The 144,179-nt window shown below is 39.2% G+C and overlaps 1 protein-coding gene across 2 annotated transcripts; it reads right to left on the reverse strand.

Annotated features, from left to right (window-relative positions):
- Positions 1–7,378: 7,378 nt before the first annotated feature.
- Positions 7,379–96,393, reverse strand: SDHAF3 (succinate dehydrogenase complex assembly factor 3). 2 transcript variants are annotated; one of them, XM_070369816.1, is made up of 3 exons: positions 96,119–96,393; positions 15,044–15,067; positions 7,379–11,183 (listed from the first exon to the last, which is right to left on the reverse strand). In XM_070369816.1, the coding sequence occupies exons 1-3, from the start codon at positions 96,290–96,292 to the stop codon at positions 10,980–10,982; spliced, it is 402 nt and encodes a 133-aa protein (XP_070225917.1). In that variant the 5' UTR covers positions 96,293–96,393; the 3' UTR covers positions 7,379–10,979. The 2 variants fall into 2 exon arrangements, with proteins under 2 accessions (XP_070225917.1, XP_005887184.1); XM_005887122.2 differs by lacking the exon at positions 15,044–15,067 and having other exon boundaries at positions 7,382–11,183; positions 96,119–96,388.
- Positions 96,394–144,179: the final 47,786 nt, after the last annotated feature.

Genomic DNA, 144,179 nt, shown 5'->3' on the forward strand with positions numbered 1-144,179 from the left:
TGCTGTGATGTATGTCAGAGAGTGTTTTGCCTATGTTCTCCTCTAGGAGTTTTATAGTTTCTGGTCTTACATTTAGATCTTTAATCCATTTTGAGTTTATTTTTGTGTATGGTGTTAGAAAGTGGTCTAGTTTCATTCTTTTACAAGTGGTTGACCAGATTTCCCAGCACCACTTGTTAAAGAGATTGTCTTTAATCCATTGTATATTCTTGCCTCCTTTGTCAAAGATAAGGTGTCCATATGTGCGTGGATTTATCTCTGGGCTTTCTATTTTGTTCCATTGATCTATATTTCTGTCTTTGTGCCAGTACCATACTGTCTTGATAACTGTGGCTTTGTAGTAGAGCCTGAAGTCAGGTAGGTTGATTCCTCCAGTTCCATTTTTCTTTCTCAAGATTGCTTTGGCTATTTGAGGTTTTTTGTATTTCCATACAAATTGTGAAATTATTTGTTCTAGCTCTGTGAAGAATACCGTTGGTAGCTTGATAGGGATTGCATTGAATCTATAAATTGCTTTGGGTAGTATACTCATTTTCACTATATTGATTCTTCCAATCCATGAACATGGTATATTTCTCCATCTATTAGTGTCCTCTTTGATTTCTTTCACCAGTGTTTTATAGTTTTCTATATATAGGTCTTTAGTTTCTTTTGGTAGATATATTCCTAAGTATTTTATTCTTTCCGTTGCAATGGTGAATGGAATTGTTTCCTTAATTTCTCTTTCTGTTTTCTCATTATTAGTGTATAGGAATGCAAGGGATTTCTGTGTGTTGATTTTATATCCTGCAACTTTACTATAGTCATTGATTATTTCTAGTAATTTTCTGGCTCCACTCTCATTTTCAAGTTTCCCTTCAGTGTTACATCCTGTTCTGTTCTGTATTCACTGGTTCTCTTTTCAGGCCCGTCGAATCCTGAGTTAAACCTCCTAATTGGCTTATTTTTAATTTTAATTCTTCTATTTTCCATTTCTAGAATTTCTACTTGGTTCTTTTTCACATATGCTAAGTCAGTTTTCATAATACCTTGTTCCCTGTAGATATTTTAAAACTTGATTTTTATTTTTTAAACATATAAACACAGATGTTCTGTACTATACATGTGCTAATTTCAAAGTTGTTCTCTTGTGGTCTTTGCTGCCTTTCATTCATGATGCTAGTCTCTTCCTTACGGACTTTGTTAATTTAAACTTAAAAGGCATTCATTTCCTAGGAAAACTGTTTGTGAACCTAGCATCCTCCAAAGATTTGTCCACATCTGCCAGGTATTCATTCTGGGGCCACTAAATTCACAACTTAAGTTGTTTTAGCACCCAGACAATTTGAATTTGGGGTGACCAATTCTGCAGCAACACTGGAGCTGGTTTACTTCTGGCTCACTCTTACCTTGAGGGTGTAGTCCTTAGGGGCTGGCTTTCCCCACCTCTGCTGGGCTGTACCTTTTGTCTTCTGCCTACTGGGTTCAAAAGGACCGTCAAAACCAAAGCTGAAATTTACCCCTGGGGCAAAAGAGGCTTCAGCAGTTTCACTGAGATATTGGCCTTATAATTACATACTCTCTTAGGATATTGCCAACTCTAAATGCTTCTCAAAAATGCTTTTAAATTCTGCCTAAAAGTTCATTTTCATGAGAACTGTTAACAAAGTCTGCCAGAGTACTGAAAAGGAAATCTAACATCTTTGTTGAGAATGTTGTCTATTTCATAGCATCCTTTCCATGCTTATTAATGTCAAGAAATTTCCCATGTCCTTAAAAACCTTTTGTAAACCTAAATTTAAATTTTTCGATTATCAAGTAATTACAACAACTCAATCTTTCTGACATATGGGAAATTTTTGTTCTCAAATTTTGACTCTTTTAAACACCAATTCTAATAACATGTTTATATCAAAGGCTTTGTCCACACTTCTAATTTTTTCCCCTTAGGATAGGATTCTAGAAAGAGTTACTAGGTCCAAAAAGGTATGATAATTTTTAAAGTTATCAATACACATTGCCAACTGATTTCCACGGTGGAAAGGAGCTACCCCACGTACAAGGTAAGAAGGGGCAGCTGCGCTTTGCTGGAGCAGCTGTGAAGAGATACCCCACATCTAAGGTAAGAGAAACCCAAGTAAGACAGTAGGTGTTGTGAGAGGGCATCAGAGGGCAGACACATTGAAACCACAATCACAGGAAATTAGCCAATCTGATCATATGTACCACAGCCTTGTCTAACTCAATGAAACTAAGCCATGCCATGTGGGGCCACCCAAGATGGGCGGGTCATGGTGGAGAGGTCTGACAGAATGTGGTCCACTGAAGAAGGGAATGGCAAACCACTTCAGTATGCTTGCCTTGAGAACCCCATGAACATCATGAAAAGGCAAAATGATAGGATACTGAAAGAGGAACTCCCTAGGTCGGTAGGTGCCCAATATGCTACTGGAGATCAGTGGAGAAGTAACTCCAGAAAGAATGAAGGGATGGAGCCAAAGCAAAAACAACATCCAGTTGTGGATGGGACTGGTGATAGAAGCAAGGTCCGATGCTGTAAAGAGCAATATTGCATAGGAACGTGGAATGTCAGGTCCATGAATCAAGGCAAATTGGAAGTGGTCAAACAGGAGATGGCAAGAGTGAATGTCGACATTCTAGGGATCAGCAAACTAAGATGGACTGGAATGGGTGAATTTGACTCAGATGACCATTATATCTCCTACTGTGGGCAGGAATCCCTTAAAGAAATGAAGCAGCCATCATTGTCAACAAGAGAGTCCAAAATGCAGTACTTGGGTGCGATCTCAAAAATGACAAAATGATCTCTGTTCATTTCCAAGGCAAACCATTCATATTACAGTAATCCAGGTAATCCTGAACAGTAATGCTGAAGAAGCTGAAGTTGAACAGTTCTATGAAGACGTACAAGACCTTCTAGAACTAACACCCTAAAAAAATGTCGAATCATTATAGGGGACTGGAATGCAAAAGCAGGAAGTCAAGAAACACCTGGAGTAACAAGCAAATCTGGCCTTGGAGTACAGAATAAAGCAGGGCAAAGGCTGATAGAGTTCTGCCAAGAGAATGCACTGGTCATAGCAAATATCCTCTTCCAACAACATAAGACAAGTCTCTACACATGGATATCACCAGATCAACACCGAAATCAGACTGATTATATTCTTTGCCAAAGATGGAGAAGCTCTATGCAGTCAGCAAAAACAAGACGAGAAGCTGACTGTGGCTCAGATCATGAACTCCTTATTGCCAAATTCAGACTTAAATTGGAGAAAACCACTAGAGCATTCAGATATGACCTAAATCAAATCCTTTTTGACTATACAGTGGAAGTGAGAAATAGATTTAAGGGACTGGATCTGATAGACAGAGTGCCTGATGAACTATGGCCAGAGGTTCATGACATTGCACAGGAGACAGGAATCAAGATCATCCCCAAGAAAAATTGCAAAAAAGCAAAATGACCATCTGTGGAGGCCTTACAAATAGCTGTGAAAAGAAGGGAAGTGAAAAGAAAAGGAGAAAAGGAAAGATATGCCCATTTGAATGCAGAGTTCCAAAGAATAGCAAGGAGAGATAAGAAAGCCTTCCTCTGTGATCAATGCAAAGAAATAGAGGAAAACAACAGAATGGGAAAGACTAGAGATCTCTTCAAGATAATTAGAGATATGAAGGAAACACTTCATGCAAAGACGGGCTCAATAAAGGACAGAAATGGCAGGGACCTAACAGAAGCAGAAGATATTAAGAAGAGGTGGCAAGAATACACAGAAGAACTATATGAAAAAGATCTTCACAACCAAGATAATCATGATGGTGTGATCACTCACCTAGAGCCAGACATCCTGGAATGTGAAGTCAAGTGGGCCTTAGGAATCATCACTATGGACAAAGCCAGTGGAGGTGATGGAATTCCAGCTGACCTATTTCAAATCCTGAAAAATGATGCTGTGAAAGTGCTGCACTCAATATGCCAGCAAATTTGGAAAACTCAGCAGTGGCCACAGGACTGGAAAAGGTCAGTTTTCATTCCAGTCCCAAAGAAAGGCAATGCCAAAGAATGCTCAAACTACCGCACAATTGTACTCATCTCACACACTAGTAAAGTAATGCTCAAAATTCTCCAAGCCAGGCTTCAGCAATATGGGAACCGTGAACTTCCAGATGTTCAAGCTGGTTTTAGAAAAGGCAGAGGAACCAAAGAACAAATTGCCAACATCCGCTGAATCACTGAAAAAGCAAGAGATTTCCAGAAAAACATCTATTTCTGCTTTATTGACTATGCCAAAGCCTTTGACTGTGTGGATCACAATAAACTGTGGAAAATTCTGAAAGAGATGGGAATACCAGACCACCTGACCTGCCTCTTGAGAAACCTGTATGCAGGTCAGGAAGCAACAGTTAGAACTGGACATGGAACAACAGACTGGTTCCAAATAGGAAAAGGAGTACGTCAAGGCTGTGTATTGTCACCCTGCTTATTTAAATTATATGCAGAGTACATCATGAGAAATGCTGGGCTGGAGGAAGCACAAACTGGAATCAAGATTGCTGGGAGAAATATCAATAACCTCAGATATGCAGATGACACCACCCTTATGGCAGAAAGTGAAGAACTAAGGAGCCTCTTGATGAAAGTGTAAGAGGAGAGTGAAAAGTTGGCTTAAAGCTCAACATTCAGAAAACGAAGATCATGGCATCCAGTCCCATCACTTCATGGCAAATAGATGGGGAAACGGTGGAAACAGTGTCAGACTTTATTTTTCTGGGCTCCAAAATCAGTGCAGATGGTGATTACAGCCATGAAATTAAAAGACACTTACGCCTTGGAAGGAAAGTTATGACCAACCTAGACGGCATAATAAAAAGCAGAGACATTAATTACTTTGTCAGCAAAGGTCTGTCTTGTCAAGGCTATGGTTTTTCCAGTGGTCATGTATGGATGTGAGAGTTGGACTATAAAGAAAGCTGAGCACCGAAGAATTGATGCTTTTGAACTGTGGTGGTGGAGAAGGCTGTTGAGAGTCCCTTGGACTGCAAGGAGATCCAACCAGTCCATCCTAAAGGAGATCAGTCCTGGGTGTTCATTGGAAGGACTGATTTTGAAGCTAAAATTCCAATACTTGGGCCATCTGATGCGAAGAGCTGACTCATTTGAAAAGACCCTGATGCTGGGGAAGATGGAGGGCAGGAGGAGAAGGGGACGACAGAGGATGAGATGGTTGGATGGCATCACTGACTCAATGGACATGTTTGGGTAGACTCCAGGAGTTGGTGATGGACAGGGAGGCCTGGTGTGCTGCAGTTTGTGGGGTCGCAATGAGTTGGACACAACTGAGCGACTGAACTGAACTGAACCTGTGTTACTTCCCCTAAACTATCACCACCATGGTAGGATGCTAACTGTACATTTCCAGATCAGATGTGCATGTCAATAAGGCAACGTTTACAGCCACATAGAGAATATATTAAGAAGTATGCCAAAGACAAGGAACCCATATGTAAGTTACTATAGGGAAAAAAAAATTCTAAGTCTAAAATCTCAGGTAGAGAAAAAGTAATGATTTTAAACTTAGTTATTTTTTCTATATAACAAAACATAGGGATTTAAAAGAACTCTCCTTTACTTAACTTACACTTGGCAGTCTGGGCTGGTGGGATCAGCCAGGCGGTCCTTCAGAGCTTGGCTGGGGTCCTTGGTGCGTCTGCACTTGGCTGTGAGCTGGCTGGTGCAGGATGGCTTTGCCTCTGCTCCACATTCTCCACAGGGCTGGGTTTGTTCACACGGCAGCCGGGCAGGTTTGCAGCAGCACAGGTGTGAAAGGACACAGCTCCACAACCTAGCGCCTAAGCTTTCCTAATGTCACACTGCCCACATTCTTTCTAGCAAATCAAGAAACAAGACCAGTTCCAGGTTTAGGGAATTGTAAAATGGATGGCACTGCCAATGGGAGGAGCTGCACAGTCATAGGGCAAAGGCCATGGGTACCAGGAATGATGGAGAACTACAGTTATTTTGCAATCCACCACCTGGAGTTGTTAGAACTGAATAATGATGAGGCGGCCTCAAGGCAAATCGTGAAGATCTAGGCTAAGTTACAGAATTCTGGACTGAGTATATGTTAATATCATTCATTCCCTGAGGAGGGAAGAAAAATAAGTTTAGTTTTAAATATGAGTTGGAAATGCCAAACAGAATTTCAAACACAGATCTGGAGCTCAGAAATGAGGTTTAGGTTGGTGCTATGGATTTGAGTACAGCTAATATCTGAAGTAATGGATGTATAAAGTGGGAGTCCTAAACATGAAATCCCAGAGAATACCACTATTTTAAAAGAAAAACTATAACCTAAAGGAGAGTTAGGCAGTATACAAACCAGGCAGTAGTGATTTAAAAGCAGGAGAGAGTAAACAACATTCTCAAGTCTCACAGGGTAACATATCAATCTTATACTGATGAATACACTATTAATTTTGGCAAGTGAGCGGTTACCTTGGTGGAGCAGCAGATGAGAGAAAAGCAGTGACATCAAGGGTATTGCTACATGGCCGAAGTGAAAGATCACAGAAATTAGGGCAGATTGGGATGGAAAGGAAGGTAATAAAGGAATAATAGGGAACAAACTGAGTGGTAAGAAGACTAATGAGTTCAGTTACACACCATTCTCCAACACTGCTGATTCCACCAGTTTGCACGGTACACCTCCATGAAACGGAATTCCACAACAGTTTCAGAACACAGTTCAAACAACTCAGAAGTATTAAAGGCCTAACAATTTAGCACCTGTTGGACACCACAGCTTCAAATATTGTAATCATACTGAACATTTTCTGTCACTAATTTTTGTGTGCTATTTGCTTTTCTCACATCAATTGCTAAAGCCCAGGTTTACAAAGATACGTCATCCAAAAGAAGGTTGCAATAAACAGTAAACTATGAACTACCTCAAGCAAGTACTGTGTGACATCCAATCAACAGAGCTGTGGTTTCCTGAAAACCCTGGCATACGTGGTACCACCACTGCAGGGCCTCTGTGGTGCCCTGGGGGTCAGCGTTCATAATGTCTGGCCCCCACCCCTGCTTTATTTTTCTTCATGATTCTTACCACCTACCTATTTTGTGCATTTCGTTCCTCTCCTTTAGGATGTAAATTCCGTAGGGACAGACATTTGGTCTTTGACAAGTGTTGTATTCATCTCTAAAATGATGCCCGACATATGAAGGTTCTCAGCGGGTATTTTATTTATCTATTTTTAATTGAAGGATCATTGCTTTACAGTATTGTGTTGGTTTCCACCAAACATCAACGTGGATCAGTCATAGGTCTACCCATGTCCCCTCCCACGTGAACATCCCTCCCCATCCCACCCCTCTAGGTTGTTACCGAGCCCCAGCTTGAGTTCCCTGAGTCACACAGCGAGTTCCCACTGGCTGTCTATTTTACATGTGGTAATATATGTTTCCTGGTTACTTTCTCCGAGCCTCTCACCCTCTCCCTCCTCCCTGCCAACCACGTCCAGAAGTCTGTGCTCAGTGTCTGTCTCCATTGCTGCTCTGCGGATAGGTTCACCAGGACAACAAGGATTTGCTGAAAGAATGACCAGGTACAGCAGGAGTGAAAATCTAATCACATTAAAAAGCAATGACAAAAGCATGGAATGCTGCAATTAATAATCTCAAAATTGAAGCTTTATTCAGTTTTGCATAAAGCAGTTTTAAGTGTAGCCAAGAAAACGGGTGGCTGCATTAGTGAAACCAACAGAGAATCATCTGCTTACTAGGTAAGTCGGCCACGTGGATTAATACTAAGGTCACTAAGATGATGGCAGACATGAGATGAAGAGATAGGAGTCTGGAACCAAAGAACAAGAAAAACAAAGTATAACCAAATTGAAAATAGTACTATACAGTTTTGAGGAAGTAGTGTATCTGTTTATGATGAAACAGCATTCCTGCAAGTAGTTGAGATTTTAAACTTCAGGGTAAGAGTTTTATATTGTTCACTGTCTATTCCTAGAGCCTGTTATAATGTAAAGACTAATTACTGACCACTTAGCTTATGCAGAAAGCCTCACCCATCCATCTACAGACTGACTCCAAGATAGATGGAAGAAAGGACTGAGGGGCCTGGCGGCCATACATGTACATTTTAAAAATATTACTCTGATATTTGTATGAGATGGATTGTATGTGGTCACAGAGGATGCAGAGAAAATGATTAGCAGTAAGTTCTTAATATTCCAAGTAAGAGAGGTGAGAGTTTGGACTAACAAGGGCAAGACAGCAAAACAGAGCAAATATGAATTAATTTTTTAAAAAGCTGATATAAACAACTGCATCTGAAAATGATCACTTCATCTCAGAGTAAACATACATAATTAATATCCAAGTCATTTTAGTGTGTAATATATTTTTAAAACTCCTAAGCATTTTAGAATATGAATGGTATTTTCATTTGATTTTTTCAGTTTATAAATCAAGTGTAAGAAAAAAAATAATGAAAAGTGTTTTTATCTCACCATGAACTAGGCCATGGGATTCTCCAGGTAACTACAAATTATTTAAGGGGTCATCTGTTACTAACAAACACCATAGAAATGTATTATACATTGTATAATCTATTAGACAAATGATAACATGTATAAATCTGAATTCTAAAGCTACTTTTTAACCTTTCATTGTAAATAAACAATGACTTGGGAAGAAGGAATACTTAAAAGAGTAATCTTATGTATTATTAAAAGCAGAATTGATGAAGTTTTCAGGATAACAATGTATTTAAATAATAACCTTGCAGGACTTCAGGTCACCACCTCTCATGAAAACACCAAAATCACAACTGACTGCAGAACAACCATTGACAAATTAGACTTGAATCCAACCCCAAAGACTTTCTATACCCACAGACGAAGAAGTCACACTGAGAGGGGGAGGGGCACTTTCACATCATCATCAAATCCCAGACCTGCTGGTGGGCAACTGGCATCTGGAAAGTAATTACATCACAGATGTTCTTCCACAGGAGTGAGGCTTCTGGCCCCACGGCAGGCTCCCCAGCCTTCGGGGTCTGTCACTGGGGGCGAGGAGCCCCCGGAGTTCTGAAGGGCAGCAGGGCTCGAGTGCAGGAGCTCCACAGGACTGCACGAAACAGCCTCCACTCTGGAAGGGCGCACACAAGGCTTCACATGCGCTGGGGCCCGGGACAAAGCAGTGGCTCCACAGGAGCCCGGGCCAGACCCACCTGCTGCTCTTGGAGGGTCTCTTGCGGCTCAGGTGGTGGGGGCCCCAGGAAATGCCTGTTGGTGTGAGCTCTCCTGGAGGCCGTCATTCTGACACTGAGACCTGGCCCCACCCAAAGGGATAAACACAAGGAGGAACACACCAAGACACATATTAATATCTGATTAAAATTAAAGACAAAGCGAGAACATGAACAGCAACAAGGGGAAAGCAACAATTAACTTTATGGGGATTCCTTATATGTTAGCAGTTTTTCAGTGGAAACTCTGCAGGCCAGAAGGGAGTGGCATGATTTATTTATTTAAAGTAATGAAAGGGAAAAACCTACAACTAATAATACTCTGGGGTCTGGAATTCTCAAGGAGGCAGAAAGGACTAACTTTTTTTCCCTCTACATTTCTTAGGATATATAACAATAATGTATCCTGCTTGAGGACAGTCTCTGGAAAAAACCTTCTGGCTAGTCCTGTAATCTTAAAATGTAAATTATGGGAGTAGGTCTAGTGAGGTCTTCACAACCTCCAGATATTCTTTTGATTCCCTGGTGGCTCAGACAGTAAAGTGTCTGTCTATCAATGCAGGAGACCTGGGTTCAATCCCTGGGTCAAGATTCCCTGGAGAAGGAAATGGCAACCCACTCCAGTACTCTTGCCTAGAAAATTCCATGGATGTAGGAGCCTGGTGCAGGCTAGTGTCTATGGGGTCACAAAGAGTCAGACACAACTGAGCAATTTCACATTACACAATAATAGTCTATCCAGCAAAGCTCTCATTCAGATTTGACAGAGAAATCAGAAGTTTTATAGACAATCAAGAGCTAAGAGAATTCAGTACCACTAAACCAATTTTATAACAAATGCTAAAGAACTCTATAGACAGAAAAGAAAAAGGCTACAACTAGAAATAAGAAAATTACAAATAGGAAAGCTCACCCATAAAGGCAAACATACAGTAAAAGTAGGCAATCATCCACACACAAATCTATCAAAACCATAACTGTGAGAAGAGAAGAGAGTACAAATGCAGGACACTGGAAATGCATTTGAGACCAGCAACTTAAAATATAGACTGCTATATTAAAACTTCATGGCAAACATAAACCAAAAAAAAAAAAAGACCTACAAAAACAAATTCAAAATAATTAATAAAATGGCAGTAAGAACATATATATTGATAATTACGTTAAATCTTAATGGATTAAATGCTCCAACCAAAAAACAGACTGGCTGAATGGACACAAAAACAAGATCCCTATAAATGCTGTTTATAAGAGACCCACTTCAGATCTAGGGATACTGAAAGTGAGAGGGTAGAAAAAGGTATTCCATGCAAATAGGAATTAAATAATGAACATGGAATTCTGTATCTATCATGATTATGATATACTTATCTGATACAGCTAGAGCCACAAGATTAATGCTTAAACATGAATAGCATTAAAACAAATTTACATGTAAAATTTTGGGGAAAATTTCACAAGCTTGTCCAGTTTACAACCATTCTTTCTTATGTAGTCCAAAACACAAATCCTATCCAGCAACTGTTACTACTTCAATAAATGTAGTTTCATCCACTCATGATCCTGATTTGTATATTACAACATTCAAAATATCCCCAAATAAAAGAATATTTCATTAACACCAGGCATTCTCAAAACCTAAATGCTTAAGAAACAAATTTTAAAAACCAATTAGAGGGCTCTGAACTTGAAATGCTTTTTTAAGCTTTATTATATAGACTAAAGCTTTGGTTTCCTAGACTCAGTGATATTAAATTGCCTGTTGGGTTTAGTGGCCTCTTGCATCAGTTCCTGCAATTGTCCAATCTGTTCATCACGAAAGTCATTAAGTTTTTCTTCTGGTAGGGAGATTCCAAAACACGCTTTTTCAGTTGAATTTTGTCTGCTTTCATTAGCTTGTTGCCACAGCACTGCTGCATATGCCTAGTAAAAAGAACAACAACAACAAAATGAAGGTTATAGATGTTAAAATAAGATCTGTATTCATTCATTTAACATTGAAGGACTTAATTCTACCACCGAGTCTTATGCATTTGGCAAATCAGACATGAACAATATATAGCTGTGTCTTCACTACTCAGTGATAATTTCAAATACCCTGTATCTTATTATTAGCATTTTAAGAATTTTACCAAAGTCCTGAATCTGAAAATCTGGAAGTTTCAAAGGGAGTAGGAGTGGTCCACAAACAGGCTTCGGGAACACACATAAACCACCCAAAATCATATGCAAAATGGCACGTACACAAAAGCACACAGTTCCCAGGCATAAATCCCATCACATTTTCAGATGCAGAACTATGGGTCTTAGAGGCTTAAAAGTGAGTCTCGAAATTCTTAAGGTTCATTCCTCTGTCTTCAATTTAAAAACCAATTTAAATCACAGAGAGAAACTTTTCAAACTTTAAGCTTTCAATATTTAACAAACATCTTTGTCAGAAAAAAAAATTCTACATTTTTAACACTGTAATTTTTTTCTCATTCAGTCAACCATTGTTCAGCACAGATTAATTAGCAGCAGATTCTTACTCTAAAATCAACATTGTAATCAGGCAGGAAGTACAGTTCACAAAGTTAAAAAATTATGTGCCCCCTCTGGGCAAGTAAACAAATTAAGTGAACTCTGGATAATGCTGCTATTTCATCTGGTTTAAGACAATTAAATTGCTTATAACTGATGGATTACCAGCATCACCAAAGAAACCTTCATTTTAATTCCAGGTATTCCAAATAAAACCTTTACTTGAATTGGAAATAATATCTTCTTCATGTTTTATAGAAATCCATTAATATAATAACAAAAAAACTGTACACATCCTGAAAGTCAAAGTGTTAGTCATTCAGTTGTGTCTAACTCTTTGTGACCCCATGGACCACAGCCCACCAGGCTCCCCTGTCCATGGGATTCTCCAGGCAAGAACACTAGAGTGGGTTGTCATTTCCTTCTCCAGGGGATCTTCCCAACCCAGGGATCGAACCTGGGTCTCAAACTTTGCAGGCAGATTCTTTACCACCTGAGCCACCAGGGAAGCATTCTAGGGCTTTATAAATCCCACTTCTAAGTATATGCCCCAGAGCAGAGTTTCTCAACCTTGGTACTATTTACAAATTGTATAATTTGGATCATGCTTTGTAGTCGGGTGGGTGGGAATCTGCTCCACCGCTGTGGCATGTTTAGCAGCACCTCCGGTCTCTCCCTGGTGGCTCAGACGGTAAAAGCATCTGCCTACAATGAGGGAGACCTGGGTTCCATCCCTGGGTTGGGAAGATCTCCTGGAGAAGGAAATAGCAGCCCACTCCAGTATTCTTGCCTGGAAAATCCCATGAACAGAGAAGCCTGGCAGGCTGCAGGCCATGGGGTCACAAAGAGTCGGACACGACTGAGCGACTTCTCTTTCACTTTCCGGTCTCCCCACCTGCTACGTGCCTGTAGCACTCCTCCTCAGTCTTGATAGTCAAAAACGTCTCCAAACACTGCCAAACACTGCCAATGTTCTCTTGCAGACAAAACTGCCCAGGTTGAGAACTACTGTCCTAACAAAACTTTCCAACACATGGACAAGTATCAAGCAGAGAATATTCATTATGGCATTGTTTATAAAAGCAAAACACTGGAAACTATTCAATTGTACTTCAACAGAAGAAAGGACAAGTGTTTAGACACTTCTTTATAAGCCATTATGTGAATTAAATGTCTGTATTGACCTGATTAAATCTCTAAAGTAATCAGAATCCAAAGAGCAAGTTTTTTAAGAAGTTATTCATTTACAGAAATGGAAAAACCAAAACTCAAATTCATATGAAAATGTGAAGCCTTGAATAGCCAAGACAATCTGTTGGAGTATTCAGTTCTCAATTTTAAAACTTACTACAAAGTTACACTAAATAATCAAAATAGTGTGATACTGGCTTTAGGGTAGATATATACACCAATGGAATAGAACTGAGAGTTCAGAAATAAACCCTTACACATATGGCAAACTGACTTTTGATAAAGGCAATCAAGTCCATCAATGGGGGGAAAGAATATCTCTTCAATAGATACTGCTGGGAAAACTGGATTTCCACATGCAAAGGAGTAAAGCTGCATCCCTACCTCCCACAATATATAGAAATTAATGCTGTGAGATGGATGAAAAACATAAACGAACAAGCTAAAATCATAAAACTCCTAGAAAAAAATGAGTGAATTTTCATGACCTCGGATTTGGCAGTGGAGTCTAAAATATAGCAAAAGTATAAACAAGAAAAGAAAAACTAGATAAATTGGATTCATCAAAATTAAAAACTTTTGTGCATCAGAAGACACTCAAAGTGGAAAAACTACAGAATGGGAAAAAATATTTGCAAACCATGTCTGATAAGCATTTAATAACCAGAATATATAAAGAATTCTGACAAGTTAACAATAAAAAAGACCATTCAAAAAATGGGCAGAAAACTTGAATAGACATTTCTCCAAACATATATAAACCATCAACAAGAACATGAAAAGACACTCAACACAGTCAGTCATTGCTGCTGCTGCTAAGTCGCTTCAGTCGTGTCCGGCTCTGTGTGACCCCATAGACGGTGGCCCACCAGGCTCCCCCGTCCCTGGGATTCTCCAGGCAAGAACAGTGGAGTGGGTTGCCATTTCCTTCTCCAATGCATGAAAGGGAAAAGTGAAAGTGAAGTCACTCAGTTGTGTCCGACTCTTCGCGACCCCAGTGGTCTGCAGCCTACCAGGCTCCTCTGTCCATGGGATTTTCCAGGCAAGAGTGCTGGAGTGGGGTGCCATTGCCTTCTCCAAGTCAGTCATTAGAGACACAAAAATCAAAATCACAATGAGACACCACTTTATACCCACTAGGATGACTATAATAATAAATAAATAAAAGGAAAATACATGTGGGCGAGAATCTGAAGAAACTGCAAACTTATAATTATTAGTAGGAATATAAAATAGTATAGCCACTGTGGAAAACAGTTTGGCAGTTAGTTCCTCAAGAAGTTCAAGAATTACCATATAATCCAACTCTACTAATAGATATATACCCTAAATAAATGAAAGCAGGAACTCAAACAGACACTTTTACATCCATATTCATTACAGCATCCATTATTTACCACAGCAAGTATGTGGCAACAACCCAAATGGATATTAATAGACCAATGGATACATAAAACCTATCTGTACGATGGAACGGTATTCAGGCTTAAAAAGAGTTCTGATACATTCTACAACATGGATGAAACTTGAAAACATCATGCTAAAACTGAAATAAGCCAGACATAAAAGAACAAATATTGTAGGATTCCACTCATGTGAAACATGTCGAACAGGCAATTTTATTGAGACAGAAAGTATATTAGAGGTTATCAGAGGGTAGGGGAGAGCGGGCGGAGATGCACTGCTTTTGGGACACAGTCTCTATTTGGATAAGAAAATGTTTGGGGTAAAAACAGTGGGAACTGATGAACAAGACTGTAAATGCAATTAACGCCCCTGAATGTACACTTAAAAGGCTAAAAGGCAAACTTTAAATATATTTCTACCACACTAAAAAGAAAAGGTATGTGAGGAGTGCCTTCTCTCAGACCAACCCTTCTACAGGTAACATGAAGTCCAGACAAAACATAATCCAACAGCAATCCAAAGACGCTGGAGAGCAACCAGTCAGAAAGTAGAAAGGATTTGACAGAATGGAGAATGGCAGAGAACACTGGGTCAGGTTGCCATTTTTATGACTTTTTTCCTGAGGGAAGATGCCAGTTGGTACTGCAAGGTGACTGAGGACTCACAGCAGTGTGGGAGAACAGGAGGAGCTGAAAAATAAGAAAGGGAAATCTCAGAAAAAGATCTGCAAAAGAGGATCCCCAAATTCTGTAAATAAACTCTGACAAAATCTCTAGTTAACCCCTTAACTATGTATGCCCAGGACAAAGGTCAGCTAAGGCAAAAAGAACTAATAGATAATTCTTCCAGTGGTTCTTGTCAAGGTGAACACAGAATTTAGAGAACGGCATTGAAATACGTGTAATATCATATATGAAACGAGTCGCCAGTCCAGGTTCGATGCACAATACTGGATGCTTGGGGCTGGTGCACTGGGACAACCCAGAGGGATGGTATGGGGAGGGAGGAGGGAGGAGGGTTCAGGATGGGGAACACATGTATACCTGTGGCGGATTCATTTTGATATTTGGCAAAACTAATACAATTTGTAAAGTTTAAAAATAAAATAAAATAAAATAAATAAATAAAAAAAAGATTTAGAGAACAAGTTACACCAAGTTAACTGCTTGATGAAACAACATTCAATACACTTTGAAAGAATATAGTGGAAGAATGTCTCTACAATTTATATATCATCACAGTGTCCAGAAAAAATCTAAAATCACAAGAAACATGAAGAAACAGAAAATGTGACTGATAATCAAGAGAAAAGACAATGCCTGAAATGACTCAGACATTAAAATTAGCAGCAAAGGATTCTAAAGTAGCTATTATGAGTATGTTTAAATATATAAAATAAAATATGGTCATAATAAATGCACAGATGAGAAATCTCAGCACAAGTAAAAAACTGTAAGAACCAAATAAAAACTCTAGAACTCTTAAATGCACTGTTGGAAACTTAAAAATCTTCACTGACTGTTCAGTTCAGTTCAGTCGCTCAGTCGTGTCCGACTCTTTGTGACCCCATGGACTGCAGCAGGCCAGGCCTTCCTGTCCATCACCAACTCCTGGAGATTACTCAGACTCAAGTTCATTGAGTCGGTGATGCCATCCAACCATCTCATCCTCTGTCGTTCCCTTCTCCTCTCACCTTCAATCTTTCCCAACATCAGGGTCTTTTCAAATGAGTCAGTTCTTCGCATCAGGTGGCCAAAGTACTGGAGTTTCACCTTCAACATCAATGAACATTCAGGACCGATTTCCTTTAGGACGGACTGGTTGGATCTCCTTGCAGTCCAAGGACTTCTCCAACACCACAGTTCAAAACCATCAATTCTTTGGTGCTCAGCTCTCTTTATAGTCCAACTCTCACATCCATACATGACTACTGGAAACACCATAGCCTTTACTAGACAGACCTTTGTTGGCAAAGTAATGTCTCTGCTTTTTAATATGCTGTCTAGGTTGGTCACAACTTTTTATCCAAGGAGTAAGCATCTTTTAATTTCATGGCTGCAGTCACCATCTGCAGTGATTCTGGAGCCCAGAAAAATAAAGTCGGACACTGTTTCCACTGTTTCTCCATCTATTTGCCATGAAGTAATGGGACCAGATGCCATGATCTTCGTTTTCTGAATGTTGAGCTTTAAGCCAACTTTTTCACTCTCCTCTTTCACTTTCATCAAGAGGCTTTTTAGTTCCTCTTCACTTTCTGCCGTAACAGTCGTGTCATCTGCATATCTGAAGTTATTGATATTTCTCCCAGCAATCTTGATTCCAGCTTGTGCTTCTTCCAGCCCAGCGTTTCTCATGATGTATTCTGCATATAAGTTAAATAAGCAGGGTGACAATATACAGCCTTGACATACTCCTTTGCCTTATTTGGAACCAGTCTGTTGCTCCACATCTGGTTCTAACTGTTGTTTCCTGACCTGCATACAGATTTCTCAAGAGGCAGGTCAGGTGGTCTGGTATTCCCATCTCTTTCAGAATTTTCCATAGTTTATTGTGATCCACACAAAGGCTTTGGCATAGTCAATAAAGCAGATGTTTTACTGGAACTCTCTTGCTTTTTTGATGATCCAGCAGATGTTGGCAATTTGATCTCTGGTTACTCTGCCTTTTCTAAAACCAGCTTGATCATCTGGAAGTTCACGGGTCACATATTGTTGAAGTCTGGCTTGGAGAATTTTGAGCATTACCTTGGTAGTGTGTGAGATGAGTGCAATTGTGCGGTAGTTTGAGCATTCTTTGGCATTGCTTTTCTTAGGGATTGGAATGAAAACTGACCTTTTCCAGTCCTGTGGCCACTGCTGAGTTTTCCAAATTTGCTGGCATATTGAGTGCAGCATTTTCACAGCATCATCTTCCAGGATTTGAAATAGCTCAATTAGAATTCCATCACTTCCACTAGCTTCGTTCATAGGGATGCTTCCTAAGACCCACTTGACTTCACATTCCAGGATGTCTGGCTCTAGGTGAGTGTGAGTGATCACACCATCATGATTATCTGGGTTGTGAAGATCTTTTTTGTATAGTTCTTCTGTGTGTTCTCGCCACCTCTTCTTAATATCTTCTGCTTCTGTTAGGTCCCTACCATTTCTGTCCTTTATTGAGCCCATCTTTGTGTGAAATGTTCCCTCAGCAACTAATTTCTTGAAGAGATCTCTAGTCTTTCCCATTCTATTGTTTTCCTCTATTTCTTTGCACTGATCATTGAGGAAGGCTTTCTTATCTCTCTTTGCTATTCTCTGGAACTCTGCATTCAAATGGGTATATCTTTCTTTTTCTCCTTTGCTTTTCACTTCTTTTCTTTTCACAGCTATTTGTAAGGCCTCCTCAGACAACCATTTTGCCTTTTTGCATTTCTTTTTCTTGGGGATGGTCTTGCTCCCCATCTCCTGTACAATGTACAAACCTCTGTCCATAATTCATCAGGCACTCTATCAGATCTAGTCCCTTAAATCTATTTCTCACTTCTGCTGTATAATCCCACATTTGTTAGGGATTTGATTTAGGTCATACCTGAATGGTCTAGTAGTTTTCCCTACTTTCTTCAATTTAAGTCTGAATTTTACAATAAGGAGTTTATGATCTGAGCCACAGTCAGCTCCCGGTCTTGTTTTTGAGGACTGTATAGAGCTTCTCCATCTTTGGCTGCAAAGAATATAATCAATCTGATTTCGGTGTTGACCATCTGGTGATGTCCATGTATAGAGTCTTCTCTTGTGTGTTGGAAGAGGGTGTTTGCTATGACCAGTGTGTTCTCTTTGCAGAACTCTATTAGCCTTTGCCCTGCTTCATTCTGTACTTCAAGGCCAAATTTGCCTGTTACTCCGGTGTTTCTTGACTTCCTACTTTTGCATTCCAGTCCCCAATAATGAAAAGGACATCTTTTTTGGGTGTTAGTTCTAAAAGGTCTTGTAGGTCTTCATAGAACCATTCAACTTCAGCTTCTTCAGCATTACTGGTTAGGGCATAGACTTGGATTACCGTGATATTGAGTGGTTTGTCTTGGAGATGAACAGAGATCATTCTGTCGTTTTTGAGATTGCTTCCAAGTACTGCATTTTGGACTCTTTTGTTGACCACGATGGCTACTCCATTTCTTCTAAGGGATTCCTGCCCGCAGTAGTAGATATAATGGTCATCTGAGTTAAACTCACCAATTCCAGTCCATTTTAGTTCATTGATTCCTAAAATGTTGATGTTCACTCTTGCCATCTCCTATTTGACCACTTCCAATTTGCCTTGATTCATGGACCTAACATTCCAGGTTCCTATGAAATATTGCTCTTTACAGCGTCAAACCTTGCTTTCAATAACCAGTCACATCCACAACTGTGTGTTGTTTTTGCTTTGGTTCCGTCTCTTCATTCTTTCTGAAGTTATTTCTCTACTGATCTTCAGTAACATATTGGGCACCTACTGACCTGGGAGTTCATCTTTCAGTGTCGTATGTTTTTGCCTTTTCATACTGTTCATGGGGTTCTCAAGGCAGGAATACCGAAGTGGTTTGCCATTCCCTTCTCCAGTGGACCACATTCTGTCAGAACTCTCCACCATGACCTGTCCATCTTGGGTGGCCCTACATGGCATGGCTCATAGTTTCACTGAGTTAGACAAGGTTGTGGTCCATGTGATTAGACTGGTTAGTTTTCTGTGATTGTGGCTTCAGTCTCTCTGCCCTCTGATGGAGAAGGGTAAGAGGCTTATGATGGGATAGACTGACTGAGAGGGAAACTGGGTCTTGTCCTGATGGGCGGGGCCATGCTCAGTAAATCTTAAATCCAATTTTCTGTTGATGGGTGGAGCTGTGTTCCCTCTCTTCTATTTACCTGGGGCCAAACTATGGTGGAGGTAATGAAGATAATGGTGACTTCCCTCAAAAGATCCTATGCATGTACTGCTACAGTCCATGCCCCCAGCCCTGCAGCAGGCCACCACCAACCCACACCTTCACCAGAGACTCCCGGACACCCACAGGCAAGTCTCCTGTGGGTGTTTATACACTGAATGTTATACATTATCACTGAATGTTAATAGCATACTGGCATTGAGAAAAGATCCAATGAACTTGAAAGTATAACAGAGAAGTTGTCCAATCTGGAAAGCTATTAAAAATGAACTTAAGATCAAATATCTGTGGGACAGTGTCAAAAACATGTTTCGGTGGAATCCCACAGGAAAATGAGGCAAAAATATTTTTGGAAAATCAATATCTGAAAAATATGTATATAGGTTCATAAAACTTAGCAAGCCCCAAACAAGATAGATTCAAATGAAGACACACCTAGGCATATAGTAGTCAGATTGTTGAAAAGGATCCATAAATTAAAATCATAAAGAAATTTATAAACAGTATGACCACATGTATAGAAAATATATATTCTTTGTAGATACATACATATGCTCAAAATAAATGAAAACAAGTATGGAAAGAGATACCAACGTCAGGACACTGATTTCCTCCTTCCTTATTCTGCAGAGGCAAAGACTGGGATAAAGTTTTAGCTGTACTTTTAGTATTCAATTTGCTTTTTAAAAGGCTAACCTAAAGCAAATACTGTAAAATGTCAGTATTAAATGTGGGTGGTGGATACACACATGTATATAATTTTCTTCTTCCTGTATATTTTGGAATTTTTTCTAATTTTACACTTATAAGTTTAAAAATGTAAAATACCAGAATATTTTCACTGGGGTATAATTTATAATAAGGTAACAAATTAATGCTTATCTAAATTTTTTAAATTTTATTTTTAACTGGTGGATAATTGTTTAACATCCTTGTGTTGGTTTCTGCATTACAACATGAAGCAGCCATGTGTGCATGCTAAGTTACTTCGGTCGTGTCCCACTCTCTGTGACCCTATGGACTGTAGCCCAGCAGGCTCCTCTGTCCATGGCATTCTGGGGTAGGTTGCCATCCCTCCTCCAGGGGATCTTCTGGACCCAGGGATCTAACCCATGTCTCCTGCGGCTCTGCCCTGCCATAAGTATGTCCCCTCCGTCTTGAACCTCCTTCCCCCATCTTCCCTACCCCCGCACCCCCCCAATCCCGCCCCTCTAGGTTGTCACAGCGCACCGGGTTGAGCTCCCTGTGTCATACAGCAAATCCCCACTACCTATTTTACACATGGTAATGCATATGTTTCAATGCAACTCTATGTTTCTTGAGAAAACTAGAAATGCATTTCACAAAGAAGTGTGAAGAGGTGGTCCCAGTTAAAGATGATAGGTAACAAAAGAAGGCTCCTGAATGCCTCTCTTCCCACAAACACACCAAATCCACAACTACATATGGAACAATTCCCTCTGAAAAACAATGCAGAAACTAGCTGCATGACTCTTACATACTGGATAAATAAAAAAAAATCCACACTGAAACAGGTAAGAGGCTGAGACATTCTCCCCATAAACCCCATCTCAGCCCTGAGGATCTGCAAATAGGCAGGCACCATCCTGGTACACTCCCAGCTTGTCCCATGCTCCCAGGTTGTCAGTAACTATAAAAGCAGCCTGCGCACAGGTCTGCTGTCCCAATCTTCATAGCTGCTGCCAAGAGGACACATCTCTTGACAGCCTGGTTCTGGTGGCCACTTAGGCTTGCTTTCACTGTTTCAGAAGGACATTAGTAAAAGAGGGAACAATCGGTAACCACCATCCAGGGCTTCCGTGCAGACAGAGTAGGCAGAAACGCCCACCTCCCAATCTTCCCCTGAAAGAGATCTATCTGCATACTCTAAAGCCCTTGCCTGATGGCCCAAATTCTAAACAGTGTGCATCGAGGTACTGACTGAGATCCCACTTCGGGACACTGATATGAGTTGGCACACCCCAAGTACCCAGAGCCATTAAGACACAGAGGGCTCCTTAGACAATCGCAAAAGTTTCAGAGACAAAAGACAGGGAAGGTTGAACGATAAGCTTCATCTCCTAAACAGGGCCGCTCGTTCAGGAATGGAGGAAATTAACTGTTTTATCTAATGCACAGAAATCAACACGGAGTCCAAGAAAATGAATAAATATGTTCCAAATAAAAAACAAGATAAAACCCCAGGGGAAAAGCCTTATTAATAAAATGGAGATAAGTGATTTACCTTATAAAGAGCTCAAAATGATGACAATAAAGATGCTTATCAAGGTCAGGAGAATGATGCATGAATAAAGTGAATTTCAACAAAGAGAAAAATATAAGAAAATACTAAACAGAAATCACAGAGCTGAAGAATACAATAACAAATGAAAAGCTCCACAGAGAGGTTCAGAAACAGATTAGATGATATAGAGGGGGAAAAGATGAGTGAACTCCACAAGAGGACAGTGAAATTCATCCACTCAGAGGAACAAAATGAAAAATAGTGAAGACAGCTTAAGGGACTTCTGGTACAACATCTTTGAATCAATATTTGCATTACCAGGGATAATGGAAGGAGAAAAGACAGAAAAGGGGGAGAAAGCATATTTAAAGAAATAATGCCCGAAAACTTCCCTAACATGGAAAAGAAAACAAATGTCCAGAGCCAGGAATCCCAGAAAACAAGATGAATCCATAAGACAAAGACACACTATGATTAACTTATTGTCAACTACAAACCGGCACCTGCCATGGGCACTTGCCACCTACCTCTACAAGACTAAGTCATGGCCACTGCAGCTGCTGACCTTCAACACCCCTGAGGGGAGTTCAGGGTGGAGGCAGAAATGAGGCACTCTGTGCTCTGGAAAACTGGCAGAACAGGTCTTCACATAGATATATTCAGGAGCCCAATTCTTGCATCTCCTCATATCCAGAAAAGCACTAAATTCCTTCATGATGATGTTTGCTCCTCGTGACTAGGAGAAATCTCTTCTGCAAAAAATATGTGCTTGATTACAAGTATTCCCTCTTCACCAAGATCACATACATACTGACCTTCCCCTTATCTCTTTGGAGCAGTTTCTCAGAGCTATCTGAAACGCTATCTCCTGGGCTATAGTCCTCATATTGCCAGTAAAACTTAACTCATAACTCTCACATTATGTATTTTTCAAAGTCAGCATTATAAAAAATTAAAGGACAGAATCTTAAGAGCAACAACAACAACAAAAACTTGTTATGTTATGTACACCACCCATAAGACTTAAGCAGATTTTTCAGTAGGTACTTTGACTACATTGTGTTACTTTCTTCTTGCCTGCAAAGTGCTAAAAGAAAAAAGAAAAAAAAAAGTCAATTCATAATATTCTACCCAGCTCAGAATTGAAGGAGAGAGAAAAAGTTTTCCAGAGACATGAAAGCTGAAAGAGTTCATGAGTATTAGATCAGCCTCACAAGAATTGATAAAAGACCTATCCAGCTGAAACAAAAGGATGCTAATAAATAACAGGAAAACACAGAAACACAAATGTCACTGGTCAAGGTAAGTAGTGCAGTAGTATAGGGTGCTCAGTTGTGTCCAACTCCTTGCAGCCCCATGGACTGTAGCCCGCCAGGTTCCTCTGTCCATGGAATTTTCCTGGAGCATGTTGCCATTTCCTTCTCCTGGGGCTCTTCCCAACCTAGGGATTGGAACTGCATGTCTTATGTCTCCTGCATTGGCAGGTGGATTCTTTACCATTAGTGCCACCAAACTGAGAATACTCTAATGTTATAATGATGGTGGATAAATCAGTTATAAATCTAGTATGAAGTTGAAACACAAAAGTATTTAAAAATTATTAATGGATACAGATGGTAAAATGGTACAAATTGTGAAATCAAAAATAGAAAACATGGAGTAGAGGAGTGAAAAGCGTGGAGTTTTAGTGTGCATTTGATGTTATCAGCTTAAAATAATCTGAAATGTTTCATATAAGCTTCACAGTAAACACAAAGCAAAAATCTATGAGATTCACAAAAGACAAAGGAAATCTAACAATATCACTACAGAAAATCCTCAGATTACAAAGGGAGAGAGAATGAAAAGTAACCAAAGAATCACAAAACAGAAAACAATTAACAAAATGTCAATAGTAAGTCCATATCTATCAATAGTTATTTTAAATGTAAATAAACTGAATTACTCAATCAAAAGATACAGAGGGCTGAATGGATTAAAAAATGGACCTAACTATATGCTGCCTATAAGAAACTCAATTCAGCTTTAAGGACACACAAAGACACGTGGAAAAAGATATTCCATGCAAGTGGAAACCAAAACAAAGCTAGGGTAGCTATATATCAGATAAGACAGATTTTAAGACAAAAAAGACATTAAGGAAAGCCGTCAAACAAAGAAAGAGTCTTTGAGTATAGTGAGAGAAGATGTAGTGGGCTGAATGGTGTCCTCCAAAGATAACAAGTCTTGAAACCAGTGAGTGTTACTTTATACAGCACACAGTCTGCAGATGTATTTAAATTAAGAATCTCTGCACCGAGGAGATTATCCTGGTGTGCTCTAAATATCATCACACATGTTCTTAAAGGAGGGAGGCTGAGAGAAATTAGATACGCCAGAGGAGCAGGTGTCGTGAACACAGGATGGTGTCGCCACAAGTCAAGGAATGCCCCCAGCCTCTAGAAGCCAAGAGCAGCAAAGCAGATTCTCGCTGAGAACCCCCAATGTCTTGATTAGGACATACAGCCTCCAGAACTGTGTGAGAGAATAAAATTCCGTTGTTAAGTCACCAAGTTGTGCTAATTTGTCACAGCAGTCCCAGGAAACTAATACAGCAGTAAACTACAGAAACACGTCAGGGAACTTTTGTAACGAGAAAAACTACCCTTCATGCTATGATAACAAATTGTTACCAAAAAGGCAAATTAAGTGTGGCTTGCTAATTCTGCTTCTCACTAGAGTTTTTGAAAAAGCAGAGGACCTAGAGTACCAGGGTACCTAGTCTTATAGGGATAATAATTACAAATATTTTGAGAGACTAGTTATGACTTCATTGTACTTTTATTCTCTACCTATGAATTCAACTTGTCTATAGTCTGAAATCAACTGATACCACTGAATTACTGGGAACAAACTAGACAGAATCTTTTATAATATGACTTTAAAAGATTTAAAAATAAGCTATCAGTGTAATAAAATTACATCAAAGTATCAGCAAAATGCTGGCAAAGATTTTTTTACGAATAAACTGTATTGATTTTCTTTTAAACCAGATTTGAGACCTAAAAAACTAAAGGAATAACACAAGAGAAACAATCAGATATCATGGCCTCCTGATAGAAGTACCTTCCCTGGTGGCTCAGTCAGTAAAGAATCTGCCTGCAATGCAAGAGACCTGAGTTTGATCCGTGGGTTGGGAAGATCCCCTGGAGAAGGAAATGGGAATGCACTCCAGTATTCTTGCCTGGAAAATTCCATGGACAGGGGAGCTTGGCAGGCTATAGTCCATGGGGTCACAAGAGTAGGACACAACTTAGCGACCAAACCACCACCACCTGATGGAAGTACTTAACCACCTACACTGAAAATCAGTCTGTACGGAATAAGCCTCTACTTTTAAGACAACTTACAGAATATGTGAAATATCACTCTGGAAATTCCATTAGAGAAATGGAGACTCTGAAAAGACAAAAACAAACAACCCCAGTCTTAGAATCAATAAAGAAAAAACATCAACTTAACAGTGGAGAAATCTAGAAGACTGAGCAAATGATCACGATTAACACCACCAGTAATGAGTGGTACTGAAAGCATCGTGATGAAGTGAGATGCTACCTTTGTCTCTCCTCTTTAATCTGCAACCACTAAACATCTGCACTCAACAAAGGTACCTCTGCCCAACACGCTGTGATGCCAGAGTTTCACACATCGGAACACCTAAAGGTGGGTAGACTGGAACACACAGAGGAAACAGACCAGAGGAATACAAAGGCTGCTGCTGCTGCTGCTGCTAAGTCGCTTCAGTCGTGTCTGACTCTGAGCAACCCCATAGATGGCAGCCCACCAGGCTCCCCCGTCCCTGGGATTCTCCAGGCAAGAACACTGGAGTGGGTTGCCATTTCTTTCTCCAATGCATGCAAGTGAAAAGTGACAGTGAAGTCGCTCAGTCGTGTCCGACTCTAGCAGCCCCAGGAACTGCAGCCCACCAGGCTCCTCCGTCCATGGGATTTTCCAGGCAGGAGTACTGGAGTGGGGTGCCATTGCCTTCTCCAGAATACAAAGGCAGTGCCTGCCATTCCAGCTACTTGGTCGCAGCAGCTGAGCCCACAGCCCTAGGGAAGCCAGTAGCAGCAGAGGAGGTAGCACATGTGACTCCAGCCTCCTGGCCACAGTGGCTCTCATGGTCACAAATAACTGGACAGCAGTGGCAGAGGGGCCTATGACGCCATTCCTTCAGGTACAGAGGCACCCACAACTCTGACCCCTTGCCCAGAGCAGTGCTGCCTGCAAAGACAACAATCCCAGACACAGCAAGGGCAACCTTGCCCCAGCTCCTCCCCACCTGTGGCAGGGCCTGCGGCTTGAGAGATCCTGGACACAGCAGAAGCAGTCACCATCCCAGTGTCCCAGGTGGCAATGCCAGCAATGCCACAGCAGCAACACACCAACAATGTCAATGGGCAACACCTGTGACAGAGGTGCACAGTGCCAAGGCTCAAACATAACCAGAGGCAGCTAAGGTTAAGAAAAACAAAAAGTTTGTGTTATAGTACCACCCACTGGCAAAAAAAGACTCTAATTTCTAAACTGTTGACTCCTTAGAACCAAAACAAAAACAAAAAACCCAAACCAAAAACTACCTAAAGAAGAAAGACGTTTGCTACTTCAAATGAACCAGCAGAGGAATAGGTCATCAAAAAGAGAAAAAAGAAATCATGCCCTTTGCAGCAACATGGATGGACCTAGAGACTGTCACACTGAGTGAGGTCAGGGAAAGCAGATATCATGATGTTGCTTATACGTGGAATCTAAAAAAGAAGTATTAATGAACTTATTCACAAAACAGAAAGAGAGTCACAGATGTAAAAAACAAACCTATGGTTTACTGAGAGAGAAAGTGGGAGGGCAGGGATAAGCTGGGAGATTGGGACTGACATATATACACCACTACATATGAAACAGATCACTAATAAGGACCCGACTGTAATATACAGCACAGGGAACTGTACTTGATACTCTGTAATGACCTAATAAGAGGAAATAATCAGAAAAAGTGTGGACATATGTATAGCTGATTCACAATGCTGTACAGCAGAAACTAATACTGTAAATCAAATACTCTTCAATAATAAATAAGTAAAATATTTTTTAAAAAGAAGAAATTCTGTAAGAACTATCTGACTCTTTTAGGAAAGGCAACATTAGGATAACAAGCACCTGAGAAGGAAGCATAGTTTGTCTGAAGAAATAATAGCTGAGAACTTCCCAATCCCCAAAAGGAATTGGATATACAAGTCCATGAACCTACAAGAACACATAATCACCTCAGTGCAAAAATACATCTCCAAGACACACTATATTAAAACTGTCAAAGTCAATAATGAAATTTAGAGGCAGCCAGGAAAAAAACATATGGTAACCGACAAAGGCACCACCACTAGGAAATGAGCAGATGCCACAGCCCAGGCGACAGTGAAATGAAAAGGTCAAAATTCTCAAAGACAAGCACTGTCAGCCAAAGACCCTCTAGCCAGCAAAGTTATGCAGGTATGCAGGACAAATACTTTCCCGTCAAACAAAAGCTGAAGGAGTTCAACATCAGACCTGCCTTACAAGAAATGTAGAAAGGAGCTCTTCTACAAGAAACAAAAGACAAGAGTACAGAGGACTCTGAATAAAGTGATGAGTAGGCAGAAATCAAAGATTTCAACTCTATATCAGGTGTTTTTTTTTTCTCTTTTAAATTATGAAAGTATGATAACACATTTATAGGAGACTTGGAAAATACAGAGCAAAATTACATATAGTTCTACAATATATTATAATTATTTTTAAGTAGAAAATTAAGATTTTTAGTTGGGAGTTTCAGTATCAAACTTTAAAAAACTAATAGAATGAACATACAGAGAAGTAGAAGGATATAAACCTGAAAAGTACTATGAACTAATTCAACACAATTAAGATTTATACAATTTTCACATAACAGCATGATATAAATTCTATTCAAGAGACTACAAATCAGGAGACACTGGAACACATTCAGGGACGTAACACAAGATGCAAAAATTTCATGGTCTAAAGGTACTGAAATCATATTGAGTCTGTTCTCTTATCACTAAATTATGTTAGAAATCAGTATCAAAAGATACTCAAAAGTAACTTACATATTTTCAAGTGCAGTGTGACACTTATCAAGAGAGATCTTTGACTTAGCCACTGGAAGCCTCGATAAAGTTAAAAGACTGAAAAAACACAGTAGGTGATTGCCAAGAAGAATGCACTTAAATGAAAATTTAGTAAAGATACTTTAAAAATCCCATGTATTTGGAAAATAAATGTCCATTTTTAAATGATGGGTGTATCTAAGAAGCTATAACAAGTAAAATTAGAAAATACCTGTAACAGAATTTAAGTGAAAAGAGAATTTATCAGAACTTGTGGCATGCAACTGAGTTGCTCTATGCAACTAACCAGAGTGCAGAATTTTGAATAAGGTATGAAAACAAATAATGGACACAAGCATAAAATTTTGTGAAATCTGAAAAAATCTATACTTTAGTTAATAATACTATATTACACATTACTTTCCTGTTTGCTTTTTTTAAAAACAATACTTCTTTATATTCTCAGAACTGCATTAGAACTTTCAAGCCTCAAAATAGGTTTTTCCACAAAATAAAAAAAATTAAAGCATAAATGTTAAAGAGGAAAAAAAAGCAGTAACAGTAACTATAGCTACTTCGATTTGGTAATAAACTCACAACATAAAAAAGGATAATTTGAGACAACAAAAACAAGGGTGGCAGAGGAGAGGAAAAGGCCAGAACCCATATAGGCAAATGAAGACAAGAAGCTATCATCAGAGAAAGGACTATTTTAACTTATGAGACATTCTATACAAACCTCATCATAACTATAAAACAGAAATCCAGAGCCGAAGCAAAAACTACAGGGGAAAAAAAAAATGGAAACTGAGAAAAAAAAAAAAAACACACACAGATACATAGATCAATGGAACAGAAATGAGAGCCCAGAGGTAAACACACTTATATGTGGTCAACTCATTTATGACAAAGGAGTCAAAACTATACAACAGAAATAGGACGGTCTCTTCAACAGATGGTGTTGGCAAAACTGGATAGTCACATGCAAAAGAATAAAACTAGACCCTCATCTTATACCATACACAAAATTAACTCAAAATGGATTAAGGACTTGAATGTAAGACCTGAAACCATAAAACTCCTAAACAAAAACTATAGGCAGTACACTCTGACATCAGTCTTAGTAATATATTTCTGGATATGTCTCCTCAAGCAAGAAGCAACAAAAGTAAAAATGACGGAATGGGACATCAAACTAAAAAGGTTTCTGCACAGCAAAGAAAACCGCCAGCAAAATAAAACACAATCTATCAAATGGAAGAAGATATTTGCAAATCATATATTTGATAAAGGATCAATATTCAAAATACATAAAGAATGCATACAACTCAAACAACCTGATTAAATAATAGGCAGAGGAACTGAATAGACATTTTTCCAAAGAAGACGTACAGATGGCCAAAAGACATATGAAAAGATGTTCAACATCACTATTAGGGATAGGCAAATCAAACCCACAATGAGACATTACCTCTTATACGTCAGAATGGCTATTGTCAAAAACAAGCATTGGCAAGGATCTGGAGAAAACACTACACTGCTGGCAATAAGTAAATTGGTACAGTCACTTTGGAAAACAGTATGGAGACTCCTGGCATTGAAACATGTAAAATATCATGTATGAAACGAGATGCCAGTCCAGGTTCAATGCATGATACTGGATGCTTGGGGCTAGTGCACTGGGACAACCCAGAGGGACGGTGTGGGGAGGGAGGAGGGAGGAGGGTTCAGGGTGGGGAGCACATGTGTGCCTGTGATGGATTCATTTTGATGTTTGGTGAAACTAACACAATTGTGTAAAGTTTAAAAATTAAATTAAAAAAAATAAATAAAGGCAGAACCACTAGGCAAAAAAAAAAAAAAAAAACACAGAACTACAATATAATCCAGCTGAAGAGGAGAGTGAAAAAGCTGGCTTAAAACTCAATATTCAAAAAACTAAGATCATGGCATCTGGTCCCATCACTTCATGGCAAACAGAAGGGGAAAAAGTGGAAGCAGTGACAGATTTTATTTTCCGGGGTTCCAAAATCACTGCAGATAGTGACTGCAGCCATAAAATTAAAAGAGGCTTGCTCCTTGGAAGAAGAGCTACGACAAACCTAGACAGGGTATTGAAAAGCAGAGACATCACTTTGCTGACAAAGGCCCATAAAGCTATGGTTTTTCCAGCAGTCATGTATGGATGTGAGAACTGGACCATAAAGAAGGCTGAAAGCCAAAGAATTGATGCTTTTGAATTGTGGTGTTGGAGAAGATTCCTGAGAGTCCCTTGGACTGCAAAGAGATCAAACCAGTCAATCCTAAAGGAAATCAACCCTGAATATTCACTGAAAGGATTGCTGCTGAAACTGAAGCTCCAATACTTTGGCCACCTGACGTGAAGAGTCCACTCATTGGAAAAGACCCTGATGCTGGGAATGACTGAAGGCAACAGGAGAAGGGAGCAGCATAAATGTAATGGTTAGATAGCACCACTGACTCAATGGATGTGAATTTGAGCAAACTCTGGATGACAGTAGAGGACAGGAAAGCCTGGCACGCTGCCGTCCGTGGGGTCGCAAAGAGTCAGGCAGGACTCCGCAACTGAATAATGACAAACAATCCAGCTATTCCCCTTCTGGAAATTTATCCAAAGAATATGAAAACACTAATTCAAAAAGATATGTGCTTCCCTCTATTAATGGCAGCATATTATACAACAGCCAAAAGATGGAAAAAACCGAATGCCCATTATCAGATGAATAGCTAAAGAAGAAACGGGGTGTGTATATGTGTGTGTGTGTCTATAACCACTCGGTCACAAAAGAGATGAAATCTTGCCTTGTGACAAAAGAGATAAACCTTGAGGGTATTATTCTAAGCAAAATAAGTCAGACAGAAAGACGAACACCATATGATTCACTCGTGTGGAATATAAAAAACAAAATAAGTGAAGACAAACCAAACAGAAAAAATAGAAATAAACACATAGGCACAGAGAAGAGAGTAGTAGTTGCCGGAGAGGGAAGAGTGTGCAGGGCAGAGTGAAACGAGTAAAGAGGAAGGACTGTATGCTGACAGCGGACATTAAACTTTCAGCGGTCAGCACACTGTTCTGTATACAGAAGTAAAATTATAAGGTATATGTAAAACAAAGTTATAAACCAATGCTACCTCAATAAAGAAAAATAAAAAACAACAGGTGGTAATAACACATTCCCTCAGATGGGTACACACTGAGACATGTATATTGACTCTGTAATATTCTTCACAATAATGTACAACCTCAATCTAATCAAAATAGACGCTCGACAAAATAACAGACCAGGAGCCTTCAAAAGTTTTAATGTCCCAAAGATTAGAAAGAACTATAGAACTATCAGATTAGAAGAAACTAAGGCAGCACGACAACCAAATGCAATGTGGAACACTAGATTAGGTCCTGGAACAGGAAAGGAGCATCAGTGTAAAAACGGGAAGTATAATACACTTAGTAACTAATATTGCACCAATGTTAATTTCTTAGTTCCGATAACTGTACTATAACTATGTAAGATGTTAACAGGTAGGGAAGCTGTACTATTTTTACAACCCTTCTGTAAAATTAACTCAAGGGAATTCCCTGACGGTCCATGATTAGGACTCCATGCTTCCACTGCAAGGGGCACAGGTTCAATCTCTGCCTGGGAAACTGAGATCCCTCATGCCAAGCAACATGGCCAAAATAAAAAAACCCGCAAAACATTAACTGAAAATATAAAGCTAAAAAAATTTTTTTTCAAAAAGACATTTAATGGATGTATTAACAAATTACAGTGCATCAGTTTATTTGGGTTCTTACTGAAACAAGGATTCCCAGGTGGTGCAGTGATAAAGAATCTGCCTGCCTTGGCAGGAGGCACAGGTTCAATCCCTGGGTTGGGAAGATCCCCTGGAGAAGGAAATGGCAACCCACTCTAGCATCCCTGCCTGGGAAATCCCATAGACAGAGGAGCCTGGCAGGCTACAGTCCATGGGGTTGCAAAGAGTCAAACATGACAAAAAGACAACCAGGAAATTTTAAAAACTGATTAGATGTTTGATGATACATGTTATTAGGAATTATTTCTAGTTTTGGAGGTATTATGGTCATTATTATTAATGACCATGGTATTATGGCCATTAAAGTCTGCTAGAGAAATACTTAAATATTTGTGATTAAAATTATATGCTTGTCATTTGTTTTAAAATAACCTAGGGTTGAGAGGAACAGTAGGTGGGAGTACAGAGGAGACAAGATTGGCCTTAAATTGATAAATGATGGAAACCGAGTGATAGGTACATGACGGTGGTTCATGATTTTCTCTCTACACTTGTCCATGTCTGAAAATTTTTCCATTAACTAAAAAAAAAGTGTGTGTATGTATACACACACACAACACATACCTTAAACAGAATTAACTATGTGTGTATACACACACAACACATAAATAGAATTAACAATGTATAAATAGCAAATCAACTAAAACTGTTTCAATCACTTGTAAATTTAAACTATGAGTTTGAAATTTAACTTGCCTAACAGAGCTTCCCAAACACTGAAATGCCACCTTTGGCCTAATCTAACCCCAAAACTCTAGAGAGTTCTCTCACACTGCTTTAACTTCTCAAACCGAAAATCATAGCCCTCAATTCTTCTTTCAATGAGTGAGAGAGATTAAGTGTCTTCAATGCTAAATTTAAGTTAATTTTTATGAAGCAGCACAGAAAAAAAGCAAACTTTTATTCAGATACAAATATTATTTGTTCTTTGCTATCTCAACTTCTAAAACTCTTCAGGGTTTTTTGGTTTGTTTGTGAATTCGTCAGGGTTCAAATAAGAAAGCTACTTAGCTTTGAGGGTATCTTTTCTCAATCTTGAGAACTCTGTTTGCAGTGAAGCCACAGTGATCCCCTGGGTAACAAAGTTCAATCCCTTTCAGTTCTTGCTGTTACTCCTACATGAGCCTCATTCTCTCCTGCTGCCAATTCACCATTTCTTTAGGCTTGTCCTTCCTGTCTCTTAAGTGTTCATTAGAGAGCACACTACAGTTCTTTAGTTCAGAAAAACCCTACACTTACCATCAGTTTTTCTATTTTTTGTTTCTGGAAATGTTCTTAAATAGCTTAGAAATATTATCTTTTAAGACAGTCATTTTTAAATCTAAGTAAAACATATCAAAATCATTTAAAAATAGATTTAACAACAATTTCCTCACCAAAAGAACAGAATTTTTAATAGTTACTTTGACACACACTTTTGACTGCTGAATAAATTCACTGTGTGCACCATTTAATTACCATCTGTATTTATAATTAATGTGAATCACTGGATTTGTGCTACCTGATCCCACAGGCTAGCACCAAAGTGCAATAAAATTCCTTATACACCTGACATATAAAACTTGAGACTGATTGGTTCTTACAAACATATCTGGGCCACGACTTTCTAAGATGCCAATAAAAACACCACTGGCAAGAAGAGAAGAGAATGAAATTGAATATGAGATGGTGACGGAGTCTCAGAATGCCAATAATCTACAGATTTCAGAGAACAGAGACTTTAAGTGCAAGCAATAGGAAGACTGGCTTCCCTGGTGGCCGAGTAGTAAGAATCCTCCTGCAATGCAGGAGACCCAGGTTCAATCCCTGGGTCAGGAAGATCCTCTGGAGAAGAAAACGGCAACTCAGTCCAATATTCTTGCCTGAGAAACCCCACAGACAGAGGAGCCTGGTGGGCTATATAGTCTTTGGGTTTGCAAAAGAGTCAGACAAGACTTAGCCACTAAGCAACAACAACAACAGGAGAATTAGGGCAGAAAAGCTACTGACATATTCGTATCTTGAAGAAATATACGTATGTAGAAAAAGATATAAGGATTGGTCAAATTAACTATGGTACAACTATACTATAGAATAGTATGCAACAGTTAAAAAGAATAAAAAATGTACTGACATAGTTTCCCAAGACAAGCGAAAAAGGCAACTTGCAAAATACTATGTAAACACCATGCCATTTATGTTTATTTTTAAATATGTACAAATTTACGTGCTAGATGTTTATATATTTATGTAAATAGAGAAGCTGACAGAATGCCCACCAAAGTTTGGGGCGTGGTCTTTCACATTTTTTCTGAACATTTCATCTCTGTATCATTTTGATCTTTTACAAGTGAACATTATCTCAATAGTTAACATTATTTAAGTAGTTAAATGGGAAGGAAAGAAAGCAAAGAGGAGAGAAGCTTATAGGAGAAATTTTATAATGGAGGAAGTTTATAAGTGCTTTTTCATCACTTGTACAAGTTGCCTGTTGTACTTAATTAACTCAGCGATAAAGATTAACAAAAGGAAACTCAAATTTCATTATTGTGTTTAATCACATTTGTCCTTCTTTGTTCCTTGAAGAAAATTACAACTAACTATCCCAAAAGTACAGTCAGAGACACTTTGGATCCTGTAAGAAACCATGACACATGAAAATTGAAACTGTCAAACTCAGTAAATAAAAGGACAATTGTATCCCCCCAAAATATTCATACTTAGAAATGTATTTATCATAGACCCCTTTAATGAAACCAAATGGTTTAAGGTACCTGTTTTGCTTTTGAACTACATAAATCATTATTATTAGTTCCATTGTAAGACATATATAGTGCTGCCATACTCACAATTTCCTGAAAGGCTAAAATGACAATAATTTTTCAGTTTTGGAGAACTAAACTATTTATATTCCTTAATATAAACTCACAAACTGGATGACAGCTATTAGATCTAAAAGGACAAAGATCTTTCTGCCCAAGTTATTCAATTATTTTAAAATTTTATTTAGCAACACTGAATCAACAAACTTAAGTTTGGAGCATGTAGTCAAGCTTTCCCCCAGAGAACTGATTAAAATGCCATGCCTCCTCCTCACAGAACAAAGCAACAAAAACACCCACCCTGTAAGAAACCTTGAAGTTACCTGAATTACAATGACTAAATTCAAAGACACCGTGGGGATTTGAGGCACAGCTGCCCAAGTCATTAATACAGAGTATTTTACATTACAGGAAAAAGGAATCTATGTTGACCATGATAATAAATTTGATTTCCTGGCTCTCTTTATTTAGGTTTTATGATTTTCAAGTCAAAGATGACAGATTATCCATTTTCACACCACACACACACACACACACAGATCAAACACCACCCATGCAATCTCATAGGCCCTAAACACTTTTACGCATCACACTGACTCACAGAACACAAACAAGAACAGAAAGTAGCACTGGCGTCACCAGAGTATTTCTCAGGTGGCCATGACACTGGGCCCCTCTGGAAGTGAGTTCCCCAGGTTCACCTGCCCAGCGCAGTAAATCAGACTAAGGACTCACCTTGTGACTCGAGACGAACAAAAAAGGGTATTAGTTGCAGCTGTACTTAAAGCAGGGGGAAAAAAAGACTAAAAACCAGAGCATGGAGAGTTCTTGGTTAGGGAAATAGTAAGGAAATGTAGACCATCTAGTTCACAAATGCTCTGTACACTTGTTTACTATGAATTCTATAGACATATACAAATCAAATATGTCATGATGGCAGAAATGGGAAGTCAGCACAAACAAATAAGCACATTCCTATTTATGAAATTCATCTAAAAGTTCCTGCTGCTGCTAAGTCGCTTCAGTTGTGTCCAACTCTGTGCGACCCCATAGACGGCAGCCCACCAGGCTGCCCCGTCCCTGGGATTCTCCAGGCAAGAACACTGGAGTGGGTTGCCATTTCCTTCTCTAATACATGAAAGTGAAAAGTGAAAGTGAAGTCGCTCAGTCGTGTCTGACTCTTAGCGACCCCATGGACTGCAGCCTACCAGGCTCCTCCATGGGATTTTCCAGGCAAGAGTACTGGAGTGGGGTGCCATTGCCTTCTCTGCTAAAAGTTCCTAGAAGCCTATTAACAACAGACTGTACTTAAGGTGAATATTACTATGTAGCATTTTACTTAAAGGCAACTCTTCGCCACCTAAAAATATATTCATAAAAGTACTTTGATGATGATCAAACCCAGGTCTCCTGCATTGCAGGCAGATAGATTCTTTACTTTCTGAGACACTAGGGAAGCCCCCCACCACCTAAAAATATATTCAGAAAAGTAATTCGATGATCATTTTACTGATCACTTAGAGAACTATGAAATTAAATGGATTATGTGTACATTTTATGCTTTATATAATAACTTTATTCTTTCTGTAATTTATATAATTTGCCTAAGTTTTACAATAGGGGCTTGCCTGGTGGTTCAGCACTAAAGAATCCTCTGGTTAACGCAGGAGATGTGGTTCTGTCCCTGGGTCGGGAAGATCCCCTGGAGAAGGAAATGGCAACCCACTCCAGTATTCTTGCCTGGGAAATGCCATGGACAGAGGAGCCTGGAGGGATATAGTCCATGGGGTCGCAGAGTCAGACACAACTTAGCAACTGAACAACAACCAAGCTTTACAATATTCAATTATGTTATAGATAATAGAATCAAGCAATAATACTGTGACCCATTAACACAGGATATTGAAAAATGATTTTAAAATGTTACCAAGCATTCTAATTAACTGGACATTCTTATTAGACCCACCAAATGTGTACTGTACAATACTTTTGTGAGATTAAATGACAAACTATTTTTTAAAAGGTGTTTGTATCTAGGCTGCAAAATACTATAGAATCCTCTTGGTGGTTATATGTCTTGGGAGTACACTTACTTGAAACGCTCTTCTTGTAGCTGGCTGCTGCTTCTCCCTCAGGTCACAGCTTAAATGTCACTTCCTCAGAAAGGGCTTCCTTATTCACCTTATGTAACCATTACTCTCTTTCTCAGTACCCTAAATTTCCTGCTTGGCTTTTACCCTAATATATTATTTTAATTCCCTCACTGGAATGAAAAAATCCACACAAGATAGGAACACATATGTCTTTCTCACTACTGAATTTCTTTGATCTCGCATGGTGCCTGGATTAAAAAAAAAAACTGTTCAGTAATTATCATCTTAAAGATGAATAAATGAATGCTGTCCAAACATCTACTAGAAACTACTCTTCCAGGCACAATGTCAAATGTCTAATCTTCAAATACACTCTAGTTTTTTAAAAGAATTCATAATACAAGATTTTTATATTTTTACTTTATGGAAACAGTGATACTGCCCTTAATATCCTATTTCTTACTGATGACATTTTCAAAGGTTGCCTTCTCCGCTCAGTGGTTCTCAAATGTTTTGGTCTCAGAATTCCTTTGTACTCTTCTAAAAAAGAAAAGAGTTTTTGTTATGTGGATTTTACCTATTTTATCTAAACATTTATCAATATTTATCTTAGAAATTAAAACAGATTTTAAAAAATTCATTAAAAATAATATAGGTATTACCCATGACTTCATAAGCTTGACAAATATAATCCCAAAGTAACAGCACATTTTTATTAAAAAAGATTTTTCAGAAAGAAAAAACTTCTTAGAAGAATGGCACTGTTTTCTAGTTCTGCAAATATAATGTCTGGCTTATTAAAAGACAGCTGGATTAGCTTATGTGCTGGGATATATATAATTTTGGTTGAAGTATATATAAAGAAAGCCTCACACTGACATAAGAGTTGGAAAAGGGAGTATTTTAATACTTTTTTCTGATAACTGTAGATAGAATTTCTTGACACTACAAGAAAACTGGACAGTGCCAGTTTCTGAAATGTTAGTTGCAATATATCATATCAATGAACATTTTTTACTCTATTGCATAAAAATTCATTGCTGTATTTCACCTTCTGAATAAATTTTTTGATCCATACATAATTCTCTAATATCATGCATTGGTCATTTGAAAACCATTGGCTTACTGGGTTATGCTGATCTCCCAAATCCTGACATTATACAATATAATATGTACTTGTTAATATCACCACTGATAAAAATGAGAGAAATATTTAAGTGTGGGAACTGTCAAGCTTACAGTGGTAAATATAAGCAAAAAAATCCTAATTTTTTTTCTTGAAAGCTCAAATTTTATCTTTGGCAGTGAATGTCAGTTATTTTCCATGAAGTGACAAGCTCATTCCACTAGTTTTTGATAAAATGCAAATACCCAAGTTTGAATAATGATTATTTGCCAGTTGTATTTTTTAGATAAAAATGTTGCACAAGTTAAAAAGTGACTGACATGCAACTCAAATATATGCACAAATGCTTTTACTCATGACAATCATGATACTTTGGTATGAAACTGTCAGGCAAGTGTAATCTCCTCAGTTCTGTCTCGTCTCAACAAAAATTTGAAGTGACGGACATTAAAGCCCTCAGCGTGTCACAGCTCTAAGACAGACGGTCTTATAGCTCTGGGGTCTTGAACAGACCGTGTTACAGCTCTTAGATCACTGTTACAGCTCCGTATTACAGCTCAGTTTTATTTAGAAAATAGCAGAAAAATATATCCTTGAGGCGCGAGGGCATGCCAACCCAAAGAGAAGAGAGAGAGAGAGCCCTTTGGCTCCTCTTTTTATGTGATTTTCCTCCCTCCCTGGGCCTGCCCTGTGTAAATTGGGCTAGACAGGAATGCTGTTTGTTCTACCTGAGGTCCTCACTCTGGTCCTCGGACCTTCCTTTGTTCTATTTTCATGGGCTTTTCCCTTCCTTGTCTTTTAGCCACCACCATTCTGGGCTCCTTTTTCCTATTCTAACTACCCAACAAAACCGAACTGCTTCATGAGTGCTTCCCATTTCTTTACAGAGAAAATTAAAAAGACATGTACTCAAAGGTCAGGGTTTAATAAAATTGTTAATGTTTACTGTTTTGTTAAGGCAAGTATTAAAATTGGCTTTTAAAAAGTGCAAGTGCAAGGCAGAGATGAACAGAATACTACCTGTGCCATGCCTCAATTTCTGCTCAGGTGCCAGTAGTTCTACCTAACACTGGTTTTGCACCATCAATTACACTCTTTCCCAAAGTGTCTTCCATGGATCTCTAATACCACTCTTCCTTAGAAAACAGAATTCTCTGTTTAGATGTATCTGGAAAATGCTGCACATTACATGCCATTATTAAGGGTTTGAAAAGTACCAAAGTAAAAAAAAAATAATAATAAAAAAACTATAAAATTGATTAATACAATGTCCCAAAAACATGTCTACAGAACCTCTTTAATGAGGAAATTAAAAAGATCTCAAAGAACACATCTGCAAACATATCACTATGATTAGAAACTCTAAAATGAAGATTCCACCTTGCCTCAGAGAACAGCCACTATTCTTTCCTGAGTCTGCATTTCTCTTTCATTAAATGCTTACTTCAGTTGTCAATTATCTATCTGATGTAAGGATTTAACAAAAATACAATCTATTAAAAAACACAAATCTTTTTGACTTCTATTTAGGAGAAAACACAAGTCAAAATGAGATGTATGGGCAACTCGGTAAGATATAAAATAAGTGAGATAAAACTCCTGGAAAAGAGGAAAATTATTTGCATATAACATAGTTATTAATGAAACTTTAAAAAATTGACCAAAATTATTAGGATAAATACAGGCACTCAGGAAAAAGGAGTCAGTATCCAAATGCACAGCAAAATTAAAACATTTCTATGTCAATTCTGCCCAAACTGATTCACAGATTCAATGTAGTCACAATCAGAATGACAGTATGATGTTTGTACAGGAACTGACATGTTGATTCCAAAACATCTATGTAGTAAAGCCAAAGGAACTAGAAGAGTACAGTTTTGGAAAACAACAACAAAGTTGAAAGATTTGCTTACTTGATTTAAAGATTTTACTGTAAAACTACAATAATCCAGATAGTGTGGTACTGGCAAAACAAGGCAGACACAAAGAACAAAATGAAATGGAGAAGCCAGGCCTAGCCCCCACAGCCAAATGACTTTTTGTAAGGTACAAAAACGACTCAATGGAAAAAGGATCATCTTTCCAATAAAATGTACTAGGACAACTGGAGATTCATATGCAAAAAAGTGAAACTCAATCCACACAGTATACAATTAAGAAAAATTAACTCAAAATTGATCACATATCCAAAAGTTAAAACCTCTAGGGTAAAAAAATCAAGGAAAGATTTTTGTGACCTTCAGGTATACAAAACTTTCTTAAACATGACACTAGAAAATCCATATAGAAAAAAAATGGTGAACTGGGTTTAGTAAACATTTTAAGCATTTGCTTTTCTAAAGACACTGTTAGAAAAATGAAAAGGCAAGGCATAGATTGGATTAACATATTTATCAAAGCATATCTGACAAAGGACTTATACTAATAACTCAAAAATAAAGAGACAACCAATTCAATAAAGAGGCAACCAATTCAAATAAAACCTTGAGACTGACAAGGGTTAATTTACAAATAGCTCATACAACTCTGTACCAAAAAAACAAACCATCCAGTCAAAAAATGGACAAAAGACCTAAATAGACATTTCACCAAAGAAGCCGGCCAATAGGCACATGAAAAGATGCTCAACATCGATAATTATTAGAGAAATGAAAATCAAAACCACAATGAGGTATTACTTCACACAGATCAGAATGCTCATCATCCAAGAATCTACAAACAATAAATGCTGGAGAGGGTGTGCAGGAAAGCAACTCCCTGCGACAGTTGGTGGGAATGTAAATTGGTACAGTCCCTATGGAGAACAGCATGGAGGTTCCTTACAAAACTAAAAATTGAGCTACCATATGATTTGGCCACCTCATGCGAAGAGTTGACTCATTGGAAAAGACTCTGTTGCTGGGAGGGATTGGGTGCAGGAGGAAAAGGAGACGACAGAGGATGAGATGCCTGGATGGCATCACCAACTCGATGGACGTGAGTTTGAGTGAACTCCGAGAGTTGGTGATGGACAAGGAGGCCTGGCGTGCTGTGATTCATGGGGTCGCAAAGAGTAGTACATGACTGAGCAACTGAACTGAACTGATAATCTAGCAATTCCACCCCTAGGCATATATCCTGAAAAGATAAAAACTCTAACTTGAAAAGATACATGTACTCCAGTGTTCATAGCAGCACTATTTACAACAGCCAAGACATGGAAGCAAATGAAGTGTCCATTAATAGATGAATGAATAAAGACGACGTGGTACATATATACAATAGAATATTAGCCATAAAAAAGAAGATCGCCATTTTCAGCAACATGGATAAACCTAGTGTATATCCTGAGTGAAGTTAGACAAAGACAAGTATTTTTACGATGTCATTTACATGTGAAATCTAAAAAAATTAATACAAATCAATCTATTTACAAAACACAAACAGACTCACAGACATGGAAAACAAATGTATGGTTACCAAAGCGGATGGTGGGGAGGGATAAATAGGAGTATGGGACTAATAGATACACAGTATTCTATACAAAACAGATTAGCAGCAAGGATTTACTGCTGTAACACAGGCAATGATATTCAAGATGTTGTAATAACCTACAATGGAAAATAATCTAAAAAAGAATATATATAACAGAATCACTGTGCTATACACCTGAAACTAACACAATACTGTAAGTCAACTATACTTCAATTTTAAAAGGACTGGAAGAAGGCAAAAAATTTGAACAGATACTTCACCAAAAATATAGGGATCACAATAAACACATGAAAAGATGCTCAAAATCAGTAGTTATCAAGAAGATGCAGAACTTCCTTGGTAGTCCAGTGGTCAGAGCGACTAAGCCTATGCGCCACAATTACTGAAGACCACAAGCCCTGGAGCCTATACTCTGCAACAAAAGAAGCCACTGCAATGAGAAGCCCACACGCACCACAGCAAGCCCCACTGCACCACAACTGGAGAAAGCCTGGGTGCAGTACCAGAGACCCACTGCAGCCACAAATTATTAAAAAAGAAATTAAAGAAATGCACATTAAAACCACATGAGCCGTATTCACACACCTATTAGAATGGCTAAAATTAAAAGGACTTACCATATGAAGTGTTAGTAAGGATGCAGAGCAACTAGAACTCTCAAACACTGCTGGTGGCAATGTAAAATGGTACAGCCACTTTGGAAAACAGTAGGGTAGTTTCTTAAAATGTGAAAGAAAAAAATGACCAAGCTATTTCAGTCTTAGATATTTACTCAAGAGAAATAAAAGCATATGACCATACAAAGACCTGAGCACATATGCTCATAGCAGATTTCTTTATAATAACCAAAATTATAAAAAACCCAAATTGTTCAACAAGGGATAAATGAATAAAGAAATCCTGTTAGGGCCATATAGTGCATTATTACTCAGCTGGGGGTTCAATCCCTAGGTCAGGAAGATCCCTTGGAGTAAGAAATGTCAATTCGCTCCAGTATTCTTGCCTGGAAAATTCCATGGACAGAGGAGCCTGGCAAGCTATAGTCCATGGGGTTTCAGAGAGTCAGATATAACTGAGCACACACAGCACATTAGTCAGCTACAAACACTGCTGCTGCTGCTGCTGCTGCTGCTAAATCGCTTCAGTCGTGTCTGACTCCGTGCAACCCTGTAGACGGCAGACCACCAGGCTGCCCCGTCCCTGGGACTCTCCAGGCAAGAATACTGGAGTGGGTTGCCACTGCCTTCTCTGGCAACACTGACAAATCCCCAAAATAAGTATAATGAGTGAAAGTCAGAAAAAAACAAGTACTTACTGAATAGTACTATTTATATAAAATTTAAAAAAATATAAACTTATCTATAGTGACCAAAAAAAAAGAGAGAAACAAACAGTGCTGTCTTGGGCCCGTGAGTAAGGGGAGGGGTGCAATAGAGAACAGAATAAAGTAAGGCTCATGGAATCTTTTTGGAGTGATGCTATATTGTTACTGTGGTAACCCATGATGGTTTCATGGGTGTCTACACAGGCCAAAATTCACCCCATTTTACACTTTTAATATGTGCAACTCACCATACATCAATGGTACCACAATAAAGCTTTTAAGAAAAAGGAACTAGCCAACTCCCTCCTTACCTACTCCCTATTCACAACTTAATGCCACTGAAGGGGAGGAGAGGACAGAAAATTAGCTAGGAAATGAAATTAGCTATAATAGCTAAAGATGGCAAGAATACAATGAAATAAGAATGCATATACGTAAGTGATGTAATAAATTAGCTTTCATTGCTGATACACTGATCAAAGACAAAATTCAAAAGGCATTTAAAAAAATCCTCTTTCCTTATCAAATACGTATTAACCATTAGAATTTTAAAGCATCAAAAACAATGTTTAATAATAAACAAGAAAATGGGGGGGTAAATGGGAAGATAATACTACACAGAATTCAACATTATACTTTGATTTTTCTTTTCAAGTTGATATAACTACCACACGCCACTGCCCCCCACCCCCGCCCTGTTATTTCATTTATACAAGGGGAAAAAAAAAATCACAAAAACATACAAGAAATAAAATGGTAAAATTTTTATAATTCACTTTTTCTTTTTCACTCTACAGCCACATATTTTGTAGATGAAAAGTTTATAAATTCTGCATATTTTCCTAAACTCCATTTGTTTCATTTACCAATAGAGAATTTTTTTTACTGTTACCTGTTTATCTACAACACAGGATAATTCTGTATTTTAAAAAAGAATAAATAAAATTATTACATAAACTAAGAAAAATGATGCATTCAAATCATACTTTCATGTAATCTTTTTTTAGAAAATCTTCAAGATTTTATCAAGAAAATACAATGAGCAGTATGTTTTCTAAATAATTACTGTTTAATATTCTGAGGTACATGAAAAAAACCGTATTAACCCACAAAATTCTCAGACACTCTCCAAAGATATCTATTACAAGATCAAGTGAGTTACTTTATCAAATTAAAAATGTATTTTAAAGATCACATGAAATTGGCAGTAATTTCACACTTCAATGTTGGGTTGTATGCCACGATCCAAAACAGACTATTATTACATTAAATACTACTTTGTTTCTGAAAGACAAATTTTAACAGAAAATTAAAATATACTATGTCTTAAGTTATTTTTCTACACTTAAATATTATTTGAATGAACCAGACGAGGGAATGTAGCATTATCATCACAACAATTATGTTATGCAAGCTACCCAGAAAACACGTATCTATAACTAAAACAGAAACAAGCAAACAAAAAATAACTCAATCACTAAAGAGGACTGCATGATGAAGCATACAAAAAATGAACTTTAGGATATTTCTTCATAGGTTTAAAAAGAAAAATAACAGGATGAGGAAACAAAAATCCGTTTATAGAGCAATGCTTTTAAAACTAGTAAAAGGCATGAGGAAAACAAAAAGCCCAAGTGTAAATCCATCTGAATACAGCCCTCTTTCACTGCCCTGGCGTGAAAAAAGGCACTGAAAGTTTTAAGATGTTATCAAGCATTTTCAAGTGAAAGGCTAGAAATGAGTGTTTCGATCCTTGAGCACAACCTTAGAGTAGAAAAGGCATATCACTGTAAAAGCTTAGTTGTAAAAGCCCTTACATAGTTGCTGCTGCCGTTGTTCAGTCACCAAGTCGTGTCTGACTCTGAAACCCAATGAACTGCAGCATGCCAGACTTCTTTGTCCTTCACTGTCTCTCCAAGTTTCCTTAAAACTCATGTCCATTGAGTCGGTGATGCCCTTCAACCATCTCATTCTCTGTCACTCCCTTCTCCTCCTGCCCTCAATTTTTCCCAGCATCAGAGTTTTTTCAAATGAGTTAGTTCTTTGCCTCAGGTGGCCAAAGTATTGGAGCTTCAGCTTTAGCATCAGTCCTTCCAATGAATGTTCAAGGTTGATTTCCTTTAGGATTGACTGGTTTGATCTCCTTGTTGCCCAAGGGACTCTCAAGAGTCTTCTCCAGCACCACAGTTAAAAAGCATCAATTCTTCGACACTCAGCCTTCTTTCTGGTCCAACTCTCACATCTGTACATGACTACTGGAAAAACCACAGCTTTGACTATAGGGACCTTTGTTGGCAAAGTGATATCTCTGCTTTTTAAAACACTGTCTAGGTTTGACATAGCTATTCTTCGAAGGAGCAAGCATCTTTTAATTTCAGGGCTGCTGTCACCATCTGCATTGATTCTGGACCCCAAGAAAATGAGTATGCTTAATGAATAACTTTCAGATATGCATTTGATTCTTCAAACTTCGATGATGGTAACAATTCTTTCTACTAATCTACTAATAAGACCCTTCATCATCTGGCCCCTGCTGACATCACCAGCCTCATAACAAACTGCCTGTAGTTCCTAGATACGTTCCGGCTCATTCATGCATCAACAGCCACATATTCCCCCTGTGTGGACTGTCCTTATACTTCATGGCAGAAAACTTCGAGACTCAGCTCAAATGTCACTTTCTTTTCTGTGATGACTGTACCCTCGCCTAGGTTTGCTTCTAGTGCTCTGTGGGCACTCTGTACATATTTCTTACAGCACTCATCTTAAGGTAGGCAGTTTATTTATGTTATTATGTTGTTTGTGTCAGACTTTGAAGGCTTCACAAAGGAAATTGCCAATTCAGCACTGTAGTCTAAATTACCACAAGAACACAGGGAACTTGACACATCAATCTGAATAAACTTGCAAATTTAAAATCAGACTTCAGACTCTGATTTATCCCAATAAAAAGGCTATTCATTGAAGATTACTATAAATATGATTATTTGAGGGTGGTTTTAAATTTCCCTTTATACTGTTTTACAATATCTCCCTAAGATCACTTTATTTTTTACTAAAAATATTATTAAAGAGACAGAAAGGTCTCTTTAATCCTATATTTGAAAGTCAACTGTTAACTTTCAAATAAATAAAATATTTAAAAAAACATGTTAATAAAATACTAAACAGCAACCAAAATAAAAGCAAAACAAGCTACAAAACAAAAACAGGAAAAAAGTTTCGTATTCTAATTTGAAGTCAAGAAATTAATTTTGCTGTATATACAGCAAAACTTAACTGTATATACATTTATACAGTTGTATAAGTACAATTGTAGCTTGACCTCTTAAAAATTCAACCTCAAAACAGCTCTAAGAATGTCCATGCCTTTCTCTTTTCTCTCTATACATGTGAAACCTGCATCACTAAAAATAATGGTCTCTGTAGTAAATAATTTATCACATCAGTTTCCTTTAGCTTTTGTTTTATTTTTATTTAAAGGGTAGTTAGCATCAGTGAGGCTTCCCTTTTGGCTCAGACAGTAAAGAATCTGCCTGCAATGCAGGAGACCCAGGTTTCATCCCTGGTTGGGAAGATCCCCCGGAGAAGGATCTCCACTCCATTATTCTTGCCTAGAGAATTCCATGGACACGAAGCCTGGCAGGCAATACAGACCATGGGGTTGCAAAGAGTCAGACAAGACTGAGCGATTTCACTTTTATCAATGTAGCTACTTGATTTATGTGTCAATTTTTCAATTGATGATAAATCCTTGACTGCTTAACAAAAACCATTGTTTTCAGACATGATTCTCATAAAGACACTGTCTCTTTGCTTTTCACAGCTACTATTTAATCTTTTAAAAAGTGAGTTACTCCACTGATCAAGGAACTCCAAGCTACTGCTTTCCACTAGAATTTCTTCATAGCCATGATGCATCACTTTAAACTATGTTCCTAATAAACTTATTTTGCTGTCTTTCCTATAGTTTAAGTTCACTATATAGTTATTATATGATGATGATATATTGGCTTCAGTATGCAGCAAAATTATGAGAAATTATGTTAGTCTATCCTATCCTCTCTTCTTCCCCAAATTATAAGCTAGTTTCACTCTGAAACTTCACCCCTAGTGATTCACTGTGAACAACTCAAACAATTCATCAAGATGGCTGATGGCGTTAACAGTCAGAGCAATGTAAAAGAACCATCAATCACTTTGTGTTTAGTTTGGAGGTAATTATTACTTTGCCACAACACATTCAGAAACAATGACATTAACACAGTCATTCTTTTATGTTAGAAACCACAATGGTGTTCCAGTTCCCACTGGATCAAATTTAAATTCTATCAACCAACCCTAGACAACCAATCCAAAATTATTTTCAACTTAAATTTAATTGGTATTATCTATTCCCACAGTAATGTAATACATACATACATACATACATACATATATATATATCCAACTCTACTCTGGCTTTTATCACAGTTTTATTCATTTTTCATTTCTATATCTATCACAGCTATTGAGCCTAAATCTCCTCCTTGGAAGGAAAAATGGTTTTTTTATTCACATAATAGACAATGAACCATCAATGAATGAACTAAGCAAGCAAATAAATACCAAATCACCTTTCTCATTGGAGCAATCTCTCTATCTGCTTTATCCTGCCTCTAAACTTCTACTCTAGCCATTCTCTCCACCTAAAATGCCCTTTTTTTCTTGTTTATTAATCTAAAACTTTATAGGGATGATAGGGAGACCAAGGCTGAAACTATAGCTATAAAAGCCCTTCATATTTTGGGGTTCATATTATAAAAAGAACAACAATCGTAGACAGCAAAGTAAGGTCAGTATCAATGATATTTTATACATATTAAATCAGTATTATTCACTCAATTCTATTTATTTGTAATATTAGAAATGTTTATGCTTTCCCTTTTCTGTATTTCAACCATATGCTTATCAATTCTTCAGTATAGGTAACATACATATAGTAAAAAGGCATTTTAGTGTTCACGAGTGAGATCTATCCGCTGAACATTAATAATGTGACTTAGGATTTAAGAATGAAATGTGATTGCCTTTAAGAGGCAAAAATGCAGGAATGAAAAAGGAGAGGATAGGGTAATGATTTTTTTAAATTATATATGTTTTAACTTATTAAACAAAGGTTTTTATAAAATTGACTTCTGAAACTATGCAAGCCTAAAACCTTTAAAAAAATTTAAAAGAACATTTGATAACATTGTCTCTCTGGCAGGTAGGATAGGTGTTTGTGAATTAGAACCAATTTTTCCATAACCCTGTTACCTAACTGCCTCTTAGATTTCTAACCTGCCTTCATTTTTAAAGTGAAGTCTTCCTTCTGATTTCCCTGTCAACCTTATCCGTCTTGTTTCTGAAACAAAAAACAGTGTTGGCATCACCCGAGAACTTGTTAAATACACAAATATTCATATCTCATCCCAGATCTTCAAAATCAGAAACCTCAACTGGGATCCAGCAACGTGTGTTTAAGAAGCCCTCCAGACGATTCTTAGGTACCCTAAAGTTTGAGAACAGCTACTCTGATGGCTTGACACTCTCTTTTCCTGACTCCTTCCTTCACAAAGGCTGCGTCCTGTCAATTTCCACACAACCATATACGTAAGTGCACAGTCCACACAGAAGCTCAGTTCTCTTAACATAAATACCTAGGGAGAAGGCACCAATTGTAATAAATACCGCTCTTTATTCTGCCCTTTAATATCCAGGAACTGACCGGTATTTAGTCACAAATCTGAAATGTCTTTAAGTGTTTAACGAAAAGAATTAGTACAAAAAGGATGCCTTAGAGATCTTTTCACCAAATAAAAGTACCCTCCTTAACCATAAGGTACAAAGACAACTATCAATACTCTAAATACACTAAAAAAGTGGGTTTACTTTAAACATCACACTTTTTACCACTTTGACTTATCTTCTAATTCTTATAATCAAATAAAACCACAGAACATATTCTGTAGCACATGTTCGTAAATGCTAATAAATCAAGACATAGCTTCTAAGGAATATTTTTAAACTTCAAAAACTTTATAATAGCAAAGCTTATCCAAATAAAAATACTACTATTCTTAAAGTCACATCACGTGTCTTAAATACGTCACACCAATAAATACTTGGAAAAATCAAGATAAAAAGCTAACGTGGACCCTGGAATGTTACTGAAACAACTGAATGTGTGTTGGAAAAGAAAGTAATAGAGTTAAATGGAGTTTAACTTAGTACCAAAGTAAGTTTCAATAGAGGTACTAAAATCATAATTTTTCACTAGTTTTAGTTTATCAGTATAAAATTACAGTGACTATTAAGGCCAGAGTTTTACTTAGTAAGATTTTTTTGTAATTTTATTCTACTCTGGTACATCCTAAATTTCAAATTTTAAACAAACACAAAAATATTAACATTCGGATGCTATCAAGGGCTTAGAGGGGGGGTTACTTTCTTCAACAAAATCTTTATTCAATATATTAAAATGGAAATTTAACATATTCAATATGATCTCAGGATGAAAGTAAGAGACTTATAATTCATTATTAACCTAAGAAAAATATTCTACAATATACAGCTTTCTATATATCATTTTGCACAGGAAAGCTTCTGGGATATTCATGGACATAAACACATTAGCCTAGACTTATGAGAAACTAAGTGGTGCAGGTTATGTTACATATACCAAATAATCCCACAGTTATTAAGTAAAAATTCTAGACTTAAATCATAAGGAGAAACTAGACACGTTTGCATGATGGTCAATCATTACAATGACTCAAAATGAAAAACATGAAAATGTTTCTGATCATTTATAATGCATTTGCCTACTCTAAGTTCAACTGTAAGTTCTGGCTTATGTACTGTAATAAAATCAGCTTAAGAAAAATAATTCTTTCACAAAACAAATATGCCATTTCATACAGTCTTATCCAATTTTTTAAAAAATACTTAAACAGAATTCAGATCTTTTAAAAGACTCAAATATAACTTAACTACAAAATCCCAGTAAAATGTAAACATTATTAATTTTCATAACAAGCAATTCTCAATTATCATAGTACTGAAGAGACATACAGATCACACAGGGTTAAACTGATGTACACTCCACTAAGTTCGATGGTCACTTCTCTTAGGATCTTTTTCCAAAGGTGGTCTGCCCTGCTAGACCCCAGTTTTAAACAAGCTGAGATAGAATCACTAGAGCTACTAAAAATCTCAGTCCCTACACATTCCAAGAAGAATGAGACAATGACTGAGTAGGTGGGACCCGTCTCCCACGCTGCCGAGTAAGGGGGAACCCCGCCAGCATGCTCTAATTGTCACCGTCCTCACTCCCCAGTTTTGTAAGGTCATATTAAGACAGTAAGAAAACACAGGGAAGTGGAGATGCTGCACTTGCAGGCCACAGGATTCTTGTCCTTATGTCCCTTTACAAGCTTCCCCATTTCACTGAGCTAGGCCCCGGCCTTATGAGACCAGCTTCCAAGGTGCGCACACGACCTCCAGTGCATAGAGACAGCATAAGTTTTTATGGTACTCCTACAGACAGTGTAAGAATAAAGAATACACATTCACAAAAGCCAATATTCAGTTATAAACAGAATTTTCCTTAAAACCTGTATACTTTATTAGTCCATTTACAAATTGTTAACATGATCTAAACCAATGCGCAAGGGGAAATGCTTTTGGTGTTTCTAAAACCCAGTCTATATAGTATACTGTCCTATTCCAATTTTCCCAAAATGTTACTACTTTGGTAAAATACACATAGGGAGCAATTAAAACTTCCCTGATCATATCCTTTCTCTTACAGTCTAATTATGGATTGATTTTTAAAAGACAAATAACTTACAAGTCACTAGAGAGAAATTACTTTTGAAATTCCCAAGAGGTTATGATTCAGTCTATATTATATTTATGAACTACAATCTTGAAATTTAATGGGATTTTTGGCAATTGCAAATAATTAAAGCCTCCAGTATTTTATTCTGGAAATTGGTGAAGTATACTGGAATTTTTATAAATTTCATCTCATTGCCTTTCATAAAATGTCTGTAATTAAATATGAGAGAAACAAAGACTGGAAGGGAAAGGAGAATAGGAAGAAGTGGAAAACAGGGTAAGATTGGTTTGAATACTTGAAGGACTGGCTAGATAACAGAAAGCTGTGTGTGTATGCCCAGTTGTGTCTGACTTTTTGCGACCCAATGCTAGGCTCTTCTGTCTGTGGGATTTTCCCAGCAAGAATACTGGAGTGGATTTCCATTGTTAGTTTCACTAAATTGGTTGTTCAAAATGATTCAGCAGAGATTTTAAAAGTTCCGGCATTAATGGTAACTACAAATAATCTACCTGAGCTTGAAAAGGGGTAAGGAATTGACAAAGTGAAAGAAAAATGACAAATCAGCAGTCCTCTGATTCAAAACTAAGCAGAGATATACTACAATTGGAATAATTCCTTCTTCCAATCCCAACCGATAACAGTTAATTGTGGAGTCCCAAAGACTATGTACACTATCTTTTTCAGAAATGACAGAAATTGACTCAATTAGAAACTGATGTGCTAGTTTACATCAAATTCCAAAAATAATTTTTGAAAAAGAAGTTCTACTGCACCACATTAATTTATTTCCTTTTACACAACTATACTATAGGCCATTCTCCAAATCTAAGGCCTCAGCAGCCCTTTACTATTCTTTCTACAAATTCACTTCCAAGTTCCAAGGGTCAACATCACCAAATCCAAAGTCTGACCTCAAACCCTGACACCTCTGCCTTTCACTACAGTCCCACATTTACAACTGCCTACAGTGTACCTGAATTTGGCTAAAAGACGCTTACTCCTTGGAAGAAAAGTTATGACCAATCTAGATAGCATATTCAAAAGCAGAGACATTACTTTGCCAACAAAGGTCCGTCTAGTCAAGGCTATGATTTTTCCAGTAGTCAAGTATGGATGTGAGAGTTGGACTGTGAAGAAGGCTGAGCGCCGAAGAATTGATGCTTTTGAACTGTGGTGTTGGAGAAGACTCTTGAGAGTCCCTTGGACTGCAAGGAGATCCAACCAGTCCATTCTGAAGGAGATCAGCCCTGGGATTTCTTTGGAGGGAATGATGCCGAAGCTGAAACTCCAGTACTTTGGCCACCTCATGTGAAGACTTGACTCATTGGAAGAGACCCTGATGCTGGGAGGGATTGGGGGCGGGAGGAGAAGGGGACGACAGAGGATGAGATGGCTGGATGGCATCACTGACTCGATGGACGTGAGTCTGCGTGAACTCCAGGAGTTGGTGATGGACAGGGAGGCCTGGCGTGCTGCGATTCATGGGGCCGCAAAGAGTCGGACACGGCTGAGCGCCTGAACGGAACTGAAGAGTGTACCTCCAGTTGGGTACTCTTCCATTAGTATCCTATGTGTAGCGTCTCCTTGTCATTATCACCTCTTGTTTCCTAATGTCCTAGGATAGACTCATTCCTGAACATTAAAAATTGTAGAACCAGATGTCAGCAAAAATGGTGGAACAGGGAACTCCCCAATAATTAACTCCTCCACAAAAGTAACAGATACACTTGCAAAAACTGTCAAAACCAACTTTTTCAGAACCCTAGAAACTAATAAGTTTGTGATAATCAGGTAAATGTTATGGAAACTCAAGGGAAAAAAGTTGAATCCCAGTCAGAGACCTCTGTGTATGTTAACTAAGTCTGGTTCTGTCCCATGCTCTCCAGATGAGGGGCTGGTCTTGAAGACAACAGCTCCTGGTCCCAGCACAGGTACCCAGTATCAGACAGAATAGAACAAACCTTATCCTTGAACAACTGGGATTGCTGTGACCTGTTTGGTGACTCCCTGGAGGAGCTGCTGCTGCTGCTGCTGCTGCTAAGTCGCTTCAGTCGTGTCCGACTCTGTGCAACCGCATAGACAGTAGCCCACCAGGCTCCCCCATCCCTGGGATTCTCCAGGCAAAAACACTGGAGTGGATTGCCATTTCCTTCTCCAATGCATGAAAGTGAAAAGTCAAAGTGAAGTTGCTCAGTTGTGTCCGACTCCTAGTGACCCCATGGACTGCAGCCCACCAGGCTCCTCCGTTCATGGGATTTTCCAGGCAAGAGTACTGGAGTGGGGTGCCATTGCCTTCTCCACTCCTGGAGGAGCAGCATTCCTTTATCTCCTCCTACTTGAAACCTGCCCAGTGCTGGGGGACCTCCAAGACACATTTGTCAGAAACATGTAAGGTAAATGCACACTGATACCTGGGGCAAGGGATAACAGCTGAGGCAAACAACAGGATAACCAAAAGCCCAAGAAGGAAAGGCTGTTGAATGAGATGCCTTGGGGATTCACAATGAACTATTACCCAGCCAGTAAAGAGAAGGAAATAAGGCCATTTTCAGCAACATGGATGGACCCAGAGAGTGTCATCCTGAGTGAAGTAAGTCAGAGAAAGAGAAATATCATATGACATCCCTTATATCTGGAATCTAAAAAGAAATGATACAAATGAACTTACTTTCAAAACAGAAAGAGATTCACAGACTGAGAAAGCAAACTCACGGTTGCCACGGGGAAGGGACTTTGGGAAAGTCATGTACATACTGGTATATTTAAAATGGATAACCAACAAAAACCTACTGTATAGCACATGGAACTCTGCTCAATGTTATGTGCCAGCCTGGATGGTAGAGAAGTTCGGGGGAGAGTGGATACATGTATATGTACGGCTGAGTCCCTTCACAGTTCACCTGAAACCATCACAACATTGTTAATTGACTATACCCAAATACAAAATGTTTCCATGTTCAAAAAAAATAAGAGTTTTGAAAAACACCCACATATTTCTGAGACTTTAAAAGGTCACACAATTGGCCACAGTGTAAAATGCTGAAGGAGTTTAGACTCCAGAGTCACTGCTTAGAGGAGATCCTTCTGGGAAAGCTGTCTAAACAGAAACATCTACATACACTTCTCAAGACCAAGACAAAAATTTTTATATTAAGCCACTAAGATCTGGGGATTATGTGCTTCACAAGTTGGTGTTAATTACATGAGTAATACAGACCTAGAATCTAAAGAACCTGGAAGATATACATGCTATACTATTGTAAAAGAAAAGAACCTGCTTAAAGAAAAATGACTGATTCTTTATATGTTGCTGTTTATTTAGGCTCTCAGCAATTATATTTTATTTATATTGTTGACTCACTAACAAAAACATCAAAAGGGAAAACAAAAAAACAAAAACGCTGTTTAAATGTGTATATAGATATACTTTTCAGTAAGTTAGAGCAGTGTATGTTGGCCACTGCCACCAATCTTATATTTTGTAATATAAATCATTAGGTAAATGGAATTATATATGCTCAAGTTAACTTTGCTAGAATCTATCTTATAAGGAAAGTTTCATGTGAGTCAGAGTTTTAGTATTAGCAACTGGAAGAAATAACTGAAAATAATAACCATGACTAGTTCTGAGCTAAAGTTGTAGATAACACAGTCAACACAAATCTATTCAGAGTGTATTCAAATTCATTCAGTTATTCTTCTGAATAATAATGCTTCAGATGAGGAACATATGACAAGAGAATAGAATAGCTCTCAATAATAAAAAGAGAATCATTTGAAACAATGGGAAGGCAAAGTAACAAATGAAAAAACATGAAATTGTTAACAGTTTACCAGGAATGACCAAAATCTGCATTTAACTTCAATAAATATTTTTAAACAAAAAATTTAACAAGTGTCATAAAATTTGTTAAAACGTACACACATGCACTAAAAAAAAAGAATTCAGGAAGCAGCATCCCAAAAAATGTCAAACAGACATAAAATACTAACTTCCTTGAGCATGCTGCCATACACCATACTTAGAAAGTATCATGAATTTCTTTCCCTTACTGTTGCATCAAAATGCCAGTTTCTAAATTTTGTAATTTATCTATCATATTTAGAGACTTTGATTTTAGTATTATGTAGTTAGTGTTAAGCTGAATTTTCTGATTATTACATAGGCCACAAATGCTGAAATAAGTAAAAGTCACATAGAAATATTATATAATATATATATAATATTATATGAAGTAAAACAGAATACATTATACTTAGTTTTCTTAAAAAGATTATAGATAATCAAGACCCCCCAATAAAATGTGTATCATTAACTTCTGATATTACATTTGTTAAGTATAATAACATACAGTAGTATAGATTGTCCAAGTACTGCCTTATATAGCATCCATTAACTGGAAACTCTTAACAACAGGGCTTCCCTGGTGGCTCAGCTGGTAAAGAATCTGCCTACAATGTGGGAGACCTGGGTTCGAGCCCTGGGTTGGGAAGATTCCCTGGAGAAGGGAAAGGCTACCCACTCTGGTATTCCTGCCTGGAGAATGCCATGGACAGAGGAGCCTGGCAGGCTACAGTCCACGGGGTTGCAAAGAGTCAGACACAACTGAGCGATTTTCAGTAACAACAGGAATCAGTCATAAATGCCTAGAGATATATGCCTCACTGTATAGTGGAAAATTCTGAAAAAGTTTCATGAAACAAATTTTGACAAGTTGAATTATATTAAATGAACTATATACAATGAATGGAATGAATGGGTTTCTCTCCTAAATACTTTGTTAATGTTAAAAAAATCCCTTTGGAGATAAATAATCAGTCCTAATTCATCATGATTTAGGTTCATATGCTGTATACTGCATGTCCTTAAAATGATCCTGGTCTGTATTATTTTCTAATTTTTCCCAGTGTTATACACATGCATCTTCCCATTTCAAAGAATTATTCACAACCATTGGGGAAATAGGAAGGTGTTTATAAGATGAAAAGCACTGAAGACTTAAAAGGCAAAAGAGTGAAATCATTCAAATTCTATATTCCTAGTTCTTGCCTGGAGAATCCCAGGGATGGCGGAGCCTGCTGGGCTGCCGTCTATGGGGTCGCACAGAGTCGGACATGACTGAAGTGACTTAGCAGCAGCAGCAGCAGAGAATATAAAAATGTCAGCCTCCTAGAAATGCCCTCCTAATTAACCCACTCCCCAAAAGAAAAATTTTAAGACAAGTAATCTAGCTATGGCTGGGATTTCTATATGGATTCCAGGTTCTAAGTAACTGGAATGTAGTAATGTATATCCAGTCTTGTTAGCAGAAAACAGAAGGAATGTCATAACAAGGATATGGTGCACAAAGGAATAATAATGTGAGGAAGTCTGGAGGATGCAGAGAAGAATCAATTTAAGGAGGCAGTAAAATGACCTTTGAAATTCTTCCAGTTCTCTAGATCACTTGTCTCCAGAGTCAGATGTGAGCACTTCAGGGATACAGGGATTACAGCAAGGTAATCCACTGGGATTAAGGGAAGAAAACATCAGAACTTCTATTTAAGTTTCTCATTTAAAATATAAGAGAAATTTTATTTTTGTGGTATTTAAATTACAGGCTGTCACTGGCATCCTCATAACTGTATAATATATTCAAAGTCATGTAAAATTCAGACAAAAAAATAACGTGAGGTTAGTTCTCCAGTACCTCCAAGTCACCAGACTGATAGAGACCTCACCATACAACCGGTGCATCTGCTCCTGGCGTGCTGTATTTGGATGTGCTCTACTGTGACAGGCAAGTTAAAAGGATTTATAGCTTATATTACCAAGTTTAAGTAAACTAACACAAAACGAACAATGGCTTTAAAAGATGTCTACAGAGAAACTTCTCGTTCAATACGGTATTAATAATGCAAGCACAAGCAAAGACGACGATGAAGAATGGACACTTTTCCAATGACTAGTACATTAATAGTCACATTAATGAGGCAAAAACAATGGCAATAATGGCATTTACTTCTTCTGTGATCTTCCCCCCAAAATCTGTAATTCCAGTTTATTCATGAAGAAAAACATTAAATTCCATTTGGAGGACATCGCACAAAATACTCTGACTTCTCAAACTGTTACGTTAATCAACAACAGGGTGAGAAAAGGCTAGAAAAGGCTAAAGAGATGTGACAACTAAATGTAATATGGTCACCTGAATGGGGTCCTAAATCAGAAAGAGGTCCTTAGGTAAAATCTGAGCAAATAATCATAAAGAATGGACTTCAGTAAGTAACAGTATTTCAATACTGGTTCATTCGTTGTGACAGAGGTACCATACTTTTTAAAAATGGAAATATAATCAGATCTAAAAAAGAAAAACTCAACCACAAATTTTCAAAAGTATCAAGACTATTTGAAACACAAATTTACAGCCACTGTTGTTAATGATAAATGCTCCACTCTAAACTATAATATGCTGCAGATATTAGCTAATCATAACACAGGTTCAGATTTTATAATAAATATATATACCATAGGTAATACATGCTCCAAAAGCTGAGGGGCCACAATTCTAGAAAATGGTAAGCAAATTAACTAGATGTGATACAACTATTCATATCTCCCCAATTATTTATATGTGAGGTACTAGAGATACAAGGATAATCACACAATTTGATTCAAAGTAGCTTATAATTTAGTGATGGAGCAGACAAGTAAAAAGGTAATCAGCATACAATGCAACCCTGAACAGGAGTGAGTACATAATAATCAACATAAATAGAAATGAACATGGAGTTCGATGGGAAGACTTGGGCTAAGAAATGAGACATGGGACAGAGAACATGTCTAGGACAAGGTGCCATCTAAGCTGAGTCTAAAAGAGTAAGAAGTTGATTAACGCTTCTTGAACAGGAGAAGGGTGTTCCAGAAACAGGGAAGAGTCTAGAACTACACTGTCTAACAGAGCAGCCATAAGCCAACATGACTTACTGAGTACCTGAAACAGGATTACTGAGAATCTGAATTCTTAATTTTATCTCATTTAAATTTAAAAACTGAAGTAATTCAGCGTGGTAAAGATTTCAACGCTCCAAATGACAAGTTTCCAAAGTTTAACAAGATTGCTGTTAAAAGCCTACAAATTATTTTTCTTTTAGACAGACAAACTTATCTTAAAATGTATATGGAAAAGGAAAGGTCCTGGAATGGCCAAAACAGTTTTGCAAAAGTGAGAGGAATCACACTTCCTGATGTTAGGGCTCACTCTACAGCCACAGCAAACAACACAGTATATACACAAAGCATATACACAAAGATCAACGTTACACAGAGAACCCAGAAACAGACTCACTTAAACATACCTACTTGATTTTTCAGGCGCAAAAGTACTTCAATGGAAGGTAATTCCAATGGTGCTGAAGCTACTGGACACCCATACATCAAAAAATGAACACTGAGTTAAACCTCACATCATATGCAAAAGTTAGTTCAAAAGGATTCACTGCCTGAAGCTATAAAACTATAGTTTTAAACTATAAAACTTTACATTAAAAAAAATGGGAACAAATCTTCGGACCTGTGAGTAAATTAGCAGTTCTTAGACTTGACATCAAACACATGACCCATAAAAGTAAAGAAAACAATAAATTGGACTTCATCAAAATGTAAAACTTCTGCTCTAAGAAAAACTCTGTTAAGAAGATGAAAAACAAACTACAGACTAGCAGAAATATGTACAAACCACATACCTGACAGAAGACTAGTATTAGAATATACAAAGGATTCTCAAAGCTCAAGAGACAGAAACTCTAATTAGAGATCACTAAAGAAATCAGAGGAAATTAAAAAATACATAAAAAGAAATGACAACAAAAACATGACAACCCAAAATCTATGGGATGCGGCAAAAGCAGGGAAGTTTATACAACAGTATGATCCCACCTTAAGAAATAAGGAAAATCTCAAATAAACAACCTAACCTTACACCTAAAACAACTAGAGAAAGAAAAAAGAAAACCCAAAGTTAGTAGAAGGAAAGAAATAATAAAAATCAGAGCAGAAACAGATGAAATAAAAATGAAGAAAACAATAGCAAAAATTAATGAAACTAAAAGCTGGTTCTTTAAGATAAACAAAATTGATAAACCTTTAGCCAGACTCATCAAGAAAATGAGGATTCAAGTCAATAATATTAGAAATGAAACAAGAGGTATTACAACAGATGCCACAGAAATACAAAGGATCGTAAGAGACTACTGCAATCAACTATATGCCAATAAAATGGACAACCTAGAAGAAATGGACAAATTCTTAGAAAAGTGCAACCTTCTAAGACTGAACTGGGAAGAAAAAGAAAACATAAGCAGACCAATCACAAGTAGTGAAATTAAAAGTGTGATGAAAAATCTTCCAATGAACAAAAATCCAGGACCAGATGGCAAATTCTATTAAACATTTAGAGAAGAGCCAACACCCATCCTTCTCAAATGCTTCCAAACAACTGCAGAGTAAGGAATGCTCCCAGGTTCATTCTATGAAGCCAACATCACCTTGATACCAAAACCAAACAAAGATATCACACAAAAAGAAAACTACAGGCCAATATCACTGATGAACATAATGCAAAAATCCTCAACAAAATACTAGCAAATAGAATCCAACAGCACATTAAAAGAATCATACACCATGATCAAGCGGGATTCAATATATGTAAATCAATGTGATATACTAACCAACTGAAGAATAAAAACCATATGATCATCTCAATAGATGCAGAAAAAGCTTTTGACAAAAACTCAACACCAATGTATGACAAAAGTTCTCCAGAAAGTTAGTTTGCTGCTGCTAAGTCGCTTCAGTCGTGTCCGACTCTGTGCGACCCCACAGACAGCAGCCCACCAGGCTCCCCCATCCCTGGGATTCTCCAGGCAAGATCACTGGAGTGGGTTGCCATTTCCTTCTCCAATGCATGAAAGTGAAAAGTGAAAGTGAAGTCGCTCAGTCGTGTCCGACCCTCAGCGACCCCATGGACTGCAGCCCATCAGGCTCCTCCGTCCATGGGGTTTTCCAGGCAAGAGTACTGGAGTGGGGTGCCATCACCTTCTCCTCCAGAAAGTTAGTTTAAAAGGAACCTATCTCAACATAGTAAAAGCCATGTAAGACAAACCCACAGCAAACATCATTCTGAATAAAGAAAAACAGAAAGCATTTAAGATTAAGAACAAGACAAGGATGTCCATGCTTGCCACTATTCAATATAGTTTTGAAAGTCCTAGCCATGGCAATCAGAGCAGAAAAAGAAATAAAAGGAATCCAAATTGGAAAAGAAGTAAAACTGTCGCTGTTTGCAGATGACATGGTACTACACACTGAAAATTCTAAAAGCACCACCAGAAAACTACTAGAGTTAATCAATGAATTTGGTAGAGTTACAAGATACAAAAATTACTGCACAGAAATCTCTTATATTCCTATACATTAACAATGAAAGATCAGGAAAAGAAATTAAGGAAACAATCTCATTTACCATCACAACAAAAACAAAAAAAAATACCTAGGAATACACCTACCTAAGGTGTATAGGTCCAAAAGACCTATACCCAGAGAGAGAACTTGAAGATACTGATGACAGAAATCAACACACAACTAGATGAAGAGATAAACCATGTTCTTGGATTGGCAGAATCAAAACTGTGAGAATGACTATACCACCCAAAGCAATCTACAGACTCAATGAATGGAATCCCTATCAAATTACCAATGGCATTTTTCACAAAATTAGGACAAAACATTTTTAAAGTTTCTATGGAATCACAAAAGGCCTCAAATAGCCAAAGCAATCTTGAGAAAGAAAAATGGAGCTGGAGGAATCAGGCTTCGGATTTCAGACTGTATTACAAACAAAGCTACAGCAATCAAGACAGTATTATACTGGCACAAAAACAGAAACATAGATCAATGGAACAGGATCTATATAGAATCTATACAGGATCAATGGAACCGGACAGAAAGCCCACAGATGAACCCATACAACTATGGTCACCTAATCTATGGCAAAAGAAGCAATAATATACGGTGGAGAAAAAAAGCAGTCTCTTCAATAAGTGCTTCTGGTAAAACTGGACAGTTCTGTGCAGAAGAATGAAATTAGAACATTCTCTAACACCATACACAAAAAAACTCAAAATGGATTAAGGACCTAAATGTAAAACTGGACACTATAAAACTCTTACAGGAAAACACAGGCAGAAAACTCTGACATAAATCACAGCAAGACCTTTTTTGACCTATCTCCTAAAGAGAATAAAAACAAACAGGATCTAATTAAACTTGAAAGCTTTAGCAAAGCAAAGGAAACCATAAACAAGATGAAAAGACAACCCTCAGAATGGAAGAAAATAATTGCAACTGACAAAGGATTACTCTCCAAAATATACAAGCAGTTCATGCAGCTCAATATCAGAAAAACAAACAACCCAAATCAAAACATGGGTGGAAGACCTAAACAGATATTTCTCCAAAGAGGACAAACAGATACAGCCAACAAACATGCAAAGATGCTCACCATCACTCATTATTAGAGGAGTGCAAATCAAAACCTCAATGAGGAGTCACTACAACTGGTCAGAATGGCCATTATCAAAAAATCTACAAATAGGGCTTCCCTGGTGGCTCAGAGATAGAGAACCTGCCTGCCATTGAAGGAGACACAGATTCAATCCCTGGAAGACCCCACATGCCCCAGGGCACTAAGCCTGTGTGCTTAGCTGTGTGCCACAACTACTGAGCCTGTGCTCCAGAGCCCGGGACCCACAGATATTGAAGTCCAAATGCTCTAGAACCTGTGCTCTGCAACAAAGAGGCTACCGCAACAGGAAGCCTAAATGGATAGAATGGCCCCTGCTCGCCGCAACTAGGGAATGGCCTTAAAGCAACGAAAACCTAGCACAGCCAAATAAATTAAATTATTTTTTAAAATCTACAAACAATAAATGCTGGAGAGGATATGGAGAAAAGAGAAGCCTTTTGCACTGCTGGTAGGAATGTAAATTGATACAGCAACTATGGAGAAGAGTAGGGAGATTCTTTTAAAAAACAGGAATAAAGTTACCATATGACCCAGCAACCCCACTTCTGAGCGTATACCCTGAAAAAAACATAAAAAGACATGTACCCCAGCGCTCAATGCAGCACCATTTACAAGAGCCAGGACACGGAAGCAACCTACACGTCCATCAACAGATGAATGGATAAAGAAGTCGGGGTACATATATACAACGGAATATTAGTCATAAAAAGAACAAAACTGAGCCAGGTGGAATGAGGTAGATGAATGTAGTGTGTGTCATACAGAGTGAAGTCAGAAAGAGAAAAAAAAAAACAACCTTGTATTAACGCATATATGTAGAATCTAGAAAAACAGCACTGATGAACCTACTTGCAGGGCATGCACAGAGATGCAGACATAGAGAAGACTCACGGATGCAGCAGGGGAAGGAGAGGGTGGGACAGATACAGCGAGTAGCACTGACACATAAACACTGCCATGTGTAAACAGACAGCAAGCGGGAAGCTGCTGTATCACGAGGAAGCTCAGCTTGGTGCTCTGTGATAACCTAGAAAGGTGGGACGGGAGGGTGGGAGGAAGGCTCGAGAGAGAGGACATATGTGTACACTCACAGCTGATTCACAATGATGCACAGAGAAACCAACACAACACTGTGAAGTAATTATCCTCCACTGTGGAGGATAGTTTAGAAAAGAAGTTTTATGAATAAATGCTGGAGAGGGAGAGGGAAATAGGGAACTCTTGCACTACTGGGCTTCCCAGGTGGGGCCAGTGGTAAAGAACCTGCTTGCCAACGCAGGAGACATAAGAGATGCCGGTTCGATCCCTGGATTGGGAAGATCCCCTGGAGGAGGGCATGACAACCCACTCCAGTATGCTTGCCTGGAGAATCCCATGGACAGAGGAGCCTGGTGGGCTACAGTCCATAGGGTCACAAAGAGTTGGACACGAATGAAGTGACTCAGCACAGCAGTATTTGCACCATTGCTGGGAATGTAAATTGATACAGCCACTATGGAAAACTGTATGGAGGGTCCTCAAAAAACTAAAAACAGAACTCTATATGATACAGCAATCCCACTACTGGTATACACCCAGAGACAACCATAATTCAAAAAGACACGCATCCCAATGTTCACCACAGCACTATTTACAACAGCCAGGACATGAAGGCACTCTAAGTGTCCACTGATTAGAGGAATGGATAAAGATGTGGTACATAGCCACAATGGATTATTCTTCAGCCATTAAAACAAAATTGGGTGAGTTGTAGTGAGGTGGATGAACGTGGTGTGTGTCATACAGAGTGAAGTCAGAAAGAGAAAAACAAGTATTCTACATGAACGCATATATGTGGAATCTAGAAAAACGTTACAGTTGAACCTATCTGCAGGGCAGGAACAGAGATGCAGATGTAGAGAACAGATGTGTAGACTTGGGAGGTGAGGGGGAAGGAGGTGGCATGAATTGGGATTGACACAGATACACTGCAATGGATAAAGCAGACAGCTAGTATGAACCTGCTGCACAGCACAGGGAGCTCAGCTCCATGCTCTGTGACCATCTAGAGGGGTGGGATGGAAGTGGGGGTGGGAGGGAGGTCTAAGAGTGAGGGGACAAATGTACACATACAGCTGGTTCACTTCATTGTACAGCAAAAACTAACAAAATATTGTAAAGCAACTATATCCCGATTTTTTAAAAAGATACTACAGAAGAAATATGTACAACTCATGTATCTGACAAAAGCCTAGAACTAGAATATAAAAAGAATTCTCAAAACTCAAGAGAAAGAAAATGGGCAAAAGGCATGAACAGACATTTTACCAAATGGCAAATAAGCACATGAAAAGATATTCACCACCTTAGTCTCTGCTGCTGCTGCTAAGTTGCTTCAGTCGTGTCCAACTCTGTGCAACCCCAGAGACGGCAGCCCACCAGGCTCCCCAGTCCCTGGGATTTTCCAGGCAAGAGTACTGGAGTGGGGTGCCATCGCCTTAGTCTCTAGGAAATTGCAAATTAAAACACAATGAGATATCACTGCACACCTACCAAAATGGCTAAAATTAAAAATAGTGACAACAGACACTAATGAGGATATAGAGAAATTGGACAATTATATATTGCAGGCAGATATATAAAATGATAGTCACTCTGGAATATAGCCTGGAAATTCCTTTCAAATAGACTTACCATACATCCCAACAATTGTGCTCTTGGGGATTTAGCTCAGAAAAATCAAGACATTTCATATAGGAGCTTACATACAAGTGTTCGTAACAGTTTTATTCAGAATAGCTAAAAACTGCAAACTACCTAAATGTCTTTCAATGAACAGTGGTTTATTAAACCAACTGTGGTACAGCTACACCATGGAGTATTACTCAGCAATAAAGAACTGGCGATACACAAAGCAGTTTGGATGAACCTCAAGAGAACTGTACTAAGTAAAAAGATAAACCTCAAAAAGTTACAGGATTCCATCTATATAACATTTTTGAATAACAAAATTATGAAAATGGAGGTCAGATTGGTGGCCAGAAATCAGGGATGGGGTAAACGTGGCTACACAGGGATAGTACTAAAAGCCCTAAGCGATGGCACAGATCTGTATCTTCACTGTGGTGATGCTCACCTACCCGTTTAAAATCGCGCAGATCTACACACACACAAGGGCATTTGTAACTAGGGAAATATGAGTAAGTTCTCTGGATTGTAAACAATGCCAGTGACTTGGTTTTGATATGGTACTGCAAGTTATACATAATGTTAACACTGGGCAAAATCAAGTCAAGGCCCCTGTACACTTCTTTGCAACGTCCTATGAATCTATACTGAATTCAAAATAAAGTTTTTAGAAAAAACAACCTGCATAAAATATCTTCCAGTAAATACAACTTTGTTTTGATTTCAGTGTAACAGTTGCTTTGTGTAAGATATCGCTATTGTATTATACTAAGGAGAGGGGAATACAACCATGACTTCTAGTATTACACACAAGCATACCTCCAATCCAGTTAGCGTGAGTGGACTGGTTCAGCTCAAGTGGCATTTTCATAGGCAACAATGTAAGGTATATTAGAATATTTTATGCAAGACAGAATGACAATGATATCTATTAATTGGTAATTAAGTCAAAATACTTGTAAAGTTAAAATACAATTTTTAAGCTTAAAAAATAGTATGCACAACTTTTTAAATTTAATAGACATGTTGATGCAGAATCGAGCAGATACAAAATCTAGTACTATGACCAAAATATTAAAAAAAAACAAAAACAGAAGAAGGTATTACAAACTTCACATTGAAATTTGAAACTAAAATTTACTAGAGCACAACAAAATGAGAAGGGTGCTCGTTTTTGTGCCAGTTATTAATTTATAGCCACAGCTCCAAATTCACCCAAAGCCAGCTCTGTGAAATGAATTTGGGCCCTCTGACTATGTTTCCTTTACCAGCAGGCTTGACATAAAGCTTAGTCAGGAGGGGGCACAGCTGAGAGCGCAGGGGGAAGATTTCGCTCCTTATCTGGAACACTGGAGCGTGCAGTTTTCTCCAGACCCTCTCCTGTGGGACTCGCATCTCCTGCAGTACCCAGTGGCCAAGAGCAACCAGCAGCCCACACTCCTCTAGTCACCCCCTCAGATGTCCGCAGTGAGACACGTCCCTGTAAACGCTTTCCTAGCACGCTTAGGTGTTCATTTCTGGCAAGTTCCACCAGCATGGTACCACAGCAACTTCTCTGCTATCCCGACAACCATGGCTGTGCCCCCTCCAACAAGGTCTGGATCTCAGCTGTGTCCACTCTTTCTCAGTTCTGAAGGGAGTGGTGGTTCCGTTCTGTTGATCCTAGTCTCTTCACTTCTTGCTGGCCAATCTCTCTGTTATTCCCATCTCCTGTGTGGTTTCCCCTCCTGACTGGTCCCAGGCCTGTAAAAAAGTACTTTACAGATAACAGAAAATCTGGAGAGATATATTTAGTAAACAGTGATTTTGGTAAGATTCCTCTCAAAAGTTAAAGAACTGATAAAATCAGTTACCTTAAATCAATTATATGTCAAATAAAAAATATGTAAACAATTTTTAACAAGACCTGAGCGTATAGCTTTGGCCAGCTATGTAACAAGTAAAAGCAAGTACACTGGTCCAGAGATACAACTCCTTCTGGTCTGGACTAGAACAGTCAAATAAGTTTTTGACTCTACTTCCCTCACCAGATACTTAATCTACAAGGCGGTTCTGCTCCGGTCTGTGCTTCAGTCAAATATAGAGCGGCCATTCCGCAGGCTCAGTGGGAAATATGGGACATTACAGGTTAGATACCTGTGAAATATGCAAGGGAACAAACCCAGTATACGAGAGTTCCATCCTACCAGAGCAGTTCTGTCATTTAACATACAGCACGAATCTCTGTTTACAACTATTTATGTATATTGCCTGGTAATGCTTTTTCCAGTAATAAAGGACAGAAATGGAATGGACCTAACAGAAGCAGAAGATATGAAGAAGAGGTGGCAAGAATACACAGAAGAACTGTACAAAAAAGATCTTCACGACCCAGATAATCACGATGGTGTGGTCACTCACACTCACCGAGAGCCAGACATCCTGGAATCTGAAGTCAAGTGGGCCTTAGGAAGCATCACTATGGACAAAGCTAGTGGAGGTGATGGAATTCCAGTTGAACTATTTCAATCCTGAAAGATGATGCTGTGAAAGTGCTGCACTCAATATGCCAGCAAATTTGGAAAACTCAACAGTAGCCACAGGACTGGAAAAGGTCAGTTTTCATTCCAACCCCAAAGAAAGGCAATGCCAAAGAATGCTCAAACTACCGCACAATTGCACTCATCTCACACACTAGTAAAGTAGTGATCGAAATTCTCCAAGCCAGGCTTCAGCAATACATGAACCGTGAAATTCCTGATGTTCAAGCTGGTTTTAGAAAAGGCAGAGGAACCAGAGATCAAATTGCCAACATCTACTGAATCATCAAAAAAGCAAGAGAGTTCCAGAAAAACATCTATTTCTGCTTTATTGACTATGCCAAAGCCTTTGACTGTGTGGATCACAATAAACTGTGGAAAATTCTGAAAGAGATGGGAATACCAGGCCACCTAATCTGCCTCTTGAGAAACCTGTATGCAGGTCAGGAAGCAACAGTTAAAACTGGACATGGAACAACAGACTGGTTCCAAATTGGGAAAGGAATACATCAAGGCTGTATATTGTCACCCTGCTCATTTAACTTACATGCAGAGTACATCATGAGAAACGCTGGGCTAAAGGAAGCGCAAGCTGGAATCAAGATTGCCAGGAGAAATATCAATAACCTCAGATATGCAGGTGACACCACCCTTATGGCAGAAAGTGAAGAAGAACTAACAAGCCTCTTGATGAAAGTGAAAGAGGAGAGTGAAAACGTTGGCTTAAAGCTCAACATTCAGAAAATGAAGATCATGGCATCCAGTCCCATCACTTCATGGCAAATAGATGGAGAAACAATGGAAACAGTGGCTGACTTTATTTTTCTGGGCTCCAAGATCACTGCAGATGGCAATTGCAGCCATGAAATTAAAAGACACTTACTCCTTGGCAGGAAAGTGACCAACCTAGACAGCATATTAAAAAGCAGAGACATTACTTTGTCAATAAAGGTCTGTCTAATCAAGGCTATGGTTTTTCCAGTGGTCATGTATGGATGTGAGAGTTGGACCATAAAGAAAGCTGAGCGCTGAAGAATTGATGCTTTTGAACTGTGGTATTGGAGAAGACTCTTAAAAGTCCCTTGAACTGCAAGGAGATCCAACCAGTCCACCCTAAAGGAGATCAGTCCTGGGTGTTCATTGGAAGGATTGATGTTGAAGCCGAAACTCCAATATTTTGGCCACCTGATGCAAAGAGCTGACTCATTTGAAAAGACCCTGATGCTGGGAAAGATTGAGGGCAAGAGGAGAAAGGGACGACAGAGGACAAGATAGCTGTATGGCATCACTGACTCGATGGACGTGAGTCTGAGTGAACTCCCGGAGTTGGTGATGGACAGGGAGGCCTGGTGTGCTGCGGTTCATGGGGTCGCAAAGAGTTGGACACAACTGAGCGACTGAACTGAATGCTTTTTCATTTTGTCATAAACTTTTGACATCAGTGTTTAAAAATGCATCTTAAATAAAAAATTAAGTATGGAATTTCCATTCCTAAAATAATTTGATAATAAATATGCAACATGGACACTACTGTAGTATCACTGACCACATGAAAAGCAGATGATACAAATTCACTGATTCAGCACCAGTATCTAGTTTAAAGATATTTTAAATTATTTTAAGAAGGCTGTACATGGAAACAATCTAACACACATAGCTACAGACAGAATGTTTATACATTATACTAATAGCATTTGTCTCAATTAGCTCAAATCCCTAATTATCTAAATTAATTTTACTCTTTTTTATCTTAGATTATCTTATGCTTAAATATAAAGCAATCATGAAATTGTTTGCAAAACAACAACTTTGCAAAAAGTTAAATGATATCAGCTTGGTATCAGTGATACCAGATGCTTCAAATAGAAAACCAATTACACTGAATCGAATAACAGCTTTATTTTTTTTATCCAGTTCATGGAATCAAAGTAAAGCTATTAGAAATTCATCCTTAAAGGTGACACATCTGACATTATTGAGTGCTACTATAAATTCTGTTTCAAAGTTCAGCATGAAAGGCAAAATTATTTGTTTTTAAAGTGATAACAGGAATATAAATCTTGGTAGAACAGAATGCCAAGAAGAAATATTATTATTAAATTTAGAGACCCCTAGAGAAGGAAGGCACTTGGCATTGACTGTGTTGTGTACCTAATTTATAGCTACACCAAATTTATGCATTCTAATACTCAAAAAAAAAAAAAATCTGTTGTCAAAACTGACACTTAAAAAAATAAAATTCTTTTTATACAGAAAGAATAATCTACAAAATTTTATGACAAGGCTGACACTGAACACAATTATTCAGCATGGCTGTGGAACTTTCTCTTTGTGCTGCCTACCATGAACAAATTTTAGAAACACTGGAGCTTTTAAAAAACTAATTTGTAAATTAACCTAAGTGTCCCCACAGTGATACTGAATTTTTGTAAAGGAATTTCTTATGTTTTGGTTGCATTTGTTCAAATCAGTAGGAATTCTTAAAATATGAGATACAGGCAAAAAGCTTAAGCTTTTAACTCTTAAATGGCATTTTTTAAAAGTAAAGCTTATAAACAGAAAAACTGAAATTTACTGCTACAAAAACAAGAAAGAAGCTTTTGCACAATGAAGCAAACTATAAGCAAGGTGAAAAGACAGCCCTCGGAATGGGAGAAAATAACGGCAAATGAAACAACTGACAAAGAATTAAAATCCAAAATATACACGCAGCTCAATATCAGAAAAATGAAGAACCCAAACAAAAAGTGGGCAAAAGACCTAAACAGGTATTTCTCCAAAGAACACATACAGATGGCTAATAAACACATGAAAGATGCTCAACACCACTTATTATTAGAGAACTGCAAATCAAAACCACAATGAGGTATCGTCTCACAATGGTCAGAACGGCCGCCATCAAAAACTCTATAAACAGTAAATGCTGGAAAGGGTGTGGAAAAAAGGGAACCCTCTTACACTGTTGGTGGAAATGCAAACTGGTACACCCACTACGGAGAATGGTGTGGAGACTCCTTGAAAAACTGAGAATAGAAATGCCATACAACCCAGCAATCCCACTGCTGGGCATATACCCTGAGGAAACCAGAACTGAAAGAGAAACACGCACCCCAACGTTCACTGCAGCACTATTTACAATAGCTAGGACATGGAAACAACCTAGATGTCCATTGGCAGATGAATGGATAAGGAAGTTGTGGTAAATATACACAATGGAATATTACTCACCTATAAAAAGGAATGCATTTGAGTCAGTTCTAATGAGGTGGATGAACCTGGACCCTATTATACAGAGTGAAGTAAGTTAGAAAGACGAATATGGTGTATTAATGCATATAAATGGTACCGACGATTCTACACGCAAAGGAGACATAGATGTAAAGAACAGATTTGGGGGTTTTCCTTCCAGTTCAAGATGGTGGAGTAGAAGGATGTGCACTCATCTTCTCCTGCAAGAGACCAAAATCACAACTAGCTGTTGAACAACCACTGACAGGACACTGGAACCTACCAAAAAAGAGTATCCCATGTCCAGAGACAAAGAAGAAGCCAAAGGGAGATGGCAGGAGGGCCACAATCATGATAAAATCAAATGGGAACCTCCAGGAAATCTGACCTTGAAGCCCAGAGGGATTTGATTACAAGACTTCCACGGGGTGGGGCGGTGGGGGCGCCTGGCAGCAGGTGTCTAAGAAACTTACCCTTGGTGTAAACACTCTTCTTGTTGTTCAGTCACTCAATCCTGTCCAACTCTTTGCAAACCCATGGACTGCAGCACCATGGGTCGCCATTAACCCAACCACAGCAATGAGCCACCTCAGGCCAAAAAAATACCAGGGAGAGAGCACAACCCCACCAATCAGCAGATAATTGGATTAAAGCTTTACTGAGCAAGACCCTGCCCACCAGAGCCAACACCCAGTTTTTTCTACCACCACTCCCTCCCATCAGGAAGCTTAAAGGAGCCTCAGCTTCCTCCATCAGAGGGCAGACAGAAGCAGCAAGAACCACAATCCCACACCAACTAAAACAAAACCACATTACAGAAAATTAATCAGCATGAAAAAGCAGAAAGTTACATCCCAGAAAAAGGGACAACATAAAACCCCAGAAAAACAACTAAATGAAGTGGAGATAAGCAATCTTCCAGAAAAAGAAATCAGAATAATGATAGTGAATATGATTCAGGATCTCAGACAAAGAATGAAGGCAAAGACTGAGAAAATGTAAGAAATGTTTACCAGAGACCTACAAGAACTAAAGAACAAACAGAGATGAATAGTTCACTAGAAGGAATCCACAGTGATTAACTGAATTCTGCCGCAGAATAACTGAGGCAGAAACACGGATAAACGACCTGGAGGACAGAATGGTGGAAATCACTGTTGCAGAACAGAATACAGAAAAAAGAATGAAAAGAAATGAAGACAGCCCAAGAGATCTCTGGAACAACATTAAACATATGAATATTTGCATTATAGGGACCCCAGGAGAAGAGAGAGAAAAAGAAACTGAGAAAATATTTGAAGAGATAATAGCTGAAAACATGGGAAAGGAAACAGTCAACCAAGTTCAGGAAGCCCAGAAAATCCCAGGAAGGATAAACCCAAGGAGGAACACACTGAGACACACAGAAATCAAACTGACAAAAATTAAAGACAGAGATAAAATTAAAAACAACAAGGGGAAAATGACAAGTAACACACAAGGGAAATTCCATCAGGCTATCAGCTGATTTCTCAACAGCAACTCTATATGCCAGAAGGGAATGGCATGACATATTTTAAGTGCTGAAAGGGAAGAACCTACAACCAAGAAGATTCTAGCTGGCAAAACTCTCCTTCAGATTTGATGGAAAATCAAAAGTTAAGAGAATTCAGCACCACCATACCAGCTTTACAACAAATGCTAAAGGAACTTCTCTAGGCAGAAAACAAGAAAATGAAAAGCCCTACCCAAAACAATTAAGAAAATGGTAACAGCATCATACATATGTTGGACATATATATTAGTTTCCTTAAATGTAAATGGATTAAATGCACCAACTAAAAAGACACAGACTAGCTAAAAACACGTGCATGTATGCACTTCCACTTACCTCATCATTCTGCTTGACCCCTCAAATTGTAATTATTTTATATTCTTTGGTTAATCGTGTTCCCATTATCACCTGCAATTGTAATTACCTTTTATTTTTCATCTGGTTATTGATTGTAAAAACTGATAAACATCTTTTTTACTATTGTGATTATGTAACTATTACTCACTTAATACCACTGTATCATGATTGGTCAATAGAGAAATTATAGAATTCTGTATCACCAAGTTGAAAGTGAAAGTAAAAGTTGCTCAGTCATGTCTGACTCTTTGCAACCCCATGGACTATACAGTCCATGGAATTCTCCAGGCCAGAATACTGGAGTGGGTAGCTTTTCCCTTCTCTACAGATCTTCCCAACCCAGGGATTGAACCCAGGTCTCCTGCATTGCAGGTGATTCTTTACCAGCTGAGTAACAGGGAACCCCAAGAATACTGGAGTGGGTAGCCTATCCCTTCTCCACAGGATCTTCCCGACCCAGTAACTGAACCAGGGTCTCCTCCATTGCAGGTGAATTCTTTACCAACTGAGCTATCAGGGAAGCCCTCTATATCACTAAAACTACCATTTAATAGAAAAACCTGTAATCACTTTTTAAAATCCAGATGCATATCAGAATTATCTCAGAATTTTTTTAAAAATACAAATGCCCAAGTACTGCCTTTTTTTTTTTTTTTTTTTTTTTTTTTGCCAAAGCTCCAGATATATTTCTAACGAGCATCCATGTTTAAAAAGAACTGGACTATATGAGGATCTTCTACTTTTATCTAGTTTGTTTCACTTTTTCTATTTCATATTCAGTGCTCCCAATTCATCTAGTTTATGTTTTCCAATTTCTCCATCTCTTTTTTAAAATGTTCTTTCTCAAACTTTTAGCAAGCATAGTAGAAAAGCTTTTGTATACATATATATACATATAAAATATATTTTAGAAAACTTACAAATTTTTGCCTAAAAAATTTATGACATTTTAATTTTATGTGACTTAGTATGAACAGAATGCTAGATTTCTAACTTAAAAAAACAGATATGCAACAAGCAACAAAGGTTTACTGTATAGAACAGGGAACTACAGTCAATATCTTGTAATAACTTTTAATGGAAAATAGTTTCAAAAATAACATGAGTATAACTGAATCACACACACAAAAAAGAATTCTACTTTTTGAAATTTAGTAATGTTTAGCTTTTTGCCAGTTTTTCCAAATGTCCTATGGACATCTAATAACAATGTATGAGATACAAAATTTTACATACATTTATGTAGGATATGATTAATATAAAATTAAATATAAACCTATTATATTTAAATTATTAATGACAAAATTCAAGACGCTATTCTTTTTTTTTTCTGCCCTTGATAAAATATTCTCAGAAATGTTAATATGTCTATGATTATATATTTTTCTTTTCCGTATATTTCTTCTGATTTTTGCTTTATGTATCTTTGTTTCTTTGCTGTTGAAGTGTCTAGTGGTTTATGATGTCTATCTTCTTTGTGAATTGTACCTTTTATCGTTAAAACTATTCATCTTTGTTTCATTTAAATAAATTTTTTTTTTTTTAAAAAGAACGGACTTTTGGTCTCAGTGGGAGAAGGGGAGGGTGGGATGATTTGAGAGAGCAGCACTGAAACATGTACATTACCATATGTAAAACAGATGACTAATGCAAGTTCAGTGCAAGAAGCAGGACACCCAAAGCCAGTTGTCTGGGACAACCCAGAGGGATAGGGTGGGGAGGGAGGTGAGAGGGGGTTTAAGATGGGGGGGACACATGTATACCTGTGGCCAATTCATGTTGATGTATCCATCACCATATTGTAAAGTAATTATCCTCCAATTAAAATAAATTTAAAAAACAAGAAACAATATAATTAAATTTTAAGAACACAAATGGTATACAAGATTTAACTTTGAAATTTTATCATTGCCTATTTATCTCAACTTACAGGAACAACCTTTTAAAGGAGTGCCAATATTTATAGTTGGATGTATTTATATTCATACCATTTGAAAAAGCAGAGACATCACTTTGCTGACCAAGGTTCATACAGTCAAAGCTATAGTTTTTCCAACAGTCATGTACAGATGTGAGAGTCAGACCAGAAAGAAGGCTAAGCGCCAAAGAACTGACACTTTTGAACTGTGGTGTTGGAAAAGACTCTTGAGAGTCCCTTGGACTGCAAGGAGATCAAACCAGACAATCCTCAAGGAAATCAACCCTGAATAATCATTGGAAGGACTGATGCTGAAGCTGAAACTCCAATACCCTGGTCACCTGATGTGAAGAACCCACTCATAGGAAAAGACCCTGATGCTGGGAAAGACTGGAGGGAGAAGGGGGCAGCAGAGAATGAGATGGTTAAGATAGCATCACTGACTTGATGGACATGAATTTGAGCAAACTCAAGGAGATAGTGGAGAACAGAGGAGCCTGGCATGCTGCATGGGATCACAAGGAGTTGGACACAACTTAGCAACTGAACAACAATAATATTCATACAAAAATGGATGAAAATTTAAAAGGCATGTGATTTTGGATCATCTGAATTTGATAAAACATTCAAAACAACCAATAAAAAAGACAATTTACCTGACAAGTTTTGTCTCATAAAACTACTTGTCCTGACTTCCCTGGCAGTCCAGTAGTTAAGGCTCTGAGCTCCCACTGCAGAGGGCATGGGTTCAATTCCTTGTCAGGGAACTAAGATCCCGTTAAGCTGCGTGGCACAGCCAAAAAATTTTTCTTGTTGTGAAAGAAAGCTACTACATACAACAATCTCTATTTTTTTTTTGGCCAGGCTGCACAGCGTATGGGATCTCAATTCCTTGACCAGGGATCAAGCCCATGTCCACTGCAGTGCAAGTGCAGAGTCTTAACAACTGGACCACCTGAGAAATCTGAAAGCTACCATAAACGAAGACTGAAAAGTACTTGTCAAAATACTGGGGCTTAAATATTTACACAATTCCAATACAAAAAATATTGATTTTAAAATATCCTCCATTAAGAAGAATTTGCCCTGAGTTCCTTTGATATTTCAACACTTACAGAAAGATGGTTTTCTCAATTAAAGAAGTCAACAATTCAATTGTATTCATTATAAAATGTAACTCTGATAAAGCTGGCAGGCAATTTTAAGAAAAAAATTTAAATAAAACCATATTGCAAAATCAGGAAAAACTGACAATATTATGGGGAAAAACAGCTAAAAAGAAAGTAATATGTCCCAAGAATAACTGTTCTATTTATGTACTTTTTGTAGTGCTTAGTCATTATAAAAGGCAATTATTTTTAGCCTTAAACAGATACATATATATATATATAGTTTTTACATTTTAAAAACTTATTTTTGAGAACAGTTTTCATAAAAAAACTATTTTATAGTTCCATCAATAAACCAAATTTATAAGTAAATAAACACTTCAGATATGTTTATGATTTCATTTTAGTATTTCTGAACTCTCAAGTGTCCTAATTTTAACAAATTACACAATCAAATTCACATATAAAACATCTGCACATTGAAAAGGTCAGATCAACTACAATAAAAAATAAAGTTTAATGAACATCAAAAAATAAAAATAGAAGTTTCTTGATATACATCATTTACAAAAAAGGGGGGCAGACTATTACTAACCAAAACAAAAAATGCCATGTAATCCCCCTTCACTTTTTAAACTAGATAATCTATCATCTAGTGTTCAAAAAATAAACAAAAATACTTTGGTCTAAGCTTGCACAAAATTTCCAAATCTTTACTTTGATCTTTCTCATGTCATCATTCATCTAACTCATGCTTTCACAATTAATCTACCATACCTATGTAAAAGATGCATACTCCTTAAAATTTTAAGCAAAGTATATTATTTTAGGTGGCTACCCAGCTGGCTCAACAGGTACAGAATCCGCCTGCAATGCAGAAGCAGAAGACGTGGGTTCAATCCCCGAGTCAGGAAGATACCCTGGGGGAGGGCACGGCAACCCACTCCAGTATTTTTGCCTGGAGAATCCCACGGACAGAGAAGCCTGATGGGCTACAGTCCATGGGCCCACAAAGAATCAGACACAACTTAGCAACTAAACAAAAAAAAAACATACTGTTTTACTAAGAATCACAAAAATTAACTCAACCACAATCATCTAATTGGTAGTTATCTGCCTTGTAAGATGTGAACTCCAAAAAATGAGGATTATATCTGGTGACTTTTTCTAATACTACGAATTATTAATGTTGAGGGCAGTATATGAAAAACCAAATATTTAATAAACATTTATAGAATGAATGAATTTCTTTCTTTTTTCTTTTAGCCACACCATGCAATGTACAGGATCTTAGTTCCCAAAGTGAAAGTGAAAGTGTTAGTCACTCAGTCCCGTCTGACTCTCTGTGACCGCATGAACTGTAGCCTGCCAGGCTCCTCCGTCCATGGTTTTCTCCAGGAAAAAATGACACTGGAGTGGGCTGTCATTCCCTTCTCCAGGGGATGAGAGAGAAAGTGAGAGAAAATGATGAAAGAATGAAATGACACTGGAGTGGGTTGCCATTCCCTTTTCCGGGGGATCTTCCCAACCCAGGGACTGAACCTGGGTTTCCTGCACTGCAGGCAGATTCTTTACCGTCTGAGCCACCAGGGAAGCCAGCCAAACCCTGCAGTTCAAGCGCAGAGTCTTCACCACTGGACCCATTCATTCCCAGAATGAATGAATTTCTTAAATTAAGACAGGGATGATTTTAGAGAAGACCTGACGGTGATAGAGAAGGGAGCCAAAAAAACAAAACACTTAAGACAGCATTAGGTGGCCATTCACACAAAAGAATGTATGTTGAGTCAGTTCCTTAATTTCTAAAATAAAGTCAAATAAAAGTACACGTATTCAGTTTCATACATTTATTTATAAAGAGTAAATAACTGCACTCAATTTTCTCAAACTGTCTTACTAAAAAAAAAAAAAAAAAGACATTTACAAAAACAAGTATTTAAAACACTATTCAGGGGAAACCCATGAAACCTTCAAAAATAAAATTATACACAAGAAATCAGAAAAAAAAATTCTTTTTAAAATTTTAAATCAGTGAAGACATTTAAAATGTTTTAAATGGCAATAACATAACTATCAGATAAAACAAGTATGAAAATTACTAGTAGAGATATGAAAAGACACATACTATTTTAGATAAAGTTGAAATACAAAGTTTTCTGACTTTCACTCAATAATGTTTCTAGATAAAAGGATCTTCTGCCATCATGTGGAAATTTTTGAAATTACAGTTACACAAAAAATTCCTTTATCTGACTGGAGTATTCCAGTCAATACTAGCAAGAATGACTCCACTTGTAAACAAGGTAAGTATTCTTAGAAAAATTTAGTGAAAATGACCAGGCACAGCTGTTACTATCTTCTCTCTTCTTCCGGAGGGAAGATGATGTTCACTGTAGCTTATGGAAACTGCATGCCTGACACGCCGCCTCTTTCTCTGTTTCCAAGACTCTCTGCAGTTCCGGCCATCCTATGACTCTCCCAGTTTGTGATCGTAAATTTCTTACTCTTTACTTATCTTTCCCCAACCTTAGGCACGTAAAACACTATATTAAAAGGGGAAAAAAAAAAAGAGTAAGCTACTTTATCTTGAATCATTAGGAACCACAGATGCTTGATACAAGTTTCACACATAGCAAAAAAAACAACCATATATATACATATTTAAAAAGGAACCAGCTATTCATACATTCATATGCCTGATGACTTGAAAGTATATCTAGATTAAACACACGGATTAAAGTGCTTGCAATAAGCTTAGTATGCTATGAAATATAACACTGAATTCTCATTTATTTACAAAATATAATTTAAGAATTCCCATAATCAGGATAAAAGCCTTTCCTTAAATTATTAATTTTTACAAACTATAATTCACATATTCGAATGGTTAAGTTTTTAATCCAACATGTTGTTGGTCTTCACCTGAAAAATTACATTTTTTCTTTTGGAGGAAAAAAAAACAAGATCTACTGAGCATCTATTATAAGCAAAATACTGTCCTAAGAGCTTTAAAGCACACAAAGATAGGTAAAACATCATTTTTGTTCCCAAGGAATTTACCCTCTACTAACACAAGAAATGCTGGACTGGAAGAAACACAAGCTGGAATCAAGATTGCCGGGAGAAATATCAATAACCTCAGATATGCAGATGACACCACCCTTATGGCAGAAAGTGAAGAGGAACTAAAACGCCTCTTGATGAAAGTGAAAGTGGAGAGTGAAAAAGTTGGCTTAAAGCTCAACATTCAGAAGACAAAGATCACGACATCTGGTCCCATCACTTCATGGGAAATAGATGGGGAAACAGTGGAAACAGTGTCAGACTTTATTTTTCTGGGCTCCAAAATCACTGCAGATGGTGACTGCAGCCATAAAATTAAAAGACGCTTACTCCTTGGAAGGAAAGTTATGACCAACCTAGATAGCATATTCAAAAGCACAGACATTACTTTGCCAACAAAGGTCCGGCTAGTCAAGGCTATGGTTTTTCCTGTGGTCATGTATGGATGTGAGAGTTGGACTGTGAAGAAGGCTGAGCGCTGAAGAATTGATGCTTTTGAACTGTGGTGGTGGAGAAGGACTCTTGAGAGTCCCCTGGACTGCAAGGAGATCCAACCAGTCCATTCTGAAGGAGATCAGCCCTGGGATTTCTTTGGAAGGAATGATGCTAAACCTGAAACTCCAGTACTTTGACCACCTCATGTGAAGAGTTGACTCATTGGAAAAGACAATGATGCTGGGAGAGATTGGGGGCAAGAGGAGAAGGGGACGACAGAGGATGAGATAGCTGGATGGCATCACTGACTCGATGGACGTGAGTCTGAGTGAAGTCCGGGAGTTGGTGATGGACAGAGAGGCCTGGCATGCTGCGATTCATGGGGTCGCAAAGAGTCGGACACAACTGAGTGACTGATCTGATCTGAACACAAGAAAAAGATGTATAGCAAATAACTATAATACACTGTAAACAGCATTCAGTAAAAAATCAAAAAGAAAAAATATAGAATTTTGCTTTTAATTGGGAGAATTAATCAAGAAAGAGTTGATAGCAAAGGACTAGAGCTGTTTGGAAAGACATTTTGGATTTGGCTATACAGAAAAAGACAGGAAAACCTTTAGGCCGAATGAATAGTGAGGCCAAGACAACATTAGGCCACATTTAGAGACAACGCTCAGTTGAATATGACTGAAACTGAGGAGACTTGACAAAGAATTTTGAGATGTAAGGCAGGAAGAACATACTTAAGTCAGATTTTGAATAGTTTTGAACTCCATGTTAAAGAGACGTCAACAGGAAAACAGCGATGGCTTTTCACAAGGGCAATAATGTGATCAAAGTTGTGTTTTACAAGCTGCTAGTTAAAAGGGACTAAAGGCAAAATTATTCATGAAATTACTACAAACATCCAGAGGCAATGGAAATGGAGGCAACAGCTCAGAGTTCGGATATTGTAAAAGGAATCAACAGGTTTGACAACTAACTGGGTATGGGAGACAGGAGAGAAGGAAGAAGTAAGAATAATGAAATTACAAACTTCGTTTTCAGTACCTTTGAGATTTCTTCCTAGCAGTCTCCTTCCTACCACACACTAGAGCTGAAACAGCTAACATTTACTGAGAACTTACTATGTGCAAGGCAACTACTGTGCATGTATTTATTATCCTATTCAATCCTTAGTTTCTGAAGTAAGTACTGTTGGTATTCTCATTTTACTGATGAGGAAACTGAGGCTTCACTATCCAAGTTCACACAGTAAGTGAAAGTGAAAGTGAAGTCGCTCAGTTGTGTCTGACTCTTTGCGACCCCATAGATTGTAGCCCACGGAATCTTCCAGGCAAGAGTACTGGAGTGGGTTGCCATTTCCTTCTCCAGGGGATCTTCCTGACCCAGGGGTCAAACCTGGGTCTCCCGCACTGCAGACAGAGGCTTTACCTCTGAGCCACATAGTAAACAGTTAGATGTTAATCAATGTCACTGTTAATCATTAAAGTATTAGTTGACAATAATTTAAAATGAAATTTCTCACAGGACAGTTATATTTTAAAAAGAAACTCAAAGATAAAAAGATCTTCAAAATCTAACAGGAGAGAGTCAGATGAAGGAACAGCAAGTGACAGGGTAGATACAGTGAGCAGAAAACTATCTAATAATCATAAACTGGATGGCTAAGGGAAAGAGAAGTTTCCTCCTGTACTCATACCAGTTTGCCCCGGTGCCAAAAGACCAACATTCTAAACTACGATTCTTTAGAATACGATGAGTCTTAGTCTTATACAGACCTGTACCAGACTTAAAAACCCCTTAAATATACTGACCACATATATCTTCTGTATCCCCTGAAAAACAGTAGGTACTGAATGAATGAGGGAACAAATAAACTCAGTTGAATTCCTTCTGTCTAGTTCTCCCTGGCAGAGTGTGACCAACATCCTCACACAATTCAAGACCTACGTTTGGAACAATTTCTCCATGAACTCATTGCTGAAACCTCTGTTCCTGCTTCTCTGCTTTCCAGTTTTTGTCCTTACCAATGTCTTCTACATTACCCCTGACACTCAAATTGTTAAAGCCATGAACAAACAAATGCCTGGCCTTATTTATTGGTATACTGGGAGATGTCTGTACGGGATCCCAGAACATTTCCAACGGTTCTCTAACCCACTGTGTTCTTCCTCAGTTATGGAGGGAAGGCTTTACTTTCCATGGAATCAAACGGTACCCATCTGAAATCAGGAGAGGATTCTCTTTTGACTGACTATCCAATAGGCTGTGCAGAGGGTCTGAGAGATGGGGTCAAGTTTCCAATACTCTAGAGTTTAATTTGCATATACTTTCCCAGAGAAACAGTGTAACAACTGGTAATTAGGCTTCCAGACAGCCCTGCAGAAAAAATCTATTTAACCACAGCGCAGTTAAAGTATTACACAATGGCAACTACATTATTTTTTTCATGATAAATCTACTGTATTTATGCTATATTGTGGACTAAATAAATAGCTGTTTATGGTTAATACTGGTTAATAAGACTTCAGTATTCATACTAAAAAAAGGATGAATTACCATCCAGGTATTAAGCAGAGCAATAAACTTCTGAGTATTATCACCAAACTACACTTAAGTAGAAAGCTAACAAATATAATTAAAACCAACAAATACATCTACTTCTATAACTAAGGCAAAGCAAAATTTTTAAAGGAAAAGAATCATTAAGATGTGAGATTCCAGTTATGCTTTAAAAAAAGATAAAACTACTAAATAACTTTTTAAACTTTATATAACTTCATACTAGCCCTATTACTATTTAAGAAAATATAGTTTAAAAACATACTGCAGTTCAATCTTAATATATGAACTTCTTGCCACCTCTTAATTAAAGGTGTAGAGCATATTTTGATAGCATTTAGTTGAAAAGAAAAGAACTAAAAGAATCCGGTATGTCTCACTTATCAAAGGTGCCATATCTGAATTTTGTTCTTCACATCAAACAGAAATTAAATTTTCTTCTTTTTAGACACATGTCTTGACATTTGTAGACATACCCTCTTTAAAACAAATTTGATGTATGCAAATGCAGGTTTACACAGAGAAAGAAATTATGGGCTGATTATTCATTTTACAAAAGGATTAACAAAAGAATTTCTTTAAATAGTTAATCCTGCCAGTATACTTAAAATACAGTTAAAATTTTTAAAAACCAACTTATAAACAACTTTTCAGAAATGTACTCATAGCATAAAAGTAGTTACAAAAGTATCAAGCTTCCAATATGTTATTATTACAAACTGTCTCAATTGCTTGACTAATCTAGCCTGGGACACAAAAAGATTAAATACAACTGCTTAAAATGGCACAGAAAGGTGTATTTACTATAGTTTTTAAATGCATACGTGCACGACTATCCTAATCATCAAGAAACTACCCAATTCTTCTTTAAAATTTTATCCAGAGGCTAGCAAACAATGAGTAAATATGGCTAAAAGTAACCTAAGAAACCAAAGAGCAACGGGGCTTCTCTGCCTTCATTGTGTAGGCAAGCCAGAGGTACAAAAAGAAGAAATATCCAGGAATCCCATCAGCACTGCAGCTGTTGCTTTGCTTCAGCAGTGTTCTGAGAAGACTCTTGAGAGTCCCCTGGACTGCAAAGAGATCCAACCAGTCCATTCTAAAGGAGATCAGCCCTGGGTGTTCTTTGGAAGGAATGATGCTAAAGCTGAAACTCCAGTACTTTGACAACCTCATGCAAAGAGTTGACTCACTGGAAACGTCTCTGATGCTGGGAGGGATTGGGGGCAGGAGGAGAAGGGGCCGACAGAGGATGAGATGGCTGGATGGCATCACCGACTCGATGGACGTGGGTTTGAGTGAACTCTGGGAGTTGGTGATGGACAGGGAGCCCTGGCATGCTGCAATTCACGGGGTCGCAGAGTCGGACACGACTGAGCGACTGAACTGAACTGAAGAAGTGCTCTGAGATACAGAAGACAACGTCTGGGAAAAGGAAATCCAAATCTGATGATCTAGACATGGAGCATTTTGGAACAACTGAAGGAAGCAGGAAGGACTCCTAACGTTCCCAAGTGGGCAACTACTGGGTGTATTCCCTGTTCCATGCTCCACCCTGGGACCACGCCCACGAGCCCCGCACCTCCACCAAAGACCAGACACACACGGAGTAACTGGACAGCAAAAAAGGAGCCTTCCAATAATAAGGCAGTGAGGCCGGAGGAGAAACACTTAGCCAGCTGAGGAAATCTGGTGCAAAAGAGACAGGTGCTGCCTGAAAAAAAGGAAGATGAAGAGGAGGACCGGAGGACAAGAGGGGGAGAGGGCCGAAAAGACCAGAGAAATAAAATTGAGCATCTAACGCCATATGAATCCCAGAGCAGAGAAAACCCCATAACAAACCTCTCTGAGGTGGCTCTGCCTGCGTTAGACTGAATTAGATTATGATCCTATTGCAGTTTCTAAAAGTGCACTGGGAATTTTAAGCAGTTTACATGAAGTAGCCAAGGGTGTTATGAACACTCTGAAACTATATCAAAATTGTACATATTTCCAAACATTCTAAAATAAGAAGCTTTGCTCACTCTGTGCATCTTGCTTACACTAGCTTTGTAAAGGCATTTAAACGCCTGTGGTATTTCTGCATGTGTGCTACGTTACCGAACTTCTGTTCGACTCTTTGCAACCCTATGGACTGTAGCCCGAGAGGCGCCTCTGTCCATGGGATTCTCCGGGCAAGAATACTGCAGTGGGTTGCCACGCCCTCCTCCAGGGGATCTTCCCAACCCAGGGAATGAATCGTGCCTCTTCTGTCTCCTGCATTGGCAGGTGAGTTCTTTACCACTAGCGCCACTTGGGAAGCCTCATGGTGTTTTTGAATGGTGTTAAATATGGCTATTGGCTAGAAATCCTACATTATCAATTGCATATATCTGTACCTTACAGAATAAATAATTCAGACAGCCAGGCTGGGAAGCGTGAGGCAGTGAACACGGTGCCTTTGGGAGGTGTCAGAGCTTTGGGCATGTGCTGTGAAGCTGCACCCACGGATGCTGTGTGCTGATGTGGCTGTAGTTGTTTATATATACATATAAAAACATATATATACATGTATGTATTTGCTGTGTGATAAGCTGCCAATCTTAGTTTGAAAAGGGAGAAGTTCCTATCAGAAGTGCATGATTTTTTTCATTCAATGGGATAGTTTTAAACAAACTGTGGACAGCTTCATCTTCACCAAAGCATCACTAAAGCAAAGTCCAGAATCCTTTGCAACTTAACCATACAGCAAACAACAGTCTACTTTTTTGTATGTTTATAATGTTTTTTTTTGGAAAAAAAAAAAAAAGACTGTGTACATGTTTAAAATCTATTCAGATAAAGCAAAAATATTTCAGTGCCTGAAAGCCAAAATTCAATTTATTTTAGAAATGCTTCAAGTTCTACTGATTCAAGACCAAAGAAGACAAAAGACTTGTAAATAAGATAAATACGATCCTCCCCTGGGAACCGGAGAAGGCAATGGCACCCCACTCCAGTACTCTTGCCTGCAAAATCCCATGGACGGAGGGGCCTGGTAGGCTGCAGTCCATGGGGTCGCTAAGGGTCGGACACAGCTGAGCGACTTCACCTTCACTTTTCACTTTCATGCATTGGAGAAGGAAATGGCAACCCACTCCAGTGTTCTTGCCCGAAGAATCCTAGGGACAGGGGAGCCTGGTGGGCTGTCATCTATGGGGTCGCACAGAGTCAGACAGGACTGAAGCAACTTAGCAGCAGCAGCAGCAGCCCTTGGGAACTGAGCTAATTAAATCAACATGCAATGGGAAATACCTGAATTCTCTCAGGCCCAGAAGACAGATCAGGTAGCTTAATCTATTAACACACACTAATAATACTAATGCTTTGACAGAAGAAAAAGGTGCTTAAAATAAAGTAACAAGAGGGGGCAAACTCCCTAAATACGTGTTCTGCACCATCCAGGAGAAAAGGGTAGAGACGCAGGAGGCCCCATGATGTTTTCCACTGTTAACTAAATGGATGTTTTCTTCTACGAGCACAGTGAGCCCTGGTGAGCAATCTCTCATGCGGACTTGCTTCCCATTATTTTAATTCCATGTTTACCAGGCAACCTTCTAAACACTAATTCACTTTCCCAGAAAGCTTAACAGAGGTCCACCATCCCTGACTCACAATTCTGAAGTCAAAGAAGTTTCAAAAAACAAAAGCTCCTTTTAGAACTCATCTGGTGGCAAATCCTGACCTAAATGGCCATGCAGCTTTTATTTACTCCACTTAATATGAAAAGTTGAAAGCTTTGCTGCAGAAATATGAATCTACTTGATTATAGGGTGCCACTCCAGATCCCACTGGAGGGTTTCTTACAATCCAATCACACTCCTTACCTTTCTAAAATATAAAAATTCTAAATTCTAAGGCACCTCTGAAAGAAGTGTCCCTGGATCTAAATATAAATATTCTGACTCCTGGGATTCACCAGCCCCATTCCCCTACCCAGAGAAATCAGCATTCTACCATATAGTTCAGATCAGATCAGATCAGTCGCTCAGTCGTGTCAGACTCTTTGCGACCCCATGAATCCCAGCACGCCAGGCCTCCCTGTCCATCACCAACTCCAGGAGTTCACTCAGACTCAAGTCCATCGAGTTAGTGATGCCATCCAGCCATCTCATCCTCTGTCATCCCCTTCTCCTCCTGCTCCCAATCCCTCCCAGCATCAAGGTCTTTTCCAATGAGTCAACTCTTCGCATGAGGGGGCCAAAGTACTGGAGTTTCAGCTTTAGCATCATTCCTTCCAAAGAAATCCCAGGGCTGATCTCTTTCAGAATGGACTGGTTGGATCTTCTTGCAGTCCAAGGGACTCTCAAGAGTCTTCTCCAACACCACAGTTCAAAAGCATCAATTCTTCAGCGCTCAGCCTTCTTCACAGTCCAACTCTCACATCCATACATGACCACAGGAAAAACCATAGCCTTGACTAGCCGGACCTTTGTTGGCAAAGTAATGTCTGTGCTTTTGAATATGCTATCTAGGTTGGTCATAACTTTCCTTCCAAGGAGTAAGCGTCTTGTAATTTCATGGCTGCGGTCACCATCTGTAGTGATTTTGGAGCCCAGAAAAATAAAGTCGGACACTGTTTCCACTGTTTCCCCATCTACTTCCCATGAAGTGGTGGGACCAGATGCCATGATCTTCGTTTTTGAATGTTGAGCTTTAACCAACTTTTTCACTCTCCTCTTTCACTTTCATCAAGAGGCGTTTTAGTTCCTCTTCACTTTCTGCCATAAGGGTGGTGTCATCTGCATATCTGAGGTTGTTGATATTTCTCCCGGCAATCTTGATACCAGCTTGCGTTCCTTCTAGTCCAGCGTTTTTCGTGATGTACTCTGCATATGTTAAATAAACAGGGTGACAATATACAGCCTTGACGAACTCCTTTTCCTATATGGAACCAGTCTGTTGTTCCATGTCCAGTTCTAACTGTTGCTTCCTGACCTGCATACAAATTTCTCAAGAGGCAGATCAGGTGGTCTGGTATTCCCATCTCTTTCAGAATTTTCTACAGTTTATTGTGATCCACACAGTCAAAGGCTTTGGCATAGTCAATAAAGCAGAAATAGATGTTTTTCTGGAACTCTCTTGCTTTTTCTATGATCCATATAGTTCAGTATTATGTAAATTTAGTTAGTGTGATAAAGGACAGAAATGGTATGGACCTAACAGAAGCAGAAGATATGAAGAAGAGGTGGCAAGAATATACAGAAGAACTATACAGAATCACGACCAAGATAATCACGATGGTGTGATCACTCACCTAGAGCCAGACATCCTGGAATAAGTCAAGTGGGCCTTAGAAAGCATCACTACGAAAAAAACTAGTGGAGGTGATGGAATTCCAGATGAGCTATTTCAAATCCTGGAAGATGATGCTGTGAAAGTGCTGCACTCAATATGCCAGCAAATTTGGAAAACTCAGCAGTAGCCACGGGACTGGAAAAGGTCAGTTTTCATTCCAACCCCAAAGAAAGGCAATGCCAAAGAATGCTCAAACTACCACACAGTTGCACTCATCTCACACACTAGTAAAGTAATGCTCAAAATTCTCCAAGCCAGGCTTCAACAGTACATGAACCGTGAACTTCTAGATGTTCAAGCTGGATTTAGAAAAGGCAGAGGAACCAGAGATCAAACTGCCAACATCCGTTGGATCATAGAGAAAGCAAGAGAGTTCCAGAAAAACATCTATTTCTGCTTTATTGACTATGCCAAAGCCTTTGGTTGTGTGGATCATAACAAACTATGGAAAATCCTTAAAGAGATGGGAATACTAGACCATCTAACCTGCCTCCCGAGAAATCTGTATTCAGGTCAGGAAGCAACAGTTAGAACTGGACATGGAACAACAGACTGGTTCCAAATAGGAAAAGGAGTACGTCAAGGCTGTATATTGTCACCCTGCTTATTTGACTTATATGCAGAGTACATCACGAGAAACTCTGGGCTGAATGAAGCACAAGCTGGAATCAAGACTGCCAGGAGAAATATCAATAACCTCAGATATGCAAATGACATCACCTTTATGGCAGAAAGCAAAGAAGAACTAAAGAGCCCCTTGATGAAAGAGGAGAGTGGAAAAGTTGGCTTAAAACTCAACATTCAGAAAACTAAGATCATGACATCTGGTCCTGTTACTTCATGGCAAACAGATGGAGAAACAATGGAAACAGTGACAGACTATTTTTGGGGGCTCCAAAATCAGTGCAGATGGTGTGCAGCCATGAAATTAAGAGACACTCGCTCCTTGGAAGACAAGTTATGACCAACCTAGACAGCATATTAAAAAGCAGAGACATTACTTTGTCAACAAAGGTCTGTCTAGTCAAAGCTATGGTTTTTCCAGTAGTCATGTAAGGATGTGAGAGTTGGACTGTAAAGAAAGCTGAGTGCCGAAGAATTGATGCTTTTGAACTGTGGTGTTCGAGAAGACTCTTGAGAGTCCCTTGGACTGCAAGAAGATCCAACCAGTCCATCCTAAAGGAAATCAGTCCTGAATATTCTTTGGAAGGACTGATGCTGAAGCTGAAACTCCAATACTTTGGCCACCTAATGCGAAAAACTGATTCATTGGAAAAGACCCTGATCCTGGGAAAGACTGAAGGCAAGAGGAGAAGGGGTTGACAGAGGATGAGATGGTTGGATGGCCTCACCGACTCGACTGACATGAGTTTGAGTAAACTCTGGGAGTTGGTGATGGACAGGGAGGCCGGACATGCTGCAGTCCATGGGGTAACAAAGAGTCAGACACGAATGAGCGACTGAACTGAAGTTAGTGTGAATATGTTATCATCTCTAGGTATACTGATAAAAGTCCAATTCCAAATCTACAAAAACAATTACCAGGGCTTATGCTGACAAGCCCAGGTGGCACAAATCTGTCTAGAATCTCCATCCTAAGCCTACTGTCTTCCAAGCCACCTTCCATCCTCTGTCTGACCTGCCAGAAAACAAACTAACAGTTAAGCAATCTCCTCTGCCAGTTATAATTCACTGTCAGCCTTCATGCAACCTTCTACAATAGTTAGAAAAAGAAAAGGTAAAAAATTAAAATGGATTTCTAAGTTAAGTAACAATTTTGATCAAATTAAATTGTTGGAGAATTATCACTATTTAAACATGATCTCTAAGAAATTAACATGAGAAGATTCTTCACCTTGCTTAAAAAGACTTAAAACTATACCAGGTGGATAGTCCTGCTGACTCTTTTCTAATCTCAATTTACAGCTCTAAAGGTTCTAAATTCTTAATATATCTTCTAGTGGTTAGGGAAAAAAGAGTAACAACTAAAGTTTCATTTTTAATCCACACATATTTATTCTTTTCCAGCAAGAGTTTATAGTTTTCAGTGTACAGGTTTGTATATCCTTTATCTGAAGTTTCCCTTCGTATTTCATAGTTTTTTATGGCAAATGGTATTTTAAAACTTTATTTTCCAAGTTTTCACTGCTAGTATAAAAAAGTACAGTTAATTCTTATATATTAGTCATGTATCATACAACAATGCTAAACTGACTTACTAAATTCCAGAAGATTCTTTGTAGATTACATCAAATTGTCTACATAATCTTATCACCTGTAAATAAAGGCAGTTTTATTTTTTTCTTTTCAATCTGGATGCCTTTTATTTCTTCTCTTGTCTTACTTCAGTGGTTATTTATAATACTAAAAGTCTACACATTTAGATTGTTTTAATTTTACAAAGCTCAGCAAGAAATAATAAAATATATCACTGAGATTCATTAAACATGAAGAAGTCTAAGTTTACCCTAAATAATTTAAAGGGTAAAATTACAAAATATATTTATAATGTTCTGGTTGACTCACTGAATGAGATTGCCTATGCTTTGTGATATAATCAGAAACAGAAATACTGAGCATATTCAACTGCATTTTTTAAAAAATCACATTTATTGGCTTTCCTATAATTACTAAAGTAGCACATGATCTGGAATTTTGAGATACAAGGAAGAAAATAATAATTATCCTTAATCTTATCATCCAAAGATAAACACTGTTTATGTTTAATTGTATCATGAGCAGTTTTCTACAGCATTAATTTTTCTGAAGCACCATTACTAAGAGCTCCATACTAACCCATCCATCATATGGCTATGTTATAATTTCATTCTTCTCCCATCACTGGATATCCACACTGCTTTAAAGTTTTCACTATTATCATATACATTAAGCACAGCAGTTAAATTTGTATATAAATCAGAATGACCTCTTATTAGAGTCCCTTTTGCCCGTTCCTTTATTAAAGCTACCAGTGTTTTCCTAATCCAAGCTCTTCCTATACTAATGCTATCAATCATCTACCACATTAATCCCAAATGTATTTCATTTGCCTTTCTATTATTTTTAATTCAGGAATTATTAATTTTATGTTAATGGTAACTATTACAAAGACAAATAAAATATATTTTGTTTTTATTATCCATTCTCTCACTATAGTAATACAAAGCCCTGAAACTAAAAGAGAAGATTAAAGAGAAAAATCAGTGGTGCCAATGAAAAGTATAAAGTAGGTTAGGCCATTTGATACAGTTTTAACTCATCTCCTAATATAACCATATCTTAGGTAAAAGAGAACTCGGTCCATCCTTAATCTCAAGGGTAAAATATTACTTCCCCTACAAAGACAAAAATAAGGTCCAAAGAAAATTCCCAATAATCACACAGGACACATTTGTCTGACACTGCAGTAACTTCCATTCTCATTTCGTTAAGGAAAACAATCTTTGAGAGAGAAATGTATCCCAATTAGCATCTTGGGTTAATAAACATTAAATTACCTAAACAACACCTAAACATTTCCCTATTAAGCTAGAGGTGTATTTGATAGAAATATGACTTTAAAAAATTTCCCTGTCCCTTAAGAAAAATATCCAAAATGGAAAACAAACCAAATATACAAATAAACTGTAGTAAGAAAAAAATATGTAATCATTCTATATTAAACAAAAGTTGAATCGTTTTTGGGAAACATTTCAAAAATAACTGATGATCATGAGGTAAGAGCACAAGGTTTTCACTGCAACTACTTGTGTTACACCACACAAGGCATTTCACTTCTACAAGCCTTAGTTTCTTCAGCTTTAAAACGAAAAATCTAAGGAGCCCCAGTTTGAGACAGCAGATTAGAGAAATCACAGCAGCTTATTTCCTACTTCTTCACCCTTCCAAAATTCCAGTGATCTGATAATAAAGACACTTTTAAAGGAGCAATCCATAATAATTAAGGAAAGGAGCCATTAGAAGACAGAGTTCAATAAATTTCTCAAGATGGAAAGCAGGTGGAGGAGTGTAATGCATAAAATAGCCTCGATAAAAGCAGTCACAGCTTCAAAACAGAAAAGATCTGAGGACAAAGCCAAACTGCTAGAATCAACTGAACGCGCACACAGGGAGGTAAGGAGGAGGGGGAGGCGGAAGCAAATGCAAGGGAGACTAACTGCGACTCTAATTCAAAAAGTAATTCTCTAAAAACAAACAAATAAATGCTAACTTTCTAATCCACACACCTCACTATATGCAGAGTTCTTAGTTTATTATTGCTTTACTTATAAATTTAGACAGATAACCAAAGTTCACAAGATATTGGAAAACTGAAAAAAAGACACCAAAGTAAAATAAAAACTGTCCCCAGGAGAGAAATTAAGGAATAAAAAAGAATATTGGCCCTTATTGTAAGCCCTTCTACACAACTTAGTTTTTTTAACCACATGCATACATACTTTGGTTTTTCAAAAAAGCTTAAGTGCATTAACTGAAAAAAAAGTTTACTGAAGTCCTTTCAATCAATTCTAATACTCTCCCTATGTAAAATTTCAGACATTTGCTCTTATTAAGCAACTGTAACACATAATTATGTCATAAAATAAGTAAACCAGTAAGATTAATACTATGCATACAAAATCTTTAAATTCAACGCAAAACTTTCAAATTCTTAACTCTGTGTGCTATACAGATACACACACCTCTACAAACACATACAGTCTTGTTTTAGAACCATAACCACTAGCATATTATCATGCTATTATCATTATTTAAATCTATAAATTTAAATACATTTAAAATCATTTAAATAAAAAGACATACCCCTATGTTCCAGTAACATAGTATAAAGTCGATAATACATGCAATGTTGATCAAACTATTATTTTTTAAAAACATCTTTAGCTACTTCAAAGATAAGCACTGTTCTAACACATCTCATGACACCAATTAAAAGTATTTCTCTAAACAAACAGTATCTTAAAAACTTTCAAATGGTTCAGAAATTTAAAACAGCAACATTTTATATTCCAAGGATATACTGTTTCAAATCCTTTCCTTTAACCCTTTTTCTGGAGACGGCAATGGCATCCCACTCCGGTACTCTTGCTTGGAAAGTCCCATGGACGGAGGAGCCTGGTGGGCTGCAGTCCATGGGCTCGCTAAGAGTCGGGTACGACTGGGCAATGGCAACCCACTCCAGTGTTCTTGCCTGGAGAATCCCAGGGACAGAGGATCCTAGTGGGCTGCCGTCCATGGGGTCGCACAGAGTCGGACACGACTGAAGCGACTTAGCAGCAGCAGCAACCCTTTTTCAACCATTAGTTAAGGACCACAGCCCAGCTAAAATTTTTTAAATGGTAAAGCTTACTGTAGAAAACACATGTGTAACACATCACCATCCAATCAACCATCATCATCCAGTAAACCATCACAAAAACAGAGGAACACGCACAGCAAACGGTGCAACCAAGAGGCTCCCAGATGACTCCCTCACACTTGGTAGATGATCCCCCACATGTATAATCCATCAACAGAGGTGATTCATTCCCTTTCTCCCACAAACTAAAGTACAAAGTACAAATCAGGATGTCCAAAAGCAAAAAAAACAATGAGGTCTTCAAATTAGGTAAGAGAGGTGTACAATTATAAAAACTGCAAAATACCCACCTAACCCTAATTATATGAAGTTAAGGAAACTCTGAACATAGATGACATGCAACTTCATCATACACTGTTAAATCTGATAATCAAAGTTATAAATAAGAAAAAGATATCTCATAGGAGTTACAAATGGACAATTACATGAATCTGAAGCATTTTCTTGTCTCAAAAATGAGTACAACAAAATAAAAAAAGCAAATATTATAATAAGGACTATCATACAAGCCTAAAGACTTAAACATCATCAGGAAAGGAAAGAGTACGTTGCTTTGCAGAAGTAGCTAGGAACAACAGAACACAGGAAAAGGAAAGGAGAGAGCGTTCCAGCACTACACTACCACCTTCATTCTCTTCAAGGTTAGTGCTCTATCTTTGACCACCTTCCAGCCTGGGCACTTCCATTCACATCTTTGGCCTACCGACCGACTACAAGTAATAAATTTTAACTCCCTATCTCCAGTCACAATCTGTCACCTGAGTATCAGAGGAATATGTATTTCAGAACATTGTCACTTGACTGTCCCATCAGAATTTTTAACACAAAAATGAACGATAATGAACTCATCTGCCACTGTTCCCTCTGTACACACACACACACAAACACACACCTATTCTGGTTATTGGTATCATATTCCAAAACTTAAGAGTTATCCATTCTATTTCCTCCCCTCTAACTAATCTTGTATTGGTCACCAACTCAAGTTCTAGTCTCCTGTAAAAAGAGTAACACAAAAATCCATACTCTCCATGCTCAACAGCTCTGTCTTGGTTCAATTACATAAATGTATTAGGGCTGTTGGTTACATTTTATATATATCTTATATACATAAACATATATATTTATATATATACAAATTATACACATAAATTAATATGTTAATATTTATATTATTTTATCAATATAAAATATTTATACATCACATATAAAATATATTTGAATATATTATATTAATATTTATATTGTATTTATATTTATTAATATATATCAGGTGTTTATAAATATGTTGTATATCTATATAACATATTATCTATATAAAATATAAATGAATAGTTTATACATAGTTACATTAATACATGTTATATATATTAGGGTTTATATATATATATATATATATAAAGTTCTGTAAAACCTTTTTTTTTAAATCTTACAGAAAAACTCAGGTGAACTTTTTTCCAACTCATATTTGGGATTACTACATCTCTCCTAAAAGCTCTCCCTGCCTTCAATCTGGCTTAATTCTTCAATCATTCCTTTCTACTCATGTTGCAATGATCTTTCTAGAATATAATTTGAATCATTTTCATCACCACTGCTTAAAATCTTTCAATGACTCAAAATAAAGACCTAAAATCCTTAGAAGAATATCCTGTTTCTTGTCACCTCTTTATCTTTAATCTCTTTCTAATCTCCCATATAATACACTAAATTCTGGTCACTGCAGATCCTGGAAAAACTTTGACTGTTTCTTACCTCAATACCTCTGCAGATGCTTTATTTCCACTTTACCAGGGTCTTTTTCTTGACAAGGCAACTCTGATTTGCCCAAATGTCCTCTCATACACTACACGTGGCCTCGACTTCCATTCCTTCTTTGGTCCCACAGCATTTTAACAGACATCCTTCCATACTATAAACGTTTACTAACTTGAAACTTGGACACCATATAAGTGAAATACATATATTATTCATTTTTGTGTCCCACAATGCTAGCACTCTGCCTCGCAATAAGTGATCAATAACTAAAGAATGTTGAAGAATTTTTGCTTTTTCCAGAAACTTTCACTATCAGCCTTGCCCAGAGACACAGAACAAAGCAGCTACTTAAGGAAAACAACTGAAACCAGGCAAGAAAGCAGTAAGTGGGGCCCAAAAAATGAAAAATTAAATATACTTTTCAAAGTTGTTTCTGAGAAACGTCTCACATTCTAACACAAACGTGTCATACTTGCTATTTAATTTTCAGTGCTTATTCTGATTTCCAAGAAAATAAATGGTAAAAAGTTGTTCTCTCTGCAACTGGGTCAGCACAGAAAGAAAAATGGGAAGTATTACCTAAATCAGCTATTCTTCAAAACTGAGCATAATTAGAATTTTTAAAGTTCTATAATAAGTAAGAACCCCACCCGATCCACCCAACCCCAATTCCACTCTTTATAGAGTTGTCTCTTAAAAGACTTGGGAGTAAGATTACAATGGGTATTTTACTAACCAGTTATCATTCTCCATAGAATCCCAAAATATTTTCCTGAACTTAACTTTTTTTTCTTTTATCGTAAGAAATTAACATTAGTTCACTACTTTGCAAATATGCATTTACATTTCTATCCTTAAGATAAAATGAAATACTTTCCTTTTACCATCCCTCAAATGGTCCGTGAAGAGAAATTTGCCCAGTTGAACTCGCTCTAAGATTTGTAACAGTTTTCTGGGATCAGAGAAGGGAATAGAGAACCCTCCTCCCAATACTGAGCCCCCTAGCATTCCTGATCCTTCCCCTTTCTCTTCTCCAGTAGTACCCACACACAACTTTGCTCTTTAAAGTAAAACAAATTCAAGTTCACAACTAATTTTAGAAGTGTGTGAAAGAATCCCAGAGACCAAGCCACACAGCACTGGAATAATTTTTTTTTTTTTAAGCTGAATTCCTGACACCAATTCTAATGGGTTGATCAACAGTGTTTTTTTTTTACTCTAGTTTTTTTTTAATGTATATTCTTATTACTGTCTCTAGCCTATTATCGGGCTTCCCTGACAGCTCAGTTGGTTAAAACAAAACAAAAAAACATACACCTGCAATGCAGGAGACCCTGGTTTGATCCCTGGGTTGGGAAGATCTGCTGGAGAAGGGAAAGGCTATCTACTCCAGTGCACTGGCCTGGAGAATTCCACGGACTGTACAGTTCATGGGGTCGCAAAGAGTCGGACACTTCTGAGCAACTTTCAGCCTACTGGTATTCTGGGTTCCTATTCTTTCCCTAAAAAGTTTCCCAGTTTTAGGACCTCCCAAAATGCCCTTATTTCTTCCCAATATAAAGCTAAACTCCTGCTCCTGCCACAAACTGATCTGGCTTAAAAGATGTCACTTATATTTACATACACTAATTTAGAGCTGTGTGTGTGTGTGCTCAGTCGGGTCCCAGTCTTTACAACACAATGTACTGTAGCCCACCAGGCTCCTCTGTCCACGGCGTTCTCCAGGCAAGAATACTGGAGTGGGCTGCTATTTCCTCCTCTAGGGGATCCTCCCCACCCAGGTATCCAGTTCATCTCTCATGCATTGCCTGCACTGGCAGGTGGGTTTTTGTTTGTTTGTTTGTTTGTTTTTTTAACCACTGAGCCACTTGGGAGGCCCTAATTTAGAGGTGCATATTGTAATTACTGTTATTATTTTGCAGATGAGATAATAAAATTAGGAAAAGCGATACAACATTTATAAATGCCAGTACTTTAATTTGAATCCAGTTCTTCTGACTTCAAGATCAAGTTACCATATTAGAAGAAAGCAGTCTGCATTTAAAAAGATTCAACTTCCCTGGCTCTAGGCGACCTTATTGCATCTAATACATATAATTTTTAGGCAAATTCTACATTTCACCCTCGTCCTAAATGTCCCTTTTGAAAGCGTCAATGAGGCTTGTACAATAAAAAATCCTGCGACTCAGTTAAAAAGTTCTGTGTTCACCCTAATGTTCACTCTTTTGGCATTTTTTTTTGTTTTAAACAGCCTTCAGTAGTTTCTGTAGTCATCAACTTTTTAGGGTAAGAAATTGCTTAACTAGGTTCTTCAACCAACAAGCACTACTACGTGCTTTCAAATACCTGTCCCTTTAATAGTCAATTCCATTCCTTTCTTGCTATTTGCAAAGCATATCTAGGGGTAATCCTGCATGGCTCCTAACCCCACGAAATACTCTATTCTGGGGGCTTCCCTGGTGGCTGAGTGGTAAAGAATCCGCCAGCTAATACAGGAGGCACGGTTCAATCTCTGATTGGGTAAGATCCCACATGCCAGGGAGCATCTAAGCCCGTGGGCCACAACTACTGAGCCTGTGCTCTAGAGCCCAGGAGCCGGAACTACTGAGCCCACCTGCGGGCAACTACCAGCCCGCGTGCCTAGAGCCCGAGCTCCGCAATGAGAGAAGCCACGGCAATCAAGCCCACGCACTGCAACCAGAGAGTAGCCCTCGCTGGCCACAACTACAGAAACACTCGCGCAGCAGCCAAGACCCAGCATGGCAAAAAAATAAATAAAGTTATTTAAAAATATATACTCTGAATATCTTCTGACTTCACTCAGAAAAAGGAAGGGAAATCAAAGGAGCCAATGCCTCTGCCTGCTTAAGATCTAGTGCAATGATACAAATTAAAAAGTAACGTGACTACGTGAAACGAAGTAGATGATTACGAAGAAACCAACTTTCACCTAACTTAACTCTGACCAGCATTTTTGCCCACCGCTTGTAATAAACCCCAGGCTTTTCCCATTTCTGTTATCAGTCATGATATAAAATAAGAATATTAAGACCCAACAAAGAGCACTGGGATTTAAAAATGGTGATTATAGAAACAAGCCTCTAAAATTCTGAAAACCAGTAAGGAGAAAACTATTATCAACAGGCGCTTGCTAAGTGCAAGGCACTGGAGGGGACAAAAAGCTGCCAAACGGGAAGCTCTTTAAAAACTTGACCAGGTGACTTAGTCAATTTTGTAACCTCCATCCTCACTCCTCCAGCGCCAGGCAAAAGTCAACTGAATTTGAAGCGCTGGTGTATGAGATGTGCTGCAGCGAGGACCCGTGGGACAGACCGGCTTGGGATGTAACTTTGGGAGGTATTGTTTAAACGGCTCTGCGCTGTTCAATTCAAACGGAACAGGCTGCCGCTCCGTCCGAGCTTGTGTGGGGCCCGGGAAACCAGCCAGGTCAGGCGGTCTCTCCTAACTACAAACCGGGACATCTCCGAGGGACCCCAAAGGTCTGGGGCGATGAAAACCAGAGTTACTTGCCTCCCATTCCTGCAGGAATCGTTCGGCCTCTTTAGAACCAGCGGTCTTGTGTCTCCTAAATTCGTCCTTCACGTACCGGTCGCCAAGGTCTTTGAGGTCTGGGGGCAGAACCCGGTGTAGCAGCAAAATGCGCCGATACAAGGCCCGGACACGCGAGACGTGCAGAGCAGACATAATGCCGCGCGTGGACCCCAGGCCGCGCCTGCGCAGAAGGTCAGCGCCCGCTTGCCTCTCTTTCCAAGCCGGATATAAGTAACCCGAACACAAGCGGAAGAGGGCACGCGACCTTCATCCGGTTTGGTACGTTCTAATATGAGGACCTTCCTGAAACACGAGCGGGAGCAGCAGGCGGGATACGGGCCCGTCCTCCTTCCAAAGGGGCGTGGCTTTCGTGGAGAGCTTGGGATGCTACCACTCAAGGACTGAGTCCTGGGCCGAGGGGGTCCTCCACCAAGAGTCTGACCTGGACCTCTTGTCACCCCTCATTCACACCCCATCATCTTGTCCGTTAATCTTACCCCTTTCTCTAAAAGCCGTCGTCAAAATCGGGCTCCTCCAGGAAGCCTCCCATGCCTTAATTCAAGCCATTTAAGATGTCTTAGAGTGTTCCTCCGGAGAAGGCAATGGCACCCCACTCCAGTACTCTTGCTGGAAAATCCCATGGACGGAGGAGCCTGCTAGGCTGCAGTCCATGGCGTCGCTAAGGGTCGGACACGACTGAGCGACTTCACTTCCACTTTTCACTTTCATGCAGTGGAGAAGGAAATGGCAACCCACTCCAGTGTTCTTGCCTGGAGAATCCCAGGGACGGCGGAGCCTGGTGGGCTGCCGTCTATGGGGTCGCACAGAGTCGGAGACGACTGAAGCGACTTAGCAGCAGAGTGTTCCTGCCTTCAAGCAATGAGATGAATCTCTTCATCCACAAGCCCAACCACCTACATACCTTGCAGTGTTGTGCTCCTAATTTGTGCCCCAAAGGAGTGGATTCTTTCCTGTAACTCAAGTGAGACCTGAGCCAGCAGGTAGCAACCCTTAGCTGAAGTCGGGTTGGCTGAAGAAGAATCATTAGGGAACCTTTTAAATGTATTGTTTCCAAGGCCATGATACTGGAGATTATGATTAAATAGTCTGAGAGGAAAATGTAGAATCGGGAGGTACACAAATCTTCACCTTTTACAAAGGCTATAGAGTGTGACCAATGAAAGCTGGCAGCAACTTGGCCTCGTTCTTTCTGTCCCATCATGTTTGGTCCTTCAACAAACTCTGATGGCTCCCCCAACAAAATGTATGCAGAATTTGATCACTTCTCACTAGTCCCTCCACCACTATCGTCTGTTTATTGGATGTGGTAGTAACTTTTTGTGTTTCTGCTTCTGCCATGATCAACTTTGGTCCTCAGTCAGTTCAGTTCAGTTGCTCAGTCATTCTGACTCTTTGTGACCCCATGGACTGCAGCATTCCAGGCTTCCCTGTCCATGACCAACTCCTGGAGCTTGCTCAAACTCATGTCCATCAAGTCCGTGATGCCATCCAACTATCTCATCCTCTGTCGTCCCCTTCTCCTCCTGCTTTCAATCTTTCCCAGCATCAGGGTCTTTTCCAATGAGTCAATTCCAATGAGTCTATGAGGTCACACAGAGTCGGACACAACTGAAGCGACTTCACAGCAGCAGCAGCCGCCTAATCTCACCAAGCCATTTACCAGCCTGGCCCCTTCTAGGCCCCCACCAGGACTCCAAAAATAGTCCATGCATCCTAAGTAGCTTCAGTCGTGTCCCATTCTTTGTGACCCCATGAACTGTAGCATACCAGGCTCCTTTGTCCATGGGATTCTCCAGGCAAGAATACTGGAGTGGGTTGCCATGCCCTCCTTCAGGGGATCTTCCCCACCCAGGGATTGAACCTGTGTCTCTTACCTCTCCTGCATGGGCAGGCAGGTTCTTTACCACTCTTGCCACATAAGGGGCCCAGTGGGGGGGGGGGGTGGAAAAACTCACCAGAGACTGCCAGGACTTTCCCTACTCTGGCACATGCGCTCACCTCACACTATCCTGTACTAAAGTAACCTTTGGCGGCCACTGGACTCTTTTACTGCTCATAAGTAGTCCATGAATTCATACATCTAATTATGACCTTTATGGGATGTGAATGGTAGCTAGCACATCTTTTTATATAACCTGCAGTTGTCAATCAAGGCTGTCAATCAATGACCCCTTCTGGATTATGCAAATGACTCTGCCTTAAAAACTGGACTCCAGACCTCTGGGGCCATTTGCCTCCTTGGTGTGGCCCCTTCTCTCTTGAGTTGTTCTCTCCTTTGGGTGTGCTCAAGTAGCTCAGTCGTATCCAACTCTTTGCCACCTGGTCTTTCTTTCCTTATGGTTAATAAACTTCCTTGCAACAGATAAGACCTTAGATTCTTCTTTGCGTCCCTACCAAGACGTGAGGTCCACAGGAGAAATGGTCTCTATAGTCTTCCGCTAACAAGCTCATTACTTCAGGTCTGGTTCTGATGAGACCCTCCCTGGCAACCATATTTAATATTGCTATCACATCATGCAAAAAAGTCTCTAAGTCCCTCTCGGCTTTATTTTTCTTTATGCTGCTGCTGCTAAGTCACTTCAGTCGTGTCTGACTGTAGCCCATCAGGTTCCTCTGTCCTGGGGATTCTCCAGGCAAGAATACTGGAGCAGGTTGCCATGCCCTCCCCTCCAGGGGATCTTCCCAACCCAGGGATCGAACCCCAGTCTCCTGCATTGCAGGCAGATTCTTACCACTGAGCCACCAGGGAAGCCCTATTTTTCTCTATAACACTTACATATTTTACTTGTTTGTTTATTGCCTGCCCTCCCCCTTGCCCCCACTAGATTACAAATTCCAGGAGGGCAGGGATTTTGTGACTCTATGTGTGTCAGTGACTTAAATGACCTGCTGGTGATGAAGGGGCAAGAGTGGGGGGAAATTTATGTGATTCCCTCCCAGATTCCAGAGGTTTGTTTATGCAAAGACTTTTGAAAGACAAAAAGACGCACATCTCTCTTCCAAAGGCAAGGGTGTACTCATTTTAGTATTCTTTTCAGGCCCCATGGCAGCAGTGCCTTACAAATAGTAAGCACTCTAACATTTATTACCTTGAATGGACTTTTTCCTTTTGCTTAAATTTTGGAAGAATATTTATTTAAAAGAGCACAGAAAATTTTTTTAATGGATTTAATTTGGTTTTTTGACAAACCACATTCATGGCAAGGATTGAATGGCAGCATGGTTATTTTACTTCAGGAAATTTTTTCTAACCATACTTCATCTCCTAATATCCCTGTAAATTAAAAATTAATTTATTGTTCCAGTTTACTTTTTTTCTGGTTTCCTTTGGGGTTAAAGTACATGTATAATAAATACTTCTATCAGAGCCAAAGCTCTTATAAAAATGTGGGGAAAATTCTGCCAATAAATTAATAAAAAATAACAATAAAAGAATTAATTCAGCATAAATGAAGCAGAAAAGGTCCAGAAAGCTTTGGGCAATCAATGCTCAAAAATGGCAAATGATGGGTAAGAGAGAAGCCAAGACATAATGGTGTGGTTAGGCCTTGAGAAAAATCCAGAATAACGGTGAGAATAATGGTATATGACCTTTATTTTTTATGGTGGGCTGGACAGTGAGTTATGTTTTGAGGACAAAATTTTCTGTTTCTTTCACCTTCCAGTTTAGGCTGACCAGTTTTCCTTTTGTGGTCAAAATAGCCACGAACTAAAACTAAGATCTGAGTTCTGTTCCTGGCCACTAATCCAGATAAGTACACTTCATGCAAACCTTTCCCTATCCTTCCTCCATGTAGTCTGTTTTCCTCTGTATTACTCGGCAAGTCACTCAATCACTCTGGGCCTAGATTTTCTCATGTGTCAAAGTGGGGTTAGGTTAATTCTCAGGTTTCAACTGCTAGTCTAATCATGTTTTGTACCCACTCCCCTCCAAATTTTTTTGCAAAAGTAGAAGCAGATAGGGCTTCCCTGGTGGCTCAGATGGTAAAGAATCTGCCTGCAATTGGGGAGACCTGGGTTCGATCCTTGGGTCGGAAGATCCCCTGGAGGAAGGCATGGCAACCCACTCCAGTATTCTTGCCTGGAGAATCCCCATGGACAGAAGAGCCTGGTGGGCTACAGTCCATGGGGTCACAAAGAGTCGGACATGACTGAGCGATTCAGCACACAGAAGCAGATATGTAACCCACTCTGAAATAACTGTGTTGAAAAGATTTTTATTTAAAAACAAAGGGAAAATTCCTCAAAACTTGAATCAAAGAGGTTTCCATATTTTCCTTTATGGAGGTGTAATTGACAAAGAAAAATCAGGAGGGGAAATTGCTTTTGGAAACACATTTTACTTTAGTCCTACTGAGTTTGCAGGGACAGCCTATGTTAAAAGATGCATTGAACAAATTACCTAATGCTGCTGCTGCTGCTAAGTCGCTTCAGTCCTGTCCGACTCTGTGCAACCCCAGAGACGGCAGCCCACCAGGCTCCCCCGTCCCTGGGACTCTCCAGGCAAGAATACTGGCGTGGGTTGCTATTTCCTTCTCCAATGCATGAAAGTGAAAAGTGAAAGTGAAGTCTCTCAGTCATGTCTGACTCTTCGAGACCCCATGGACTACAGCCTACAAGGCTCCTCCGTCCATGCGATTTTCCAGGCAAGAGTACTGGAGTGGGGTGCCATTGATAGTAACAGTGTAATTTGCTATTAGGGCTTCCCAGGTGGCTCAGTGGTAAAGACTTTGCCTGCCAATGCAGGAGATGTGGGTTCAAACCCTAGGTGGGGAAGATCCTCTGCAGTAGGAAATGGCAACCCACTCCAGTATTCTTTCCTGGAAAATCCCATGGACAAAGGAGCCTGGCAGGCTACTGTCCAAGGGGGCACAAAGAGTCAGACACCACTTAGCAACTAAGCACAGACGAACAATTTGCCATTTGTCTACGTCAGTGGTTTTACCTTTGACTGTATATTACAATTACTAGGGGAAAATGGTTTTAAAAAGACTGATAATAGGGCCCCACTACAAACCACTTGAATCAGAATCTCTGCGAGTGGGGAGTGGCATTGCTTTTGCTTAGAAGCCCCTCCAAGTGAGTCTAATGTGCAGCCAGGATTGAGAACCGGTGGTCTAAATTTCCAACTTGGAGACATTTGGGTTCTAGGAAGAGTATTCAGGATATTAAGACACTGTTAAAAATTGGTTACTAAACATCTAGTGCTTTAATACTAAAGTGTTCCTGCAATAATGGGGATAAAGATTTTGACACAGCTAAAAATATCCTAAAAATAAAATGGAGGAAGTGAGAAACTTGGAAACTAGAATCGATACATACACATTACTATATATAAAATAAATAACTGTTAATAATAAGAACCCCCTATATAGCACAGGGAACTCAATACTCTGTAATAACCTATATGAGAAAAGAATCTAAAAAAGAGTGGATCTATGTATAAGTGATTCACTTTGCTGTACACCTGAAACTAACACAACATTGTAAAGGAACTATACTCCAATAAAAAAGTTTAAAAATATAATCAAAAAGAGAAAGAAGGAGGGGACATATGTATACCTATGGCTGATTTGTGTTGATGTATGGCAGAAACCAACACGATATTGACACAGTTATCCTTTAATTAAAATAAATACATTTTAAAAAACTAAAGTCATCAGACTCTCTCTTGGGGGGTAGGGTGGGGGGGAAGGCGAGAGAAAGGAAAAAAACTAAACGCCTGTGAGAAAGAGAGTGTAAGAGTGAAAAAAGAAATGCTGTAACTCCAGGCTGTATGCACATTTATTGACAGGAGGGGATTAATACCTTAAGGGCCGTCTGAAGAGCTCATGGCAGAGTCATCCCACGTCCCCCATGCCACATCCACAACACTACCGTATTTCCCCCAAGGAAATGGTTTAAGCTTTCCAAATGAACATTCGAAACACAGCTTTCTTACCCACAGTTGGTGCTCTTAATAAAGATGCACAAAACCTCTGTTCTCTGTACTCTCCTCCAACCCAAGCGTTCCACTAGAACTCCTGATTGTATCCCCAACTGCTCTGAGAGGGAGCTTCATAATTATCCCTCATTCTTTCTCTCACTGGAATCCTCAACTATTCCCTTCATCAGATTAGTCCATTCAGCTCATAAACATTCACAAGAATACCTCAACAACAAAAAAACACTCCATCTATACTCCTTCCCCTTCAAACCACCATCCTATCACCCTGCTTCCTTCATTGCAAACTTGAAAAAAATATTTCTCCATCTCCATTCTCATTTCCTGCTGAACCCCTTTCAATCTATTATTGGCTGCTCTACTCTTTTAAAATCACTTTCTCCAGAGTCCCTGGTTATTTGCTTCTGACGGCGCATCTACTCTCCCCTGACCGTCTAGAAACCGTCCATCTTTCAGCTTCTGTGGTTTATATTGTGCAGGTCACTTCTAAGGCCCCGTGGTCTCAGTGTCCTCTGCCACCTGCCTCCAAGTGAGAGCACATCCAAAGGCTCGGTCCAAACATCCACTGTCTGTGCCCTTGTCCCGGCCAGCTGTCCTCAGTAATCGGTGAGGCTCTGCTGCCCCCACCCAGCCAACCCCATTCTCACCATTCCGGAGGCCCTCGTAGGACCCTTACCTGGAAAAATGCCAGGGCATCTTAACCTGACATCTCCAGGTTCAACCTTCCTTTTCTAACCACTGGTTCAAACTGGATGCTCTGTCAACCTTTCAGAGTCCATGTCCCAAATTATACTTGTCATTTTTCTTCAAAGATGTTTCTCTATCCACCATTCTTAAATTTACCTAGACTCAAGGCTTACAAAGGATCTGTAATATCTTTCACTCTTTTCATATATCTTGTTACTGAGGAACCTCTGTTGAGACTTCTTTTTAAATCAGTCACTTTTTCCCATGTCATTTACCCACCTTTCCAGACTCTATCCCTTGTTTAAAAGATTGTAACAGTCTTCTAATTGGATTTCCTTTGTTCAAAATCTTTGAAAGATTTTCCATTGTCCTTTTCTGGGGTAAAATATATGTTCCTAGGATATAAAACTGGATTTTAAAAATCACATTGCAACCAAAGGCAAGGCTAGTAGCTATTATTAATCCACTGTTTCATTATATTATACATGTATAAAAGTACATTTTTCATTATAATATTGTATATTATCCAATTTTCTTAAAACTGAAGGAAAAATTTTTAAATGATAAATTCAGACAGAGATTTCAACTTTATAATGAATGCCGTTATATTTTTAACCTGAAGAAAGCAAAAGTAAAGTATATAAACAAATGTGAAAAATAACTGTCCTCCAAGACAAGGCATTCTCCACCACCCCAAACTGGAATAATTTCACAATATGTGTTTTTCATGCTCACAAATTTAAGAGGAATAAACTCTACATTCATATACAGTTAGGTTCCAGCTTTATTGTTTCTTAACTATGTGACCTGGAACTAGATAGAGGCTTAAGCTCTCTGGGTCTCAAGTTTCCCTCTTTTAAAATGAGAATAATATCATGTCTCTAAAAATCCTACGTGTTTTAGTGATTTGATATGGAAAAGGGATTTAGACTAGCTTGTCTACAGCACATAGAAAGTGCAAAAGGTGTTACAAATAACGATGGTGACATAAAATGACAGCCAGTAAAAACCGTGAATCTTAGTTTTAAAAGTAAGGTTTTTAAACTTTTTGCTGCTTCAGAATGTAACAGTCTTAGCGATATGGAACTGAAATGATACAATACAATTATACTGTGACATCTAAAATTCTGAACCCGAATTTGTGCCTGAGCTCCTACAAGCATGATGGCTTTCTTTGAGCAACAATAACAATTGTTCTTGGGGTGAGCACCTCCTGTAAATCTGGACAGTGTTTACTGATGCAAGATAAATTCCGAGTACCTGTTGTTGTTCAGTCACTAAGTCGTGTCTGACTCTTTGCCACTCCATGAACTGCAGCATGGCAGGTTTCTCTGTCCTTCACTATCTCCTGGAGTTTGCTCAAACTCATGTCTGTTGAGTCCATGATGCCATCCAACTATCTCATCTTCTGTTGCCCCCTTCTCCTATCCTCAATGTTCCCAGCATCAAGGTCTTTTCAAATGAGTGAGCTCTTCACATCAGGTGGCCAAAGTATTGGAGCTTCAGGATCAGTCCTTCCAATGAATATTCAGGGTTGATTTCCTTTAGGGTTGACTGGTGTGATCTCCTTGCTGTCCAAGAGACTCTTCAGAGTCTTCTCCAGCACCACAGTTAAAAAGCATTAATTTTTCAGCACTAAGCCTTCTTTATGGTCCAACTCTCACATCCATACACAACTACTGGAAAACCATAGGTTTGACTATATGGACCTTTGTCGGCAAAGTGATTTCTCTGCTTTTTACTGTGCTGTCTAGGTTCATCATACCTTTCCTTCCAAGGAGCAAGTGTCTTTTAATTTCATGGCTGCAGCCACTATCCACAGTGATTTTGCAGACCAAGAAAATAAAATCTGCCACTGTTTCTACTTTTTCCCCCATCTATTTGCCATGATCTTAGTTTTCTGAATGTTGAGTTTTAAGCTAGTTTTTCACTCTCCTTTCACCTTCTTCAAGAGGCTCTTGAGTTCCTCTTCACTTTATGCCATTACAGTGGTATCATCTGTGTATCTGAGGTTGCTGATATTTTTCCCAGCAATCTTGATTCCAGCTTGTAGTTCATGTAGCCTGGAATTTCACATGATGTACTCTGCATATAAGTTAAATAAGCATAGTGACAATATACAGCCTTAATGTACTCCTTTCCCAATTTGGAACCAGTCTGTTGTTCCATGTCTGGTTCTAACTGTTGCTTCTTGGCCTGCATACAGGTTTTTCAGGAGGCAGGTCTGGTGGTCTGGTATTCCCATCTCTTTAAAAATTTTCCACAGTTTACTGTGATCCACACAGTCAAAGACTTTAGCATAGTCATTGAAGCAGAAGTAGATTTTTCTGAAATTTTGCTTTCTCTATGATCCAATGGATGTTGGCAGTTTGATCTCTGGTTCCTCTGCCTTTTCTAAATCCAGCTTGAACATCTGGAAGTTATTGGTTCACATACTGCTGAAGCCTGGCTTGGAGAATTTTGAGCACTACCTTGCTAGCATGTGAAATGAGCACAACTGTATGGTAGTTTGAGCATTCTTTGGCATTGCCTTTCTTTGGGATTGGAATGAAAACTGACTTTTTCCCAGTCCTGTGGCAATTGCTGAGTTTTCCAAATTTGTTGGCATATTGAGTGCAGCACTTTAACAGCATCATCTTTTAGGATTTAAAATAGCTCAACTGGAATTCCATCACCTCCACTAGCTTGATTTGTAGTAATGCTTCTAAGGCCCACTTGACTTCACAGTCCAGGATGTCTGGCTCTAGGTAAGTGACCACATCATCCTGGTTATCTGGGTCATTAAGACCTTTTTTGTATAGTTCTATGTATTCTTGCCACCTCTTCTTAATATCTTCTGCTTCTGTTAGATCCTTGCCATTTGTCCTTTATTGTGCCCATCCTTGCATGAGATGTTCCCTTCGTATCTTCCATTTTCTTGAAGAGGGCTCTAGTCTTTCCCATTCTATTGTTTTCCTCTATTTCTTTGCATTGTTCATCTAAGAAGGCTTTCTTATCTCTCCTTGCTATTCTCTGGAACTCTGCATTCAGTTGGGTATATCTTTTCCTTTCTCCTTTGCCTTTTACTTGTCTTCTTTTCTGTTATTTGCAAGGCTTCCTCAGACAACCACTTTGCCTTCTTTGATTTCTTTTTCTTTGAAATGGTTTAGGTCACCACCTCCTGTACAATGTTATGATTATCTGACAGACCCTCAGCATCAACAATGGGAACAGGACTGTTCAATCTTGTGTTTTGAAATCACTTGAATTGCTATTATTCATGATGGCTATTATTTTTCTGACAAATCAAATGAAAAATAGTGTTTAGTCTCTGTCTACGACTTTGTAGCCATAAGGATAAGGAACGAGGATCACTTATAGAATAGAGTGAGGGGCTGGATAATTCTGGAAACCACATAATTCTGAACCAATAACTTCTTAAAACTTAATTTCAAGATTGCAGTAAGAATGGCTAAACAAGGAAGCATTTGTTCTTCCTCCATAAAACCAGACTTCGGCAGTGAGTGGTTATTGTATTTCTTTAAAATGTAACAGCAAATATTATATAGGTGTTAGAATTCAACTCAAGCTTTAGAAGAAATCATAAATTTATTTTAGTCACATGTTTAACTGAACCCCAAATGGCCTTTCAGATAGTATAATAATGTTTTTAAGCAGATGAGATTATTTTAAAATGGACATATGCTGGAATTATAGCCTCTTTCAAGAAGGTGATACCACATGCAGTCAGTAATGACATATCCATTTCAGTTAGGTCTGATAGGGTCTATATTAACACAAGTTTTAAGAAGAAAAAGAACATAGGGAGGGGACATGTGTGTACCTATGGCTGATTCATGCTGATGTACGGCCAAAAGCATGATATTGTAAAGCAATTATCCTTCAATTAAAAATAAATAAAATTTAAAAACCAATAACAACCACAGCAGGTATCAACACCGTATTCCAACTGAGGTCCTACTGCTGCTGAAAACCTGAGGGTGTGGAAAGCTCAAGGAGGCAAGTTTAAGAGACGCTATGAAGGAAGAGGGGACTGGCAAGGAGAAATGAGAGGACACACCCCCCAAGTCAACTCGAGATGAAAGAAAGTACGACAGTAAGTGTCAGAGTATGGATCTCAGTCCTTGGACCTAATAAGAAAGTGGCTTAAAATAACTGGGCCTGGAATCGGAGCTTCCAAAACTCACGGTTGGTGGGACATAATCAGATTAACAGGGGCAGGAAAGATACAACTTTAAAACGTGAGAACCTATTTTTCAGGGCAGGAATAAAAACGTAGACACAGAAAATGGCCTTGTGGACATGGGAAGGTGGCGGGAGAGAGCGGGACGAATGAAGAGACTAGCATGGACATAGATACACCAGCATGTGTAAAATAGAGAGCTAGTGGGCAGAGGCTGTGTAGCACAGGGAGCTCAGCTCGCTGCTCTGTGATGACCTGGACAGGTGGGATTGGGTGTGGGGGTAGGAGGGAGGCTCAGAAGAGAGGGGGTTGTATGTCCTTAAAGTTGATTCAAGTTGTTGCAGGTCAGAAACTAACACAATATGGTAAAGCGATTCTCCTCCAATTAAAAATGAATTTAAAATAAAAAAGATAGGAAAAATGTATACATATATAGCTGATTTACTTCGTTGTACAGCAAAAACTAATATAACATTGTAAAGCAATTATACTTCAATAAAAAAGTAGAAAAACAAAAAAAAATGAAATAAAGGGGAAAATATGAAGAGGGAAAGGATTAAAAAAAAGAACATAACACTAGCCTTCCTTTATGGATATATGATGGAATTATAGTCTTTTTCAAGAACTATGCAGAATAAATATTCTACAGAGAATCTACTTTGGTATATACAGGTATATTATCCTAAATAAAATATTTTGCTCACAAGTACTCTATTTAAATATATTCATAAATGCATAGTAAATCAATTTTTAATATACTAATTTCAGTCCAGAACTATTATAAATTAAATTCAGACTAATTAAAGGGGGGGACTTCAAACCTTGGGCAGTGATTCTTCACTTTTATTCCATGTAGCACATTTCTAATAAGTCCATAAAAAGGCTATTCAAGATGCCCAAGGCAGAATCTAATCTGAGCGCACAGAACATTTTCCGTAGTCTTCCTGTTGGAGAACCTATATAAAATTTCAAGAAGATGGGCCTGAGGAAAAATGATGTGTCCAGCAGGCAAATTTATCCTAAATCGGTGTTTAAAGTGGTGCCTAAATTGGTACCTAATTGATAACGTGCTCACTAATCACCTGGGTTTCTTATTAAAGTGCAGACTCTGATTCAGTCAGCCTGGGGATGGCCCTGAGATTCTGCGTCTCCCGCAAGCTTGCAGGGAATGATGCTGACGATGCCCGCTTTAAGAAGCGAAGTCCTAAACCGTAATCCACATCACAAGCAAACAGACAATGACATTTTACTTCCCCAAACGTCATCTTCTTGTTTAGACATATACAATGTGGAGATTTTGGCGGACTTGGAAACATTTTACATTTCTGCAAACTGAAGTTCTATTTAGAATATTTTCATTGCCCTCAAAAAGAAGTGGCATGAGAAGCAAAGAGAAAGAAGAATTACTCTTTTCTTTAAATTTTTTTTAAGTTAAAATGTCATCTGAAAGGATAACATAAATCATCGAGAGCAGAGAAAAGCAAAAAGAAGGCTTGAGTAGGATAACCTTGAGTTAAAGAACCACGGCAGGAGAGTAAAAGGCATTACAAAGGGAAGATGAATCAGTCCAGCCTCAGAGGTACTGCCGTCAGGGGTGGGGCTGGCCCAGCCTCCGTGGGTAACCTTGGTATGGGGTATAGGGTACGGGGGAGATTAAGTCTTAAGTACTTCGGGCTCAAAGTATTCACAGAGGCCTGCAGTTGCCTAATCAAATTGCTCTTATGCCTTTGGATCAGCATTACATTACCCCACAGGGAATTTAAACACAACATAAACATGTATTTAAATGAACTTAGAAGAAAGCTTGCTGTCCCGTCTCCCGTTTTAATTAGATATGTCTTATATAAGAAACATATACATGCAGACTCTGTGGTTTTCCTGGCAAGGCTACAGCCCTAAGTAAATCCACTACAGCATTATTTTGTTTGCTTTTTTCCCTTAATTAAGTTTTTAAAGTTTCCTTAGCTCTCTGTGTGGCTGCTTCAGCTTAGGCAGCCGGGTTTGTGGTGAAGGGTTAGGAGAGCACATACCAGCCTCCTCGTATGGCCCTTCCTCCTGTAGAGCTCAATGAGAAAGCAAGAGAAAAAAGAGGGCAAAACCTCCCAGCTGTGCAATACATGCCCTTCACGGAACCCCCCTTATTTCACCTAAGAAAAGCCCATTATTTTCCAACCCTATTGACAGAATGGGAGACACTCAAAACCCTTAACATTGAGTACATGGCCAGCCTTCTAAGACTTATAGAAAACAAGGACAGTGTCCAATTTTCTAGTGCCAATGTACTAGAATATTTCACTGGCCCCCGTGCTATCTTCACCATAGATCCCTGGCCTGGAGGCTCTTCTGCAGGCCAATTTCAGAGGTGGTAATCACATCTCAGCAAATGCACAGGACTCTGACTTCTTTTATTCAAGTTTCAGCCAGGAAGGCAAGGTCCGACAAATGGTCACGTGCTGAACAGCTGTCGGATTATTACCAGAAGGCTGAATGGCCTCAAAACGTCGTGAGTTTTTGCATTTTTGTTGTGGATTTGGTTTTGAGTTTTCACATTAGACCTGCACACTGCTAAAACAGAGAGCAAAAATGAACATGTGTATAATATGAATTGTGTGTTGATATAGCAGGCTCCAAATGTGTGATTAAGTGAATGGTGACTCATATAAAATATAGGTATATGTTTACATATCATGTTTATGTCTTAAGGCTACAGCAGAGAAGATTTAATAAATCTATATGCATGTGTGCATGCTAAATCACTCCAGTAGTGTCAAACTCTTTGTGACCCCACGGACCGTAGCCCGCTAGGCTCCTCTGTCCACGGAATTCTCCAGGCAAGAATACTGGAGTGGACTGCCATGCCCTCCTCCAGAAGATCTTCCCAACCAAGGGATTGAACCCATGTCTCTTACATCTCCTGCATTGGCAAGTGAGTTCTTTACCATTACTGCCTCTTGGGAAGCCCATAAATCTATACAGTATTCTTTAATTTATGCTTCTGTTCTTCAGGTTATGCACTTGGTTTAAACAAATTAGAATTTATACATGAACATAGATGTATATAGAAAAGAAGATGACAAGAAATATGAAAGTGTTAGTCACTCAGTCATGTCCAACTCTTTGCGATCCCATGGACTGTGTAGCCCACCAGGCTCCTCTGTCCATGGAATTCTCCAGGCAAGAATACCGGAGTGGGTAGCCATTTCCTTTTCCAGGGGATCTTCCCAATCCAGGGATCAAACCCAGGTCTCCTGAATTGCAGGCAGATACTTTACCATCTGAGCCACCAGGGAAGCCCATGGAAGAAATATACTTACATGATAAAGGTGATTACCTTTGAAAGGTAAAATTAAAGGTGATTCTTTTCATTATGTGTCTCTTCTCCTCTCCCCCTAAATTTCTGAAATCTGTATGCAGAGCCATTTAAAACCAAAGCAAGCAAACATAAAAGACTATTCCACAAGCAGAAGCATGATTAATGATTTCTCTTATTGATACTTGTTCCACAACTATTTTATATAGATTACTTAATTCAGTCATTCAACACAATTTATTAGGACTCTCCTATGTCCCAGGCGCTGTGCTTGGCATGAGAATGCACTATTATACATACATGTTTTTATCAAACAAGTATTAGCCAAATGCTCTTCACTAACCTACAGAAAGGTGTTAGAAATGTAGGCTCCAACTTACATCTGATCCTCTAATAAATTTCTCCTTGTTCTCCACCATTCTTTATTTTTTAAATTTTTAATTGGAGGATAATTCTTTACAATCATTATGTTGGTTTCTCCTGTACAACAATGCAAATCAGCCATATGTATGTGTGTGTCTGTATATATATATCCCCTTGCTCTAAAGCCTCCCTCTCCACCTTTTCTTAATGTCACTGAGAGCAGACTCACTCTAAGGAAACTTTATCACTTTGTTCTGATCTTTAGTGAAAGTAATATCCCTTGATCCTGCCAACGTAACTGCCTTTAGCCATGGGAAAACACAAATGTACAGGCCTCGTGTCCATCTTTCTGTGGCTCTGTGCCAAGGAGCAGTAATGGTACAGCAGTCCCCACACCCCTTTGAGGTAGGGACACGCTTGAAGAGACGGCCTGTGGACCCCCTGCTCCTCTCCCTTCTGAAGACACTCATATTTAGGAAGCCCCCAACGAAGGCTCTGTGAGACCAGGCTCATCAAACAGGATAAACAAAAACTGATTAAACGCTCAAAGACCAAAGTCTGGAAAAGATGCTTAGCTAGTTAAATATAGATCTTCAAAATGGAACTTTTGTGTATGCCCCAGGTTCCAGAAGAAACCACTGTGATTAACAACTTCCAGCTAACATTTAAAGTCTAATGTAGCTAAGTGGTGTGCCTTCACTGTCTAGGTGTAGCGTGTTATTTAAAAACATCTGCTGCCAAGCCCACCCTGCTGCTTTCCACAACAGACAGCATATGAAAAAAATTTCTTGAATGGGCATTCATGGTCCTTCATACACTGATGACAACTCTTGTTCCTCACACTCTGTGTCTGCAAGACCTTTCACTCCAGTCAATCGGCATAACTAGCGAGGCCTAGAATATGCCTCTCTCTTCCCCTTGTCTCTTAATCTCAAAAGATTTCTTTTCTCCGTTCTATCCATTCTTCAGGGGACATTTATTTCTTAATGAGAAACTCCCTAAGAGGACTTGAACCTCCAGATTTCCCCCTATCCTTGGACTCCACTATGCTTCTCTCTATAGAGCTCATGAGGCCATGAGTGGGACTAAGGGGTAAATGGCTGGGATTGGGTGAGACGGTCAGGTCAGTCCCCAGTCCACACACTCTCAGAGCATCTTCTCTTTCCAGCTCCTTACCACTCAGTACTGCTGTTTTGGTTTTGCTTATCTTTAGCCTGCATAAGACAGCCCATCTAATAGAGAGCTTAGATGGATCTTCAATGGGATGTAGGGTCCTTTTGTGTTACAGAGCATGTGACAAGTAACCAAAGAAATGTTCAGTAATCATTTTATAAACTCATGCCTCTTTAACTTTTCAACACTGAGTCTACCCATCCAAGTAGACTTCGTGTTCTTTGGAGACAAGTATCATCTCATACTCCTTTTATCTCTTAGGTTCCCAAGGCAACACTCTGCATATTTTTGGTGCTCAACAGATTAGTGCTTCTTGATGTTTTTATTCAATACTATCAGTGAAAAAGTTGTTCCATAGAAATACTCATGACAGTTTTCACAGAACTAGAGCAACTAATCCTAAAGTTTATATGGAACCATGAAAGACTACGTTTATATGGAACGATGAAACAATAGAATGGGGCAGACTAGAGATCTCTTCAAGAAAATTAGAGATACCAAGGGCACATTTCATGCAAAGATGGGCTCAATAAAGGACAGAAATGGTATGGACCTAACAGAAGCAGAAGATATTAAGAAGAGGTGGCAAGAATACATAGACTATACAAAAAACATCTTAATGACCCAGATAACGATGATGGTGTGATCACTCACCTAGAGCCAGACATCCTGGAATGCAAAGTCAAGTGAGCCTTAGGAAGCATCACTACGAACAAAGCTAGTGGAGGTGATGGAGTTCCAGTTGAGCTATTTCAAATCCTAAAAGATGATGCTGTGAAAGGATTGCACTCAATATGCCAGCAAATTTGGAAAACTCAGCAGGGGTCACAGGACTGGAAAAGGTCAGTTTTCATTCCAATCCCATGGAAAGGCAATGCCAAAGAATGTTCAAACTACCACACAATTGCACTCATCTCACAAGCTAGCAAAGTAATGCTCAAAATTCTCCAAGCCAGGCTTCAACAGTACATGAACCGTGAACTTCCAGATGTTCAAGCTGGATTTAGAAAAGGTAGAGGAACCAGAGATCAATTTGCCAACATCTATTGAATCATCAAAAAATCAAGAAAGTTTCAGAAAAAATCTACTTCTGCTTTATTGACTATGCCAAAGCCTTTGACTGTGTGGATCACAATAAACTGTGGAAAACTCTGAAAGGGAATACCAGACCACCTGACCTGCCTCCTGAGAAACCTGTATGCAGGATAGGAAGCAACAGTTAGAACTGGGCATGGAACAACAGACTGGTTCCAAATTAGGAAAGGAATATGTCAAGGCTGTTATTGTCACCCTGCTTATTTAACTTATATGGAGAGTACATCATGTGAAATGCCAGGCTGGATGAAGCACAAGCTGGAATCAAGACTTCTGGGAGAAATATCAATAACCTCAGATATGCAGATGACACCGCCCTTATGGCAGAAAGTGAAGAAGAACTAAAGAGCCTCTTGATGAAAGTGAAAGAGGAGAGTGAAAAAGTTGGCTTAAAACTCAACATTTGGAAAACTAAGATCATGGCATTTGGTCCTATCACTTCATGGCAAATAGATGGGGAAACAATGAAAACTGTGACAGACTTTATTTTGGGGGGCTCCAAAATCACTGCAGATGGTGACTGAAGCCATGAAATTAAAAGATACTGGCTCTTTGAAAGAAAAGCTATGAACAACCTAGACAGCATATTAAAAGCAGAGACATTACCTTGCCAACAAAAGTCCATCTAGCCAAAGCTATGGTTTTTCCAGTAGTTATGTATGGATGTGAGAGTTGGACTATAAAGAAATCTGAGCACTGAAGAATTGATGCTTTTGAACTGTGGTGTTGGAGAAGACTCTTGAGACTCCCTTGGACTGCAGGGAGATCCAACCAGTCCATCCTAAAGGAGATCAGTCCTGAATATTCATTGGAAGGACTGATGCTGAAATTGAAGTTCCAATACTTTGGCCACCTGATGCAAAGACTGACTCATTTGAAAAGACCCTGACACTGGGAAAAATTGAAGGCAGGAGGGTATGGGGACAACAGAGGATGAGCTGGTTGAATGGCCTCATCAACTTGATGGACATGAGTTTGAGCAGGCTCTGGGAGTTGGTGATGGACAGGGAGGCCTGGCATGCTGCAGTCCATGAGGCTGCAAAGAGTCAGATATGACTGAGTGACTGAATTGATGAAAGACTCAGAATTGCCAAAGCTATTCTGAGGAAAAAGAACAAAGCAGGAGGCATAACTCTCCCAAATTTCAGACAATACTACAAAGTTACAGCAGTGAAAACAGTGTGGTATTTGCACAAAAACAGACACATGGATCGATGGATCAGAATATAGAGACCAAAAATAAACTCACACACCTGTGAACAATCAATCTTGACAAAGGACGCAAGAATATTTAATGAAGAAAAGACAGTCTCTTTAGCAAGTGATATTGGGAAAGCTGGAATGCCACATGTGAATCAATGAGGATAGAACACTTCCTCACATCATACAGAAAAGTAAATGCAAAATGGCTTAAAGATTTACATATAAGACACGACTCCATAAAACTCCAAGAAGAGACAAAAGGCAAAACATTCTGTGACATAAATCGTACCAATGTTTTCTTAGGTCAGTCTCCCAAAGCAATAGAAATAAAAACAAAAATAAATGAATGCGACATAATCAAACTTATAAGCTTTTGCATAGCAAAGGAGATCATAAACAAAATGAAAAGACAACCTACAGAATGGGAGGAAATATTTGCAAACAGTGTGATCAACAAGGGCTTAATGTCCAAAACACACAAACAGCACAAACAATTCAATAACCAGGAAAAAAAAAAAAAAAAACAATCAAAAAGTGAGCAGAAGACCTAAACAGACATTTCTTCAAAGAAGACACACAGATGGCCGATAGGAAAAGATGCTCATCACTGCTAATCATTAGAGAAATGCAAATCAAAACTACAATGAGGTATCACCTCACACCTGTCAGAATGGCCATCATCAAAAAGTCTAATAAATGCTGAAGAGTGTGTGGAGAAAAGGGAGCCATCTCACACTACTGGTAGGAATGTCAACTGGTGGAGCTACTATGGAAACCAGTATATAGGTTCCTTGGAAAACTAAAAATAGAGTTGTCATATGATCTAGCCATCCTACTCTGGGGCATATATCCAGACAAAACTATAATTCTAAAAGATGTATGCACTGTTATGCTCACACCAGCATTATTTACAATAGGCAAGGCATAGAAACAATCTAAATGTCCATCAACAGATGAATAGATAAAGAAGATGTGGTGTATATATGTGTGTGTGTGTGTATATATACACTGGAATATTACTCAGCCATTAAAAATAATGAAACCATGCCAGTTGCAGCAAAATGGATAGACTTAGAGATTTATCTTACTAATCTAAGTAAGTCAGAAAGAGAAAGACAAATACCATGTATCCCTTATATGCTGAACCTAAAATATGACACAAATGAACATATATATAAAACAAAACAGACTCATATATATGGAAAACAGGCTTCCAGTTGCCAAGACGGTTAGGGTCGAGGAGGGAAGGATGGGGAGTTGGGGATTAGCAGATGCAAAGTATTATACACAGAATGAATAAACAACAAGGTTCTACTGTGCAGTACAGGGAACTATATTCGATATCCTATGATAAGCCATAATAGAAAAGAATATGTGTGTGTGTGTATAACTGAATCACTTTGCTGCACAGCAGAAATTAAACACAACATTGTAAATCAATTATACTTCAATACAGTTTTTTAAAAAAGAAATACCACAAAGTAAAAAAAAAATCCCTTGTAAATCTGGAGCTGATCAGCTATCCAGCTTCACTCCTTTCGGACCCTCAGCCAGCCAGACCCCTTTTACAGTCTCAATACACTCAAATTATACATGGTTGCAGCAGGTCAGGTGAGAATGAAGAGGGCACAGTGTCTTCATTGTAAGCATACCTGCTACCAGCATTTCTACATGGACTCTGCAACTCCATGATAATTTTGCGGCAGAGACTATTTATTGCCCCTAATTCTATCCTCCCTTCTCCCTTTTAGAAATCTCACATTTTAACTGAACACCGAGTTGCCAAGCTGACATCATAGTGTCCAGTTCTCCTTACACTTAGGGAGAGGCACATGCCTAGATTCCAGCTAGGATACAATTTCAGAGACAGCGCCCACCCAGATTGCTCAAACATTTGTGCTGAAGCCCTGGGATGCCATGTGAAGAGGTTCTACCTTGGGGCTGCCATGCTGTAAAGAAGCCCAAACTAAACCTACACAGTGAGTCCACAGGGAAAGGCCTCCAGGACTATAGCAAGGGACAGATGACTGGTTAGCTTCCAGACGTTCTAATCTACTATTCCAGCTCCAACCACTGTCTAACTATAATCAGATGAGAAATTCTGAGCCAGAAACTACCTAGCTGAGCCCTTCTTGAATTACTATCCCACAAAACCCACAAAATATTATAAGATATGTTGTTATTTTAAGCCACCAACTTTTGGGGTAGTTTGTTACACAGCACAGATAACTAGAACAGTCATAAAAAGCACAGAGCTCACTACCTAATTCTGCTGGGGCCCTGAGGGAAAGAGATTTTCTGGCCAGAAGCCTTGCAGCCTCGCTGCCTGAGAATTTTCACATACAGACCACAGGGTTTGGAGGTAAGATGCTTAGTCTTTACCTTTTTTTGCTCCAACTTGCCTAAAGAGGATGGATTTAAGCAATTCACCTGAGTTTTTTGATTCCACATCTACAAAGAGCCCAAGGAGCTTTTAGGAAGGTTGTGACGATCAACAGGACAGAGGAGGAACAATACTCCCAAGGCAAGTGTTCAGTAAATGCCACTGTGGCTTCATATCCTCATGCCCACTTACCTCGTCAAACAACAGTTTGATGAGCCAACTTCCTGTAGCGCATCTCCAGAGACTCAAATAGAGTCAATGGACCCCAGTTCAACTCAATGTCAGTTACCTTCTGATTACAGATGGACGGCACAAGCTCTTCACATCCTAAAGGCTGCTTCCCATCCTAAATCTCTATTCTGCAACTCCAAAGTGGGGCTTCCCCGGTGGCTCTGTGGTGAAGAATCCTGCCAATGCAGGAGATATGGGTTCAATCCCTGGGTTGGGAAGACCCCTTGGAGAAGGAAATGGCAACCATTTCCAGTATTCTTGCCTGGAGAATCCCATGGACAGAGGAGTCTGGAGGGCTACAGTCCATGGAGTTGCAAAGAGTCAGACACAACTGAAGTCACTAAACAACAACAGACTCTACAGCAGCAGGCCCCGGGGGTTTTCAATGGGTGAAACAGGAGAATAAGTCTTCTCTCTAAAGGACCTCTTTTTCTCGGCTTTGCTCTCTGTGAGATTATCAGGGAACACACACGGTTAGGATCATTTCTTCCAGCATCACACTTCTTTTCAAAATTCCTCTTTGGGCAGCCAGCAAGTCTCTTATAATCCCTCTGGAAATAGTTCTTTTCCACTGAGAACAATCACCCTGCCAAGGAGGAAGGGAAGGACACATTACAGTGTCCCAGGAAAGCCTTGTCTGAGGCCATCGTTCTTTCACTTTTCACTTTCATGCATTGGAGGAGGAAATGGCAACCCACTCCACTGTTCTTGCCTGGAGAATCCCAGGGACCGTGGGGCCTGGTGGGCTTCCGTCTACGGGGTCGCACAGAGTCGAACACGACTGAAGCGACTTAGCAGCAGCAGCAGCGTGGTATGGGGACTACTGAAGGAAAATAGTGCTTTGATACAGAAATCAGGGTCTGTGGCTTCCCAGCATGGGTGGCCAGCCAACCAGGTGGGCAGCAACTGCGGGGACAGTTCTCAACGTAGGTTGCTTCTAATGTTCAATGGTTAAAGGAAAATATTGAAAATTAATTCTTTTCACTGTATATTTCAATATTTATCCTGCCCGTACCCAGACAGAAGCAGAACCAGAAATAGCTGCTACCCTAACAGCTAAAATTGAGACTACTTTCTAAAAGATATATGTCTATACTTCTACACATATGCAAAATGCATCATTCAATCCTTATAATTTTTGAGTAAAATTTTTGAACAAGCTATTTATTAACAGTAAGGCCAGCCAAGCTCAATATTTTTGAAAAAAGAAAGATGAGCACAGATCATTGATACTGCACTAATTAGGACTCTGGAAAGTTAATTAAAAACTTATGTTGAATCAGAGAAAATGATTTTGATTGCATGAATATAACTGATAACATCCCACAGAAAGATATAAAGGTAGAAAAACATGCTGTATTTCATAGGCTATATTTTGAGTAACATTTTCCTCATTTTTAAAATCACTTTCCACAAACCCATTTTTTTTTGCCAGAGTAGGAACACAAAGAAATTTTGTTTCTGGCTTCAATTTTTAAAAATCTAATGTGAAGCAAAACTCGATGCTAAAGGCTACTTTGCCTCTCATTTTTCAAAGTATTAAAAATACTAATTGTTGGACATATGAAAAGATAGATGTTTTTGAAAAGATTAATGGATTCAAAGCAATTTTTAATCAGCCTTTTTCCTACGATGATAATTCTTAAGTGTTTCAGGCTTTTTAATGGAAGCTTTCAGAGCTGTAGCCTGAGTCACTTAATTTCTGTTAACAGATCTGTCCTGGCTTCTTATTGGCATTTATTCTTGTGCCACCCACGTAGAACTCCAAATGTGGCTCCAAGGACTGCTGAGCTGTGAACACTCTATTTGTGTAATTCTGCCAGTGACCACCCTTAAACCTCAGAAGAATCAAAGGAAAGCAAAGATATGCTGAAATGTTAAAAAAAAAAATTTTTTTTGAGCACACCAGCAAGAATGTGAGTTCTCCTATACTGTACCCTGTCAAAAAGGGCTCCTAAGGGTCAAGACCACCAATGCACAGCTTTTAGCTGTGAGGGCACGATCTGTGGCAAAGTTGTATACGCATCTGTACCAGCCTGCCCAAGGCTCCACACAGAAAGCATGATCAACCACAGCTGAGAGGAAACCCTCACTTGGTGCAAAGAATAGGTGAATTGTGAGCCCTGGGTCCAAATGCCTTCTTTCACCTTTCTCTTCCTTAAATAGGGCTTGTATCTGTGTGTGTGTGTGTGTGTGTGTGCGCGCGTGTGCATGTGCTTCATACCTTAAAGAAGAATAAAAAGACATCAGACAGTAAGGCTTTCCCACTCAGCAACTATGGATTGGGCAAAAGCTAAACAAAAAGAATATTGAACCTTAAGTATCAACTTTCTTGCCAACATCACTAACACTAAAAGCTTTGTTTCATTTTGATTTCAATTTGTAATTTCAGTTTTATTCAGAGCTCTTGAATTAAAGTGAGGGTAACATCGGTTAATTATAAGTTAATTTTGACATAATCTGGAATAAATTAGATGATTGCTTGGTTCACATAAATATATTGTAATCATAAATTGAGACTTTGGACTTTGAAGGGAGCTTTGAAATTATTTCCTATCTAAACCTGTCATTTTAGAGATGAAAAAAATACTGAGGTCCATTGTGATTAAGTGACCTGCCCAAGGTCATATAGCTAATTAGAAGTTGAGTAAGAACTAGATTCCATGTCTCCAGCTTCCCCATCTGCTGTTTGTTTTTTCCATTACATCTCAACTTTTGATTAGTCCTAGTAAGAGGTGACCTAGATTAAACAAAACAGCAAACCAACTCGGTGTTTCTTTTCCTTGTTCCTGGGCTTCTTCAAATTTTTTTTTGGCTACACGGGGTCTTTACTGTGGTTCATGCTTTCTCTGGTTCCTGCATGGGGGGTGCTTCTCTAGTTGTGGTGTGCCAGGTTAGTTGCCCCACGGACATGGAATCTTAGTTCCCTGACCAGGGATCGAACCCATGTCCTCTGCTTTGGAAGGCGGACTCTAACCACTGGACCACCAGGGAAGTCCCTGGGGTTGTTTTGATTTGTTTGTTTGTTTAATTATTTTTATATCCTGCCACATATCTAACACAGTACAGTTTTTCAGCAAAAATATGTTCAGTTTCATTCACAGGATAATTGGGGGATATAAACTGAGATATCTTTCGAGGAGCAGCAAATTAATGTTAACATTAGCATTATAAATGGTGAAGGAAGGCTGCTAGCCAGATGGGAGAATGATGGAGGAAGCTGATCTGGAATTTACATTTTCCATTTCTATACCACAAAGAATATACTTCATGGAGGCCACAGAGATTTAACAGAAAAAATACAGACAGCAGTATTACTTATATTATGTGAACAAGCCATTCCTTTTTCTCATTATCCTTCTCAATAATTGCTCATAAATCACATTCTAAAACAAATAACTCTCATAATCTGTTCTTCTTTCTCAGATACCCATAAGTCATCTCCCCACTGTGTATAGTACAACAAGCTCTGAGCTTATGAAGATTCAAAGTAGGTTCCTAATTTAACTTGCAGCAGAAGAGGTATCATATATTATAAAAAGGTTCTGAGCTGGAATTTTGAGACGTTTTCTCATCCTGACCTGTCAATAATAAGCTGTGTGACTCTATACCAGCAGTGCAAATCCACTGGGATCCCCCATCTTCCTTCCAACTTTAAAATCCTAAGACTCAATATCCTTTCTTAAGGAATCATAAATATTTCTCTAAGACTAGGTTTGAGTTTGTTGTTCTAAAGAAGGGAACTACCTCCTTTGGAGAGAGAAAACTTCAAACACACCATCTTGCCACCACTATACGTAGAAGACTCAGGTCACATGTTAGGCAATGAGGAGGTGATGATGACAGGCAAGGGGATTACAGAAATAAAAACCAAGGTCTCTGTCCTCCGAGGCGTTAACAAGCCAGCAGGGGAGACAGAACCCTCAGTTTAAGAAAATGACAGGTAATATCCACACTGTCTTGAACACCTAAGGGTCTGATTGGTGTCCAGGTGGTTTCACTGGGGCTGTATTTTTTTTAATAAGTACTGAATTAGGTTATAGAATCTTGAATGCCATATGCGTACAGAGACAGAAACGTGACCCAGGCTGGGACCACATATCCTGAAACTGGAAGGCTGCAGCAAGATTACCTCACCCAGGTGCTTCCCACAAAAAGTCAGGGCTGTAAAGCCAGCGCAGTCACACAGGCCCAGGTGCTGGAAGGGCCCCATAGTTGGGGTTTAACACTCTGTGGTTGCCGTCTTGAAAGTCTTAATAATGTTATCTTTGGATGTGGATTTTGTGAGTCAAGTCCGGTGGGGCAACAGAGCATGCACCAGGATCTTAGCGCCTCAGCTCCAGTGTGACCCCGCCTCCCTGCATCTCCCCAGAACGGGTTCTCAGGGGTCTGCTGCCCCCCGCCACACTCCCCACACTAGGCAGTCCCACCTCCCCCTTCGTGCCCCAGGACGGCTGCCACCCTCGCCACTGGCAGGAGCCTGGGCTCAGCAGGGGAACTAAAGTGATGACGGTGGGCATTGCATCTGCTGGGCAGCGAGCACGCCAGAGGCCGTGTCTGGGTGCGGCCGAGCCTCTTTGGGAACTAAAGTGATGACGGTGGGCATTGCATCTGCTTGGGCTACTCTAATGGGAACAGATCCGTGGGCATTGCATCTGCCAGCGCCCCAGAGGCCGTGTCTTTAGAGAATCAGATCAGGTGCCGCCCTGTGCTTTAAAGATCTCAGGTGGTCCTCTTTCTGCTCTGGCCTCAACTTCCCTAGCGTGCTAAGTTGTTCCAGTCATATTCGACTCTTTGCAACCCCATGGACTGTACCCCGATGGGCTCCTCTGTCCATGGGATTCTCCAGACAAGAATACTGAGGTGGGTCGCCATTTCCTTCTCCAGGGGATCTTCCAGACTCAGGGATCAAACCTGTGTCTCTTACCTCTTCCGCATTGGCATGTAGGTTCTTTACTACCAGCGCAACCTGGGAAGCCCCAGCTACTGTCGTGAAAGTGAAAGTTGCTCAGTCCAACTCTTTGCGACTCATGGACTCTCCAGGCCAGAATATTGGAGTGGGTAGCTGTTCTCTTCTTCCCGGGATCTTCCCAACCCAGGGATTGAACCCAGGTCTCCCACATTGCAGGTGGATTCTTTACCAGCTGAGCCGCCAGGGAAGCCCAAGACCCCGCCTCCCACTGAAGCTGCTGGCCTGCCTCCTGAGCTGTCAGGAGCAGAAGGTGATAACTGTCGGGCCTTGGGAGGCTGTGAGGGGCTGCACTCATCCCACAAGTACCCCCAGCTCCTGTTTGGGGGTCCTCTCTTCCTCCTTCCACTCTGCCTGAGTATCGCTGGTATTTGTCTCTTCTGGTCCCTGCTGCTGCTGCTGCTAAGTCACTTCAGTCGTGTCCGACTCTGTGCGACCCCGTAGATGGCAGCCCACCAGGTTTCCTGTCCCTGGGATTCTCCAGGCAAGAACACTGGAGTGGGTTGCCATTTCCTTCTCCAATGCATGAAAGTGAAAAGTGAAAGTGAAGTCCCTCAGTCGTGTCCGACTCTTAGTGACCCCATGGACTGCAGCCTACCAGGCTCCTCCGTCCATGGGATTTTCTAGGCAAAAGTACTGGAGTGGGGTGCCACTGCCTTCTCTGCTAAGAACCAGGAAATATTTCCCCTTCATTTTTATATGGTGCTCTGATATTTGTATTTCAAAGTGGCATGGCACAATATAAAGAGAGGGATTCCCCAGTGGCTCAGATGGTAAAGAATCTGCCAGCAATGAGGGAGACGCAGGTTCCATCCCTGGGTCAGGAAGATCCCCTGAAGAAGGAAATGGCAACCTGCTCTGGTATAGGTGCCTGGAGAATTCCATGGACAGAGCAGCCTGGCAGGCTACAGTCCGTGGGATCACAAAGACTGGGACGTGACTGACCAGTTTACTCACTGAATATAAAGACAAGTGGGAATACTCATTTAATATCTAATTTAATATCTATTTTTTCTCTACTTAGAATGACATTTAAAAAAAATAAATAAAACACCATGGAAAGGTCAAGAGAGATGATGGTAAAAAGGAAAATACTTCTTGTATACCTGTAAGAGCACTTTTCCACCTGCTTTCCAAACAAGGGCTCCACATTTTTATCTTGCAAAGTATGCAGTCTGAAAGAGTTTTTATTCTGTAGGGTGTTAGGTATGTATTACGTAGAAGGTTTTTGTTTTTTTATTATGTATTACAGGTTACACAACCACAAAGAGCTGTTTTCCCAGAGAGAGAGGAATGCTGTCCTAAAAAATTTTGCTGACTTGCAGTGACGTGTATATGATTTCAAGAGGTTGGAGGATTTCCACCAACCGCCAATCTCCTGATCCTCCTTATTTTTATTTATTACTGCCTCTGCCCATCTCCATGAAGACTCCTTGAGCTTCCAGAAAACTTTAGTTTTAAGATCTGACACTTGGGAACAGTTGCTCTGCTACTGCTAGTACACACTTTTGTCAACCATTTGAAGGCAAAACTCTTCCCTAAGTACACACTGAATGGCAGAAGAGAGACCCTGGCAGGACAAACAGCATCTCCCGCACAATATGCTGAATGTGGGCGAGCTGAGGCTGGAGGCCTTTGGCCTAAGACTCCACTGTACCGCTGGCTGAGACAGCACACTAGAGCTTGGAATACGTGTGGAAAGATATTCAAAGTGTACAGCAGTTGTTGTTTAATATGTATATTTTAAGGCAAAATATCAGAGACAAATTATATTATTTGTTCAGTTGCTAAGTTGTGTACAACTCTGCAGTCCCATGCCAGCCTCCTTTGTCCTCCACTATCTCCTGGAGTTGACTCAAATTCATGTCCGTTCAGTCAGCGATGCTCTCTAACCATCTCATATTATCATACTATCTCAAATCATATTATAGCAAATCAATTATAACTATAATATAAATGATACTTAGGGACTATGAGAGTATATTTTTTTATTCTGCTTTCTTCACTTGACCTTAAAATGTCAAATGTATCCACTTTAATTAACTTAATATTTTCTTGTTTTTGGACAATAGTTGTTTGTGGTTTTGTGCCCAAAATTCTTCAATATCTAGAAATATTTTTTTAGAATAGGTTCCCAGTTGTCTGTTCCCAAAGAATATGATACTGACAAAGAATACTAATAAGTATTTTCAATAGTTTTCAAAAAAACATTACAACAGGCATTATGGAAAACAGTATATGATTCAGCAATTTCACTCCTAGGTATTTATCCAAAGAAAGTAACAACACTAATTCAAAAATATATATGCATCCTATGTTTGTTGCAGCATTATTTACAATGGTCAAAATGTGGAAGCAACATAATTGTCCGTCAAAAGACGAATGGATAAAGAAGATGTTATATTTATATACAATGGAATATTATGCAATCATAAAAAAGAATGAAATTCTGCATTTGTGACAACATGGATGGACCGAGAGAGTATTATGTTCAGTGAAGTAAGGTCTTAGAAAGACATACTGTGTGATTTCACTTATCTGTAAAATCTACATAACTAAACAGGAATAAGAGTCGTAGATAAAGAGAACAAACAGGTGGGTCAGAGGGGAGGAAGCTGGGGAGGGGAACAAAACAGATTAGGGAGATTAAGAGGTACAGATTTACAGTTACAAAATAAATGAGTCCTGGGTATGAAAAAAATTACTGAAATTTCTACCTTAAAAACTTATGTCCCTTTACAAAAATGAATAGACTATGATGGCAAAGATGGGCAATATTAGCTTTAGGCTTACCTCCTACTAGCAGAGCAGTGCCAGCTCGAAGAGCCTTTCTTTCCCAAACTGACCATCACTGGCCTGGATAGGGTGACAGACACAGAGCCAGTCACCATGGGTAAGGAACAGAGTGGCACCTTCATCTGTGAGGCCTGGACCATGTGCCAATCTTAATGTCAAGGGATGGAGTCAACCCAGTTGAGCAGGAAGCAGCAAACATCATAGCCCTGAGCTGGACTAAGGAAAATCACACAGTCCCTAACTTTAGACCTCATGGCACATAGCATACGTGTATTTCCATGCCTTCAACTGGGTAAATGCCCCTAGGCTAAAGGGAGTTGAGGAGCAAATCATCACAAAGTGGTCATTTATAACAGGCAGAATATACTTGCAGGTGATCAATTACCAAGTGCTTTCCTGCCCACAGACAAAACCTAATGCTCTCTTTTAGAAGTAGGCAACTGCTAAAAGCAAGCACGGGACTAAATCTATTGTGCACAGTATTTTATGAAAACATCAAGTTGTATCCTTAATGCATGCCCAGACAAACTTCCTTTGACACACCAGTCATTATTATCTTTTCCTCTGAGCGAAATTTGTCTGGCATGAAATTGAACAATAAAAACCTTTGTAAAAAATAATAATGGAAAACTATCTCTTGAAAACAGATACACTTTCCAGCTTATGGGGTTCAGATATATATAAACCATGAGAAGCTGACTGACGTGAATTTGTTCAACAATGCAGGGAAGCATATAATAAAAGAATTCTCTCAAAGTGTAAACAAAAGGACCGTGTTACATAAGATGCATGTGTGCTCAGTCGTGTCCCACTCTTTGCGACCCCATAGACTGTAGCCCGCCAGGCTCCTCTGTCTATGTAATTCTCTAGGCAAGAATACTGAAGCAGATTGCCATGCCCTCCTCCAGGGGATCTTCCCAACCCAGGGACCGAACCCAGGGTCTCCTGCATCTCCCACACTGGCAGGTGGATTCTTTACCACTGCACCACCTGGGAAACCCTACATAAGATGACTTCTTATTTTGTCTGAATAATCACACTTTTTTCTGTTTTGATCACAAAGAGACAAGGTACCACCAAGCATCAGTTCAGATTTACTTTTGTTGGCCCTGAAATGTAAGTTAGTATTGTATTCTTCCCCTGATTTTTCACTGCCCGTTTCATTGCTGGGGGAAAAGTGGGAAAGGGGTACACAAAGAAGCTAAGTAACTTGTCTGAAGTAACACAGACAATCACTAACAGAGCCAGAAACCAAAATCCTGTTTCCTCTAGTCTAATCCACTAAATCCTTCCAACAAGCATCACGACCTCAGCAACTGGATCTTTCTGGGTGTGCGTTCCAATGGCAAGAAATCAGGCAAGCTGTAAATGCCACCAGCATTTACAGCTAAATCGGGTCACTAAATATGAACTTGTGAGCACCCAGAGCTGAACCCAAATCCCTACTCTAAACACTCTGTAGTCAATCCATTTTTCACATATTTCCCTGAGTTCCCCTGGATATTATTACAGGTCTGGAAAGAGAGTTGGTTGGAAAACTTGGCATCAACTGTGCAAATAAAATGAAATGAATAAGTTTTTCTTTAAAGAGAGTTTATTTCTTCAAAACACCGGCTCAGAAGCTGTGGAAGCAGCCGTATTTAATTAAACAAATGCTAAAAACCTCATGTTTTCAGTAGAGCAGACATTGGTTTTGCCATCTGTCTTTTTGCAGTTGTAGAGTCTCCACAAAGTAAATGTGGTAAAAAGAAATCATGATTGGTTTTTTCTCTAACAAACATTTTTCATGAAAATTGTCATCAACTACTGTCAGTATGAACAAAATACGACAAAATAGAGGTAAAAGGAGTAGAAATTTCAAGCAGGTTTTCGAAAAGGTCCTGATTTCTGTCATATGCTGTCCATTTCCTCATTCAAAACGTATACATGGTTGTTATCCATTCCAAAATAAAGAACATTTTTTAAAAATGGGAGCTTTTAGACAGATAGATGAACATGTGCTGATTCTGAAGATAGCAAGGTACCTGGAAATGCCTTGAAAACCCTTAGTTAAGAAAAACGAAGAAAAATGAGACACCACATCTGCTATCACACAATATAAAGCGAGCTGAGGATCAACAAGGTGACAGGACTTGTTTTGCATCTTAGATAAAGCACCAAATACGTGCAGGTCTTCTCTTTTGTATTTGCAGAGTTGTAACAATAATAATAATGTTACTCATACTCAGATGGCTATTTTATGGTATGGGTTAAGAGGATTTTAAAAAGTGAATACTGCATAGTATTACTATAGTCATTTCAGAGTCTCACTTCTAAAATAACCTACAATGCAGAATCCTATAAATCCCACATCTCTCTCCTTTCTTAAAAAATTAATTTATTTATTTTACTTGGAGGCTAACTACTTTACAATATTGTAGTGGGTTTTGCCATATATTGATATGAATCAGCCATGGGTGTACACGTGTTCCCCATCCTGCACCCCCCACCCACCTCCCTCCCCATCCCATCCCTCAGGGTCATCCCAGTGCACCAGCCCTGAGCACCCTGTCTCATGCATTGAGCCTGGACTGGAGATCTGTTTCACATATGATAATATACATGTTTCAATGCTATTCTCTCAAATCATCCCACCCTCACCTTCTCCCGCAGAGTCCAAAAGACTGTTCCTTACATCTGTGTCTCTTTTGCTGTTTCACATATAGAATTTAGAAAGATGGTAACGATGACCACATATATCTCTTGAATCCACATATTTATCTTCATTTCCACAATCATTATCCTAATTTAAAATGACTTGATCTCACATCAAGACTGCTTTGACACTCTCCAAACTCATATTTCTGTCTCCTTTCTTGCTAAGAGCTGACTCCAGGTCCTGAAAAAGTATGGTTCTGTCTTCCAAATCCATGTAGTTTAACTAAAACTGTGACTTATCTTGGAGAAGACGTTAGTGTGTGATGCTGGAAAACTTTACTTTTTTCTGGTCTTCAAGGTAAGCATGTGACTTGCATGTATGTAAGAGTAATGCTGAGACTTCTTCGTGGTTCAGTGGTTAAGAATCTTGCAATGGAGGATGCAGGTTCCATCCCTGGTAAGGGAACTAAGATCCCACATGCCTAAAAGCAACTAAGCCTACACCCCACAACCTCTGAGCCCACATGCCACAACTAGAGACTCCATGCACCACAACAAAAATCCCGTGTGCCACAGCTAAGACCTGACACAGCCAAATAAATAAAAATGTTTAAAAAGAAAAATGTTTCATACAGAAGTATCTCTGTGTTTGGGTGTCTGCATTCTGGACCACATTAATCAGAATCTAGAAGTAAGCACTGATGGTTTAAAAAAAAAAAGCCATGACAATCATAGCTTCATGGGCCTGAATCTTAATCAAAATTTCATGCTCAAGAATCACTGTTCATGGTACAACGGAAATGCTACTCACGTGGCACTCTATATTTTTGCAAGACACAATGCTTTTGAAAAGCACACATCTGTTGTTTTTGCCCACTCAGCACCTACCAACTCTCTGGAAGACCAAGTCTCCCTCACTGGCTATGCCCTTGAGAGGACTGAAATCAAGCAACCCAGCGTGTGATCTAGACCAGGCCAACCTGAAGCTCTCCTCCTGGAATCTGAATCTCGAGCAAGTAACAAAGGTTAAAATAAATTCAAGTGTATTCATCCTCATGGCAGTGACCTTAAGAACTGTCCACTGACTCCTGTTACCTCTCCTCCTAGAGCTGCTCTAATCCCCATTCTTTTAGAGACCAAGCACTTTGAGTTCTGGCAACAATACCCTTCTACTAATTTCCTTTTTTGTTCAAATTCGTGAGTCGATTTTTGTTACTTGCAACCAAAGAACTCTACTTAAGATGGCTGTTACACCTTTTATATTTAAATACTAATTTACCCAAATAATGCCTAAGTATTACCATCAGCATAATTTCACAAAAAAGAAAATTGTAATAATAATATAATTAAAGAGAAGAAAATCTGTACCAAGTGTGGTTCTGGTCTCCTTTTTCTTTAGTCTTTTCTTTATAGATAGAAGATGGTAAAAAAAAAAAAAATAAATAAATAAAAATTAAAAAAAAAAAGAAGATGGTGCTAAAAATATTCGAAGTTTTTTTTTTTTTCCCCACTAAACATACACACACATACCCATGCCCTTTGAGTAGCCACTGAACTTGCTATGAGTCCAAAGTGAGGCAGCTCAAACACACATTTCACACTGATGTTAAGAGCATCTGTGGAACTTCCCTGGTGATCCAGTTGCTAAGAATCTGCCTTCCAATGCAGGGGGTGGGAGTTCGATCCCTGGCATGCAGGGGATAGGAGTTCAATCCCTGGCTAGGGAAATAAGATCTTACTTGCCACAGAGCAACTAAGTCCATGCACTAGAGAAGCCTGTGTGATGCAACGAAAGGCCAGCACTCCAAAAAAAAAAGAGAGAGAGAGACAGAGAGAGCATCTACAAATGAGGACTCTTAGCTACTCCCCAGTAGTTCTGGTGTACTAAGACTCCTTCTCACAACTCTTCCCATAACTAAGGGTCTGAATGCCGCCTGCCAGGTCACCAGAGGAATTTCAGATAGAGAAGAGTAGGGAAAACTGGGGTTCACAAAGCAATGGGGTAGGGGAGACAGGGGTTCATGAAGCAGTGGTCAGGTCTAACTCAGTTGCTACCCAATCAACCCTCCTTTCATGATTTTCTGAAAGACAAAACTCTTCTAGCTTCACTGCAGGCTTATAAGTAAGTACTGTATTTTCCAAATTATTTGTAATATACAAATTTAGTCATAAAATAGTAAGACTCTGAAAGGTAAGCAGCAAATGCAAACATCCAAAAGAATATTAAAGTAGACACCTTAAGGTTCCATACATTTTGTGATAAGTGCAAAGAAATATTTTTGTAAATCTCATTAGAACGAGCTAGTCTCATTATCTTTTTGAACACCAAAAGATCCACTGCTAACTACTTTTTCTGTCTGAAAATCAAGTTTATCCCCACAGAATAAAAAACAGTCATTCAAAGGAGGCAAGAATATTCAGTGCAGAGAAGACAGTCTCTTCAACAAGTGGTACTGGGAAAGCTGGACAGTGACACGCAAATCAAGGAGGGCAGAACGCTTCCACACACCACACAGGAAGATAAATCCAAAAAGGTTTGAAGACTTACACATAAGACATGGTGCCATAAAACTCCTAGAAGAGAACTTAGGCAAAACATTCTCTGACATAAATTGTACTAATGTTTTCTTAGGTCAGTCTCCCAAGGCAATAGAAATAAAGCAAAAATAAACAAATGAGACCAAATCAAATGTACATGCTTTTGCACAGGAAAGGAAACCATAAACAAAATGAAAAGACAGCCTACAAACTGACTGACAAGCACTTCATTTCCAAAATATAAAAACATACAATATAAAAAAAAAGCTAACAAGCCAACTGAAAAATGCGCAGAGACCCAAATAGACATTTCTCCAAAGAAGACATACAAGATGGCCAAGAGACACATGAAAAGATGTCATCACTGCTAATAATTAGAGAAAATGCAATTAAAACTACAATGAGGTATCACCTCGCTCCTGTCAGAATGGCCATCACTAAATAAAAAATAATAAATGCTGCAGAGGGTGTGGAGAAAAGGGAACCCTCCTACACTGCTGGTAGGAATGTAAACTGGTACAGCCACTATGCAAAATACTACGAAGGTTACTCAAAAAACTAAAAATAGAGTTGCCATATGATCCAGCTATTCCACTCCTAGGCATATATCTAGACAAAACTGTAAGTCTAAAATACACATGCACCCCTATGCTCATAGCAGCATTACTGACAACAGCCATGACATAGACATAACCCGAACACCCACTGACAGACGAGCAGATAAACAGGATGTGGCCATGAAAAAGAATGAAATAATGCCATACGCAGCAACGCGGATGGACGCAGAGACCAGCATACGAAGCGAGATAGTCAGAACGAGAGAGACAAACACCACATGATGTGACTTATATGTGGAATCTAAAGTGTGATACAAATGAACTTATTACAAAACAGACTCACAAACTATGGAAAGGGGGTGGGGAGGGATAAATTAGGAGTTTGGAATTAGCAAATACAAACCACTATATAAAACAGGTAAACAACAGGGTCCTTCTGTATAGCACAGGGAACTATATTCAATATCCTGTAATAAATCATAGTGGAAAAAGATATGAAATATATATACATGTATAACTGAATCACTTTGCTGTACACCAGAAATGAATACAACATTGAATATCAGTCACATTCAACAACAACAACATTTTTTTTTAAATATGGTCATTTTCCAAAGAATACTTGAGGATTCAGGATGTGTATATAAGATCCCATTTTGTAAAAATAATTACAAATATGTTCAAGATCCATTTCTTCCCCCATTTTAACATAGAAATGCTTTTTCAATACCCAAAACTTACTATTGAAATAATGGTTTATCATACAATCATTGACATTTGAGAAATGAAAAATACAGATAATACAAATATCCCTAAGTCATAAAAAGAACAAACTAGTGGTTATCACTGGGGAGAGGGAAGTGAGAGGGGAAATACAGAGGCAGGGGATTGAGAGGGACAAACCATTGTTATATAAAATAAGTTACAAAAATATATTGTTCAACACGGGGAACATAGCCAACACTTTATAATAACTATAAATGGAGTATAACCTTTAAAGGTGAATCACCATATTGTATACCTATAACATATAATATTACATGCCAACGATACTTCGGTTTAACTTACATGCAGAGTACATCATGCAAAATGCCAGGCTGGATGAATCACAAGCTGGAATCAAGACTGCCAGGAGAAATATCAACCTCAGATATGCAGATGATACCACTCTAATGACAGAAAGTGAAAAGGAACTAAAGAGCCTCTTGATGAGGGTGAAAGAGGAGAGTGAGAAAGCTGGCTTGAAACTCAACATTCAAAAAACTAAGATTATAACATCTGGTCCCATCACTTCACAGCAAATAAAAGAGAAAAATTTAGAAACAGCGACAGACTTTATTTTCTTGGGCTCCAAAATCATTGCAGATGATGACTGCAGCCAAGAAGTTAAAAGACACTTGCTTCTTGAAGGAAAGCTATGACCAACCTGGACAACGTATTAAAAAGCAGAGACATTACTTTGCCAACAAAGTGATGAGTCAAAGCTATGATATTTCCAGCAGTCGTGTACAGATGTGAAAGTTGGTCCATAAAGAAGGCTGAGCACCAAACAATTGATGCTTTTGAATTGTGATGCTGGAGAAGACCTTTGAGAGTCCCTTGGACTGCAAAGAGATCAAACTAGTTAATCCTAAAGGAAATCAACCCTGAATATTCAATAGAAGGACTGTTGCTGAAGCTGAAACTCCAATACTTTGGCCACCTGATGCAAAGAGCTGACTCACTGAAAAGACCCTGATGCTTCGAAAGAGTGAAGGCAAAAGGAGAAGAGTATGGCACAGGATTAGATGGTTAGATAGCATCAATGACTCAATGCACATGAATTTGAGCACACTCCAGAAGATAGTGGAGGACAGAGAAGCCTGGGATATTGCAGTCCACAGAGTTGCAAAGAGTCAGACACAATTTAGCAGCTGAACAACAACAATATACTTTAGTTTAAAAAAAAAAATTTAAGTTAATCCCAATTTTAAAAAAAACAAACAAATGCCCAAGTCTTTCATTCTACTTTAATATCCCTTTCTAGTAATATCCAAATGAAGTGGCTTAAATTATTTTCCAATTTCTATAGTAGCTATCCCAAAGTAGCTTGGGATTTCTCACAGCCCTTACCATGTTTGGGTCCATATGTCTGCTCTGGCTAAGTTTTTGATCTATATTCATCATCTCATCCACCCTCCTTTTCTGCCCATCTTCAAGTGTTTCTGCACTGTTAGCCATCTTCATTTCTCAAACATCACTAACACAAAGCTTCACGAATAAAGACATTTTAACTAGGATTTGAGAAAATGGAAAACTATTTCAAGTCAAATAGTAAATAACATTAAAGAGAATTTTCTAAATCTTAAATATTTTTACCCATCCCAGTCTTTTGGTCATCTGATGAGAACAACTGAACTTATCAGAAAAGACTCTGATGTTGGAAAGATTGAAGGCTAAAAGAGGAAGGTGGCCGCAGAGGATGAGATGGTTAGATAGAGTGAATTTGAGCAAACTCTGGGAGACAGTGGAAGACAGAGGAGCCTGGGTTGCTGCAGTCCATAGAGCTGCAAAGAGTCAGACACGACTTAGTGACAGAACAACAACAAAATTCCAGTCCTAAGGAATTTCGCAGGGTAGACTGTTCCCCCTGGGCTTCACTTTCCACGGGCTTCCCAGGTGGCCCTAGTGGTAAAGAACCCACCTGCCAATGCAGGAGACATGAGACATAGGTCCGATCCCTGGGTGGGGAAGATCCCCTGGAGATGGCAATCCACTCCAGTATTCTTGCCTGGACAATCCCGTGGACAAAGGAGCCTGGTGGGCTACAGTCCACAGGGTTGCACAGAGTCAGACATGACTGAAATAACTTGGGGACATCTATTTCTCCTTGGTACATACATCTTTTTCCAATTTCTTCCTCTCTTAGGCCTAAGAGGACACCTTACACCCTCTCTCCCCAGTTGCTAGAGGAAACTCAGTATTTCTAACATATTCTATACAGATTACTCTCTTAACGTTCCCTCCAGGACAGGTAAATAAAATATTATTTCATACCAAAAAACAAAGCCTTTGATTTACTTCAAAACAACTAGGACATGGTAGTGGGAGTAGGGTACATGGATGAAACAGATTGCACATATGTTTATTATCAATGAAACTAGGTGATGAATTCATAATACTAATAATCTAACATCTCATCTATACTTATAGATGTAACATACTCATAAAAAGTTTCTAAAAAGCTAACAGTTGTGGGATAAATATAAATATGAGTTGTTGTTTTTTTTTCCCCTCAGGGTAGATAGCTCTCTTGTGGAAGTCTGTATGTGTGTTTAAAAAAAAATACCTGTTAAGGCAATTTTGTAAAATACATAAATTCACAATCTATGTGAATTGTGAAGTCTCCCTTTCCTTTCTGAGGTTTTGCACCTGCTAGGAACTTAACCTAGAAGATGGGCCTCGTGGCCTTCCCCTAACATTTACCTGCTAAGCTTTATTTTTTTTTTTCCTGATCTCACCTCCTTTGGAGGGCAGTTTTCCCTGGGTTAACTCAGGCTGTCCTGCTCTGTGCTCCCGCAGCCCTCCTGACTGCCCCTTCCCAACACTCATCACACTCTGTATGTCTTTATGCCCAGGGCACATGCTCTCCGAGGGCAGGGACAAAACATGTCTCATCCATGGCTGTAGCCAGGGTGTTCAGCATGGTGCCCAGGATATGGGAGTTACTCAGTGAGTGTTTGCTGAATAAACAACTGAGCGTTTGATTCAGTGAAACTGGGTAAAAACACCATCCCAGTTTCTGGTCAAACAGCAGATACAATCAATACACATGTGTTGAGAGAAGGCAGAGAGAGAGGAACAGAGATTTAGAATCAGGGCTGTACAGAGAGGAAATGAATGAGTTTTGAGTGGAATAAATGAATACACAGCACTGAAGCTAGATAACCCTTTCTCAGTAAAGCAGGAGGCTAAGAAAACAGTGAGGAAATGGCAAGTAATAAACAAATCACATGCCAGCAGATTTTGATTATTTTCAGACCTATATATTCTCTTTCCATCACACTGTTTTCATGCTTGACTTTATCTGTGCTTAAATGTCCAGCAGTCCTACTGGCACTTATTATATTTATCCCAGGAACAGATGGCATTAGCACTGAATTACTTTAAGATAAGCCTATTTTTATATGTTCATTCCGTGAAAAGAATGAGCCAAGATGGTACAGTAATAGGTAATTATCTTTTTCTTCTGTGAAGGATGTCTGTCTGCATCTTTCTGTGAATCTGTATCAGTTTTTATGACTTTGGGTGAAAATAACCCCCTCACTGGGCTGGTAAGATGAACATTACCTCAATGTTAAAAGTAACATAACAAAGTATCTGCTTGTTTCCTGCCTTAGAATTACTGAGTTGTCAGGGTTTCCTCTGGCAATTTTCTGATATTCCCCCAACCATCATAGCAGGACTGATGTCTTTATCCCTCACTCAGAAAAAGCATTAGGCCTAGCCTTGACATGAAGGTGCTCATAATATTTAATCTCTTTTTTTCTTCTTTGGCAGTAGTTTAAGTCCCATTACTCCCAGGCCTGTCCTTGTTGACTAATGAGGATAATTGATCTTGAAAACATCCTTTTACGTGTTTTGGAGAGTTATTATGGCCCTTTTCAGCTCTCTCTTCTCTGGGTAGAACCAGCCTGATTCTCTTCACCTTTCCTCACAGGGCTGATTTTCCAAACCTTTGATCATTGTTCTTCACCGCTGAACCCTCTCCAACTTGTCTGCCTCTTTTAAATGTGGTGCCTAGGGAGAGAATTCAATCTTCCCATTGAATCTTAACCAACACGATACTAATCTGTCCAGTGCTTAATGTATGTGTAACCGAATCTTAAATATTACTTATTCAAATTCTGGGAGGGAAGTTCTTTTTATTTAAAAAGTAAATTAAAAGTGAATAATAAAATTAATTAAAAATTCCTCATTTTAACTTGACAGTCAAGTGCTCCTTAGGTAGACCACATGATCGTGTGACACAGGACTTGAAAAGCAACAAGATGTCAAACAACAGTGGACAGAACTTGAGACAGAGATACAGGATCACATTTTTAGAGTGGATGATCTTCCTAGAGGAAAATAAATAGAGATTTTCAAATACTGAGAAAGATTTCCTCACTATTCTATGTCGTTCCGCTCTGCTGGTGTAGGGTCAAATGTCTGTAGAATATCTCATGTTTATGTTTCCTCGAGAATCTCCTGAGAATAAACTTTTATAACAACTCAAGTTGATCTAAGGCTTATTTTACTGATTTGTGTAACAGCTTAACATTATACTACAGGCTAGCAATAAAAACTATAGTCTATCAGCTGGTTGAACAAAAGGAAATAGACCTTTGCCACTGAAACATGAGGAAAGTTTAAGAAATGGTTTAGAAGAGGGTATGTCTTCCTTGGTCTTCCCTGCTGGCTCAGGGGGTAAAAAATTCACCTGCAATTCAGGAGACTGCCTGCAGGTAGACCTGGGTTCAATCCCTGGGTCAGGAAGATCCCCTGGGGAAGGAACTGGCAACCTACTCCAGTGTTCTTGCTTGGGAAATTCCATGCACAAAGGAGCCTGGTGGGCTACAGTCCACGGGGTGGCAAGAGTCAGACACGACTTAGCGACACAGGCACCGCCGTGTTTTCCTTATATCATTAAAAAGCTGACAGTGTACCAAATCATCTACTTAAGTTCTTTTATTTGTACCAGTCCTTCAAATGGGAGAAGGCAATGGCAACCCACTCCAGTACTTTCACCTGGAAAATCCCATGGACGGAGGAGCCTGGTAGGCTGCAGTCCATGGGGCTGCACAGAGTCGGACACGACTCAGCGACTTCACTTTCACTTTTCACTTTCATGCACTGGAGAAGGAAATGGCAACCCACTCCAGCGTTCTTGCCTGGAGAATCCCAGGGACGGCAGAGCCTGGTGGGCTGCCGTCTATGGGGTCACACAGAGTCGGACACGACTGAAGCGACTTAGCAGCAGCAGTCCTTCAAATAAAGTAATACAGTACTCCTCTCCCCTCAAAGGAACAAAAAAAAAACCTAAGGAAAATCCAAAAAAACACATTAGACATCAACCATTGTTTTTGCAGGGTTTAAACTCTAGCAAATAAGACAAGATAAAGAAACATGAACTACTAGAAGGGCAGCTTAGTGCTAAACAGTGTGGTACTAAGTATAAGTAAAATAGTAATTCAGAGAACGGAGAGATCAGTGCAGATGTAATGAAGACACGGCTTCACGGAAAAGATGGGCATACACTGAGTCTTGAAAAATAGGAGGCAGTAGAGAAAGGCAGCAAGAACACAGGCGGTAAAGGAGAAATTAATATGCCAGGTCTAGATGTCAGCGAGCAAACAGACTTGACTGGAATAGACAAACGAGCTGGGGAACTGGGAGAAATAGACAAAGTGCACCACTCTGGTGGTTAAAACAGAAATAGAGTGGCCCACTCTGTTTAAAAGCCAGGCGGGCATGTATGAATTCAGCGTGACGGGCAACTGAGGGACTGAGCAGCCTTACGATGCAGGACGCTTCGTCTGCCGCAGCCTTCTGCGTGGATGGGATGGAGGTGGAGGGACAGTGCGGAAGCCAGCGGAGTACCTGCCTATGTTCCATCCATCACCAAGTGCTTTGGGCTGTCAAACTTGTCCTTTGAAATTACTGAGCCCAATTATTCCTCTTTGCTGTGCAGCTTGGTGACTTTCACACAAGTCAAAGAGGTAGAGTAAAACATTTCCGTATTAATCCATCAACACGTGTATTTGAAGCAACTTGGAGACCCAGAAAACTGATCTGAGTATGGATAATTAATAGAGAGATTCAACTTTAAACACTTAACTCTGCTAACATTGTTTCTTGGGGTGGGGTGGGGAGAAGAAAAGAGAGAAAGAGAGATCAATATGACCACTAGATGTCACTGTTGTTAGCCTACCGCAAGGTTAAGCAGTCCAGAGGGTTTAAAATAGTTCTCAACACAGAGAAAATTTAAAGGTCCTTAATACTTCCAGCCAAAATGTTCCACAACCCAGATCTCCCCCACATCCAGTTTCTTCCCGGGAGATAAATTCAAGCTACCTGTCTAAGGGCATACTACAATTTCTAAAATAAGCTGGCTGCAACTGCTGCTTTCTTATTTTTAACACAGCTTTCTTCTCTAGCACTGGGGACTCTGCAGTGCTGTGTGTGGGGCTGACCTGTCGCTTCTTAAGCAGTATACGCAGCCATACTGACTTAGTGCATTAGTTCAAGTGAGTTTAAAAAAAATTTTTTAACCACTTAATATCTGACTTGGAGTGTTTCCTTGAATTATGTGTGTCACAGATCTAGTGCCACAAGCAGAATCTCTGAAATCTGTGTCACCATTTCATAATGTGGCTTTTAATACAGTGGACAATTTGGAAGCTCAAAGCCATACTCTTTCATGTTTTACACAGTCCTCATTACCAAGCCATTAAAGATATTTGGGATATTTTAGTTATGTTTAGGCTATAGCTTATGTTCTGAACATCACATCTTATAACAATGCTTTGTCTGCCTAATAAAAGCTCTTAAGTAGTACTGTATATCTTTTTGTAAATAGATGCTGTATAAAATACCTTATGAAATATTTAATGACCATCCCCTGTGGTAACTGAATTGTATTTAACCCAAATTCTCGAGTTCTTTTTCCCCTACTTCTCAAACATATTATTTAAATTAAGGTGGTGGGAAGCCAGAGACACATGCAAGTGGAAGCAAGGATTCATAAGGCTGCCATCTGAAGCGCCCAGGTTCTTTCCCAGCCCCTGTTTTCCTGGGAGTACGCAGAAGCATGCCATGCCAGTTCCTGCTTCTATCTCTGATAGTCCTTTCATAAAGGAGGGAAAGATGGGTATCACGAAGTACCATTCAGCTGAGTTAAGGGATTAAAGATGCATAATTGTTCTTCAGATTCATGAGGGTGTCTTTGGCTTTTTTAATTGGAAAGTTTAAAAAAATTTTCTTTTTGAAGTGTTCAAACCTGATTCTTTTTTAGGAACTCTGGGAGGCATGCACAGCCAAGTCTCCATGCCTTGTAGGATGAATTACCTTTTTCCCCCCAGGCATCTGCATCTCTGGAGAACTACTTGGTTACTTCCTCAGCTGGACTCCTAAGAGCACAAAATCAGAGAGATTCATCTCACAGTGTCCTGGTTCATCTGGCACTGTGCTTTCAGCACAGAAGACATTTCAGTTCCAGGGCAAGGTAGAGAATTCAGAAGATTCTGAGAGCAAAGACCCTCCAGGTCCCAGACATGATGCACCGGTCCAGCAGCGTGCCAGAAGCCAGCTTTCTGAGGGCAGAGCAATAAACAAAAGATGTTCTTTCTCTCCCAACCATCTAATCTAGCTCACTACAAGGACTGAGTCAGGCTGAAAAATTCCTTGAGCAGCATCTTTGCAACATAGAACTGAACGATCAGAGAAGTTTCTCTCTCTAATCTGTACCAAGAAAGTGTGACAAAGTACATTAACCTCTATTTTAAATACCCTATTGATATTTATTGATACTCCTCTAAAACACTATTTGCACTGTGATGAGTTCTTATGTTGATTTTTATACATTGGTTTAATTTCAGAGAACGAACACACATTTCTTTTTGCAAGTAAAAATGGAGACATAAAAAGAAACAGGTATTTATATTGGCAAAGTACTATGAGATATTGAAACAATATGGATAACTTTTTTAAAAAAACTTTTGACATTGGAGAAAAATAGAATCGTTCTGTTTGTCATGAAGTATATACAAATCACACATATATAAATCACAGGTTTATAAATCTCAAATTAAGCTTATAATCATTCAGTTATTTTCATCGATTCTTTTGTGGCAACAAGCTAGAAAGCATATATACAATCTGAAAAACATGATAGCATGGAATCTATACTTTATAAAGTAAAACGTTTAACCACAAAGAAAGTTTACATGTTTTTCCATTTGGAATCATGTTAATTCACTGTAGGCTACTTCTGAGCAACAACAACAACAAAAAGCAACTAATATTCCTCTATTCTATCAGAAGCCACACAAATTTTCCCTCATAGGATGCAATAATATTTGGAATGTAGATGGTTATTTCCATTTGAGGTCAAAATGTGGTAACAATAGAAAATCAGACAGTTGGCAGAAATCCCAGGTTTAAGCTTAAAAAAACGGAACTTTTTGATCACTAGTAACTAGAAAAACAAAACTTTGTGTTATGTTAAAATGTGTTTGCAAATTAACCACTTGTTATTGGTAGTGAAGTTCTGGGATACTTTAATCTGAACTAAAATTTAGTATTTCAGATGGCATGTTCAGATTATCGGGGAGTGGGGGGGGCAGAATTCAGTTAAAACTCTGGGCAAAAGGTCCCAAGAGATGTGTGTTCTGCGGGATGACTTGTCTGGAGTTCTCTTTGGAAACGCTCTCTGTCCGGATGCTCCCACACTCCAACGTGGGACCCGTGCCAGTTGCACACCACATCCGAGCAAAGAGAAGGATGTGAAATCAAGAGTTTGGCTCAGCTTTTCCAAACCAAACCCCGCACAGTCAGTAAGCGGAGAGAAGGAGCTTGTAGCTGCCCAAGGCATGTCTCGTAAACTGCTTCAAAGCCTTTAAACTGTATTTTAAATGTGTTCATTTCTACATTCCCAACTCTTTATCCTTTCAGGTGTTACAGTTTGAGGGTGTACAGCTGGCTGCCGCCCCAAAGTCACCCAGCCAAGGGTGCTCAGGTGTGAGCAGGTTGGGAGTCGGCCAGGCTCTAGGACCTAAAGGAGGGCGGTTCCTTGCCCTAATTCCAGCAAGACCCTCCGTGTGCTCGCAGCCACCTTGCACCCTGTCTGCTGTGCTCCATCCTTCCTAAGGTGCCCCATGCACCTGCAGAGGCAACACTGTATGTTTCCCTGTGTCAACGACAGCAGCTTATTCTGCCCCCACCCCTTCCACCAGTGAGTAACTGAACAACTATGAGAGTTCAAGAAATCAGTACATGTTAGAAAGTACATTCTCAGGCTCTGTCCTCACTTGTGAATGTAGACAACTAGAAGGAAAGCAAAAAACACAGAAGGAAAAAACAGCTGGGCTTTTTAGGTAATAAGAAGCTGGACTAGAAGAACCTCTCCATGAAGCTATGCTTGAAGGAGCCTAAACGCCTGAATAACCACCTAAACATCTCCCCCGCTGACTTCCTGCAGAACATTAACAGTTCATCTCCTCTTTGGTCTAAGTCACATGTTCTTGGGCTTTCCTGGTGGCTCAGTGGTAAAGAATCCGCCTGCCACTGCAGGAGATTGAGGAGACACAGGTTCAATTGCTGGGTTGGGAAGATTCCCCTGGAGAACACAGAAACCCACTCCAGTATTCTTACCTGGAGAATGCCATGGACAGAGGAGCCTGGTGGGCTACAGTTCATAGAGCCACAAAGAGTCTGACATGACTGAAGTGACTTAGCATGTTTGCATACAGGTATTCCATAAAGAAATATACTGCTAATTTGAAGCATTAAAATTTCACGGGAAAGGAGATTAGAAAAAGATGCCCATAAATGTCCTTGCAGGTTGACAGAGCAATGACAAAAAATGTTGAGAAACCCTGGATTTAGGCATTTTTCTCAGAAAAGCTCCGTCAAGATTATATGAGCAGAAACAGTTCAGTTCAGTTCAGTTCAGTCGTTCAGTTGTGTCCAACCCTTTGCGACCCCATGAATCACAGCACGCCAGGCCTCCCTGTCCATCACCAACTCCTCAGAGTCAAATGACAGACCAACAATTGTTGAGCAACAATATACGCAGCCTACTTTATCAGTTATTGTAAGAAAACAAAAGAGACACAAAATTTGACTCCTGTTTTTAAAAGTGTATATAGATGAGCTGGACAGTGAACATTCAGCACAGGATAAATAGATGCCGATGTGGATATCAACCCCTGGATACATAAAGAACTATTTAAAATATTTTAATGATGTGAAACAGTTTATGAAAAGGGCTCAGTAATTACACAAACATAAGGTCAAGTGTAGCTTAAAGGACACAAAAATGAGGGTGGTGATCTGGGAGGGTTTCATGCATAAAATGGGATGTGAATTGGACCCTAAAAGGTGACAGGGGTTGATGCGGTGGACAGGAGATGGGAAAGTTCCCAAAAAAGAAAGAGGCTTTGGGCTGAGGACTTGCATCAGAACACAGAGTAAGACTCTCAATTCCAGAAGGAAAACAAAGTCTCCAGGGATCTAGGACAGAGTTTAGAGACCTGCGCCAAGTCCTGGCCAGTTTGAAGGTCTCACTGGGACAGTTTTCAATTTTTTTTCCATTAAAAAAAATTTTTATGATCACTATCTTAGTGCATGTGACGTGGTATCTCACTGTGTGTTTCTTTTAATATTACATTTTTTCCTTTAGTAAAATAAACATAACAAAATTTATCGCTTTAACTATTTCAAAATGTACAGTTCATTGGCATTAAATCTATTCATATTGTTGTGCAACCACCATGACTATTCATGTCCAGAACTTTTTCATCATCCCATACTAAAACTCTATACTCATTAAACAATAATTTCCCAGGAGGACTTCCCTGGTGGTCCAGTGGTAAAGAATCCAATGAAGGGGACGCAGGTTGAATCCCTGATTGGGGAACCAAGACCCCACATGTCGTGGGGCAACTAAGCCTATGCGTCACAACTAGAGAAGCCTGCATTCCACAGTGAAGACCCAGCATAGTAAAAAAAAGAAAAAGAAAAACCTTCCCACCCCCTCTTCTCCCAATCCCTGCCAATCACTGTTATACCACTGTCTCTATTTGTTTTCCTAGGTACTTAATATAAGTGCCCTTTTGTGTCTAGCTTATTTCATTCGGAATGATGTCTTCAAGTTTCATCTTTGTTGCAACATGTGTCAGATTTTCATACTTTTTAAAGGCTGAATAATGCTCCACTGTACCCAGCTTTTTCTTCTTGTCCCAACTTTCTTGATAATTTAGCTGTGAGACTATAAGTGCAGGCATCCTTTCAAAGGCCTTAGAGTACTATAGCCATGGGATGCCATATTATTCCAGGTTGAGCTGTATATATCTGTTTCATATCCTCCCCATTACAAATATTATTCCTGTTACAGATATAAAAGAGAAGGGGTCCTCAAGGTTGACTGCAAAGTTTTCCAGCTTTGTGATTAGAAGAATTGTGGATTCATCGAAGAGGAAAATCAGAACCATGATGATGAAGTCTATCTGCCTGTGTGTGTTCAGCCGCTCAGTCATGTCCGGCTCTGCGACCCCATGAATTGTAGCCCCACCAGGCTCCTCTGTCCATGGGATTTCCCAGGCAAAAATACTGGAGTGGGGTTATTATTCCCTTCTCCAGGGGATCTTCCTGACCTAGGCATCAAAGCCAGGTCTCCTGCATTAGAGGCAGATTCTTTACCCTCTGAGCCACCAGGGAAACCCCAATCTGCCTGAGTTAGAGGTAATTACGGAATCAGTTGAAACATCCATTGAAGATCCATAACTGGAATTCAAAAGAGAGGCTGGAAACAGAGAAGTAGAACCCAGGCTTGTGGGCATTAAAGGCTCCTCTGCTGAAAATCTCAGCACTGCAGGAGCTATCTCGGGAACAGGACACTGACAGACTCCGTGGATGGGGAAGTCAAAGAGAGGGGTGATTTTAAAAGTCTGAAGAGTAAGGGAAGACCCAGTTGAGGGCAGGAACCATACCTTTACAACTTCTCAGTATATTGAGGCTGACCTGAGCACTGTGATATAAAGGATTCTGAGGCCAATTCCAGGCTGAGTAAATTCTGTGCTTTAATCTCGCTATTCACGTGGGATGATGGTGAGGGTGTGCACAGCCAGAGTGTGGCTATGTGAACCACTCATTTACCACCTCTGCAATGTGGGTTAAGGAGGCTTATGACGTAAAAAGATCTGCCATTGACGTTGCGTGCTATTTCCTGGAGGAGGAAACATTTGAACTGAGCCTTGAAATAAGTAACTCAAGGTAGAGAAGGGAGAGGGCAGACCTTAGTTTTATGCTCTCTATATATCTCATATATTTTATATGCAGGAGAGGTAAGCAAGGACTGGAGTTAAACCATCAACTAGCTCTCTCAAACTCCATCTACTGAACTTATCTGCAGGACAGCAATAGAGATGCAGAGACATGGAGAACAGACTTGCAGACACAGCAGGGGAAGGAGAGGGTGAGACAAATTAAGAGAGCAGCATGGAAACATACATTACCATATGTAAAACAGACAGCCAGTGGGAATTTGCTGTGCAACACAGGGAGCTCAACCCTGGTGCTCTGTGACAACCTAGAGAGGTAGGATGGGGTGGGAGGTGGGAGGGAGGTTCAAGAGGGAGGGAACATATGGCTGACTCATGTTGACATGGCAGAAACCAACACAACACTGTAAAGCAATTATCCTCTAAGTAAAAGAAAAACAAAACTCTACCCACCGTTTTTCTAGTTTCCCTCATGTACAGGAAGACTCCTTTGCAGCAAGGATTCAGGTTGCAAAGACACGCATTTTTTTTCATGTAGAAAGCAGACATGAAGGAAAGGCCATTTTCATAACCTTTGGCTCTTTACACTAGCTACACGGAATGGAAAATAGTCTTTGGGTTTCTTCCCTCCAGCTTCCTTGGTTAAGAGGTAAGTGCAACAGCAGTGATAGCAGCAGCTTCTGATCTCCCTGGACTGTTGTAGTGTTTCTTGAATCAAATCTGTTAGCAGCCTCTATTATGCTCCAGGAGGTGTTTTTGGAGGCCTGGTCTAGACTCTTCCTCCAGACCTGATGCTTTTGTAAGTACCCAACTGCCTGAAATCCCTCGCTGCCTAGAACATCTCGAATGACTTCTGCTTTCTACACTGAACCCCAGCTGGGATCAGGAGAGTCAAAGATAGTGGGAAAGTATACACTATGATTGGGAA

The sequence above is a fragment of the Bos mutus genome, chromosome 4, assembly GCF_027580195.1.
Source record: "Bos mutus isolate GX-2022 chromosome 4, NWIPB_WYAK_1.1, whole genome shotgun sequence".
Lineage (NCBI taxonomy): Eukaryota > Metazoa > Chordata > Mammalia > Artiodactyla > Bovidae > Bos > Bos mutus.

Excerpts from the sequence above, each read along its gene's own strand:
- SDHAF3 (XM_070369816.1), bottom strand. The coding sequence starts at position 96,292 with ATGTCTGCTCTGCACGTCTCGCGTGTCCGGGCCTTGTATCGGCGCATT. Across the intron at positions 15,068-96,118 it reads GATTCCTGCAGGAATGGGAG|CTCCTCCTGTTCTCCCACAC; the intron begins GCAAGTAACTCT and ends CTTATTTTTCAG. Across the intron at positions 11,184-15,043 it reads TCCTGTTCTCCCACACTGCT|GCATATGCAGCAGTGCTGTG; the intron begins GTGAGTCCTCAG and ends TCTTTTTACTAG.